Here is a 144,179-nt window from a genome sequence, read left to right as displayed (position 1 = left end):
ACTCTGATGTGGAGCCGATTTGCAAATCACAGCACATTATGTTAGCTGACCAAACAGAGTCTCTTGAGGGCAAGCCCTTTAGAGGAACGACGAAACATTTTCATGTTAGCAGAGTAAAAGGTATATGAAAAAATAACATGGTTTCCTACAAATGAAGCATGAGCACACATTGCTTTGCATCATATAAACACAACCAAGCCTTAAAATTACACTCTAGACCACCCCTTTAAACGCACGAGCTTCCATTTCCGGTTATTCGCATTAGCTTGCATATGAATGTAAGTCTATGGGGAGAAAAGTGCACCCTGCTGAAAAATCCAGCTTAAACCAGCCTAGGCTGGTTGGCTGTTTTTTAGCTGGTTGACCAGCCTGGTTTTAGAGGGGTTTTAGCCATGTCCAGGCTGGTTTTTAGTCATTTCCAGCCTGGTCTTAGCTGGTCAGGCTGGAAAATGACCAGCTAAATCCAGCTAAAACCAGCTTGACCAGCCTGGTTTAAGCTGGACATAACTGGTTTTGGCTGGGCTCCCAGCCTGGCTAGGCTGGTCAAGCTGGTTTTAACTGGTCATTTTCCAGACTGACCAGCTAAGACCAGGCTGGAAATGGCTGGAAACCAGCCTGGAAATGGCCAAAATCCAAAACCAGGCTGGTCAACCAGCTAAAACCAGCCAACCAGCCTAGGCTGGTTTAACCTGTTTTTTTCAGTAGGCCAGTGTTACCGCAGCTTTACTGGTAGAATGTTCAATCAATGAGGATTGGCCACCAGGGTGGTCAAATTTAGCCATGAAACCTTCAACACTAAATATAATGTATTAATAAAAATACCCTAAGTTCATTTATTGTTGGATGAGAGATTTAAATCAAATAAATAAACTGTATTTAGTGCAAGACAATGTAATGTTGAATCAAGTTGGTTTAAAAATGACTTTCCTAGAGTATTGACACTAATAATCAATTTCAATGAATGGGTCAAAGGTCATGCACATATAGCACCTTTTTCCTCAGTCAGCAGAATGATATCAAATTGCAAAGTGTGCTTTTCAGTGACCCCACTGATCTGTCACGCTGAAGTGTAAAAGGAGATATCCAGTTCCTTTCAGACTGGAAGCACACTGAATGGATAAATGATGCGTAAACAAAGGTGTGTTTAGCAGACTCTGAGGGGATCTGGGTTGGGTGTGTTTTTCTTGGCTAACCTTGGCTAGCTGACATCAATACTTTGGTTGCTAGGGTTATTTGGTTTAAGTGTGTGAAGCAGCCAGAACAATGGGCTTCCTGTGGTGCCTGTTAAAATGGTCACTCATCTCATGCCCTCGAGGAAGTGGGAGAGGAAAGGGGATTACAATCGACAGATTTGCATTTCCTGACGGAAGACTTGAGGATGACATCACTTCTGGTGGAGCAGACTGGGTGTGAGGTGCTAGTGTGCCTTAGAGAAATGTAGGGTGTGCATAGAAGGTGTGCTTTCTTTTATAAGAAACTGATGAGAATTTTGTTGAGTTCAAATTTAACCCATTAAAGAATCATATATCAATTAAACTGATTCTCAAAGTCCTGTCAATTATCATCAAGTCTACTACTACATGCTTGCTGTCATTTGATTAATATTTCCTCCTGTTTTTCATTGTTGAAACAGTTTAAAAAGGTAGAGTTGAGCAAATGGAGTCTTGATTCCGCTGCAGCGTAAAGTGAAAAATATACTAAAGTATAATATCTGTGAGATATTTCATTTATCTTACATAATAAATTGTGTCATGTAAATCAATCATGGCTAAAAGGCATTATTAAGAACAACACAAAGCTTTTAAAAAACAGTTAATACAATTTAAATATTAAAATCTAAAATATATGTATTGATTTTTTAATTAATGCTTACCTTTCAATGTTTTCCTGTTCGAAAATATTCAGAGGTAAAACAGCGGCCAAGCTACTGTATTTCAGAGGCCCCTTGGGCATATAGCAGTCATCAGACATCAGTTGTCCTATGTCATTTTACAGGCCAGAACAAGTGTATAAGCATGCTGTTGTGATCACAGATGTATCTGAGAAAGGCTGGCATGCCATACACAATGAGCATGCAGCATGGGTTTTGTGGACTGAACCCCATTTGCCTTGGGATCCCAAATGTCTGTAACTTGTCAGGTCATCTCGCTCTGACTCAATTTCAAGCCCTTGCACTGCTGTGTCCTGTTTGCTGTGTGCATTATGTAGACCACATGCAAAACTTTAGAAGATTCAAGCAGTTTTTTGGCCCGTTTCCACTGAGTGGTACGGTTCGGTACGCTTTTATGGCCGTTTCCACTGTCAAATGGTACATAAAAGCAAACCGTACCGTACCACTTTTTGGGTACCCCTTCGGAAGTGTACCTAGCACAACAAAAGAGTACCAAAAGGCAGAGCAAGAGCTCAGCTGAGCGCTATTGGTTTACAGAGATACGTCACTAGCTTGCAGACAAGTAAGAGAATGAAAACAAAAGAAGCGCCATTTTTAAAAACACAGTCAAGATATTACATCGCAATAATATATACATATAATAACGAGCCATGGTCGACCCGAGCTTAAGCAAATCTTGTCATCATCTTGATATACAGCTACAAAGCTAAGAAGCGTAGAACTATCCTGTGCCCCCGTAGTTGTTTACAAGGTCATCTAAAGTAGGAACAATTTCGCTTTCTCGCTTAAGCTTGCCGCGCATCTATATTTGAATTAACAAACTTTTTGAGCTGATAATAATAACGTGCATGTGATATTTAAAGTGCTTCTGACACCCGATCTTTTCATAAAAAGACAAACGTGAGAGTGAAGCACAAAAAAACACAGGAGAAGCCGAAAAAACAAAGGAGCAAATTATTCTTTCAGCAACCTAAAACATGAACAAACTGCCATGTTTAACTATTATCATCACTTTTGGACTATTATGAACTCAGAATGACGAAATTACTTTCTAACAGAGGTTACATGTGCTGATGAAGGTTAAAGATACAGATAAGAGGTTTGCTCTGACTGTGGGCTATATGTTACGTGTTGTTTTTGAACCCAAATAAGGACTAAATGTATGCTGTGTGTAGTTATTTCTGTAATTGGTAACATATCGGAGACTGTAAGGGTCTGTATGTGTTTATATATGTTGTATTTTTTATTTGTTTTATATAATTCCTAATGTTACAATAGATCTGCAGTTATTATCAAATCATGTTCATAGAAAGGTTAGTAATGAACAAGTATTTATGTGAATAAATCATCTGTTATGTGAGAAGTGCTTCTCATATGATATTTGAACAACCTATACCTGACATTTCCTTGAGCGAGAATGACGTCGAAACTTTCTGTCGTACACCACGCCCTCCAAATACCAGCTAAATCCAGCTAAAAGCAACTTGACCAGCCTGGTTTAAGCTGGACATAGCTGGTCTTGGCTGGGCTCCCAGCCTGGCTTGGCTGGTCAAGCTGGTTTTAGCTGGTCATTTTTCAGCCTGACCAGCTAAGACCAGGCTGGAAATGGCTGGAAACCAGCCTGGAAATGGCCAACACCCCTCTAAAACCAGGCTGGTCGACCAGCTAAAACCAGCCAACCAGCCTAGGCTGGTTTAAGCTGTTTTTTCAGTAGGGATGAGGAAGAGTAAATAATGACCCATTCAAATCTGCTTTAAAAAGCTGCCATCTTTCTGTCATACTCAGAAGGATGTTGTAAACTATAAACACTGAGGTGTGAAAAACTCTTTTGTTTTTAATGCGAGTGTGTTTGACCTTCGGCCTGCCTGCAGTGACAGCTTGCGTGTGATCACCAGTGTGCAATAACACAGATTCCATGCTTTGCCTATGAGGTCAGGACCGTTGTAATAGATCTTAATGCCTCCATTCGAGGCCTGCTGTGTCCCTCTCTCTGATCCTGTCTTCAAAAAAAGGCCAGTCCTCCCTGAGATCTCTATCGCTACAAGCTAAAGCTAACACACCCATCATTAAACGCCCATGACAAACCATGCAGAAATGCTCAAATTCACCTGGAGTTTAATAAATAACCCAAGAGTCCTCATTGTGATGACCTGCTCTGTTTGCGTGTGCTGGCTCTGGGATTATTTACATGCTTCTGCACATCTCGGTGATCACAAATGGGGCAAGTTTTCCCATCGTGTACCATAAAATGAAAAGATTAAAGGATTAGAAGTGTGGGAGAGAGGTTCATAGGTGGGTGACAGCTTTTTAAGGTCTGAGCCCCATAACTTACATGCTGTCACCCACTTCTTTCTTGGCTCTTAGATTTGAACATGGATATTGGGGATGTTCAAGAAGGGCTGCATGTATGACAATGAATGGCTTTTCTGTTGTGCACACCCAACTGTTAGATAAAGTCTATGGATCTTTGATTGGCCACTCCTGTAGATTCATTACGCCTCCCTCTTCAACAGTTTTCCTAAAGGACAGTTTCATTGCTCAGTAACAGGTCAAGAGAGTTAATTGAAGACTCATTTCATTTCAGTAACAGGGTTTTTTCAATAACAGCCTTTGATGTGCCTAATATGTTTTAGGAGGTAATCAGAATGCAGATGAAAATGTTTAGTGCAATGTTTATATAAATGTTGTCACAGGACGTCAACATGATGTCAGATTTACATTTTATCCCAACATTGTGGATTGTTGCATTTTGTTTAGAAATGAAAATCAGGTTGACATCAGAATCCAATGTCACTTGAGTCTTGTAAGAGCCCCTTGTAAGATACCGGTGTTCGTGGCGCCCTTTCGTGGACGAAAGTGAATGGGGGATGGGTTGGGTAGGCTGAGTCTCTATCCCACCCCTAGCAAGAAGCTGCCCTGGGCGATCGCCCACATTGCCCATGCCTAAATCTGCCACTGCATCCACAGAATTTGTAATGTAGTCAAATGTGTAAACATTTAGCTGCGGTTAGCACTACTGTCTATGGATGTCTCGGGAAGAAAAACAGCTGCATGAATGCTAAAGCTTTAAATAAAAGTGAAACCATCAACAAAAGCCTGACCCCTTCTGTGTTCACAATTACAAGAGCAGCCGTTTAGAGGTAATTCATGGTTAATGATGTCAGAATTTACCAGTGTTTTGGAATAGATGTGTGAATGGTCTTTTCTGGAAAAATCCTAGAACGTCCTCGCCTGTGTGAACAGCGCTTTTTTTAATTTAACGGTAAAGTCATTACGGATATTTACCGGTATCACTGTGTGAAAGGAGCTAACGTCTAATGATGTTACAGCTTGGCGTTTTTTGGACGTAACCAATACGACATCTATCAGATGTCAGATTTTGGTTGCCATACCTGACGAATAAATGTCAGTATTTGATGTCAATATGACATTGGTTTAACATGGCTCAACGTTGGATTTTGATCATTTACTAACACAACCTAAAATCAACCAAATATCAATGTCATTATTAAAATAACATTGTCCTTAGATGTTGGCGATGTAGATATAACCTAATTTTAATGTCTTATGTCGTTGTTTGTCTGCTGGGTGTTTGATGTAATAAAAAAAAAAACTTAACAGCTTCCATGAAGTTACTAAGGATTTTTCTCATTAATAACATAGTATACACCAGAAGCATTGTTTTATCATAATAAATGTTATATGTATTTGAAACTATAAAAAAATTAAGAAAAAACAAAACTATGGAAATCAATAGTAACAGGTTTTCAGCTTTCTTTAATGTATCTTCTTTTGTATTTAACAGAAGAAAGAAACTCATAAACCACTTGAGAGTGAGTAAATAGTGATTCAATTGGCACTTTTAAGTAAACAACAGAATACTTTAAAAGGAATGATACCCTTTTGTCAGATGTACTGAGACTAGGGCCAGACAGAATCTGGAGAGATTTGAGAAAATCTGCAGGAATGATTTTGCTGAATGATTTTAAGATTATAGTAACTGAAAACCAAAAACATGAAATAAAAAAAATATATTTTTAAAACTTTTATTTGAGATATACATTGCAAAACCAATTAGAGTTACTCGTTTGAAGAACAAAGCCAGTCTATCATATATTATATCTATTAAAGACAGTATTGCTATAATATAAGAACTCTCTACTGAAAGAAAATACTACTTTACGATCTGTATTGCTCATAAATCACATAAACATTTGTATATTGGTTATTAATATCGCTGATTTTAATATAAAAACTGAATACATATATATTTACACACATTTACTTAAGTAAATAGACTCCTCCATGATTGGGACTTGTGGAGCTGCGCATCAATGGATTTGCTCTTCAGTGTTTGGACTTTCTGCAGTGAAAATTGAACCACACTGAACTGAACTAAACTGAACCTCAACTCTGAAAACTGGACTGACACAGTTTCAATTTACTAGAACTTCTATGTTAAGCTGTTTTGACACAATCTATATTGTAAAAGCCCTTTAGAAATAAAGATGAATAGATTTGAATTGAATTTAAAAATCTGCAGATTCCTGAGACCTTCAGAATGACATCAAACATGAATAGTTTTACTCTCGATCACCTTGATTAAAGCAGATCCTTTTAGATAGGATTTGAGAATGTGAGAATGAGAACAAAAAAGGGAGGATGGGAAAGGAAACCAATGTGGTCAGTCGTCTGATAAGGTATGATGCTCAAAGCAGGGGGGTGAAAGATTTAAGCTTGAGAAAACTATCAGATGTTTGTTCTCCTGGGAACTTAAATGTTAATTTTAGAGAATCAGACATTTCTGTGTCAATTAAACCTTTTTTTTTTAAAACAATCATTTTAAATGTACTTAAAAACGATTAATTTGACAGTATCTCAAAGTGCTCATGCTCATGTATAGCATTCTCATGTGATGAGAATGCTATAAAGTGTACTTTTTAAGTGTTTATTAATTCATTAATATTATATTAATTGCAACTACAGTTAAAAAAAATAACTTTTCGTACTTTAAAACACACTACAACTATAAATTTAATACAATAAAACTATTTTGAGTTAAACAAACTGAGATATTGAAAAGATCTTCATGCATGTAGTTTAGTATCTTGTGCCACATGACCTTGGACAGAAGTTTTGGGAAAGGCAGTGTTTTACAGCCCACCAGTTGTAATGTGGACCACAGACGCCAACATCAGACTGTCTGTAAGCAGGGCTGTCATTATTAGTCTGATGTTACTCTTCCTGCTGCTGCTTTGTTGTCTGTTTTATTAGAATTGCGGAATTGTTGTGACACTCGTTTCATTTTCCCGAATTACACAGTCACACTGATGCTAATAATAGGGTGAATTTTTGTCACAAAGTGTCCTGATTTACCTGAAGTGACCTTACATTCCTTGTGTCTGAGCCAGCCATTTCTCTCAGACTAATTGTCTCTCCTTTTCTTGCTCTGTTTAGACCTATGTCCATTATTGTTTTATTCCCCTGGTTAAGCGTATTTTTTTAAATAGCACCTGTAAAAAACAACCCAGGCTCATTCTGAAAAGGATATACATTTTTTAGAGCGCCAAATCCCAGGAGCTACGTTTAATGAAGTTTTGTTTTCGTGAATCCACCAGAGGCTGATGTGAACTGACTGACTGACCAATTGACTGACCTACCCTCCTCCTTCCCTAAATCCAACTGATAGTGTTTTCAGAAGCACTGATTGACCCGCTTCCCTAAACCCAACCAACAGTTTTAAAAAGCAATCCAGAAAAAAGTCCTCGCCTGATTTTTACCACGTTTTTAGTTTTTACCACATTTTCACCCTTTTATTTACTTCTGTTTTTGTCTTACCTGCTTACTGGAACCATTCTTCGCTGGACTCGAATGCCGTCGTCGTGGTCAACTCCTCTCTGCGTCTCAAGTCCACCAGCGTACATGGCGAGCTGATTGGACAAACTGGTAACAGCGGGAAAGTCGTCCATATGGAGGTAAGCGGTCAGCTGGTAAAAAAAGTAAACTGCTAAGTGGATGTTATTACACTGTAAAAATAGCTGGGTTCCACACAACCGATTTGTGTTGGGACAACATGAAGGAATCAAGTTAACTTATTAATTGTTACAAATTTAAGTAGATTGAACTTAAAACAATTAAGTTGTCCCAAAAAACTTTAAGAATTGTGTTTCAGCTCATTTTAAATAGTTTGAACTGGCAGCAAACATAATTTTTTGAGCATAGATAGGTCTCATGAAAAATGAACCACTCTCACATGCAAAATTTTCTCCTGCACACTTAATTATACGCTTACGTAAACATCTTCACCGTACTCGAACCCTGTCGCTGTGGTCAACTCTTACTTATTTATTATATTTTCACTTCAAGACTAAGTTTGAAGTGAAAATATAAGATTTACGACTGTGAATATGTGAAGTCAACGTACCTACAATTTATTTAAACCATGAAACCATGTGCAGGCCATTGGTGAAAAATGTGGTCCATTGTGTTGATTTAATTAAATAATTGTATTGTTCCTCTCACAGAAGCGCGGCAGTAAACATTAGGATGTGTTTAGGCTGCTGCTATTTGCACATAGAAAAGTAAACCCTTAAGACGGTCATGATTCTGATTTTAATTAATTCAGTTTAAGCAGTCTCTGTTCATCTCGTTCATTCATTTTTCTTTGGCTTAGTCTCTGTTTCAGAGGGCGACACCGCGGATTGATCTATTCCAGCATATGTTCTATGTAGCAGATGCTCTTCCAGCCACAACCCAGTATTGGGAAAAATCTATACATACTCATTCACGCACACACTCTCTATGGAAAATTTAGTTTATTCAATTCCATCTCTGCCGCATGTCTTTGGACTGTGGAGGAAACCAGAGCACCCGGATGAAACCCACGCGAACACTGGGAGAACATGCAAACTCCACACAGAAACACCAACTGGCCCAGCCAGGATTCAAATCAGTTACCTTCTTGCTGTGAGGCAGCAGTGCTAACCACTGAGCCACCGTGCCGCCTGAGAGGTTGGCTGAGGCAGAGTGGGTGGACGCGGAGTGGTGGGGATGTGTAGGTGCCATGCAGAGACAAGTGGCACCTACACATCCCCACCATTCTGCCTGGAAGTTACGCAAAGTGTGTGTTGGAGGGGGTGTTAAACAGTAGATCGGGGGGCATGGAGTTGCTTGTCCCTAGTCTGTACTATATGCACAAGTTTTCAGGCAGCCACTGCGATCGGACATTACCCCAATGTCTGCGATCCAGGGGTGTTATAGACTGTACCAAAAAGCTGAGGGAGGGGGGTGGGGGATAGGATTCCGGGAGTTTTCCGGGAGACAGAACAAAACGGGAGATGGGTCTGAAATACGGGAGTCTCCCGGGAAAAACGTGAGTGTTGGCAGGTATGAGATAGATAGATTTTTTTGCTCTTCCACAACCAGGTTCTTCACAATATTATTATTAATATTATTATCACAGCATGTTTATTGATCCTCTGTACTTCCGTCCGATCACATCATATGTAAATCAGTGGGCGGAGCTACAGAATGAGTTCAACCTACCTATGATGTCATACATGAGTACATTCCAGGATTTGCCATTTTCTCAGCCTACTGTCAACAAAAGCTGTTATTTCAGTAACAGGGAGGTTTACAGCTCTGAAATTTACAGGATATTCTTCTAGCATGATGACCTCTTATATATCAAAAGCTAAAGTAAAAGTTAAACTCACAGTTCATAACCCCTTAAGATCGTTACCTTTCAGAAAACCTGTAGTACTTAACCAATCAGTTGGTGACTTTAAAGTCCACATGAACCAAAAGCTGCGACCATTTTTTTTTTTATATTGTGACGCAGTTCCAAAAGAAATAGAAAATTAAATGAGAAAACAGTTGGGCATGGCTTTATTTTCTACTGCGAACTGATTGGATGTAGTAAAGTAGGCATTTCATTTGGGAAAATTGGGAAATGGGTTTCATGAGAGTTATTACAACCTAACAGACACCTCCTCCTCACCATTTCCTGTTTGTTGTCAAAACTGACAGTTGGAAGGGCATGTTTAAGTATGTTAGCTATGCCCAATAGGGGAGACGGGATGATTGTAACACAATTTTTCTTTAGCACCTAAAACTACCTTTCTTTTAGCTATAAGACTGAAACTTTTAGGCAAAGAACCCACATTTGTCTACTACAAATGTCAACTATTTAAATTTCTTAAACTATATCACAGACTTCGTGAGATGATGACAAATACAAAGTGGTCATTTGTTACAACCTACCCTACTACTGGGGTATGTTGTAACACATACTGGGGTAAGTTTTAGCAGGTAAACAAAATGCACAAAAACTTAAGGGTGCTACAAGTGATATGCCACAACAACAGAATTATTGTAAATAAATAACTGCAACAATACAATATATGTGAATATTGGAAGTGTATGTGCATATTGTGTGTGTTTGTGCATGCACATGTGCGTTTGGGTGTTCATGTCTGTACGTGCATATTCATATGTATGTGTGTGTAAGTGTTTGTATACTTTCAAAAGACGTGTTTCAACCTACCCGACCTCTGTCACCCATTGTTTAGCTTGCTGTATTAGCATGGTGCTGTGTAATTAGCAGGAGGTTGATACAACATACTTTACTCGAGAAACTACAGTTTGACCTGATATAACTCATACAACATCATCTACAACGGCAGAGGTACTAAACAATATTATCTTGCTTTTTTTTTTTAAACTTTCTTACCTCAGAATTCAATTTTCTGTTGTAGCTTCAGGAGGGAGTGCATGACTGACTGAAAAATCTCCATGTGTGATTAAGTTAGCCTGAGGAAACTGAAAATGTTACATGACCCCTATCTTATCCCTGATTCGTGGAATTGGTAGTGTTACAACTCTCCCTGTGTTTCAACTATACCCGGTCTCCCCTACCTCAGACTGACATAATCTGACAATTTAACAGGAAGTGTATTTTCAGATTTCAATTAGATTACCGTAAAAAGATTACAGGGTAATCAGAGGTTATAGATTACAAGTTTTTTTCTTAATAACATGTACAGATGATTTGTTTATCACAAAACTAGTAATGTGAACTAAAAAAAATCATATGGTTAGTTTTGATTTCATTTGTACTTTAAAAAGTGTTTCCCATTTTGAAGACTATATGCATCAGACATTCATCCAATAGTCCAGACTGAGACTGGTGAAACAATAACATTTATTCACCATAAAAATGTCTTTAATTTCAAGGTTCGGTCAAACTGAACAAATTTTATTGGGTATATGACGAAGCATGCTAATAGGACTTTGAATTTGCCAGTAACCTGGCTTAAGTGCGTCCGGTCAACTGTATGCCAATGCAAAAATCAACGCATATAGGGGCAGTTTTCTTTAAAAATCAGCGATCTCCACTGGCTGAGTGATATCTGATATAAAGTGGGTCTCAGATTGTACAAGAAGCACTGCATTAAACTACATTTCCCCCACCATGTCCTTATAATATGAGCATTTATTTTACGCCAGTATTTTCAATGGAGCTTCTGTGCTAGCCTGCCGATTCAGACGGGCGCGTGCAAGTAAACAGCTTGTCTATAAAACTTTGTATCGTTTTACACTTGAGCAACTAAATAAATGCCAAAGTTTATTTAACTGAATGTATTTTAATTACATTACAACATCGATGCTGTAAAAGGAACCGTATGAAATGGAAAAAAATTCACAATTACAGGTCACCCGAAGTTTATCAGTATGGGAAAAACCCTAACTCGGAATATACCCTATTGTGAGTGGAATCAAGTACTGTGCATTTTATTGTGAGGGAAAAATGTCTTGGGCTTTGTAGCCAACTATAGGTCATCCAGGAAATTTTACGAATATCAAGTCCTACAGTATACTGTAGCTGGAGCAGGAGTGGTATGCTATCCTGAACAAACTCACAACTCACACCTGCTGACAACAATATGGAGTTCAGAATGAATTCATCCAATTTATAAATTCCTTTTGGCAGGAAGCAAACTATAGCATGCTGTCACTCTGCCACATAGCGATAAATTGCCGCCCTTGCCACCCGTCCCTTCCACCCCTTCAATGTTTTTCTTCATCTCCTCTATATGTCCCTATTTATGAGCCCTTGTCTTTTCTCGCCCATAGCAGAGTGACCCTCCCCATGTGCTTTTGCAAATGAAATAAGAACTCTAATGTGATTGAGTGAGCCGTGCTCTCTCTCTCTCTCTATCTCTCTCTCTCTCACTCACACACACTATCTCTCTCTCTATTCATGTGCTGGTGGAAGAGGAGGCATCCATAGACTGCCTTGGCTAATTTAATAAAAACTCCATCAGGCTAATGGAGCCATGTGGTCTGAGCACCTTCCCTTCCCCCTCCACTCCGCTTCACCCTACTAGCACTAGTGCATTGTGGGAATTCATTCACATTTATCACCCTTTGCACTATGCTAACTTATCAAACATGCCAGAACAGAGAGAAATTGAGAGAGAGGTAGTTAAGAATGGCAGTGATTCATAAGTACAACATACAACTACCAAACTACTGAACTTTCAATGTATGCTGCCCACTAGTGGTGTAAACCTACACTGGTCTCACGGGTCAGTTGTGATTTGGTTCAATCTGATATCGTGATGCGTCATGATGCAGTACATCCACAATTTTCAGTTTTACTTAAATTATATACAACCAGTCATATGCACTTACCGGCCACTTTATTAGGTACACCTGTCCAACTGCTTGTTAATGCAAATTTCTTATCAGCCAATCACATGGCAGCAACTCAATGCATTTAGTCATGTAGACATGGTTAAGGTGATCTGCTGGTCTGAGTGTTTCAGAAACTGCTGATCTACTGGAATTTTCACGCACAACCATCTCTCGGGTTTACAGTGAATGGTCCAAAAAAAGCGAAAATATCCAGTGAGCGGCACATTGGGTGCAAATGCCTTGTTGATGCCAGAGGTCAGAGGAGAATGGCCAGACTGGTTCCAGTTGATAAAAAGGCAACAGTAACTCAAATAATCACTCGTTACAACCAAGGTATGCAGACGAGCATCTCTGAAAGCACAACATGTCCAATCTTGAGGCGGCTGCAAATTTGTTGCTTGTTTGTAATCATACTTAACTTCCCTGTAAGCTTTTGCTAGATCAGTTCCTAAACCTGGGAGGAAGAGGGACCATGGTCCCAGGATGAGGGGTTAACAGGAAATGCTGCATGATTGTTGTGGTTGTGCTGGAGTGACTTGCAGGGAGGAAACGATCCATTAAGAGCTGTCCACTAGGTCATTAAGGGGCAGGTGCCTTTCACAAGTGGATAAAGAGGTTGTTGTTCTATAGATACCAGAGCATACTGCCATCCTCTGTAATGAGAAGAAAATGGGAATCGAGGTTTCACAGGTGTGTGCCCATAATCAAAGGAGCTGATTCTGAACAACAAGGAACACATCCTTCCATGGTCCCTTTTCACAAGACTGTTATGACACACTTAGCGGTCATAATAATCTTAAATCCTTAAAACACTTTAATATTCAGATTTTTAAAAATCATGTGCACATTTATATGCGTTTATGCATGTATTATATCATGTTTGCTTCAAATTACAAAAATATTACCACTTTCAATGCAGAATCCATGGAACTAGACAGTAAATTTTAATTTCCTTTCTTCTGGCTGCTGTTATCAGTCTCACTAGCCTGATCTCTTGAGAAAATGCAAGTATTTTATGTTCTGTCAGTTTAGTGAATAATAAAAGAGTTCAGTCATCCCTAAACCCAACTGTCATCGAGTGATGAGCAAATCGTACTAAATTGTACAAATTAGATTGTGTGAATTCATACAAATTAGCCACTAAATTCAAAATCAAAATGTGAGCGGCTCCTGACTTGAGAACGCACCCGACATCAGGGTCTTCCAAGAAGGCGAGGGGCCGGCTTTTCCGGGTGAACTTGATGGAACTTCTGTAGAATAGAAGGGTCCAGAACGTCCGCTCAGTTTTCTGCAGGGTATTTTCATTCGGAGGTCACGGGTGGATAACCATACCCATTGTCCTGGTGTGTATACAGGAGTGGGATGGCGATGCCGATCTGCTTGCTCTCTGAATCTTCTTGTGGCTCGTAGTAACTGTGTGTGTGTTGAGTTCCATGCGTTTTCACTGCGTTGTAGCTAGTCATTGACTCAGGGAAGTTCGGTGGGTTCACCTGACTATGGGAACAACGGTTGGAATCCTAGCACACATTGAAAGGGTGTGAGACCAGTAGCTGCCTTGTGCAACGAGTTTTGCGCGTATTCAGCACAGAATAAATATCTGCTCCTATCTGCTTGGTTCTGGTGGCAATATGTGCGTAGAAAGCGAGTTATTTCTTGATTTAATCTTTCAGTCTGACCATTGGATTGTGGGTGGTAGCCAGAAGTTAAACTGATGTTGATATTGAGGCTCTTGAAAAAATAATAACCAGACTCTTTAGGTGAATTGAGGTCCCCTTTCAGATAAGATGTCCTCTGGTCTCCCATAGAAGTTATTCCATAACAGTTTGGCGGTTTCTAGAGCAGTGGGTAATTTGGGAATGGGAATGAGTCAACATGCTTTGGAGAATCTATCGATTATCGTTAGTATGGTAGTGTTACCCTGGGATGTTGGAAGATCTGTTATGAAATCGATAGCGATATGAGACCATGGTCTGTCTAGAGTAGGTAATGGTTGTAGTAATCCGGCAGGTAATTTCCGTGAATGTTTGTGCATGTTACAGGAGCTCCAGTTGTTGATAAATGTTGTTAGGCCACCAATACCTGTTTTGTACTAAGTCCATTGTTCTGCTTATACTGATGGTGGTGGGAACGAAAGTTTTCTCGGCTGGGTAGTTCGGTGGGCGTGGTTGCTGAGTTTGGGTCTGAGCAATTTCAGTTGTGATGTCCCATAGAACTGGTGCTAGAACGAGAGAATTTTCAAAACATGAATTCATCCTTTTGCTCCTCAACGTCCTCTTCAAATAATCGGGATAGTGCATCTGCCTTAGTATTCTTAGAGCCTGGGATATATGTGACGGCGAATTCAAACTGGGTAAAAAATGAAGCCCATCTAGCCTGCCTGGGATTCAGTCTTTTAGCAGAACGTATTTACTCTAAATTCTTGTGGTCAGTGATTAGCATGAATCTGTGTTTAGCTCCCTACAACTACTGTCTCCATTCCTCCATGGCGGCTTTCATGGCAAGAAGTTCTCGGTTGCCCACATCAAAGTTCTGTTCTGCTGCACTGAGTTTATGAGAAAAGAAAGCGCATGGGTGAGATTTGGCAGGGGAACCCTGCATCTGAGAAAATATAGCTCTAGTGCCCGTGTTAGATGTGTCTAACTCTACAGTAAATGGTAAATCAGGATTAGGATGATGAAGGATGGGTGCTGTGGCAAAGCGATATTTGAGTTGGATGAAGGCTCCTTCAGCAGCATCATTCCTTTTTATGAGGGCTTTCCCACCTCTTGTCAGGTTGGTGAGTGGAGAGGCTACCATACTGAAGTTTCGGATGAAGCGTCGGTAAAAGTTAGTGAAGCCCAGAAATCTTTGCAGTTCCTTAATCGTTCTAGGTTTCTACCATTTTAAAACAACTTGTACCTTCTGTTCATCCATTACAACGCCCTTAGTTCCAATTATATACCCCAGGAAAGAGATGGAGGTTTGGTGAAATTCACATTTTTCCAGTTTTGAATACAAATGGTTCTTGATCAATTGTTGGAGTACTGCCCTTACGTGACAGATGTGTTCATCGAAGGAGTTAGAGTAGATCAGAATATCATCAATGTAAATAATGAGCCATCGGTTAAGCAAATCTCTGAAGGTGTCATTGATAAAAGCCTGGAACACAGAAGGACTGTTTGCTAGTCCGAAGGGCAAAACTAGATATTCATAGCGACCATTAATAGTAGAGAAAGCCGTTTTCCATTTGTTCTCCTTGTTTGAGTCTGATAAGATTATATGCAAATCAGAGATCAAGTTTTGTGAACTATTTAGCAGTGCCTAATTGTTCCAGAGCTGCCCGGAACTAGAGGGAATGGGTATCGGTATTTGACTGTTATTTGGTTGAGCCCCCCGGTAGTCAATACAAGGGCGCAATCTGCCATCCTTCTTTCCCACAAAAAAGAAGCCAGCTGATGCAGGTGACGTAGAAGGACGAATGAACCCTTTCTTTAACTCCTCCTTGATATATGAGTCCATGGTTTCAGTTTCTGTTTGGGATAAAGGAAAAATTCTTCCCAGAGGGGGCGCTGTACCAGGTAAAAGTTCAATTGCACAATCATACTCACAATGAGGGGGTAAATCGGTGGCCTTCTGTTTGTTAAATGCTTGGGTTAAATCAATTTAAGCATTTGGAATGCTCCGGTTCGGTTCTTCTTTGATTGAAATTGCATTAATCTGGAGGGGTACAACAACTTGTAAACACTCCTGTTCACATAATTCATTCCAACTTATAATCTCACCACTCCACCATGAAATAACTGGGTTGTGTTTCTTCAGCCAGGGTAAGCCCAAAAATCACAGAGTATCAAGGAGAATTAATGACAAGAAGTTTTATGGATTCACAAAGAAGGGAGCCCGTTCTGACTGATAGTGTCGGTTTTGAGTAGTTGATCTTTCTCTCCCCTAGGGGGCGACCATCTATTGCCATGACTGCAAGAGGAGAATTACAAAAGAGCAAAGGAATGAGATGTTCATCAGCAAAATTTCTGTCCATAAAGTTCCCTGCAGCCCCTGAATCAATCATGGCCATCGTCTTGATCAGAGTATCGTCAAAAGTTAAAGTAATGGGTACTTCAAAGCATTGATTATCAGTGGGTGTGTAAATGGCTGAACTCACCGGAAGGGTTCTAGTTGAGGGTCTCACTGGACATCGGATTTTAACATGTCCCGGTTGACCACAATAAAGACAGAGGTTATGTTGAAATCGACATTCACGTTCTTTAGAGGTAAATTTGCATGGGTTCTTGTGCATTAGTGGGAGGAAAAATTGATCGTTGATTTGTGGTGGGCAGTTAATTTTGCATTGGTCTGCGGGCTCGTATGAGGTTGTCCAGGCGAATAGAGAGTTCAATTAATTGATCCAGAGTTTCCCTTCATCCCGGCATGCCAGTTCCGCCTGTAGATCGGAGTTGAGGCCCTTACGGTAAAAGGTTTTTTAAAGTATCGTCCAAGCAACCAATTTGAGCAGATAGTGTATGGAAATGAAGTGCAAAAACGGAGGCGGTTCGATTCCTTTGTTGTATTGTTAATAATTCTTCAACTGCACTTCGACCTCCTTCCGGGTGTTCAAATACAGTACAGTAAAAAATACAGTGAAAACTTTCAAAGCTTGCAAAAGCGAGAGTGGTGGGATACCAGATGGCGGTGGCCCAACCTAGTGCCTTGTCAGTGAGTAAGGAGCAGACAAATGCAATCTTACTTTTCTTTGTTGAGTAGATGTGGGATTGTTGGGTGACAAAGAGTTGGCATTGTAGTAGAAATCCTTTACATTTTGCTGGATTGCCATTTATTTATCAGGAAATGCCAGGCGTGGGTTATGTAAAGTGACAGGATTCTCACTTGGTAAACCGGCGAAAGGAGAGATTGCAATAGGTGGAGGCGGGATGACATTCAAACTTTGCAGGGCTTTTACCAATTCCTCCGTCAGGTGGGTAAGATGAGCTAGTTGTTGTTGGTGAATGGAGAGGACTTGGGCTTGTGCTGTGAGCTCAGTGGTAAACTGTTGCATGGCTGCAGGATTTGTATTTGTTGAAGTCTTCTGTAATGAGTGTTCTGACAGAGAGGGATCCATATGCAGTAGGTTTATTAAACAACTGATAATCAACAGAGGATAGGCAAGAGGTTTGATACTCAAGTGCATTGAGAGGACAAACAGGTACGAAGGCAGGCAGCAAGTGTTCAGCATCAGTGTCTAGGCAAAAATCAGGGCTGGCAACAGAGATTCAGATCCAAATAGCAGGCAATGGTCAGGGCAGGCGGCGAGACGAGACAAGGTCAAGAAACAGTTCGTGTTGGCAATGAAAGATCAATCAGTATGCAAGGAAACCGCTCAGAGATGTATGAAGGGCAAAACAAGACTTCGCAATGAGAGGTGAGTGAGAGCTGCTTATATGTGTGTGTGTGGATTGTAATCAGGTGCAGAGCAATCAGCACCAGATATGGGGTATTCTGGGTGATGGAGTTCTTAGAAGGCCGGTGTGTGGTCAGTGAGGGGAATAGCTGGGACCGGGTTGGTGTTTTGTTATTACTTTAGACATTATGCTAGAGAATCATTCAAATACTAGCTCTAAAGTGATGTTGGTGAATTAGTAACAGCTTCTGCTGCTCTGACCAGTGGCATAGTCATGGCTATACGCACATATACTCCATATGCCTACTTTTTCCACAAGCTGTTTGGGTATTATGACTTCTGAGGATCAATAATTGTGTATACTCTTGTTATACTCACTTGTTTTGCTGATTAGACTTACCTATTTTACGTGTATTTGGGTCCCCTTTAACTGTAAACTAAATGTTTTTTTTTTACTTGCATCTTAATTTGTTGCAATTATTGCATTTTTGTTTAACTTGCGCCATTAACCCCGCACCTTGACGACCGGCAGCTGTGAGAAAATTTGACATGTCAACTGAATGTCTTGCTGAAACATTCAGGTAAAATTATAAAACAGCATGGGCGTCACTTTAGCCCCCCTATATCTCTATTCAGCCCCATCGCGTCTCACACTCAATATACTACAATTATTTGGTATAAATACAGCACTACAACATACAAAAGAGAGAGATCAACTTGGAATACCACTTACTAGTTTAATAATGATTTGATCAGCTGTAGTTAGAAGTTACGCTGTTTAACCTTCTAAGGGCTTATTATCCCTGTCACTATCTCGTGGATAGAGAACGTCAACCTTTTTTGGTCTACTCAGTATTACAGGCTAATGGCCGCCAACGTGCTGTCTCTCAGAAATGATAAATATTAGAACTATCCTTATAAATAATCTGCATAGTAGCAATCTAAACAACTACATTCTTGACTAAAAAAGCCTCAAAAGTACATTATGTTATTCAACAGCAGCAATATTTGTCAAACTGTAGAGTGTCCTCTGCTTGTTGCTGTGTGTGGGTGGAGTAATACACAAGGGTGAAAGGAGGCAGGTCGAGTGCTGTTACTGGCAGAATATTGCACAGCTATCAGCCTATCAGATTCAAGAACCAGACAGAACTGTTGTATAAATAATTAAATATATGTGTGTGTATATTTGTGTATATATATATATATATATATATATATATATATATATATATATATATATATATATATATATATATATAGGTCGCTGGTTCAAGGCTCGGCTGGGTCAGTTGGCGTTTCTGTGTGGAGTTTGCATGTTCTCCATGTGTTCACGTGAGTTTCCTCCGGGTGCTCCGGTTTGTCCCACAGTCCAAAGACATGTGGTACAGACAGTGGTGGAAAGAGTACTGAAAAAGCATACTTTAGTAAAAGTACCATTACTTGCCCAAAAATGCAGTGCAAGTAAAGTGGATGGATGTTTACAAGAGATGGTTTGCAGCTGGAAGGGCATCCGCTGCGTAAAACATGTGCTGGATAAGTTGGTGGTTCATTCCGCTGTGGCGACCCCAGATTATTAAAGGGACTAAGCCAAAAAGAAAATTAATGAATGAATATTACAAAAGCTTATTTATTATATAAGATTTTTATAATGTTTTCTGCTGCTAAGTTGGACTTCATAAACATTTATTATGTTCTTGCTGAGTGTCGATGTAACGTCATTTCATTCTGCATTACATCTTCTGTGATGTGTTGAATGATACAATAAAAGGAAACCGAAACTACAGTGCAGCAAATTTCCTAAATTTTATAGGTGTACACTTTGTAATGAACTACAGAAAAGAATGTGGAAGTTTTGTAATCTCCCGTTAAGTTAAGCCATTGAATGAGGCTGCTCTACTTTTCCCACATGAACGAAGAGTAAAAGGTTAAGTGTGTCCATAAAGAAGGTCATGACCTAGATTTTATATCATTGCATTGTTTCCCTGAAAACCACTTCTAAGTCAAGGTCTCTTGCACAAAGAACTGTCATAATTTATTTTTACAGGAGCAGCGTACACCCCCACACTAAGGATTACAGGGTTGGTTCACCCAAAATTATACTTTTGTAATTATTTACTCGCCCTCAAGTCAACCCAAGTCTTTGTTGATTTTCAGGATAGGGTTATTAATGTTTGATAAAACTATTTTTAGTAAATGCCAATGCAAAATTTTTAAGTTTCATTACACACTAAAAGCATTTAACCTATTTTTAATGCTTAAAAAGTACATAAAGGCATTGTAAAGGTAATCCATACTGTATGAATAAAGTGAATACGCCAAGCATTCTGGAGTGATATTATATTTTTCCCAATATCGGCACGATTTGTAGGTTGTTAAACGTTAGAGGTTAGGGGATTTGTGAACAATTGGGTATCAGGATTAAACATTCAATTGTTTATTAATGTTTGTGTCATACAGCATGTTTGGCCTTAATTTTGGACCCATTTTTTCAGACTTTTCTTCAGAAAAATTTGCTATAAAAACCTACTCCTTTTCTCAGATTACTTCAAATATGAATACGCAGTATCCTCGACTTCAAAACAACCTAAATGGTTGTTCTCTAATTTTGATTTCAAATGTACATTCCAAAACAAGAGATGTGACATACAATGAAAAAAATACCAATGAATACATATAAAAAGGCAATAATCTGTAGAATCTGTGTAACTTAAAGAGGTTGTCCAATGCTGCTTTTGCATGCAGAGTATTTTACAATGTTTGTAAGATACTTTAATGACAGGAGGCAGAAGTGTTCGGGGACTCTTTACTGAGTCTATGCAGCACAGGACAGAACATACAACTATATCCAGCATCTGCAGTCAACTGACTAAACTTCCCCTTTTCCGAGTGGGTTTCCTTCACAAGCCCCTCCCCATCTTTTCTCTCTTAAAGGAGCTTCACTTATTTCAAATTATATACAGTCAATACACTACACTGTTAAACAATGATATTCATATATTCAAGCATGGTTGTAGCATTTCTTTAGTATTTATTTCCCAAAATCGTCTGGGGTGGTAACCAGTTTCACAATTATTATAATAATTTTTTACAATTCTATTTAAGAGAGCAGAAATTCATCCATGGGTGCTTCTTTCCTTTGGCTTAGTGCCTTATTTATCAGGGGTCGCCACATCGGATGAACCGCCAACTATTGCAAAATGTGCTTTTTACGCAATTTCGTTTATTCATTTCACCCGGAGAAACCCCACACGGACACGGGGAGAACAGGCAAACCCCACATCTTCTTTCCGTAAAGCGGCAGTGCTAACCACTGGGCCACCATTTCTTCGTGGTATAGATTCAACAAGGCACTGGAAATATGGATTTTGGTCCAAATTGACATGATAGCATCACGCAGATTTGTCGGCTGCACATCCATGATGCGAATTTCCTGTTCCACCACATCCCAAAGATGCTCTATCGGATTGAGCTCTGGTGACTGTGGAGGCCATTTAATTACAGTGAACTCATTGTCATGTTCAAGAAACCAGTCTGAGATGATTCGCTCTTTATGACATGGCGCGTTATCCTGCTAGAAGTAGCCATAAGAAGATGGGTACACTGTGGTCATAAAGAGATGGACATGGTCAGCAACAATTCTCAGGTAGGCTGTGGCATTGACACAATGCTCAATTGGTATTAATGGGCCCAGAGTGTGCCCAGAAAATATCTCCCACACCATTACACCACCACCATCCTTAACCGTTGATACAAGGCAGGATGGATCCATGCTTTCATGTTGTTGACGCCAAACTCTGACCCTACCATCCGAATGTTGCAGCAGAAATCAAGATTCATATAACCAGCCAACATTTTTCCAATCTTCTATTGTTTGGTGAGCCTGTGCGAATTGTAACCTCAATTTCCTCCTCTTAGCTGACAGGAGTGGTACCCGGTGTGGTCTTCTGCTGTTGTAGCCCATCTGTCTCAATGTTTGACGTATTTTGCATTCAGAGATGCTCTTCTGCATACCTCGGTTGTAATGAGTGGTTATTTGAGTTACTGTTACCTTTCTATCAGCTGGAAACAGTCTGGTCATTCTAATATAATGGCCGGTGAGTATATATATATAATTACAGTTTTAGATTGCTGTATTTGTTGTTTGTTTCCCTAATCACTTGCATCCACATAATTGTTTAAAATTAATTAAGTTTATTAAGTTGGTCTCTCTGTTATTTGATGACGTTTCATAAATCTATTATTACAAAAGGTCAAGTTGATGGTTAGGTTAACTGGGCATTTCAAATAGGCTCCATAACTTCTCCTCAGGGACAAAGCACAACTGACATGTTCAGTTTCGTTGAAACCACAATCAAAAGGATCTTCCGCTGGAGTGACCAGATCATACTCAGCTGTTGCACACAGCTTGAAACCATTTCTTGTTGGTCCCATGAAATGAAAGCCCCTGTTTAAGATGGTGTGGAAAGAGCTGAGTGAGCGGTACTTTCTAAGGATTATGTGCAGCTGAATGAAGAGAACACAAATCCGCATGGAGACAGTGAATGTCGGGCACACAGAGGTGACAGACAGAAAGCCTCCTCCTGCTGCTGGTTACCAGAGAAACATCCACACCCTGCTGTCCTTTTCCATTTCCATTGCTTCTTTTGTGCCTGAGACTCTTAGGAAGCTCTTTACAGATATGTTTGTTAGGATGTGAGTGACCCTGGTAACAATCTGTTTCAGTTACAGCAGCCAAGATTTGAGGAAACTACTAATCAGTTTGCAAACTATACACTTCTAAATGATTCTTACCGATACATAACTTCTGTTAGACTTAATAAATGATTTTTGCTTGTTTTGCATGTTTAAACAACTTATTTAAAATGAGCCTAAACAACACAATTCTTAATTTTTTTGGGGTCAGCTTAATTGTTTTATGTTCAGTCAAAGACTATAGCATACACAAGACACGTCACTCGTATTGTTTTTAATGAGGAAACGATCAATATGGCCAATGAAGCCTCGTCTACTACTACAGGAGCCAATCATCAGTCAATATGGACTGACATTTCTCCAAGGGAAAAGCTCGGACCAGACGTGTTCTTTTACGAGCTTTCCAAATAAAGCTTGAAATCTCTACTTTTAAATGAGCCAAAGACACTTGAAAATAAAAGTTTTTTGGTTTTGTAATCTGTATGAAAAGAATGTGAGGTACAGTCCGTCCTGTCAAACGCACATCACACAACTACTCAAATGCCCACAAACTTGTAAACAAACACTTTTATTTCTGAGGGAGACTCTCCATTATCAAATTAATCACTCAAACTTATTTGTCTCAGGAGTTTCCCTAAATGAAACAGTGAAGGTAAACATTACCATCAAAATCTTAATAAAGGAATGAACAAATTAAGGGTGTTTATTTGCTGAAATGCGTATAAAAATCTGCTTTATTTGTATTGTGCAATATAATATATTTGTATGGTCTTTGTGCATGTTATATATTGTGAAAAGGGGAAAAACAATAAATCGTTGTATGAATGCTTTAATGTTTAAATAATTTTCCATTAAAAAACGTGTGAAGGTCATGTGACCATCAAGAAGAACGCAGCATCTCCTTTCTCACAGGACTCGTTCTCTGTTCTAGCGGTCTTCTGAGTAACTTGGCCGGTCTCAGTGTTCTTGGATTTGAGAAACAGCCACAGTATAGAACGGTCATAAATGAGGTTGGTGTTGTGATCTTGTTCCTTTCAAGTGCACATTAGCTTGTGCAACATTTAGAATGAAATTAAAGAAACAGTTGTTGTTTAATTTTATTGGTGACTCCAAATATGTAATGTAATCGTAAGGTTGGCAAACAGTTTTGTAGAATTTGATGTTTCCACATTCAGACAGAATGCCCAAGCATACCGCCAAAGAGGTGTTTCAAAGATGGCCGCCAAGTGAAATGACTTGCCTTTATATTACTTTATACCACTAGTGGGCCTCAGCGATCCTGCTGGTGGGCCGCTAGATAGCTTAAAATTAACTCTTAATATTATACTATAATTTTTAAATTTCATTATTAATATGCTATATTAAAATGATTGAAGTAATGCACTTTCTCCTGTTCTCTGATTGATTACTTCAAACTCGGCGCAAAAACAGCCTCATGATCGCGTCTGCAACTAGTACTGTACGCAAGCCTGTTAATTCACAAACTATGCGTTAAGTGAAAGCCTCACTTTGTGTATTTTTGTGTACAATTATAACTAATATAGTTGCATATTTGTCCACATTAATGTCCTATAATAATTGTAATTATATAATTATAATCAATGTGATGTTAGAATTAAATTTAAATAAAATTATATATTTTTTAATAAAATGCTGATAATAGAAAATAATAGAAGGCACAACAAATCTATCATAAATACAAACATTTTAGAGAAAATGTCAGACAAGTGGGCTTTCAAAAAATGATCGGAGAAAGAAGTGGGCGCCGGAGTGAAAAAGGTTGAGAACCCCTGCTTTAAGCCACGTTGGTTCGATCTACCTAAATTTGTAAAATTAGTAAAAACGATTAGGTTAAAATATATATGTGTTGTGAAAACATAAAGGAACTGTGTGGAACCCAACATTTTTACAGGCTATTTTGCAATTTATTTACTTACTCTTACTCCCAGGGCCATTTTTTATTGAAGTTGATATTTAATCGCACCATTTTGGTGTTTCGTAACATCTAGTTTTTATGAGGTGGGTTGTTACCCCAACTCTCAACCTGGAGAACCAGGACATACACACTTACACCAGGACATACAATTCACCTACAGTGCATGTCTTTGGACTGCGGGGGAAACCGGAGCACCCGGAGGAAACACACATGAACATAGGGAGAACATCCAAACTCTACACAGAAATGCCAATTGACCCAGCCAGTGCTCGAACTAGCGACCTTTTTGCTGTGAGGTGCTACCCACTGCGCCACAGTGTCCGCATTTTGCATTTTCCCGTGGTTTTATTAACATACAAAAACAAAACATCGCTGTTTAATATGATAATAGCACTTTTGTTTGATATGTTGATTAAAAACACTTAAAATGAACTATTAGGTAAACTTTAAATTATATTCAGGATAATTTAAACTGAATTTATCATTTAAACTGAACTTAAAATTAGCAGTTTTTAATGCATTTAAACTGTAAATAAATTACAATTCTAGTTTACATATTTCATTTGGCATTTTGAAGCCTTTTTTTAGTTATACAGTTTGTTGTATTCTATAATTGGAGAACGTTTCCCAAATTCCCAAATCTAGGCTAAATATAACTTAAATACACAAACACACATCCCGCCTTCTGTTTATATTTGTTCATAGAGGTAACTACAATAAACACAGCCAGCTAATAATCACATCCAAATAATCGAATAATATCCGCATATAATAATCGAATCAGGATGCATAATCGCATAATAATTGAGATTTGTATTTTAGTTAAAATTATAATCAGTATCATTAGCTAAACTTTGGATTTATTTGGGGTTTTTTTTAGCTTTTCTTGTAGTTTTTAATGCGTTTAAAATAAAATAGAATTATAGTTTACATATTTAACTGGGTGTTTCTGAAATTGTTATTTAATTAAATGTATTAACTGCACATTCTATACATTTTTTAAGTATTAGTAATAGTGTCTATGGATGTTTGGAGAAAAAAAGTTTCCCAAATTACATCTAGGCTATATATAACTAAATCACACATCCACCCTTCTGTTTGTTGTTGCTCATAGAGGTAACTACAGTAAACAGAGTGTGAGATACAGCTGGTACAATAGCAACTGTTGGAGCTTCAACATGGATCACATTTTAAAGCAATAAAAATACTCCACTGGAACCCAAAGAGATGAAGCATAAAGCTTATAACTCCCACACTGACTTCCTCTGGTGTGCAATGACGAGGAAAGGAGAATGAAAAAAGACAGGGAAGGTTATTATAAAATTATCCTGAGGTAAAGACATCACATTAGCACCACACACAATGGATTCCCATGTTTTGTGGGGATTTTTTTAAATGCCACAAAATGTAAATTCTGTCATGATCCCCACTATCACACAATAAGATCTAACTTGTGAAAATGTGACACTAAAGTCACACCAAACATGAGTTTCCATGATATCAATGACACAGTAACTCATGTTCTGAAATAATACATCACAGCAAATGTAAACAATCTGTAGCATTAATTTGACTCATAAATTGCCTTGATATTAAAACCCTCAAAAAAAGTTTTGATATTTCCCAAATGATGTTTAAAGTAGTTGATCTGATTTCGTTTTCAGGTTCTGCACTCATAATTGTTCTGGGTTTGATTCTCGTCGTAAGAGCAGTCGCACTGCAGGAACATATCTGAAATCTTTTAAAGCTGCCGGGATTTTATTGGACGAAAAATTTGATTGCAACAGCTGTTGGTGAAAATGTCAAACTAATGACCAAAAACCACAGATTTGAGCCTAGGATTGACTCTTTGAGGACTCTTTGAGGATCTCAAAAATTTGTCTCAGATAACCAAATCTTGGCTGAAACTGCACAGTGTGACCCTTAAGCTGAAGTAAGATAAATAAACTGAATGCAAATAATAGAAAATCTGAACAGCCAGTGGCATAACAACAGCTCAATGCACAAAGGATCTGAAACATTGACTGGTTGGTAGGTTGATTCATTCATTCATTCACTGGATTCATTTGATTGTTCATGCTTTTTGAGTATTTTAGAATCTTTGGATCTACTGAGATTTTCACCTCTATATGGTTTACAGAAGATGGTTTGGAAAAAAAATTCAAAGAGCAATAATTCTGTGACCAAATATAACCTGTTGATGAATGCACAACATGTCAAACCTTGAATCAGGTGAGCTACAGCAGCAGCAAAAGACCACACCTGTGACACTCCTGTCAAAAGCAAAGTAATGCTACAATTTGCAAGATTGAACCTTAGAAAATTGGAAAAAGGTTTACTTGTCTGAGTGTCAAATTTGTACGGCAACATTTGTATGGCTGGGTCAGGATTTAATATAAGCAACCCATTTTTATCTTGTATCAAAGGTTCAGGCTGTTGGTGGTGTAATAGAGTAGAGCACATTTTTTTGGCACACTTTGAATACCTTATTACCAGTTGAGCCTTGTTTAAATACCATAGTGTACCTGAGTATTGTTGATCTTTACAGTATAACCACAGTGTACGCATCTTGTGATGCTAATACCAGCAGGATCACATAAAGCTCAAATCACCTCAAACTGGATTCTTGAAAATGACAATGAATTCACTAAACTCAAATGTCCTTCACAGCCCCCAGAACTCAATGCAATAGAGCACCTTGGGGAAGTGGAGGGAATTGAAGATTCTCATCATGAATGTGCAAAAAATATGCAGCAACTGTGTGATCATGTCAACATGGACCAACATTTGTGAAATCCATAGAATGTAGAGTTAAGGCCTTTCTCAAGGTAAACCAGGGACTAGTAAATACCAGTGAACCTCATAAAATGATCCACGCCAGAGTAAGGACTAAGACTGCATTATGTAAGATAATACAGATATAGATAAAGCATATTTGAGCAGTTGTTATTACAGATTAAAATGAAGGGCTTAAATTATAATATATATATATATATATATATATATATATATATATATATATATATATATATATATATATATATATATATATATATATAAATAAAATAATTATAGATAAAGGGCTTCATTTTATGAAAACATCTGAATGTATTTTATCTCACCTATTACATGTTTACTTGCCACAACAGGTACAAAAATTGCACATAAAACATGTTCTGAGTCGTAAAAGATTATTAATTCTTTAATTGAAGGCAAAGTTGACAGAAATGAAAATGGCTGAATGGAGCATACGCTAACCTATGTATTATTCAGTCACGAGATGGTGTCTATAAATGTATACATGTCAATTTAGATTGAACATATTCAAAGACGGCCAAGATGATTCAAATTACCCAGATGAGCCTGTGTTATTAGTTTCATCAGTTATTATCTGAAAATAATATACCTTGGAATGTCACGACTGACCAATCAGAATCAAGTATTCCAGACAGCTGTGTAATAAAATATGATAAACACCAATGAACACATCTAGAAATTAATATTGTGAGAACTTGGTGTTTGCTGTCACTTTTACCATTCATAAATCAGACCCACGTCAGTGTTTCACATCACAGGCACATCTGAGAGCACTGAAGCCACATTAATGCTCCCACTTAAAGCAGTACTTAAGTGAAGTCTCAGGGGTCCAGCACAGCACACACTCTTTATAGAGGCCACACCTTTCCTGTGTGTCACTGACACTCTCATGTGGCTCATGCTTTAAATACTTGTTAATCTGTAAATTGCTGTGAAGCTATACACTCCTACATGAACTTTCAATTTTCCTATGAAAAAAGGTCACCCATACTGTATATCCTGCACAGTTCCCTTAAGAATCCTACTATAGTGTGTGAATGAAAAACACGAAAATGTTTAAGCATGTGTGTCGGATCAGCTCAAACCACACTTTAAACCACAAGTAAGGCATAATATGTTACTTTAAAAATTGTTGTATTGTCATCGTCAAGGCTTTTGAAAAATCTCTTTATTTTTTATCGATTGTGATTCAAATATTTTATACTTTAGTAATCAGGTAATTTAGGTTTTGTATTTGATTTTGCGGGAAAAAATTGGCATTGGCGGGTTGACAAAATTTGGCCGGTTTTAAAACGTAACTTTCATAACTTATTCAACAAAACATAACCATGTGCTTCAACTATATTCAGTTAGTAGTGAACAGTGCATAGCGCAAACGGTGTGGGCCCACCTGCAAAATACAGTGAAGGAAAGCTGTATCAAAATCTGACTCCCCAGAAAATCCGACTACGCTTCACATGGACGTGCATCATGCAATGCCTGCAGTTAAACTTACATTGGTTTATTATGACATTTTTATTGATAATAATAAAAAGAAAGCAGCACCTAATTATGTTCAAAATAATTTAAAACACCAAATAGGACTAATTTATACCCCATTTTGAAAGTAAAACATTAGTAGGTAGTGTAATCTACAGGGTGGGCCATTTATATGGATACACCTTAATAAAATGGGAATAGTTGGTGATATTAACATCCTGTTTGTGGCACATTAGTATATGTGAGGGGGCAAACTTTTCAAGATGGGTGGTGACTATGGTGGCCATTTTGAAGTCGGCCATCTTGGATCCAACTTTTGTTTTTTCAGTAAGAAGAGGGTCATTTGACCCATTTATTGGGAATTTCACAAGAAAACGGTTTTAACGTAACTTTATTCTTTCATGAGTTATTTACAAGTTTCTGATCACTTATAAAATGTGTTCAATGTGCTGCCCATCGTGTTGGATTGTCAATGCAACCCTCTTCTCCCACTCATCACACTCTGATAGCAACACCGCAGGAAAAACGTCAGGCTTTCAGAATCCGGAGTTTCAGATTCTGCACATCTTGCGTCTTCACACCATAGACAGTTGCCTTCAGATGCCCCTAAAGGTAAGAGTCTTAGCAGGTCAGATCGGGACACCTTGGGGGCCATTCAACTGGCCCACGATGACCAATCCACTTTTCAGGAAACTGTTCATCTAGGAATGCTCGGACTTGACACCCATAATGTGATGGTGCACCATCTTGCTGGAAAAACTCGAGGGAACGTGCTAGCTTTAGTTCATAAAGAGGGAAACACATCATCATGTAGCAATTTTAAATATCCAGTGGCCTTGAGGTTCCCACTGATGAAGAACGGCCCCACTATCTTTGTTGTCTATGGTGTGAAGATACAAGATGTGAAGCACCTGAAACTACGGATACTGGAAGCCTGTGCTGGCAATTTGCCTGCGTTGTTGTTATCAGTGTGTGAAGAGTGGGAGAAGAGAGTTGCATTGACAATCCAACACAATGGGCAGCACATTAAACACATTTTATAAGTGGTCAGAAACTTGTAAATAACTCATGAAAGAATAAAGTTACGTTAAAACACAATTGTTTTTCTTGTGAAATTCTCAATAAGTTTGATGTGTCAAATGTCCCTCTTCTAACAAAAGTTGGATCCAAGACGGCTGACTTCAAAATGGCCACCATGGTCAACACCCATCTTGAAAAGTTTGCCCCCTCACATATACTAGTGTGCCACAAACAGGACGTTAATATCACTACTCATTCCCATTTTATTAAGGTGTATCCATATAAATGGCCCACCCTGTACACAAAGTGTGTGGGTGAGAGGGGGCAGTGTTTCGATGTGATCCAGTTATGTTGTGGTTCTGTGATTTCTGATGTTGGTTGCTGTATGGTTAAACATTATGACAGTTGAAATAACTAGATTAATTTCAATTTAAATAAATTAAAATTAAGTAATCTAATATTTTGAGAGTTTTTTTAATGCGTTTTGGGCAGCTTTTGGGCTGGAAAAAGTCAGCTTTATCTGGCAACACTGAATTCTTTAGAAGCAGAGATGGGCTGAGGCCAACAAATATGTGAGAAAATGATTAAAATGTTAAAAAACAATGTTCCTTAAAGCAAGATAGGAAGACAATTGGATATTTCACCTTTGACAGTGAATAACATAATTAAAAGATTCAAGGAATCTGGATAAATTTCATTGCGTAAAAAACAAAAGCGCAAGCCTAACTCTGATCCCTCAGGGGGCACTGCATCAACAATCGTCATTCATCTATAAGCATGGGCTCAGAACTACTTTGGCAAACCAAAGTACCAGAATACATAGTTACATCCACAAATGCCAGTGAAAATTGTACTGTGCCAAAAGGAAGCCCTATGTTAACAGTGTCCAGAAGTGCTGTTGACTTCTTTGGGCTCAAAGGCATCTGGAATGGACCATCACACAGTGGGAATGTGCACTGTGGTCAGATGAATCAGTATTTCAGGTATTTTGGGGGGGAAATGGACGACATGTGCTCCAGACCAAAGAAGAAAAGGATCATCCAGAAGTTTTCTTATTTGTTTGCGTTGTGACAATTTACAGTACATTTTCGTAATTTGTTTGCGTTATCAGAATTTGCAACACATATGCTGTCAAGCCGAATGATCAAAATGAAGATCTTTTCTTAATTTGCTGCTGTTTTGGTAATTGCATGTGATTTCTTAAATTGCAGAGCTTTAAACTCTCTCGGCCACCGTATATAGGTGTCAGTAGCTATGTTTCCTTCCATATTTTTATGAGCATTTCGGAATATCGCATAAAAAACCCTGGATGGAAACGGCAAGATGCGCATACATTTTTATATATAAAAAAATTGAGTAGGATCAATTTTCATTCGATAAGAAAAAATGCACATAAACTACAATGAAAAAGCTTCTACCGAAAAAAATTCCAGTATGCACGTTATAAAATGTCAAGTAATTTTGTTATAAGAGATCATGTGATGATAAAAATAGCATTAATAATATATTAAATTATAACAGCTTACATCACACAGTTTTTAATAAATAGTATATGATTACAGGTTTTAAATGTAAGTGCTTATATTTATATTAGCAAGCGTTTGTTATAGTGCAGAGATGGGCGGTCAAATGAGAAGTTCAGGGGGGTGTTTGATTTGATGTACAAGCGTTTGGTTGGAAGCTTGATTCCGCGGCTCTGCCTCTGGCTCCATCAGGTAGTCCCTTCTGCACATGCCCAGGCTCCAATTTCAGCAGTGTGCCCGTCATGAAGCGTTTTGCCTTCAAAATGTTCAATGGGAAACATTTCACAGTTTCATCGTCATTGATCTCACACCTCTGAAATTCACGTGTTCATTGCATTTTGTCTTCTGAGGTGCAAGTAATTTATTATATAAGAAAAAGACTCACGCAGCTTCTTCTACCTAAGCGAATTCTGTTTTTCTTTTTGATATTAGGTGCCTGTTTCTCAACAAGTGACAATTTAGTTCTCTTTGCCTAACTGGATGGGAACGCCGCATTGTTTGCAAATATTTTATGTGATATTCCAGCCTGATCTCACGAGGAAACGTAAGTATATTACGTTTTGTTAGTTTAGTGGCTAATTTGTACGAATTCGTACAAGTTGAGTCGTAGAAAAATGTATGATTTTAAAAAGGAGGCGTGGCACCCAACCCCGCCCCTAAACCCAACCGTCATTGGGTGATGAGCAAATCGTACTAAAATTGTACGAATTAGATTGTACGAATTCATACGAATTAGCCATTAAATCAAAAAGTTACGAATTGCCGTAAGATTGTGTTGGATATCCAGTTTTGCGCATAAATGTAATTTGCATTTTTAGATAGAAGCATACCTAACATGTATGACGTCACTTGTAATTAAGCCCACATTTAATAATTGGCCGTAATTAGACAGAGTTTATTGAATGGTGCTGGCTTGTTCTGGCTTGTGCGCGTCATTCAAAGCTGCAGCTGGCACTTGGCAGCTGTCTTAAAGTCGCCGGCATGCAGAGCATCCAGAATCAGCAGCAGTGTAAAGAGCACAGGCAGTGTCATATCTGACTGATTGCGTATTAGAACAGACTCATTGTTGCCAAACCCCGCCCCCCCATCCACATCCAGCACCAATCCCAGCCTGACTTCTGACTGATTGATGTTCCGATGCGTCACCAGCTGGAGGATGTTATATTTCTGTCTGACACTGAATAAATCTTCAGTACATCCTTTCTCTGGCTGTCCTTCAGAAGACCTTTAAAGACAGAGCCAGTCTGGAACACTTACAAAGCCAAGCTCTGTGTTGTGGATGGGATTTCCCTTTTTCAGATGTAATGAGGGTCTCTTTCAGTATTATGTGGTTTTACTGTAGTTCGACAGCAATACGAAGACTGAATCCAGTATATCACATGCTGTTTACTCAAAAGAGATGAATCCTCTGCACATGATCTGCACAATATTTAGTACACTGTAAGTAATGCTGGGTATTGGGTAAAATATAGACAAACCCAAACATTGGATTCAATTTGGTTCTATTAATGTAATTCATAAAATTAACCCTGTAGTAGAGTTAGCCCCTATTACACCTAGAATTGGGTTGAAATAATCTGGCATTTTTAGAGTGTATGTAAAAAATATCCTTAAATTAGCAGGGTTTTTTCCATATTTAGTGATTGATGTTTTTTAAGCTTTTGAATTGCATTATTGGACCTTAATTTTTACTATAACAGCTACTGATATTATAGAAACACACATGCACACACACGTTTTATCTTAGTGAGGACAGTACAAAGACTTTCATTGTCTTTATAATGGGTCAATGTTACTGTCAGCCCATGCTCACTGGGAAAATGTGCCCAGGGCTACATTTTTATAGAATCAAGAAATATGTACCCTGGACTACGTCTTCTTGCAGTTTTTGTTTGCTTTGTTTGTTTGCCTGCTGCAGGCCACCGTGAACATTTTGACAATTATTGAATGTGTGTTTTGGTTTTGTTTAGTACTTTGTTCAGTGCCAAACATATTAAGTTCATTCATTCATTTTTTTTTCGGCTTAGTCCCTTTATTAATCTGGGGTCGCCACAGTGGAATGAATTGCCAGCTTATCCAGCACATGTTTTTACGCAGCGGATGCCCTTCCAACTGCAGCCCATCACTGGGAAACATCCAAACACACTCATTCAAACACATACACTACGGACAATTTAGCTTACTCAATTCACCTATACCACATGTCCTTGGACTATGGGGGAAACCGGAGCACCAGAGGAACCCCACGCGATCATGGGGAGAACATGCAAACTCCACATAGAAGCCCCAACTGACCCAGCCGAGGCTCAAACCAGTGACTTTCTTGCTGGGAGGTGATCGTGCTACCCACTGCGCCACTGTGATGCCACTGATATTAAATGTGCTTTACAAATAAACTTTACTTACTTGACATTTTCAAAAATGTTACTGGAGCAGGTTTTCTCATACATAAATCCACCAGAAGCCGCAGTGTACAGTTTTGGCCATCTCATCATCCTTCTGGTGCGTGTCTTTGAGCAAAACTGGTTGGATTGTCATCGTGCATAATATCAGCTTGATAATGATTGACTCACACACCCCCTTCCTCAACTTAAGTTAATTGACTAATCCAAATTGGCACCATAGACATGCTCCTAGTAAGTAGGTATCTTTTAAGAGCAATCACTATCTGTTCATTAGCTACTACAGCAGGGGAGTTTTCGAGATCTACCTGAGCTCAAACTCCCCTCTCGCCTTGCAAATGGGAGGGAGCCCCGGGCTCTCTCGCGGGACAGCATGCCAAACAAGCTTTATAATCAATCATCAGCTAAGTGTGAACTCTTGAAAAATAGATGATGGATGAACTTCTTATCATATATTTCATTGTGGCAGCTTTTGCTATCGTCCTGTAGGGTAGTGTAATGTCAAATGTGAATTGCCGCAAACTCCTCCCTTGTGTGTTTAATGGTATTGAATCTTAAAGCTAGTATATTTAAAAGAAAACTTCTACTAGCAGCAATACTGTTTCTTGGCGAATTAGGCGGTGATTTATAAGCACTTTTAATTAGAGAGGACCAGTAATAGGTCCTCACTAGGGGTTCGTTTTGATATTTCAATATATAAGAGGACTGCAGGACTGCATGGTGGCTTAATGGTTAGCATTGTTGCCTCACAGCAAGAAGATCGCTGGTTCGAGTCACAGCTGGGTCAGTTGGCCTTTCTATGAGGAGTTTGCACATTCTTCCCAAGTTCACATGGATTTACTCCAGGTGCTCCAGTTTCCCCCCCACAGTCCAAAGACTTGCGGTATAGGTGAATTGGGTAAGCTAAATTGGTTGTAGTGTATGAGTGTGTGTGAATGAGTGTATGGGTGTTTCCCAGTACTTGGTTGCGGCCGGAAGGGCATCCACTGTGTAAAACATATACTGGAATAGTTGGTGGTTCATTCCGCTGTGGTGACCCCTAATAAATAAAGGACTAAGCTGAAGGAAAATTAATGAAGAGAGTACTGGGCCCCCATAAGTATAGCTAAACCAGTACACACACACACAAACAAACACACACACATTTCAGACTGATAAGAAGTGGGTTAAGTCAACACTGATGGAGAAAGGGAAAGGGAGCCAAAAAAAAAAAAATCCTGTAGGAAGTGTGCATACAAAAATGGCCTCAAATTGGGCACTGAGCTCACAGTTGTGAACCGCTATGGGAACTGAGGAGGAAGCCAGGCCTGTAAAAGCCTTGCTGATGGCGATGATGACAATGGAGAGGAAGGTTTGTGTGAAGGCTGAGTCAGGAGAATAATAACGCTGCGCTGGGAGGAGGCCTGAAGTCTGCCTTCTGCATTTGTAACGGGTCTCTCGCATGTGCGTTTTAAAGGTTTGGCTCAAGTCAAAGAGTGTTGAGCGAGTGGGACTTTACAGCGCACACGTCATTGTTTTAACTGCGTTTTCTCTTATGGTACCCTCTGGCTAATGGGCAGACATGATTAGGTCTGCGATTATTGATGCTGATTGTGCAAATATTTCTGCGGTGCATTTAAGTTTATTTGATTGTTAACTTGGATTCCGTTTGTTTTACTATAGGTGAAACAGAGTGTTTCTTTGTAATAATGTGCACGTTTGTGATTACATGTGCACTTTTTCCCTTTTTTTATATTGTTCTAAGGGACTTTACCTAAGGTTAAGAACATAGATAGATAGATAGATAGATAAATAGATAGATAGATAGATAGATAGATAGATAGATAGATAGATAGATAGATAGATAGATAGATAGATAGATAGATAGATAGATAGATAGATAGATAGATAGATAGATAGATAGATAGATAGATAGATAGATAGATAGATAGATAGATAGATAGATAGATAGATAGATAGATAGCAAGCAAGCAGGCAGGCGAGTTCTCGAGATCTACCTAAGCTCAAACTCCCCATCTCGCCTTGCAAACGGGAGGGAGCCCTGGGCTCGAGGATCTTATGAGCTCTCTCCCGGGACAGCATGCCAAAGAAGCTTTATAATCAATCATCAGCTAAGTGTGAACTCTTGAAAAGGATAGTTCACCCAAAAAGGAACAGTTACTCTATTTACCCTCAAGAGATTTCATAACTTTATATGTTTCATTGTTTTGTTGAAGTTATATATTGAAGAAGGATGAAAACCGGTAATGAGGGTCAAAGGGTAATGGCTAGGCAGATCCACGTGCAGTTAATTTATTTAACTGAAACAAAAACAAAAGCAAGAATCAAACTGATCAAAAACCAAGGACCACAGTCCAAAGACAACCACCAAGGAACATACAGCAACCACATACAAACAATCAATGACTAACAAACATAAGCTGCGTTACAAATGGCACACTATACACAATTATGCAGTTACACACTCAACGGCATAGTAAATGAATGTAGTGTCGACCCAAATGAAACTAATGTTTCTTTACTAAGCGGAAATTCAAACTGTTTCCCTGATGACATTTGACGGTTTACTAAAGAATACCTGCCATGAGTATAACCGCATTCACCACCGGGAGGTGCTATAGTCACTCTTTTTTTTTGCTTTCTCAATCCAAAATAAATAATGTAATCCAACATGTGCACCTGAAAGCTCTTCTTCCGCTACGTGAGCAAAGCTGTGGCTTTTGAGTGTGTGAGGTGTCCAACCTATAGAGTGCTTTTAGTCTATAGGTGCGTCGCAAATCTAAAAGCCTAATAGCCGGCAGCTAGCTCTAGCCGGAAGCTAGCTATCTTCAAATTTCATATGGTTGCCCACTGAAGCTAAGCAGGGCTGTGCCTGGTCAGTACCTGGATGGGAGATCACATGGGAAAGCTAGGTTGCTGCCAGAAGTGGTGTTAGTGAGGCCAGCAGGGGGTGTACAATCTGTGGTCTGTGTGGATCTTAACCATCTTTCAGATGAGACGTTAAACCGAGGTCCCGACTCTCTGTGGTCGTTAAAAATCCCAGGATGTCCTTCAAAAAAGAGTAGGGGTTTAACCCCGGCATTCTGGCCAAATTTACCAATCAGCTGATAGGTTGTGTGCAGTCTGGTGTCGTTATATGGCTGCCGTTGCGTTAAACTAGTGCTGGCTGAGGAGATTCCCCCAATGTTTAAAGAGCTTTGAGTGTCTTGAAAAGCGCTATATAAATGTAAGGAATTATTATTAAAACACAGTTCACAGTTCAAACAAGTTCATGAACATCAGGTGTGAGGTGCAGATGATTATGGGAGGTGTAGTCCAGTTCAGTGGCAGACGTAATATGTGGAGTGCCCTCTAGTGTTTCTGGTGGGTGCTCTTGCTGCAGTGACAGTGACATAGACTGACTTCCATGCTGGGAAAATAAATAAAATGGAAGTCAATGCTTACAGGTTTCCAGCTTTCTTCAAAATGTCTTCTTTAGTGTTAAGAGAAAAAAGAAAGTCAAACAAGTAATGTTAAAACAAGTCAAATGTAAGTATATAATGACAAATTTTCAATTTTGGGTGAACTGTCCCTTTAATGCTTCATTAACATCATCATGAGCTGCTCAGGACCAAAGCCAAAAAGTCTGCTATTCTGGGATGAGAGAGGTGTAAGGACAAGCCCGACTGACCTTTCTGCCCACTTCCTTTGCCAAGCGCTTGGTCTCAGTCTGAGCTACATTTTCACTCGCCAGTCAAGCCGTGTGGACAGCTGACCATTACACCCACACAGCCCGTCCCAACTGTCCAGTTTCATTCCTGTGCAAATACGTCTATCTCCCTCGGGAATCTCTCCACCTGTTCTCGACTGAGAGAGATAGAGCAACAGAGTTGTAGAAAGAGGGATAAAGAGTGTGCCTTACAGAAAAAGACTTCCACACTGACCACACCCTAAACGTGACCGTCTGTTTAATGCAATAACTTATGGTAAGAGTTACACATCTATACCAAGACATTAGAATCAAGTGTGCTTTATGATGGGGTCTCTTGTATAAAGGGTTACAGAGAGGACATCTTTTATAAACATTTGCTGTTGAATGTGTGGTTTACAATAACTTCAATATTAAATAGTGTTTAAAAAATTTTTTATATTATAATATTTTTAATAGTATCTTTCATTTTCATTTAGCAGAACACACGTGCACATACCCACATTCAAGTAATGCTCAAGCTCTGGTCATGTTTTTACATACATTTAATATTAGCCTTTTTCAAATGAGATAATGTTTTACTTGATAATATTGCAGGAATAATGCATGCACACATTTCTTGATCGGGAAACTAGGCCTACCTCTGCCTCATTTTGAGTGAGAAAGTAATTAAATAGGGAGTGTTCGAATTGAGGGGGGATGCGGGGGCATGGCATCCCCCTTATGGAAAAAAAATGACAAAAAGCATCCCATTTGTAAAACCCCCATCCCTCCCTACCATGTTCTTTAGATTAACCACAGTAATGAAAAACTTATCATGCACATTAAATTTTAAAAGTCTCTATTTATGGTAATTTATGGCTTATAAACTACGACGATTGACCAATCAGAGCTCAGTATTGTAATAAGGCACCACGCAGAAAGGCAATATAGTTCATTGCGTCATTTTGCGTGATTTTCAAACTGAGAGCAGTTCAGACGCAACTTTTTGTATTCTTTAATAAGAGAACAGAAGGTATGCAGTTTAATATTATATACAGTAGAAGTCAGAATTATTAGCCCCCCTGAATTACCCCCCCCCCCCTGTTTTTTTTCCCCTCAATTTATGTTTAAGGGAGAGAAGATTTTCTTAACACATTTTTAAACATGATAGTTTTAATAACTTATTTCTAATAACTGATTTATTTGATCTCTTCCATGATGAAAGTAAATAATATTTTACTAGATGTTTTTCAAGACACTTCTATACAGCTTAAAGTGACATTTAAAGGCTTAACTAGGTTAATTAGCTTAACTAGGCAGGTTAGGAAGTTGGCAGTTCATTCTGCTTTGGCGACCCCAGATTAACAAAGGGACTAAGCCGAAAAGAAAATGAATGAATGAATGAATGAGGCAGGTTAGGGTAATTAGGCAAGTTATTGTATAACGATGGGTTGTTCTGTAGACTATCGGAAAAAAAATTTCTTAAAAGGACTAATAATATTGACCTTAAAATGGTTCATAAAAAAAATTAAACTGCTTTTATTCTAGTCGAAATAAAATAAATAAGACTTTCTCCAAAAGAAAAAAATATTATCAGACATACTGTGAAAATTTCCTTGCTCTGTTAAACATCATTTGGGAAATATTTAAAAAAGACTTCAACTGTATATATGCTTTAGGTGGCTTGACGCGAGTGTAACTTAAGTTGTTCTATATTCACTGTAAAATACAGTTAACAGGGCTTGCCAACATTTACTTTAGCGACCCAAGTTTCGCCGTTAATATCTAAGTTACAGCAGTTTCTAGGTTCCCTGTTTCTAAAATGAACCGTTATTATTCCTAAAATCAGAACACAATGATGTGATGCATTTTGAGAATCACTGTTGTCCAGATATTGCTCCGTTTTCTCGAAAACAAACAGCTCAGCCGCTGTACATCTCCATACCTTGTTTTGTTTATGAATGAATCTTGAGCTTAGATATGAGACAATGATTCAGTCATCCATTCAAAAACACATTTGTGAATGAATCATCTATTCGAACAACTCAATTAAATAAATCATTCAGTGACAAAGACGGAGACTTGACTCCACCTACTGGCGGTTTTAGTTTAGAATCTCATGAGATTTTTATTATTATTTCATTGCATTCATGCCACTTCCTATGCCTTGTTAAACAGCCAATTTATAAATAAACAGTACATTTATCTAAATGCTAACTTTGTTTTTTATTTTCTGTGCCATGTTTGTTGTGTCAAAAGGAATTTATTTGGTTTAATCTGATTGTTAAGATATTCTTCCTGATATGATTTCAGTTTTTATAAAAAAGCTCATGTAGATGGGTCACATAAGGTAAACAAAATGTTGTAAATAAAAAGGTACATTTATATTTAGTCAATCAAACAGTTGCTGCCAGTCAAAAGATTTACATTGTCAATTAATTAATTGTGCCTTTTAATTTCATGGTTTTCTTAAAAATGACATGCCAAAGATTGGTAATGGTTGGTGGTTATTTAAAAAAGCATTTTCTTAAATTAAAAACCTACTGTTCTTAGACCGATTTTGTTATCACTGTGTGTGTGTAGCTACAGGACACCACCCAACCCCTGTGTGTGTATGTGTGTGTGTGCACAGCATTTAATATATATTTTATATTCATTAAGGCTACATTTATTTGGCCAAAAAAAAAACAGAAAAAGAAATGACATTTTCACATTTTCAATTGTTATACATGAATTTACATTAAGTTAAAACATTTCTTATTCTAAAACAATATTTTTCATATTTCTGTGATGGAAAAGCAACATTTTAAACTGCCTTTATCTTTATCTTGGTTTTTAGTTTCACATGAAATTTTTATATGTGGATTTGTTGCTCAGGAATTAGCCTGTTTATTACTAGCATCAATGTAATAGCATCAATTTCCATGCTTATTTTATTTATTTATTTATTTGCAGCTTTGTTTTTTCATGTAATAGTACGTTTTAACAATTCTTTTATAAATAGAAATTTAAAAAGTAAATTAAAAATCCTTTTTTTATAATCTTAAAAATGCTGGGTTATTTCAACCCAAATATGGGTTAATTTTTTTAATTGAATTAAAAAGCCAACTTTTACACACAGATTGAGTTTGTCCCTATTTTTTTTTTAATAACCCAGCATTTTTAGAGTATCTCTTTATTATTAAACATGTATTGCATTGACCAATGCACTGCTGACTGAGTAAATACTAGGCTACTGTAAAAAGTAAAAAGCTTGACCTCTACAGTTTTAAAAATTTCTCAAAAGCACTAAATAATACTCAATTGTTAATGCCAGGTCAGTGGTTGACAATGTCATGCTGTAAATAGAGGATATAGACACATAGACATTTGGCTAAAGATCTGTAGAAGGTGTTAAGTACTCTTTTTTATTTTTGTAGTTTTAAATGCTCCCCAAAAGTATTAATTTCTTTAAAAAAATTGTGTAATTAGTTGCATTACAGTAATCCAAATATGTGTGATAATGCAATCTGCATTAAGCTCAACAGGAAATTACAATCCAAATTTTGTTGATAAATATGATGATGTGTTTTACTGCATCGTAATGGTGGCTGACGCTTACACTCACCTGTTCACACAATTTGTTTCCACAGCATGACGGAAACTCGGCCAATAGAGTGACCTGCTGTATCCTAGACAGGAAGATGCAGGCGGCAAAAGGTCTTTATCCAAGGCCTGCTCCACACATTCCAATCCTCAGATACCATATTATCATCTGACATCATCTCTGTTGCTAGTTTACTGACCCACTAACATTCCAGGCTAAATGCCTCCTACATGAAACACTTGACTAGTCACTTGCCATCTAGCAGATGCTTTTCATCCACAATGGCTTTCAATGCTATAATTGTAGGGATAATATGCTTGGAGGGTTAGAGGGACAGTTCACCCAAATCACCCAAAAAAAAAAAAATATTTAAAAACTTTAAATTTTAAACTTTAACTTTAGATATTACTGGAGAAATGTGCAAGAAGCAAATGTATAGGATTTAGCTGAACAGTCACAGGCTCATAAACTCACAGGTCATTTTAGCTACACCTGTTCAACTGTTTGGTAATGCAAGTATCTGTAATAATAATGTAAATAATGTAAAAATTATTGTTTGTTCAGCCACCATCATGGTACAGGCCCTGGATTTATATGCAATTGCCAAATTTGTGGTTTTCTTGTTTATATTTCTTTTTTTACAGTTGAAAGTATAAATTAACGAAGTTACTGATTCACACCTGATAATTTCTTCAACTTCATTTAGAACTTAAAAATAGAAACATCATATATAGATCTTATAAGAGGGTCATGAAACCCTAAAACATATTTTTGGTGGTTTGTAGGGCGACGCAGTGGCGCAGTAGGTAGTACTGTTGCCTCACAGCAAGAAGATCGCTGGTTTGAGCTTCGACTGGGTTAGTCGGCATTTCTGTGTGGAGTTTGCATGTTCTCCCCACGTTCGCGTGGGTTTCCTCTGGGTGCTCCGGTTTCCCCCACAAGTCCAAAGACATGCGGTACAGGTGAATTGGGTAAGCTAAAAAATTGTCAGTAGTGTATGTGTGTGAATGAGTGTGAATGAGTGTGTATGGATGTTTCCCAGTGATGGGTTGCAGCTGGAAGGGCATCCGCTGCTTAAAACATGTGATGGATAAGTTGGTGGTTCATTCTGCTGTGGCGACCCCAGATTAATAAAGGGACTAAGCCGAAAAGAAAATTAATGGTGGTTTGTAGGTTGCTAATGTAACCCCGCCGGTCCTACGCCACCCAACCGGCGACCTTCTGCATGGGAGTCGGGTGCTCTACCAAGGAGGCTAAAGACCATGGCCTCTAGCGTCTGTCGCTAGAGTACCTTTAGAGGTCAGAGGAGTGAGGTTTACCTACACAGCATTCATCAACCATTTTCTTAGAGGATGACAAAACATTGCTGTCACTCTGATGCAATTTTTATTTACGGAGAAAATTACAAAGCACTGCAGTGTTTGGGTGTTCTGTGTTTGTCTGAGGTAATTGGTCTACCGAAATGTGTATATTCTATACAAGCTGAAACTGATCAGTCTGTTCTTGTCACGTGACTCACGGAATTCATTCAACTGTGTGCCTCTGGAATGCGCGAGTGCGTCATGCCACTTGTGCCCACAAGTCGCACACCACCATTGGAAATAGCGAACTTGCACGAACTCTAGAAAAGACACGATATGTGAACGGCCCCTAAAAGGCCGCCGTCATTTGCGATCTCCAGCAGGTGATCTTCTTGAACAGCCATGCTGGATTCACCTGATTTGTTAACAAATGGGTTGCGGATCCATTCCTTGGCAGTTCGCGGGTCCTTCACTGGGCCTTTTCCCCTTAGCAAAGAAACTTCCCAAAGACGTCTGTTTCTTACTCATTTTGCTCCTTGTGGGTTAAATTTGGCCGCTCAACTAACCGAGATGTAAGCAAGAGAATACGGCTTTATTACAAATTAAAAGTTTTTTGTTTTTAAATAAAATCGTTCATACTCAGATAATAAATAAAATGAAAATAATTAATGATTTCTTGTGCGGCCCGGTACCAATTGATCCACAGACCGGTACCGGTCTGCTACCTGGTGGTTGAGGACCACTGATTTAGAGCAAATTCATTCTTCCGCTTTAAAATGAAATTTTGAAGCAACGACTTGGCCATGAGGTAAATGTGCGAATTTCTGCGTGATGGCCACCAATACACAATGACGTCATCAGTTTTTCAGCGTTTCTGCGCATTAATTCGTAAGAAAGAGCTGGTTCGATCCAATCACCGCTCACTGCTATGAATGAGATGTAACTTCATTATTTTGCATGAGAAAGCTGACACTTTCATCTAACCTGTTACAGTGTCATTGTTCAAAAACATGGGTCTCAGTGTATGGAAGGCCATTGAGGACAAAAAAGGCCCTCTGGAATTAACATGTTTACACATTGTTACGCGTTAACATGTAAATCAGTGGTTCCCAACCTTTTAATCATGCTGGAGTGGTCAATGCTTGACAATTTTACTGTGGCCCGGGTGGGAGGTGTGGTTGTTGGTGTACATAGACTGCTAGGAAACCATAAGCCCTTTCTCAGAGGATGACAAGCTGACAAAACATTGCTGCAACTCTGATACAAGTTTTATTTATGGAGAAAATTAAAAAGCTCTGCAGTGTTTGGGTGTTCTGTGTTTGTCTGAGATAATTAGCATAATGCAAATGTGCATATTCCATAAGAAGTATGAAGCTGATCAGTAAGTTCTTGTCCTGTGACTTGCGGTGCTCTCGCGGCATTCCAAAAAAGTGAGATGTTTTCAACTAGGTGCGACTAGTAGGCATGAGTGTGTCTCTCCCAATATGCGCACACAAGTTGCACACCGCAATTGGAATTAACAAACTTGCATGCGGAAAAGATGTGACATTAATGACCGGCATCATTTGCGATCTCATACAGTAGATTTTTTACTTGCACAGACATGGTAAATTCACCAGATTTATTGACAAATGGGTTGTGGATCTGTTCCTTGGCAGTTCTTGGGTCTTTTACTGGGCATTTTTCCCTTTGCAAAGAAAATTTCCAAAGATGGTTGTTTCTTACTCATTTTGCTAGCTTGTGGGTTAAATTTTGATGCTTAAGTGACTGAGATGTAACAGAGAGAATATGGTAATTTTTCAAAATTAAAGATTTTTCAAACTAAAAGATCCTTTAGACCCAGATAATAAATACAACGGAAATAATTAATGATTTCTTGCACAGCCCAGTACCAATTGATCCACGGACTGGTACCGGTTGGCAGCCCGGGGGTTGGGGACCACTGATGTAAATTACACATTAACACACAATCAATCACGTGTTAATGGGCAACTACAGTATGTGGTAACACGTAACAACGTGTAAACGTGTTAATTCCAGGTGTTTTGGCCCCAAATGCTTACCATATCCGTGCACCATTTTTAAGTGTGCTAACTGCTAACTATGGACTGGTGCTAACACAAAAATGTTGTTGTTTTTTTTCGTTTCATTTCCCCACAACACTAGCAGATCACAGGGGGTAAAAGCTATTGGCTTATTGTGGCCTAATTAACATGTGAGGAAAATTAGTTAGCGACAAGATTTTTGATTCTAGGAGTAAAAACAGATTAGCCAGTTCATTTTGAATATTAAATAGAATAAAATATTACATTAATAATTATAAAATATAAAATCACTTTTCAGAAATGAATGATTATAGGTCCAACATAAGACTATCGCTAAATAAATGCAAAATGTAAACATTGCAGCTTACTTTCAATATCGCTAATTTCTCACAATGCTGCTTTTCATTTTTCTGTCTGCATGGTGTGTAATACTGCGCTCGTAAAAATTATTTAAAAAGTATCGTAAAATGTATTTTGTGACACCACAAAATAAATGATATATAGAGCATATTATAAAACTAAAAACTATTTTTGTGCTTATTGCAAGTTGTACCTAATAAAGTGGCCTGTTATTGTATTTCCAATAATTTGGTCTTTGATAAAAAACTATTTGAAGAAAAATTTGTGTGCTCATATTGAAATCTGCATCAAATAATAGCAGATTTTGATATCTATAGCAGTCTGTGAGAAACAATTAATACACACATGGGCTGGCCTGTAGAATCTCATTCTCACGTGTGGTATTGTTTAACGCAGGGTGGAGTCGAAGAGGAGCAGTCTGGTGACCTTTGGGGTCACTGTGTCAGGTTTGTTTAGTCTGCGTTTTTCTGATCATCTCTCCAGAGAGGTTGCACCTGACAAAAAGCACAGAGAGGGAGGACAAAGCATGATAGAAGAGTGGGAGGCTCTAAACGCCACTCGTCAGCCCATGAGTAAGGCATTATCACAAATGAGTACTGCCAAGGTGCAGAGAGAGGGGATTTTTTGGCGTTTGTACTGTATGTGTGTGTTGACAACTCATGGTCACATAAAAGTCAATATACAAAGCCTTCTCTTGCACTGGCCGTATCTGTGTGGGAACATTAGCAGACCGTGTACACGAAACTATTTCTATTGATCACTTCTCTCTGAACTTAAGCCAAACCAGTAACAAGGTTGCATAAACTCCCACACACTGAAAAAACCCAACCTGTATTTCTTTGTTTGGTTGTAATGGATAACCTTTCCGCAATAAACTTGAGGTCAGATTAAAAATAAGGAAATAAAGTCAGGAAAAAAACAACTTTGGCCTATGAACTCCTGTAGTGTTGAAGTCGTTTGCATTCTCAGTCATAGAATTGATGCACTAGACCAGGGGTGTCCAAATTTTTGGGCCGAGGGCCAGATGCAAAAAATAAAACGTTGTCTGGGGCCAAATTTGACATACATCACACAGACACGCATATATGTATATATATATATATATATATATATATATATATATATATATATATATATATATATATATATATATATATATATCCTACAGGAAAAAACAGCTTAAACCAGCCTAGGCTGGTTGGCTGGTTTTAGCTGGTCGACCAGCCTGGTTTTAGAGGGGTTTTGGCCATTTCCAGGCTGGTTTCCAGCCATTTACAGCCTGGTCTTAGCTGGTCAGACTGGAAAATGACCAGCTAAAACCAGCTTGACCAGCCTAGACAAGCTGGGAGCCCAGCCAAAACCAGCTATGTCCAGCTTAGACCAGGCTGGAAATGGCCAAACCCCCTCTAAAACCAGGCTGGTCAACCAGCTAAAACCAGCCAACCAGCTTAGGCTGGTTTTTCAGCAGGGATATATATATATATATATATTCGTCAATGTATCATGTTTGCATATGTATAGAGTGTATCACGTTTGTATATGTATCATGTATTTATATGGATAGAGTGTATCATGTTTGTGTAAGTATAGAGTGTATCATTTGTGCATATGTATAAAATGTATCATGTTTGTATAGTATGTATCATGTGTGCATATGTATAGAGTGTGTCATGTTTGTATATGTATAGAATGTATAATGTGTGCATGTGTATAGAGTGTATCATGTTTGTATATGTATAAAGTGTATCATGTGACCATATGTGTAGAGTGTATCATGTGTGCATATGTATAGAGTTTATCATGTGTGCATATGTATCATGTATTTATATGGATAGAGTGTATCATGTTTGTGTAAGTATAGAGTGTATCATTTGTGCATATGTATAAAATGTATCATGTTTGTATAGTATGTATCATGTGTGCATATGTATAGAGTGTGTCACGTTTGTATATGTATAATGTGTGTGTGTGTGTGTGTATTATGGAATTATTTGAATTCGTCGTCCAACTGTGTTTCTAGAAAGACTTACGTTTTTAAAATCTTGAATCTTCTCTGGGCAAATTACAGTTGCAACACTCATTAGACACTACTATAAATTGCCCTTCAGTGAAGGGTTTCCTGTGCTGTGTGATTAGCTGAGCTAACGTTATCTCATAACTAGCCAGCGTAGAATTTTCTTGAACTTTATTAGCACGAAAAAACTGTTGTTGTTGAGCTGATTGGGCAGCTGCTAATTGTTTTACTTTTTAATCTTGTTCGGCTGAAGAGCTGAAGGTCTGGTGTTTTGTTTCATAATGACTTTTAATATTATATTACTTCATTACTGCAACTGATTCCTGGCAAATTAAACAGACACATTATATTCCGCTGACCTCTGTGAAGAAATATTCTTTACCCCAACGTGACTGAGTGTTTCCTGCACTCACTGCTGATTTTCCTTTTTCTTGGTTGTGCCATGGCTCGCCAAAATGTGATTGTCAATTATGTTTCCTTCAGTTTGTTCTGCTGCCTAATTGAAGGCATGTCATAGCGACACCCGGTGGTTATTTATTGAATTACGTTCATTTTTGTATAGCGGGCCAGACTCTATTAATGTTAATAAAAAGCCTCGCGGGCCGCCACAAAACTGATTGCAGGCCGCAGATGGCCCGCGGGGCGTAGTTTGGACACCCCTGCACTAGAAGTTAATAGTACTTGACCATGCTAAATCCTAAAGGTCCAGTGAAATAAAAATAATGTTTGTTTAGATGTTAGTATCAATATGTTAGTCATTAAGAATATCTATAAGCTTGTGTGGTACAAAATTTGCGTTTAGAAGTTATAAAACTGATATAAACATGTAAAGCTTTATCCAAAAATGAAAATAATCTCAACATTTACTCAACCTTGAAAATATGCTCATTGTACAACTCACCTACAGTTAAACAGTTGAGTTTTACCATTTTTTAACCCATTCAGCCGATCTCTGGGTCTGGCAGGAACACTTTCAGCTTAGCTTGGCACAGATCATGGAATCAGATTAGACCATTAGCACCTTTTTTGATATATTTTCCTATTTAAAGCTGTAGTTTCATTGCGTACTATAATACTTAGTGAATAGTTGCTATATTCTATTGGTCAAGATAGCTAGGAACAGTTAAGAGTATAGTTCCTGGCTATCATGACCTGTAAATAGCCTTTTTTAAGAATGTGTATCATAACTCCACTGTAACAATCAAAACACTATACAAGAAAAGTTGCATAATGTATCTCTATATTTGAAAGCAAGTTCTCGGTACGAAAAATGATCAAGCTCAAGATCATGGAGCACTGATCAAAATCAACCATTTGTTTGCAGACGTTATTAATGTGTACATGTTTTGAGAATGTATAGGAATGAACAGCATGCTAGAACTAAATGCAAGTACAGCTTGTGTTCTTGTTTTAGGCATGCTGCTGTGCTAAATGAAAAAAGTTGACCACGAAGTAGTTGGAGTAACATCATGATGAAATTTTTATTTTTATTTACTTGCTTGCAGAAGTTTTCTGTGTTAATAATGTGTAGTGCTTTTAAAAAAATGTATAGCTATGAAATGCATGCAAAACTAAATGCAAGTACATCTTGTGTTCTTGTTTTCCATGTAGGGTTGGTGTGCAAAAAACTCTGACGCCACCAAGTGGTGGTCTAACGTCATGAGTAAAACCTTTTTTTTAATATGTAGAGAACATTAGTAGTTTAATATTAAGAAAATTTCTAATAAATAAACATTAAATATTTCATGCTTTAATTTTTTCCCCTATATATATATATATATATATATATATATATATATATATATATATATATATATATATATATATATATATATATATATATAGTTGAAGTCAGAATTATTAGCCCCAGGTGAATTTTTTCCCTAATTTCTGTTTAAGGGAGAGAAGATTTTTTTTCAATACATTTCATATAGTTTACATAATAGTTTTAATAACTCATTTCTAATAACTGATTTATTTTATCTTTGCCATGAGGACAGTAAATAATATTTTACTAGATATTTTTCAAAACAATTCTATACAGCTTAAAGTGACATTTAAAGGCTTAACTAGGTTAATTAGGTTAACTAGGCAGGTTAGGGTAATTAGGCAAGTTATTGTACAACGATGGTTTGTTCTGTAGACAATTGGAAAAAAAAGATAGCTTAAAGGGGTTAATAATTTTGACCTTAAAATGGCTTTTGAAAAATTAAAAACTGCATTTATTCTAGCCAAAATTAAACAAATAATAATTTCTTCAGAGGAAAAAAATATTATCAGACATACTGTGAAAATTTCCTTGCTCTGTTAAACATCATATGGGAAATATTTAAAAACAAAAAAAATAAATAAATAAAAGGGGGGCTAATAATTCTGACTTCAACCATATACACACGCACACGCATATATATATATATATATGTGTGTGTGTGTGTGTGTGTGTATATATATATGTAATTTTTTTTTTACCTAATATTGTATTCTAATATAAGTTATTCATCTTTAGATTTAATAATAAAGGTGTTCACTAGGAGGAAGTGGACATTTTATTAATGCAATTTCTTATTTTTTTATGTAATTTATTTTCAATATAGTTGTTTAAATGGAAAAGCGATGCAGTGGCGCAGTAGGTAGTGCTGTCGCCTCACAGCAAGAAGGGCGTTGGTTCGAGCCTCGGCTGGGTCAGTTGGCGTTTCTGTATGGAGTTTGCATGTTCTCCCTGCTTTTGTGTGGGTTTCCTCCGGTCCAAAGACATGCGGTACAGATGAATTGGGTAGGTTAAAACTGTCCGTAGTGAATGAGTGTGTATGGATGTTTTGCAGAGATGGGTTGCAGCTGGAAGGGCATCCGCTGCGTAAAACATGTGCTGGATAAGTTGGCGGTTCATTCCGCTGTGGTGACCCCGGATTAATAAAGGGACTAAGCCAAAAAGGAAATGAATGACTATTTAAATGGAAATAAATTGCGAATTATTTTATTTGGTGAATTAATGATTTATGAAAATCTATACCACATAGAAATTTTACTTGCAGCTTATTGTAGAGAATTCTGCGAGTAAGATTTAAAAATACTAATTTTCACCAAGAGAAAAATCTAAAACAAAGTAGGAAACTTTTATTTCAGTAGTTTGTCATATAATAAAAAAATATGAATAGATATGATAACTGTAGAATGAATATTCAGGACTTCTAGACTTTTGTCTATTTACATCCAGAACAACAATGAGCTCTATTACCTATACATTCAGGTTTCCTGCACATCAAAATAAAATAAAAAAGAAAAAATAGAGTTTATTTAGAGGCAGGAACATTAAGATTTCTTAAGCTTATCACAGTATCTTAGGACATTTTTTGAAATGTCATTCTGTAATGCAGTTCATCCATTCACCTTGATAACCTTGTGCTGATAAACTGATATATAGTAAATGCACATTCACTCACTCAATACCAAGCAAAATAATCTCAGTAAAATCTTACATTCTCAAAATTTCACACTGCCATATAGTGATTAAAGGTGCAACATCTGACCCTGGACATTTCCGTGTGTGTGTGTGTGTGTGTGTTTGATTTTTATTTTACTAAAGATCATCTTCCTTGAAGAAATTGAAAACTTTTTCTTCCATAAATATATCAAAACTTATTTACTTACTGACAAAAACTGGCTCTTATGACTGTTATTAGAGTCCAGGGTCACATATTCAGAAACGCCTTACCATAGTGTTGAAACAAGACTCAAAACACACTTGCAACCAATCAGCAGTAAGAGGCGTGTCTAGAAACTATAGTTGAAATATCAAAATAAGGCCAACAGCGCAGCCAATCATGAGTAACGGGCGTGTCCAGAAACTATAGGTGAAATATCAATAAAAGGCCAAGAGCGCAGCCAATCAGGAGTAAGGGGCGTGTCTAGAAACTATAGGTGAAATATCAATAAAAGGCCAAGAGCGCAGCCAATCAGGGGTAAGGGGCGTGTCTAGAAACTATAGGTGAAATATCAATAAAAGGCCAAGAGCGCAGCCAATCAGGGGTAAGGGGCGTGTCTAGAAACTATAGGTGAAATATCAATACAAGGCCAAGAGCGCAGCCAATCAGGAGTAAGGGGCGTGTCTAGAAACTATAGGTGAAATATCAATAAAAGGCCAAGAGCGCAGCCAATCAGGATTAAGGGGCGTGTCTAGAAACTATAGGTGAAATATCAATAAAAAAGGCCAAGAGCGCAGCCAATAAGGAGCAAGGGGCGTGTCTGGAAACTATATGTGAAATATCAATAAAAGGCCAAGATCGCAGCCAATCAGGAGTAAGGGGCGTGTCTAGAAACTATAGGTGAAATATCAATAAAAGGCCAAGAGCGCAGCCAATCAGGAGTAAGGGGCGTGTCTAGAAACTATAGGTGAAATATCAATAAAAGGCCAAGAGCGCAGCCAATCAGGAGTAAGGGGCGTGTCTAGAAACTATAGGTAAAATATTAATAAAAGGCCAAGGGTGCAGCCAATCAGCTGTAAGGGGCATGTCTAGAAACTATAGTTGAAAACAGGCCAAGGTTTTCTTGAGTTATGGATGTGTTTATTTTGGCATTTTTTTATTCCAATTTTTTGTTTGTTTAAAAAAAGTCATTTTCTGTTGGTGTCCTGTGCAGAAATGCATTCTGGGATTTGGTGGAAATCTAGAAGATGTTAGGCAGTAAGCGGTAGGAAACGGCCGCAGTGTAGCGCTCCCAGTCCTTGCCGTATTTGTTGCTACAGCGGTGCTCGTCCCGAATGCAGCGGTGCACCAGCAGGATGGTCATGTAGACGATGTAGAAATACGGCAGTAGGTGATTGCCTCCACAGGCCAAACAATACGCCAGCGAGCCCATCAAGTCGCCTGTGTAGTTCATGTGACGCGCCACCCCCCAAAACCCAGAGGTCATGAGTTTGCTCTTGTGAATGGCGCCGTCAGCCGATCGGTAGGAGCACTCGATGAAGGTGGGCTTCTTACCCCAGATGCTGCAGTTGCCCTCTGTGCGACGGAAAAGGTCTTTTTGGTGGTTGGTCACACGGAAGATGTAGTAGCCCACCAGACCCAGGATGAGGACGCCTGCTGCATGGGGCGTAGAGAGCTGGATGGGGTTATAGACCAGGTAAAGACCCTAAAAAAAGCAAGAATTTGATTAAAAAAAAACACTTTACATAATTTACATTATGGCTGCACAATATGTCGTTTCAGCATCGATATTGCAATGTGCGCATCCGCAATAATCACATCGCAATCAAGCGGCAACCTCCCACTCTCCCTCGGGAAGCCAATGCGGAAGTAACTAAAACTGCAATTTATCGACTCGCCTTGGGGGGCTGGCTCCAGGAAGTCCAGGTGATTTCTGACTGCAATGGTAAATTGGCCATTTTTACAGCTGATAAATACATGTTTACAGCCTGGTACAAAAGATGGCGTTGGTGCATATAGCTATGATTGACCTTTATGACAACTGTGAGGGGGCGATTTTTTTTATAACTCCACCGTTTCGTTTTTATTAAGTTATCTTATGTCTGCATAATTAAGGGCGTGGCCATTTGAGTGACAGCTAGGTCTCGCTGCTCACTGTCACCACAGCTGATTCCGGCTGATTAGCTGCTAAACTTGGCATATACATCATATTTTTGTTTTGGTTAATGTTTCTTTACACAGTCAGTTGCCTTTTTGGAATTATTTCCTCCAATCATCAGATGATATGGCATGCTTTGTGCACTTTATTGTGCTCACAAACCGTTCAAGTTGCCTCCATTTCCCAGGTGAGTGAAGTTATATACCATCTCTATAAATGTATTTGTTTTATTTAAGATCATTTATATTGTTCTTTAGAGCTGTAATGCCCTCCAGAATCTGAGAGATTGATTAGCTGTAGGCCCTAGAACAGTCATCTGAAATGTTGTCATACAGTGTTATGCTGGAGTTCAGCAATAGTCTTGCATTTACTCACACAGACTATATTTGAAGTGTTTGGAAGTAATTTGAGTTTTCCTGCTGTAGAAAAACGTCATAAGAACAATGTTTAGTGGCTCAATGTGTACAACAGTGTTTTTAAAAGTCTAAACAGTTTATTGATATAGTGTACAACCAAGCACATGTGGTCAGAACACAAACGAGTCGCAGGTAATGAAGTATTAAGCGTTCTCCCAAAGTAAAGTCTGTCTGCCAGGTCCAAGCAAAATGCCAGCAGGTGTCTGCAGCGTCGCTCACTCTCCGCCTCTTTGCCCTTGTTTGGTATCATGCCGTGGGTGCGATGACGCGTGAACAAAATTGCGACTTGGCCACACCTACTTGTAGCCTCTTTTGCAGTGTTCAGAAACCTATGGGTGACGTCACGGATACTACATCCATATATTTTACAGTCTATGATCGCAATATATGCAATGTTGAGTCTGAAGAATGGGGGGCACGGTGGCTCAGTGGTAAGCACTGTTGCCTCACAGCAAGAAGGTCGCTGGTTTGAGTCCCGGCTGGGACAATTGCCATTTCTTTGTGGAGTTTGCATGTTCTCTCCGTGTTCACGGTGGTTTCAAAGTCCAAAGACATGTGCTATAGGTGAATTGATTCATTTTCCTTTAGCTTAGTCCCTTTATTCATCAGGGGTCACCACAGCGGAATGAACCGCCAACTTATCCAGCATATGTTTTACACAGCGGATGCCCTTTTTAGCTGCAAGCCAGTACTGGGAAACACTCTCAAATTTACACTCATGCACTACGGCCAATTTTGTTTACCCAATTCATCTATAGCGCATGTCTTTGGACTGTGGGGGAAACTGGAGCAACCAGAGGAAACCCACACCAACACAGGGAGAACAGGCAAACTCCACACAGAAATGCCAACAGAGGCAACAGAGCTAACCACTGAGCCACCGTGCCACCTAGGCTTGAAATAAAGAATCCGCAATTGTAGATTGAGCATGAAACACAAACCAGGCCCTGCAAAAAACAGCTCACAAACATACCTGAAGTGTGTAGAGGAAAGGCAGCCACACACAGTCTCCCCAGCCCAGATACCAGCCAAAATGATCATGACAGATGTCAATAGTCTTCAGGTACCAGGCTTCATTCCAGAAAAAGTCCACTACATAGACGGCCTTAGAGAAGAGAAGTCAAATTTGTAATATGAGGAAATGAAGAAAGAAGACATATTATGCATTGCTGCAGAAAAAAAAACGTTGCTCGTGACAAATTATATAAATGTAATGCAACACAAATCTTCATTATTTTAACTCTAGAAAAGCTAAAGTTACAGTATTGTGTGACATGTGTGACATGCACATTTTGAAACCCTCTTAATTATCAACATGATCAAAACTTTGCCGAATAACCTGTTGTACACATCTGCTTGAGAAGGCAATCTGGAAAAAGACTAAACTACATTTTATCCCTGCATAATAAATACTACAGAGCTTAATAATCATTTAATTAAACACTTAAATATCATTCAAGTCATAATACAGGGCGATATAGAGGATGGTTCCAAATATTAACATATTTAAAGGCACAGTTCACCCAAACAGAAACTTCTGTCATCATTTACTCACCCTTTACTTATTCCAAACCAGTTTGACTGTCTTTCTATTGTTAAATACAAAATAATATATTTTAAAGAGAACTAAAATCCTGTAACGATTGACTTCCATAGTATATATAGTGTTTTTCTTACCATGGAAGTCAATGACATTCAGCTTTCTTCTAAATATCTTACACCAAGGGTGCCCAAACTAAGTCCTGGAGGACCGGTGTCCTGGAGAGTTTAGCTCCAACCTTAATCAAATACGCCTGAACAAGCTAATCAAGCTCTTCCTTTGTATACTAGAAACATCTTGGCAGGTGTGTTGAAGCAAGTTGGAGCTAAACTCTGTAGGACAGCGACCCTCCAGGACCAAGTTTGGGCACCCCTGTCTTACACAAAATAAAGAAACTTATTAAGGGTTGGAACCAGGGTGAGTAAATTTTCACTTTTGGGTTAACTATCCCTTTAATTTAAGTTCAAATTAAAGAAGTGTATCTCTTTTTTGGCATATAAATATAATATTAGCTATTAGCTAGTTTTACATTGCATCTTATTTCAAACACCTGACGCCAAATACAAAAAAAGTAAAAATATCTGCAAATTTTGGAGATCAAACCAAGCAGCTCAATGACTCACCTGCAAAACGTTGACCAGGATCATGGAGTTTGTCACGTAACCATACAGCTCCTGCTGCTTGGCTGCGTAGGATAAGTTTATGAGGGTCCACGCAACGATACCCGGCCGGCCATTAAAGAAAAGCTTGAAGTCAAACCATTTTCCTATACGAGGATTGAACTCAATTCCCATCATGTAGTTGTAGAAGATGTTGCCTGTGAATTTACTGCATATAAAAAAAAAAAAGAAGAGGACATTTCATTATATTTAAAGGAACACTCTTTAACTAATTTTACTAATCATCTAGAGATAACAGTTGAGTTTTACCATTTTTGAATCCTCCACTTTTAGCTTAGCTTAGCTTAGCATGAATCAGATTAGACCATTAGCGTCTTGCTCAAAAAAATTAAATAACGTTTCTAAGTTTGCACTAAAACCAATGTAATGAAGCTTTTATTTAATGCCATGTCAGCAACCAAGGCTATTTTTATGGCAAGAACATTTCAATTATAAATATAAAATTAAAAATCAACAAACAAATGAATACATAAATTAATTAAGATTTTTAGCGCCAATTCATTCATTTTCTTTTCGGCTTAGTCCCTTTACTAATCTGGGGTCGCCACAGCGGAATGAACCACCAACTTATCCAGCATATGTTTTATGCAGCGGATGCTCTTCCAACTGCAACCGATCACTGGGAAACATATACACACTCATTCACAACGGTCAATTTTAGCATACCCAATTAACCTATACCACATGTCTTTGGAGTGTGGGGGAAACCGGAGCACCCGGAGGAAACCTATGCCAACACGGGGAGAACATGCAAACTCCAGACAGAAATGCCAACTGACCCAGCCGAGGCTCGAACCAGCAACCTTGTTGCTGTGAGGCGAATGTTCTACCCTCTGCGCCACCGCGTCGCCCTTTTTAGCGCTAATACATGATTAAAATTCAAAAACATTTCCCTGGTGTCACTTTGCTAAAAAATGTCCTTAAGAGAGTTTACTTCATAAAAAGTCTTCTGGAATCATTAAAAGCAGGACATTCCAGTATTGTACTAGTATTTGTACTAAGACCAAAGAAAAATGAAGAGTTGCTATTTTGTAGATTAATATGGCTATGAAATATACCCTGATTCTGGGATGATAAACAAACTTTGCTGCCATACCATGGCATCAGCAGGCGCAATTTCTGAATGAGATGCTAATGATCTAATCCGATTTAATGATTTATGCTAAGCTACTGTAAGTTAAAAGTGAACCTGGCAGACACAGAGATCGACTGAATGGATTCAAAAATGCTACAACTCAACTGTTTAACTCCAGGTACCTTGTTAAATGAAGCTATTTCCAAAAATGTCTCTTTATCAAATCGTACACCATATTTTCTGTGTATTTTATAATAGATAACATAATTTAAACAAAAAATATATTTTTTAATAATTTAAATCTTGTTCATAAAATATTTAATATTTTTCCAAATGATTGTTAAACCTAATGTGCTGTGGGGGATGTTTTCATCCACTCTAGGGTGATTTTGAGGCTTAATTTGGCCACAACTTTTTTTGTGTTTCAGCAAATGGAATAATTTTTGGCAACAAAACTTATTTCGACACATATTTTGGGAAAATGGTTTGAAAATCTTCAAAAATACAACAATACTCTCTGGGTAAATTTACTACCCTTTCATCATGTTGGTGGCTGTTTTTGACCCATTGACTTCCTTTATAATCACATTTTATGATTGCAAAGCCATGACACCATATAATCATGCATTCTCAATTTGAACAGAAAACAAGGGTTAAAAAATCATTTATAAAATACAAATTTATAATAAGGTCAAGAAAGCTCTGTGTGGCTTTTGCAGCATCTCTTTAAACTAGTAACTAAATTAAACTATGATATGTGTAGTTAATAAACAATTTTTCTCACCAGTCCTCTGGGTTGGTGGGGAACAGATACGCTTTAATGAAAGCAAATGTGGACACAGCATAGCCGAGGATGTTGGTGCACCATAACAGAGGGATCCAGTTGTCAATGATGATGGTTGGCGAAAACCAGTGGAAGTGCTTAGCATTAAGCACCCATAAAACATGAGTGATGAGCCAGCACTGAAGACCGTTGACCTCATACTTATTAATCAGACCTGAGAAAGAGAAAAACATCCATATTACCTGAATGAAATGTGCTTTTGATATGAACTTTTAACCATACAAACCAATAGTGGATCAACTTTTGACCTCACAACTGGTAAACAAGTGAAAAATTGCTTTGCACTTTGCAAGATTTACCAGTGTCAGACATATAAAAAACAACTTTTTTTGGGCAAAACTATTGAGGTATGAGTGTGTTATGTCATCATCCCTATCCTGTGTGTTGTGTTTTTGAACAGTCTGTTAATATCAGTTAACATAAACAAAGTCATTTGTAAAGAAGACTACAAAAGCATGTATTAATCTAAGGTGATGTTATAATAAATAACTTTTTCTCACTGTAGAATGTTTTCTAATGAGAATTTATTGTAAAGTGTTACCTATTGTATTTTATCATCTTTTTGCAATTCTTTTAATGCTGTTTATGTTTGGAAAATTGACAGAAATTACCATCTGATAAACTTTCCATTTTTAAATCTTATAATATTTTGTATTTGGCCTATTGTTTTGTTAATTTCTGCATTGACACCTCAAAAAAAAAAAAAGACCAACATTGATCGAATTCATTATCTGACTGAAGTTTTGGTTCATCTGTTATTTCTCTCTATAATTTAAGCATATAATGCATTATTCTGGCCAACATTTTTTTAATAGATTGATTAATTCAGTAGATAGATTTTTACAACCATTGTCAACTGAAATGAGGCTATGATTCAGAAAGTCTGATTTATATTTGGTGACAATATCTGTGGGTGTCAAAATTATAGTGTACATTTTCGCTTACACATATACATATACATATACATATATATACATATACATATATATATATATATATATATATATATATATATATATATATATATATATATATATATATATATATATATATATATATTATATATATATATAATTATTATTATTTCTTTTACAAATATAGTTTAATCACAATTGTAATTTTTTAAATTGTCAGTTATATTTAAAAGAAAAGTTATGCTGAATAAAAAGCATATGTATACAATTATGTTTGGCTTTTGACACATTATTTAAAATATGTGGCTAAGAAATAGCTATTAACTTCTTTTTTTTGGTGGGGCCGGTAAAAATCTGAACCACTGGCCCAATTTGGCCAGTAGAAAAAAATCTTTAGCGTTGAACCCTGCATACTTCATCACATTATATCAGACACTATTTGTTATTGTACTCTATAGTATAGTATACTATTCTAAGAAGCAATTTTGAATGCACAATTGTCCCAAGCCGAGCATTGAATTACAGTCAATTACTCTCTCAAATGTAATTTATTTGCATATTAAATGTGTCTTTAAAAATATCTTTTATCTTAAATGTACATTTATTTAAATTTTAAAGGCACAGATAAAACAAAAAATTATGCAGATCAAACTTAAGGCACATGGCCAGACTCCAGTGTTTTAATTGTATGCAAAAATAATTATTTAATTTAAATAGATAATAATTATTTCCTATTTAGTAAAATAAACTATTTTATAAAATGAAATTAATAATTATATCTCCAAACCGTGTCAAGGACATTATAAAAAATTAATTAAAATAAATAAAATTCCAGCATTTTCAAGAATTTCCATTTTCAAGAAGCCTGACTTTCGTTAATAACAATGTTTTTTGTTTACCTGCTGGTGTACGGGCACCATCCTGAACTCCTCCTACGTAGCCTGGAAGGATCTTATGCAGAAAATCTGGAACACACATGTACAGCACCACCTAGAGCCGAAACAATCAAATCACACATTTCAAGCCCATAACCAAGTCCAACTTTTTTTTCATCCATTGTAATTGTGCACACCTGAAATGTGACCCAGATGGCGTAGATTTTGGCAGCAGCCCATGTGAAGGAAGGAGCTCGGTTCCAGATGGTGAACAGGGTGGCGTCACCGTTGTAGAGGTCCAGCAGAGGGTGGCTGATGGAGCACTGGTACTGATCACATGCCATGATGAAGAAAAAGACGATGAAGGGGGCAAAGCACAGCAGCAAGATCACACCCGTCAGAGAGAACCAATCCACCTCCCTACACACATCAACACAATAGAAGTGTTATTCAGTTATTCAGAATATGAAAATATATTTGAGAATGTATGGTTTAATATTGTGATATGACTTTGTAGGATTGCAGATGGTCACTTTGCAATGTCGATGGTGAAGTGATATATTGTGCAGCCCTACTGTGGAGTGCCTTACCATGCTCTTCCCCACTGTGCCGGCTCCTTTGATGGCTCCTTCTCCCCTGCCTGGGCACCATTGGCACTGCCCTTCTGCCGCTTTCTCACCCTGTCAGATGCCATCATGATTGTCTGAAAGGGTGAGGTTTAGAGATTTAGAAAGAGCATAAGCTATATCCTGTCTTTGGCATACAGTTGAAGTCAAAATTATTAGCCCTCCTGCAAATCTTTTTCACATATTTCCCAAATTATGTTTAACAGAGAAAGGAATTTTTCACAGTATTTCCGATAATATTTTTTCTTCTGAAGAAAGTCTTATGGGCTTTATTTTGACTAGGATAAAAGCAGTTTTTAATTTTTTAAAACCATTTTAAGGTCAATATTATTAGCCCTCTTAAGCAATATTTTTTCGATTGTCTACAGAACAAACCATCTTTATACAATGACTTGCCTAATTACCCTAACCTGCCTAGTTAACCTAGTTAAGTTTCTAAGTTTCAGTTTAAGCTAAATACTAGCTTCTAGTAAAATCTTATGCATTAAAATCTTATGTCATCAGGGCAAAGATAAAATAAATCAGTTATTAGAAATCCGTTATTAAAACTATCATGTTTAGAAATGTGTTAAAAAAAATCTTCTTTCATTAAACAGAAATTGGGGCAAAATATAATTATAATTCAGGAGGGCTTCATCTTGTATGTGTATAAGCAGAGAACAAAGTGCACTATAGATAACAGATAACACACATATGATAGTAGCCATGGGGTATATGTGCTAAATATGATAACTAATGACATTTGAATAAGTTGGGAAAGTTCATAGGACAGTTTATGGTTTAGCAAAATGGCTTATTATAGGATAATGTCTTATATAATTTCAGTGTCAGTACGGAACAGGGTTGTTTCCTTTAGTGCGTTGATATATAATGTTATCTCTGAGGCTGATATGAGGTTGTCAGTTGTTTGCTTATATTATGCAAACACTGGATAGTTGTTCTGCATGGCAAACATGTCTTTTATTAAATGCATATTTGATGGCTAATACTTGTACCACACCAAGAGATTTATACACACACGCACACACACACACACACACACACACACACACACACACACACACATAAATAAATAAATGTATATATATATATATATATATATATATATATATATACACATATACATATACATACACACACATATACACATAAATGCATACATACATTATATATATATATATATATATATATATACACATATATATAATAATAATAATAATTATTATATTATATATTATTATTTTATTTACTATTATATTATTATCACTAATATCTTTTTTTATCGAAACAATTAAGGAAATGACACCAAAAAGGTAAAAAACTTTTCAAATATTGTGTTTTTATAATCTTTAAAGGGCTATTAAACACACAATCTTTATTTATTTATTTATTTATTTAAAGAATTTAAATTTAAAAAAATTTACATACCAGGGGGTAAGTATAAATAAAGTATAAATGTACAAAATGTACATTTGTAATAATTAAACAAATAATAGAGTTCACAATTTTTTAAAAGTGCGTAGGGCTTTCTTGTTTAGTCTCTGATACTTATAAAATACACGCATACTTCAGTCACTAATAACTTAAAATTAGATTTCTTATTAGTAAATATACATTTATGAATGTACAATTTAGTTAACAATTAAGTAAATTAATTAAATAAAAACATTTTTCGGGGCAGTACGGTAACGCAGTGGTTAGCACCGTGGCCTCACAGCAAGAAGGTTGCTAGTTCAAGCCCCGGCTGGGCTAGTTGGGGTTTCTGTGTGGAGTTTGCGTGTGCTCCGGTTTCCCCCACAGTCCAAAGACATGTGGTAAAGGTGAATTGAATAAACTAAACTGGCTGTAGTTTATGTGTGTGAATAAGTGTGTATGGATGTTTCCCAGTACTGGGTTGCAGCTGGAATTTATGGACAAGTTGGCAGTTCATTCCACTGTGGTGACCCCTGATGAATAAAGAGACTATGACATAACAATGGAAGAGATTTTGAAGACTGAAAATTGTGTTAAACACCCAATCGTGTGTCGCGTAGAGATAATCTCTGAGGTAAAGTTGGTTTTATATTCACACATTTAAAGACTCTCCTTGATAATATAATCTCACAAAAGTATTACTTGCAAATTCTAAATGGGGAAATCATAATAGCAGCCAATGTCTATCAAAGTACGTCGTTCAGTCAATTACATTGTCTTAATGTTGTTTTGACGTCGTACTTACATGCTTAATCAGACCTAACATTCAAAGAAGCGTAGGTTAACAATATAGGGTGTGTTAAATGAAGGAATGTGCGAATATAAAACCAATTTTACATAAGTGAGATACTTAACGTCAGGAGTACGTGACACTTGTGCGTCTCTGTCAAAATAAAAGGTGCTTTTACAGCTTAATCCAAAAGTGGAAAACGACTCCATTGCAAACACGCTTACCTGTCTAAGACTACAGTCGTATCAGTGTCAGTCTCCAATCTGACAGCTGTTATTACCTCATCTGATATGACAGTTTAGCCTGATGCATATAATAATACGCCTTTAAAACGTGTGTAGGTACAGTATATTATCACACAATAACATATATCATTGCAAACATAAGTGTATAGTTAACTCTGCAGACATCCCACACTCAAAATAATCATTGTTACGTAAATAAAGTTGAGTCTTCTTGACTAAAATGTGAAGACCTGCATAAGTAGACGCGTCAAAGATTTTGAGCTGTGGCTGCAAACTGTAACGTTTGAAATACTAAATTACAATAAACATTGCATTATAATAAGCAGATAATCGTAAATCTGTAATGAACAAAAGATAAATAATTAAATAACATAAAATACTTACTGTTCGGGGTGATGTTGCGCCACTACAGGCTGCCCAGATGTTTCACAGTGATGATGAAACGAGCTAATGGGAGTCTCTGGTCGAAGTTTAACCCCGCCTCTGCATGTGACGCAATTATCTTACATCCAGTCAAAGAGACAGAAAATCCGCACTACTGTCAATGATTGGACAAGCGAGACCTGAAACCATGAGCGCCTGATGAGCTCAGCCCTTCTTCATCAAGGGCGTGCGGTTGCGCCACCTTTACGCAGTTACCATAGATTGGAAATTATTATATACAGTATCTATTACTAGAAATTATGAATAAATGACAAATTAGTAAGAATATATATATATATATATATATATATATATATATATATATATATATATATATATATATATATATATATATATATATATATATATATATATTTTTTTTTTTTTTTACAAATATCTTTATAACAAAATAATATATTTTAATTTAATTTTGTGTAAAATTTAATTACTTTGGAAATTACCATAATAATAATAATAATAATAATAATAATAATAATAATAATAATAATAATAATAATACTCATTCATACATTTAATTGTATATATTTTACGGATTTTCTTTACTATAAATTTCTTATTATAAATTTGGCGACTTAAAAAGCTAGGTTGTTGTAGATTTGTAACTGTGGATTTGAACAGATCAAAATGCAATCAGAAAATATTAGTTATTTCCTGTTTGTTCTAGAAAAATTCTTCTATATTACACTAGCTCGGCATATACCCTATTACTTTAGAAATGATCATCATCTTATTAATGATATATTTATATAATAATAATAATGTATAATTTATTTTATTACGTACATAATAATAATAATTATTCATTCTTTTAATTATATATTTTAAATAAACTTTGTGTGATATTTGTTATTTTCTGATTGTTCTAGGCAAATTGCGTTCTATATTTGCAACATAAATTACTTTAAGCAGCATTTAATGTTCTTGTTATTTTAAAGTCTATGGTTCTTGCCCAATTTTCAGCTTTCCTCCTCAATATCGTTTTGTCTTTTATTTTGAAACGCGTGAGAATTGTACGTACCGGAAGTGGAAAATACAGTAAATAAAAGTTTTGAGTTCTGCTCCATGACTTCTGTCAGGTGCTGTGTCGTTTTGATACATTTTAAATAAATTCTAGCTGTGCAAAATGGGTCGCAAGGTTACATTGGCGACTTGCTCATTGAATCAGTGGGCTCTGGATTTTGACGGCAACTTGGCAAGAATACTTAAGAGTAAGTTCTTATTATTCACCGCAGTAATAGCACTAAAGTTCATACGGTCTTAAAGTGACCTCGTCTCATTTAAATATACTGTACTGTTCTCCAAAACAGGTATTGAGGTTGCCAAACAGAAAGGAGCCAAGTACAGACTGGGGCCAGAGCTAGAAATCTGGTAATGTTTTTACCAACACCCAATGCTGACTTTTAATACATGTGTGAAGCACTTAAGTTCAATTTTATAATAATAATAATAATAATAATAATAATAATAATAACAATAAAACAACATCAGACTTTCTTGATCATAACAATTTAGGCAAAGTTGGTTTTATATTCACTCATTTCTCCTTCAGAAAATTATTCTTTGCAAATTCTAAATAGTGGAATCATATTAGCAGGCAATGACTATAAAAGTACTTCATTGTTCACAGTCAAATAATGTTGTATTGAAGTCATACTTGCATGTGATTTCAGACTGAATATTCAAAGTACCATGGTAAACAATAAAGGGAGCATGTCACAAATTGCAACTGAATGAATGTGTGAATATAAAACCAACTTTACCTCATTATCGTGATGTTCAGTATTTAACTGAAAAATATATTGTAAATAAACATCACTGATTTTCACGTGCAAGTTAAGTATTCATTAATAAAATGTCCATAAAACATATTGGCTGATCTTTTTTTAAATGTATAAAACACTGCACTTTAAAAATGCGCTTTCTTCAAACTACTTATTTAAAATGAGCAGAAACAACCCAATTCTTGAGTTTTTTTGGGGACAACTTAAATGTTTTACGTTCATTCCACTAACATTTGTAAAAGACGGATAAGTTAACTTAATTCCTTCATGTTGTCCTAACACAAATTGATTGTGTAACCCAACATTTTTTGCTATATTTATTATACTGTAAATTATTTGTACCATCACATCATTTTTTTTTATTCTAAATACAGTGTCATAATTAGGGCTGCACGATAGGCCATATGGGTTCAGCTTGTGATTGGTTTATTATATTTTATGCAGATGCGCTCCCCTGCAAAATCATCCTAATCAATGACAGATTCTTTCTAAATGAGCTGTTATATTCATCTGGTGAAACTATACTTGTGTGATAGAATAGTGATATTGAGGTGAATACTCAAAATCACAATATATCTATCACAAAAAATTAAAGTATCTCGATGTCAGTGTTTTATATTGTGCTGCCCTAATCTTGAATTTCTCCTTCTAACAATGATATTATTCTAAATAATAATGAGTTTACGGGCTTGAAGGCAGGACTAGCTCTCATTCATATGAAATCCACCAATAGTAAACTATTAATTCCTACTGGACTTCACTTTGTCTGGTTCAAAAAGCCTTTACTCGAGTAAGCGAAGAAGAGACTATAGTTTCCCTGTTCACTGTTCCCTCTTAACTTATGCATTATATATACTTATATAAATCAAATTTAAAGAGTAAACACATTTTTAGTAATTGCCTCACAGCAAGAATGTCGCTGGTTCGAGCCTCGGCTGGCTCAGTTGGCGTTTCTGTGTGGAGTTTGCATGTTTTCCCCACGTTTGTGTGAGTTTTGTGTGAGTTTGCGGGTGCTCCGGTTTCCCCCACAGTCCAAAGACATGTGCCATAGGTGAATTGAATAAGCTAAATTCTCCGTAGTGTATGTGTGTGAATGAGTGTGTATGGATGTTTCCCAGTGATGGGTTAGAGCTGGAAGTGCATCCACTGCGTAAAACATATGCTGGAATAGTTGGCGGTTTATTCCGCTGTGGCAACCTCTGAAATAGAGACTAAGCCGAAGGAAAATGAATGAATGAATCATAATGACAGTATTCAAATACAAAACTTTAACTGTCAAAAGTTAAACAGCATGGTCGCCGTTGTGTAAATAATTTAATTTAATAATATAAAAATTATATATTTTATGATGATGTAATAAAATGACAATTTTAGAACAAAATAAGATGGCAAGTTGTCAAAACAATACCAATACATTATCAATGATTCAACTTCAAAAGAGTTTTGACATTTTTTTTGTGGTAAAAAATTATTTCCTGATTTTTAATCACAACATTTGTTCTTTTGACCAATTATAATTTTAGAAAATAAGTAAATAATAATCTTAATAATTATTACAATTACAATACTTATTTATTATTATTATTTACTTATTTAAGTAATAATTAAAATAATAATATTCTTTATTATTTATTTATTTATATTTATTAATTTTTATTTATTTATTTTATTTATTTATTTTATTTAAATATATGTATTGTTGTTGTGGTTATTATTATTTATTTATTATTATTATTATTATTATTATTTATTTAAGTTATTATTATTATTATTATTTATTAAGTCAGAATTATTAGCCCCCCTTTAAAATGATGATTATTTTTTAATATATTTTTTTAATGTTTAACAGAGCAAGGACAAATTTATTAGCTCCTTTAAGCTATATATTTTTTCGATAGTCTATAGAACAAACCATCATTATACAATAACTTGCCTAATTACCCTAACCTGCCTAGTTAACCTAATTAACCTAGTTAAGCCTTTAAATGTCACTTTAAGCTGTATAGAAGTGTCTTGAAAAATATCTAGTCAAATATTATTTACTGTCATCACAGCAAAGATAAAATAAATCAGTTATTAGAAATGAGTTATTAAAACTATTATGTTTAGAAATGTGCTGAAAAAAATCTTCTCTCTGTTAAACAGAAATTGGGAAAAAAAATAAAAAGGAGGGCATATTTCAGGTGGTTTAATAATTTTGACTTCAACTATATATATATATATATATATATATATATATATATAATATTATTGTTGTTATTTATTTTATTTATTATTTATTTATTAGGGAAAACAATAATTGGTCAACAAAATTATGTTTTGTATAAATATATAACATAGCTAACTGGCCATCTTCTGTTTTGTTTTCTGTGAATTTTGACAAATGTTTTGTATGTCTCAGTGGCTACGGTTGTGCAGACCACTTCTATGAGTCCGATACTTTACTCCATTGCTTCCAAGTTCTGAAGTCTCTCTTGGAATCTCCATTGACCCAGGACATCATCTGTGATGTGGGCATGTAAGTGTTATTACTCTTAAAAAAATAACAAAAGCTAAATTACATCTTTTTATGATTCATAACACCTTAAAACTTTTGATCTGCTCTTTCCTCAGGCCTGTAATGCACCACAATGTTCGATATAATTGCAGAGTCATTTTCTTGAACAAGTAAGTATTCCACAGTACAGTAGTGCAAAGCATTTGTTTATTATTATAATCTAGTAATACATGTTTACGTCTGTTAATGTGTCTATTTTCATGCCTGACAGAAAGATACTGTTAATTCGTCCTAAAATGCTTTTGGCAAATTATGGCAACAACAGGGAATTCCGATGGTTTTCACCTTGGAGTCGACCTCGGTATGTTCATTCTGTGATTTATTGGTTAAATCAAGGGCTCGTTTAACAGTTAGTAATAAATCTCATTTGAAATGTTACTTTGCAGATATGTCGAGGAGTACTTTTTACCTCGAATGATCCAAGATGTAACAGAACAGGTAACGTTTACTTCTTCATCCATCCAATTAGGAATCAATATATCTTTTCGAAAATTTGATGGACGGTTTTAGAGGAAATTATTAGTCCTTTTGTAAAATTTGAATTTTTATTTTTTTAAATTTTTAGACAATAGTTGTAATATCTCATTTCTAATAGCTGATTTATTTTGTCATTGCCATGATGACAGTATATAATATTGTACTAGTCATATTGCAGGATACTGGTACTCAGATTAAAGTGTAATTTGAAGGCTTAACTAGGTGAGGATTTTTAATGTGTATGTATGTTATATATTGTCTTGTTGGTGTCTATGTACAGCAGAACCTTTTTTTAAAACAAATTTCTTCTACGGGAGACAATAAATTTGACCTTGACCTTGAACTAAGTTAGATTAACTAGAACTAGAACTAATTAGATATTAAATTTCATTGGACAACAGTGTTTTTTTCTTTTTTGTTAGCCAATCAAAAGATAATAATTTCTTATGACTGATAATATTGACCTGAAAAGTCATTTTGTAAAAACTGATTTTATTTCAGTCAAGAAATAAGACTTTCTTTAGAACTGAACGTTTATTTGCTTATTTGAACATTACTTCGAACATATTTGAAAAAGAATAAACAATAATCACAGGAGAGCTAATAATATTGCCTTCCACTGTATGTGTGTGTATGTGTGTGTAATAAAGAATTCTAAATATAATACTAATTATAAATGTAAAGACTCTATACAAAATAAATGTATTGTTTTTATTATTATTACACTCTAATAATGCTGGGTTGTATTATTACAAAGTTGGGTCAAATATGGACAATTAAAACAGTTTATCTAAGTAATTCAATTCAATTATAAAAATGAACCCAATTATTGGGTTTGTCTGTAATTGACCCATTGTTGGATTAATACAACCCAGCATTTTTTAAAATATTTATTTATTAAAAACATGATTACAAATAAAGGTTCCTGTAGGAAGATTTTTTTAGGAATAATTCTGTGAGAAGAACCTTTTGCGTTCTCTAAAGAACCTTTCAGTGAGCAGTCCTGAAAAGAAACTTGCATGCGAGTTGTCGTAACACAACTTGGGATCAAATACGGTCAAAACCAGCACTATGTAAATATGTTTTCAATTACATTTAAATTAAACTTTTTAACCAAATGGTTGGGTTTGTCCTTATTTGACCCCAAATTGGGTTATGATGACCCAGCATTTTAAGAGTGTATTATTATCATTCATTCATTCATTCATTCATTCATTCATTTTCTTTTCGGCTTAGTCCCTTTTTTAATCTGGGGTCGCCACAGCGGAATGAACCGCCAACTTATACAGCATATGTTTTTACGCAGCAGCTGCCCTTCCAGCTGTAACTCATCACTGGGAAACAACCATACACACTCATTCACACGCATACACTGCAAACAATTTAGCCTACGGGGAGAACATGCACACTCCACACAGAAACGCCAACTGACCCAGCCGAGGCTTGAATCAGCGACCTTCTTGATGTGAGGCGAACATGCTACCTACTGGGCCACCATGCAGCCATTATTATTATTATTATTATGCAGTGCAATATATTCTTGTGATGTCAGTTTTATTTTATTTTTCATTATTCATTGCTCTAGTCTTCAATGTCACATGATCCTTCAGAATTCATTATAATTGGTTTTGTGGTTAAAATTGTAAATATTTCTTTCAAATTGTGAAAGTAGTTCACAATATTAATGCAACAGTTCAGAAACAGCTTTCACTTTCTTGAATCCTTATTTGTCATGAGTAAAATTCTTCGCTGTCCTCATTGCAGACCACAGTGCCGTTTGGAGACGGGGTTTTGTCCACCATAGACACCTGCATCGGCAGTGAGATTTGTGCCGAGCTGTGGAACCCCAGGAGGTAATTATCTGTTAATAATGCCCATCTATAGCATTTGATTAGCAGATTATTATTTCTGTTTATTTAAGGATAATCCATTAATTATTTTTAAAGCGTCTGCATAGAATTTTTAAATGTGTTTAAATGCTGATTTGCTACTTAACACATTTTTCTTCTTATTATCAATATTGAGTTTTGTATTGGTATTCTTTCATGATTGGAAGAGTCAAAATAACAGCATATTTCTTCTGAAAAAGAAAGCTATTAACTATAGTAACATTTGTGAAAAAAGAATACTTTTAATTAGCAAGGATGTAGAAATATTGACAATAACGATAAAGTTCAGAAAAAAGCTTTTCTGTTGAACTTTATATTCATGGAAAGTAAAATTGTTTCCATGAACGCAGCTGTTTTTATCACTAAAAGTTCAGCTTTGGATTGTAAAATAAATAGCTTTTTAAAAATATTTTAAAATACAAAAGAGCAATATTACATTTTACAATATTTCAAAGTTGTGGTTTTTACTGCATTTAGATAAAATATTGTAGCCTTGGTAAGGAGACGTATTAAAATAACTTCAAATCCGCATTGGTGCAGTTCAGTAATTGTTTTCAATTGAGTTTCATTTCATTTCAAGTTCATTTCAACTTGGACTTTCTCTTATGTCTTTCTCTAGTCCACATGTTGATATGGGTTTAGATGGTATTGAGATCTTTACCAATTCATCTGCAAGCTACCATGAGCTCCGCAAGGCTGATCACAGGGTGAACTTGGTCAAATCTGCCACCACTAAGGTAAAGCATTTTCTAGATTTTTTGTGTGTGTGTGTGTGTGTGTGTGTGTGTGTGTAAAGGAAGTCTCTTATGTGTACCAAAGCTATCTATCTATCTATCTATCTATCTATCTATCTATCTATCTATCTATCTATCTATCTATCTATCTATCTATCTATCTATCTATCTATCTATCTATCTATCTATCTATCTATCCATCTATCCATCTATCCATCTATCCATCCATCCATCCATCCATCCATCCATCCATCCATCTATCTATGTTTTTGCAAAAACTTATATACTGCTATTCACAACTTTGTGTTGAAATGCGAATAATGAATGAATAACTGAGTAAATTAATTATAATTATGCAACAAGGACAAATCAACTGTACGTTGAATATAAAAATACGTATAATATAATATAGTAATACAAAAAATTTCTATTTAAGGCTAATCTTTAAACTTTTTATTGTTTTAAAGAGTCATTAAAAATATAGTTTTCCAAAAAAACAAATACTAAACTGCAAAAAGTGTTTCAAATTTCAAATGTTTCATTTGGTTTCAAATGGTTTATTTTACTTTCAAGATCTGCTGCTGCTTTCAGTAGTATGGCAATAAATGTGATGTGAAATGGCATTCAAACTCACATTATTAGCATTTGACACTGAATTAAGCATGAGGTGTAACTGAAGTGATCATTGTCAGTTTTCTGTTGTTCAGCTGCAAGAAATAGAAGCTGTTTATAAAATATAAATTCCAGGTGTTGGTTAGGACAAAAACTCCTTTAATATGGCAAATATTCCTTCTATCAAGTGCCGTAGCTTTTATTTAGAACACAATTTAAATTAGCCTTAAATCAGCTTTTAGTCAGGCTCGCTCTATTGGTCCTCCATCTGGCAACCTGCGCTTGCATTTATTTTGATTCAGGAATGCAATACCCAGTTCATATCTGGGTGTCACACAGGGTGTCAAACTTGCATACTGCACCTCTAAGGCAATGGTTTTACCCCCTTTTTTAAATAAAGTCAGCTAATTTCTTTTTTACATTGTAGTAATACAAACAGGTTGTGCATGTGTGTTTTTCTTCCAGAGTGGAGGGATCTACATGTTTGCCAATCAGAAGGGCTGTGATGGAGACCGGTTATACTATGACGGCTGTGCTATGATCGCCATCAATGGAGATATTGTGGCCAGAGGAGCGCAGTTCTCTCTTGAGGATGTAGTATGTGCCAGTTCACATGTTTTAGATTAGATTAGATTCAACTTTATTGTCATTACACATGTACAAGTACAAGGCAACGGCATGCCGTTTAGGAGTGCAATAGCAGCAAGTGCAGGATATAGGTATAAGTGCAATTATAGAAAACTATGGGTAATATTTACAGACAGATGTACTATAAACATAATAAACAAGCTCTATCAACTAGAATCAGAGATTTACAATTAGATTAACATACTATAAAGGTTGCTATTTAAGCATACATTAAGCATACTTACAGTTAACTGTTAAAAAGAAATCCATAAAATGAATGGTAAAATAATGGCAGCTGTGTTTGTCAAATCGTAATATAAAAAATACATATTTTTTCTGTAGCATTTGTACCATTCAAATTAAAGTGATTTATTTATTTATTTTTTTTACTAAACTCACCCCAAAGTGACTTTGATTTTAGTTTGATAAATCCGAAGTGTTTGCTGTGATTTTCAGGAGGTTGTCACAGCAACTCTTGATCTGGAAGATGTGCGCAGTTATCGAGGAGAGAGATGTCATCCTCACATGGTAAGCAGCATTGAAAAACACCAGATTTTAATGTGATTTTTTTAAAAGCCTGTTTAAATATATATTTTTTTTTATTTCACAGGAATATGAACACAAACCTTATCAGAGGATCAAAACGGTCTTTTCTCTGTCTGACTGTGATGATAGATGTTTGCCCACACACCAGCCTTTGGAGTGGATTTTCCACACACCAGAAGAAGAGATCAGGTACTTACTTACGTATAACCTTGCTGTACATTAATTCATTTTATACAGTTGAAGTCAGAATTATTTTATTATTATTTTCAAATATTTCCCAAGAAATTTTTCACAGTATTTCCTAGAATATTTTTTCTTCTGGAGATAGTCTTATTTCTTTTATTTTGGCTAAAATATTTATTTATTTATTTAAAAATATTCATTTTTAAAAACTATTTTAAGGTCAACATTATTTGCCCCTTACACATTTTTTCCAATTGTCTACAGAACAAACCATTATTATAAAGTGAATTGTGTAAAACAATATGTAAAAATATACAGAAGGGCTAATAATTCTGACTTTAACTGTACAGTATATCACTTTGTATACAGAACTGGTGAGTGGTTTACTGTCTGTAAACCCTAGAAATGGTTGTGCGTTAAGATCCCTGTAGATCAGAAGTTCATGAAATATTGAAATAATAACACCAACTCATCTACCACTAATGGCCTAAATGCCATTTTTAAAGTCATCCTGTTTTTTACTTTCTGATGCTTGGTTCAAACTTGTGTTGAGGGTTATGACCATGTCTATTTATATTTATAAATATAAATCGTAAAAGATGTCTGAAATCTCTAAAATGATGGCATCAGTTTTGGTACCATCTTTGCGGAGTAAATGGCATCTGTACAGAACGCATAACACATACGATAACTACAATGACATTTAGCACATTATTTTGCTTAAAATAATAAAAGAGTCATCACAATACCAATAAACAACAAGAAAGAAAAACAAATGACAATATTTTGATTCGAAATTTGAATAAAATGTTAGCACATGTTTATAGCGTAAAACCAATATTGAGGTTTTACTCAAAGCAATGGCTAACAAATCTAGTAAATTTTTAGGTGATCTCTTTTATTTATTTATATAGCGGATTTATTTTTATTTATATAGCGGATATAATATTTTTATTTATTTATGCAGCGGATGCCCTTCCAGCTGCAACCCATTTCTGGGAAACATCCAGACACACTCATTCACACACATACACTACGGACAATTTAGCTTATCACCGAGTAGCAGTGTGATATGGCTGCATGTCAGCACTAGTGGGAGGTGTGCGCTAGCGTCCCACCAGTGCTGATATACAGCCATATCGCACTGCTACGAGTGTGGTATTGCGTTTATACAACAGTTCGACGGCTCAATCGTTTATATAAATAAGAAAATCAAACACGAAGAGTCTAAAAACCCTTTTTTATTAGGAACTACTTTCTTCCGCCATTCATTCACATCAGCAAAACAGCAGAAGCCATTACTAATTCACCAACGTCACTTTAGAGCTAGTGTTTGAATGATTCTCTATAGCATAATGTCTAAAGTGATGACAAAACAGCTGATTTTGCTCACACTTTAAGATTATAAGGGTGAACATGACATGAAATGCCATCCATCTACAGTGATATCTTCTTACAGTGTTACAGTCTCCAGTATTTCTCTGTTGCAATCGGAATATCACAATAATTAACCCCGGTAAAAAAGCTATGCAATCAGACTGCTGTTGTGTTCGCAATAAGGAAAAACACTAAACACGTGCGGACTTTGCTTCTTTCTTTCTGCCAACACAACACACATTCCTGATATGCGAGCAAATCACTATAAATACAGCGCTACAACATAAGAGATCGACTTAAAATATCACGTACCAGCATACCTGCCAACATGTCACTGAAAATCCGGGAGACCAGGGGTGTTCGGGGTGAGGTCTCTGAATAACACTGTTAAGAACCGGGATAGGATGCAGCGGGTTTTGGGCAGCCGCTGCAATCGCGTACTCTACCAAAGTTGGTGACCAGGGGGTGTTTACAGACTGTACCAACAAAAAAAGAGGGTGAGGGGGTGAAATTACGGAAGTTTTCTGGAAGAAATAAAAAACGGGATGGTTGTGGGAGATTGGTCTGAAATACGTCAAACTCCCAGGAAAAACAGGAGTGTTGGCAGGTATGCTTACCAGTTTAATAATGATTTGATCAGCTGTAGTTAGAAATCATGTAGTTATAACCCTCTAAGCGTAAGGGCTTATTATGCAGTTCTGTCGCCATCTTGTGGATAGAAAACGTCAACCGTCTTTTTTCTACTCTATGGCAGGTTTATGGCCAACGACGAGCTCTCTCAGAAATTGTACATATTTTAAAATAGGCAGTATTCTTATAAATAAACTGCATAGTTGCAATCTAAACATACATTCTGTTCACAAACTGTTGAGTGGTTGTGATTGATTGATTGATTGATTGATTTATATATATATATATATATATATATATATATATATATATATATATATATATATATATATATATATATATATATATATATATATAAAATCAATCAATCAATCACAACCAACCAGTCAATTAAACAACCAACCAATAATCCAATCAATCCATCAATCAATCAATCAATCAATCAATCAATCAATCAATCAATCAATCAATCAATCAATCAATCAATCAATCAATCAATCAATCAATCAATCAAGCTAGCAAGCAAGCAATCAATCAATCAATCAATCAATCAATTAATCAATTAATCAATCAATTAATCAATCAATCACAACCAACCAATCAATCAAAATCAATCAATCACAACCAACCAGACAATTAAACAGCCAACCAATCATCTGCTCAATCAATCAATCAATCAATCAATCTCAACCAACCAGTCAATTAAACAACCAACTAATCATCCGCTCAATCAATCAATCAATCAATCAATCAATCAATCAATCAATCAATCAATCAATCACAATCTATCACATTAAACAATCAACTTACCAACCAATCAATACACAAAAGTAGCACTTCACTTTTGTTTGAACTCTTATCTAGCTGTAGCATCAGCCAAATTGTAGTTTGACTGCTCTCTAGTGGAGATGTGCAGCAATTGACCCTTGAACAGAACATCACTCATCCTGCAAACTCAATTAGGACTTAAGAGAGCAGCCAGTTCTCCCAGAAATACTAGCGGTAGCTCAATTTCCTCATAACATGCCAAATTAAAGTAAGGCTATTTTTATGTTGCTTTTAAGGTTTCGGAAAACCTTGTGGTACTACTTTATTCCTGACTGTATCGTCTGTGTTAGGAAATGTAAACACTTTATTGTTGAAATCCATTTTATTGGTGCAACATTTATATAATCAGTTGGTAAATGCTTATTTTTGGTGTTATTTCAGTCTTGGTCCTGCCTGCTGGTTATGGGACTACTTAAGGAGGAGCGGACAGGTGTGTGCTTTATTTTTTTATTATTATTATACTACAGAGCTGTTGAATGCTCGATTCTGATTGGCTGATAATGAACATTCTATGGTGTCTAGTTATTTTTGAGGCAAGATCATGGCTAAAGTAGTGTAGGGCAGGTTTGAACCACACGAGTCACAAAAATCTAATCAAAACAAAAAAAAACCTGACAAATGTTTTCAGATAAATACTCTGAACCTTTAAAAACTGTAGGTGTTGTGACTATAGTACACAGTAAGTCGATTAATTGAATTATGTTCAATTAATCTGTTAAATTATTACAAAGTATTTCACACCCAAGGGATTATTTGTGCTTTATTTTTCTAGGAACTCATCTGCCCTTTAGTTAAATAATTCGTACTTATTTTAAGGAGCATGTACTTTTTTTTTGTATGTAAGTGCCCTTAACTACCATGTACTTACATTTAAATGAGTCATTTGGTGCAATGCAGTAGACAGATGTTTTTACATTGTACTTGTATTTTAAAAAGTATCTGCAAGTAATTACATCTGAAATGACTATCTAACCCCCCCAGTCCTCATCTTTTTGGTACAGTCTATAACACCCCCGGATCGGCGACTATGGTATAGTATCGGATCAAAGCAGCTGCCCGAAACCTGGTGCATAGTACATTTAGCTGTGTTATTCAGACAACTCACCCCCGACACCTAGATATTCCCCACCCCCTCCACCCCGGTCTCCTGGATTTTCAAAGACAAATGTTGGCAGGTATGATTTTGACACCTTAACCCTCCCTTAAACCTAACCAAAACCTGTCCTTAACCTTATGCGTATCCCACCTCAAGAGCATCATACTGTATAAGTACACAATAAGTACATTGTAGTTATATTTGATGTAAGCACATTACAGGAACACAGGAGTTGGGGACAACATGAGTTAAAGGAACACATGGGCTCTTTTTACAAGTCTCCTAGGCGTTAAACAGTTGAGTTTTAGCAATTAAAAAAAAATCCATTCAGCCGATTTCTGGGTCGGGACAAAGTTCCTTTAAAGCAAGTCATTTTGACCTGGCGGCCATCTTTGAAACGCCTCTCTGGCAGTATGCTTGGGTATTCTGTCTGATTGGGGAAACATCAAATTCTCCAAAACTACTTGCCAAGCTTCCATTTCATATTACGAATAACCAGTAAAATTAAACAACAAATGTGTATTTAGTTTCATTTCTAAATAAATAAATTTCGTATCACACAAAATCTGCAGAAACTCACGTCTGGTTCGATCACCTCCCCCGGAGAATTGTCATTCTATATTGATTGCTGATTGCCTTTTGTACTAGAAGGCGGGCTTTATTCACCATATAACGATCGCTGATTGGCTCCTGTACTAGAAGGCAGGGCATCATTTGCCATATTAACAGTTACACTTTTCCCCATTCAAAAGTATATGAGTGACATGTCTTGTGTATTCTATAGTCTTTGGTCTGGACAAAGAGCTTAGAATGACCAAAAAGCGACACTCAGTAGAACGTTCCATTGCAACAGCAATAATTTATTTTGCCGACTTATAGTATGCTGTTGTTCTATTGAAGTTTTCATCCCAAAATGGCCGCTGCACCGTTTAGTGGCTGTTTCTCGAATTGCACTAGAGTGTCACCTCTTGGTGATTCTAAGCTCTTTGGTCTGGAGCATAGATATTTACATTAGATGTCGCCTACCCTGTTGTTGTCTATTGGTCGGAACGCGTCAATAGAGCCACCATTTTAGTACAGGGAAGTGCAACTTTGAAAAGAATGGGGGACCAAGCTGCAGTGGAGGACTATGGCCATCCAGAGTCAGAGGTATACACATATATCTATGATCGGGAGTTTTCCCAGTGGTCATTGTGCATATATATATTTTTAATTACAAAAATGATAATTTTACATTACTTTTCTACATTGATGGATAGCGTCTGCATGGGCAATAGGTTACTGACAAAGAGCATGTGTTTGTGTGTATGGAAATGTATTATCCTCCCTCCCTGTTAGATTTGATTTAATCCATGTCCTGAAACACACCCCCTCTCCTGCTTTCTCTTCTCATACTGACAGAGGGAGCAATTCGTTTGTGAATGAATCTTCAATATGAATGACTCGTTCACTTAGCTGACAAGTTTCTAGCACCGCAGCATCTTGTTGCCATATTTCTTTTGCATTGTTTGCTTATTCTATTCAACAAAACTACGATAAGCCTAGAATTTAGTGCAAGTTGGTGCTATATTGCCTTATGGTGAATGCAGTAAGTGACTATTATCCTCAATAACGTTACTTGTTAAGCACAAAAGTTCGTAACTCAGTTTAACTCTAGTGGAATTGTAAAATGAGCCTTTTCCAAAACTAAAATAAATAAATTGTGGCATGTTCCTTTAAGGCCACTTACTGTAATATAAAGTGGGACTTTTTTGGTGATGAAGAACAGGAGATTTTAGCAAATAACCCTGCATGTTTTGTTGTTTTCAGGCCGGTTTTCTTCTTCCTCTCAGCGGAGGTGTGGACAGTTCATCCAGTGCCTGCATTGTGTACTCCATGTGTGTGCAAATCTGTCAGGCTGTTGAACATGGCAGTGAGTCCAAACGCGCAAAAGCTCTTCAAAACATAATAAGCAGCTGTTTTTTTAGAGGCTTGAGGTTGGTTCCTGTTCTTTTCAGATCGTCAGGTTTTAGAGGATGTTCAGCGGGTGGTCGGAGATTCGTCCTACAGGCCTCAGGACCCGCGAGAGCTGTGTGGACGCCTCTTTACCACATGCTACATGGCTAGTGAAAACTCTTCTGAAGACACCAGAAACAGAGCCAAAGATCTCGCTGCTCAGATCGGCAGGTCAGTGGAAAACATGGCAAACATTTCAGTGGTATATTACAGGTTTATGCTCAACAAAGCTGCTTTAATTGGTAACACTTTGCAATAAGGTTGTATTAGTTAATGCATTTACTAACATGAACATACAATGAACAATACATTTACTACAGTTTGTTCATGTTAGTTAGCGTTAGTTAATGAAAAATACAGTTGTTGATTGTTAGTTCATGCTATCTCATGGTGCATTAACTAATGTTAACAAGTATCAAAATTTGTTGATTATTTTATAAAATCGAGTGTTAAAAATCTGCCCTCTTACATTCAGGACACAACTCAGGTATTAAACACTATTAAAAATTTACAATGTGCTGAAACCTGTATACTGGCAACTATGGATGTTGAATCATTATATACAAATATAGATCATAAAGAAGGTCTAGAAGCATTGTTATATTATCTAGGAAAGAGACCACTGTCAGAAAAACCACCAACTTGCTTTATTGTACAGTTGGCTGAATGGACATTGAAAAACAATGTTTTCTTGTTTCAAGACCAATTTTATAAACAAATTAAGGGAACAGCTATGGGAGCTTGTTTTGCCCCAAATTATGCAAATTTATTTCTGGGATTATGGGAAGAAAGATTTGTATATTCTGATTCAAACCCATATTTGGGTAGTATTGTGTGGTGGGGTAGATATATAGACGATGTTATCTTGATATGGTCTGGATTGGAGGCAGATTTGATGGATTTTCATGCATTTTTAAATACTACTAATGCAAATTTGATATTCACTTTGGATTTTTCACTTACAGAAATACATTTTTTGGACTTAAATATTTTTAAAGATAATACAGGGAAATTACATACCACCATTTTTAGAAAAGAAACAGATAGAAACACCATCCTTAGAGCAGATAGTTTCCATCCTCCATGGCTGATCGAAAATATCCCATTTGGACAATTTCAGAGGTTGAAAAGAATTTGTGATAAAGAAGAAGATTTTGAAATTAAATCACAAGATATGATTCACAGATTCAAACAACGTGGTTATAAAAACAAAGTAATCTATAAATCTTATAATAAAGCTAAAGATAGTAACAGAGATGAACTTTTAATACAAAGACCTAGATTGAATGAGTCAAGAAGTTCTGTTTATTTTGTCACACAATACAGTACAGAGGCAAATAAAATTAAGAAAATTGTAAAAAACAACTGGAATATTCTGATGAGTGATCCCCATCTTAGGGAAGTTTTACCTGTGTCCCCCTTCTATTGTATTTCGAAAAGCTCCTACTATACAAGATAAACTAGTGAGAAGCCATCTCTCCACCAAGAAGACTAATACTTGGTTAAGTCAAACAACAGGAAACTACAGATGTGGTAATTGCAATCATTGTGATAACATACTCAAAGCGAATATATTTAGAGATCCATCATCAGGCCGAGAATTTAAGATTAATTCATTTATTAATTGCAATACTACATTTGTAGTTTATCGACTGGAATGTCCGTGTGGATGTTTTTATATAGGAATGACTAAGAGAAAATTAAAATTGAGATTAGCGGAGCATAAAAATGCGATACGTACCTGTAACCCACAATATCCTATGGCCCTACATTATAAAAATCAAGGTCACGGCAATCCCAGTTCATTAAAAATAGTTGGGATTGAACATATTTATAATTCGACAAGAGGAGGAGACAGGATAAAAAGATTAAAACAGAGAGAGACTTTTTGGATCTATACGTTAAAAGCAACTAGATTCCCAGGTCTAAATGGTGAATTAGACTTTTCTTCATTTTTGTAAAACAGTTTATTTATAGATGATCCACTGATTATCATCATACATTGTAGAATGTGTTTGTATTTTTCCATGTGTACATGTTTTCATACGTATATGTTTGTATATATGTGTATGTGCACATGTAAATGAGTTTGGAAGTGTGTATGTACATGCCATGTTTATGCATTTTTTGTATTTTGTATATCTGTGCATGGTTTAAAGTTGACCTCTATCTATGCTGAATTAATAATGATAGTTGACTATACCGGTTAAATTATTTGAGCATTGTAGAGATGTTTCAATGTGTCACGTGACCTTAGTACTCAAAAGAGACTCTAAACGCACCTGATCACTGTTTACCCTGATGAAGGCAGACCGCTGCCGAAACGCATAGGTTTCTTTTAAGATTGAGCCATGTGAATAAAGGCTTTTTAAATTTTCCACATATTCCGAGTGCCTTGGACCAATTTCTTTTGATGTTAACAAGTATGAATTTGAGGTTAAGAATACATTAGTAAATGTTGAACTATGATTAATAAATGCTGTACAAGTATTGTTCAAACATCGTTCATGTTAGTAAATACACTACTAATGAAATCTTATTGTAAAGTGTGACCCTTTAATTTGATTAGAAACGCTGTGAAAGAAGCCATTACTCCAGTATTCAGTGTCACATGGTCCTTCAAAAATCAATAATATGTATCAGTAAAAAATCTGTAATATGTTAACTTGGTGCTCAGGAACTATTTTTGTGTAATGAACATTAGAATCAGATTTAGTTGCAGTGTGTGTGTGTGTGTGTGCGTGTGTGTGTGTGTGTGTGTGCTTGCAAAACATAAAACACTACCATTTTAAAAAATGGTTAAACAATTTATGAATAAATTAGTGTATTATTTGGATTATTCTTTCATTCATTAATTTTCTTTTCCGCTTAGTCCCTTTATTAATCTGGGGTCGCCACAGCGGAATGAACCGCCAACTTATCCAGCAAATGTTTTACACAGCGGATGCCCTTCCAGCTGCAACCCATCACTAGGAAACTTCCATACACTCATTCACACACATACACTACGGACAATATAGCCTACCCAGTTCACCCATACCACATGTCTTTGGACTTGTGGGGGAAACCGGAGCAATAATTGAATTAATTAACTAATTTATTTATTATTGGAATCAATTAATGTATTATTGGAATTCATTATTTCATCATTTGATTTAATCAGATTATTATTTAAATTTAATTATTATTCAAATTAATTATTTAATTTATTTATTATTTGAATTAATTAATTTTATTATTTGCATTATTTAATTAATGTATATATTATTTAATTAATTCATGTATTCATTATTTTACATTTATTAATTTATTTATTATTTGAATTATTCATTCATTCATTTTCTTTTCGGCTTAGTCCCTTTATTAATCCAGGGTCGCCACAGCGGAATGAACCGCCAACTTATCCAGCACATGTTTTAAGCAGTGGATGCCCTTCTAGCTGCAATCCATCTCTGGGAAACATCCATACAAACTTATATTTAATATATTTAAATTTACAAACTCATATTTAATGTCTAAACCCATTCTTATATTTAAAAAAAAAACTTTAAATCTTATAATTCTACAATACAATCGATTTTGAACTTTTATTAGTAATCCAGTATCTTTCTCTATACAATCTATGAAATACTGGCAAACATATGAATAAATGTGAATAAAAACATTGACGATGTTGCATACTTCTATATTTGGAACAAAGTACTGCCATGCCTCTTTTCAGCATAGTGGATATATTCAGAGCCTTCTGCCATTTCATTGGATGACAAAAGTCCAGCAGGATTTAATTTTGGTGATATGCTCCAGAAGCAAAAAACAAAACAAAACATAACCTGACATGTTATGTTCATTGTAACAGACACCAGGCTTAAAAGGGTTAAAATACTTACAAATTTGATAAATATTGTGTACAATTCATTAGCACAAGAAATAAAGACGTTCAAATAAGACGTTGACTTTCATTTGTTCTCTTCTCAGCAATCACCTGAACATCAATATTGACATGGCAGTAAAAGGCATGCTGGGAATCTTTTCTATGGTCACAGGGAAGTGGCCTCAGTTCTGTGCAAATGGAGGAAGTGCCAGAGAGAACCTGGCACTTCAGAACGTCCAGGTACTGCAGTCATCAGCAACTTATACATATACTGTACACAGTAATATTAAACTTGTAGCATGCTTTCGTGCGCTGAACACATAATTCATATTTTTCTAAATGATTTGCTTGACCATCATGCAAGTCTCAGAAATAACCAAAAGCTTGCCAGTAATTTGGAAAGCAGAGTTAGATTTAGTTATTATTTTACAAAGATGGAATGTTGATTCTTTGTTTTATGTGACTCTTGTAAAATCAGAAAAGCGCGGGCTTCAGAAGTGGTTTTTGTGAAAGTGATACTAATTTGCTGACTTTTTCCATTCTGCTGTTTGCTTGCATTGCAACACAGCCACCGCAGTTTTCACAGAAAGGTCTTGCAGTTTGTCACCTTAAGTGTCAAAACGACCTGCGAATCTACCGAGTTTACACTTTAAAACATAAGTAACAATTTATTACATCTAAGACCTAGTTTTTTCTTTTTAAAGAGAAAAAATATGCAGTATATGCAAATATAGTCATTTCAGTGTCCGAGCAAATTATTAACCGGTGCACGAGTATAAAGTATAACCCTGAGGAGTTCAGTTACACATCGTTTTCAATTGTTTTTTAATAATAATAATAATAAGTATTACAATTGTTCCTTTTTAGTATGTCTTTATTAGATAGTGTTAGTTTATTCATTTTATTTCTTTAAAAGCCCCAGTGATGAAGACTGTGATGTGAAGAAACTCTGCAGGATAAAAAAGTAACAATTAAATAAATTACACCACCATTTTGTTCAATACATTTTTTATTTGTTAGTGTAAAATATTAGGCCCAGCCATAGATTATATATAATCTAATAATCTTGATTAATCTTATGATTTAAAAGTGAAATTAATTAAAGAGCAAATTTAATAATATTTCAATGCACCAACCTTGGCATCTCTAACAGTTTAAATCAGTGTAATTGTAGTTAAATAATATGTTTTTGTTGCTTTGTCAAATTATGAAAAACTTAAAGGGATAAATCATTAATTCAATCATTCATTTATTTACTTTTCGGCTTAGTCCTTTTATTAATCCGGGGTAGCCACAGCAGAATGAACCACCAACTTATCCAGCAAGCGTTTTACGCAGCGGATGCCCTTCCAGCTGCCAACCCAATTCACCTGTACCGCATGTCTTTGGACTGTGGGGGAAACCGGAGCACCAGGAGGGCACCCACGAGACGCAGGGAGAACATGCAAACTCCACACAGAAACGCCAACTGACCCAGCTGAGGCTCGAACCAGCGACCTTCTTGCTGTGAGGTGACAGCACTACCTACTGCGCCACTGTGTCGCCGTTAAAGGGATAATTCACCCCAAAAATTACATTTACTCAACCTTTACATTCCCTCATGTGATTCCATACCTTTATGAGTTGTAAAGGTACGGAATAAAGGTATAAATATTAGAAACCTGTAACAATTGTCTTCCAAATTAGGGGACACAAATACTATGGAACATTTTTCAAAATATATACAATTTGCTGCCCATTAATTTACAAACCACAGGAGAGGGAAAATTCTTCAGCAAGATAACACTCCTTCTCATACTTCAGCCTCCACATCAGAGTTGCTGAAAGCAAAGAAGGTCAAGGTGCTCCAGGATTGGCCAGCCCAGTCACCAGATATAAACAGTATTGAGCATGTTAGGGGTAAGATGAAGGAGGAGGCATTGAAGATGAATCCAAAGAATCTTGATGAACTCATTGAGTCATTGCAGAGATGTATAGATGCAGTCCTCCAAGCTCATGGGAGTCATACACTATATGAATTCTTTTTTCACGACACCATGACTTTATACATGACTTGATATTCTATACTGTACATTATTTCTGTTAAGTAACAAGACTTTTGTCTAAGCAAAGTCAGACCTTACTGTCCTAATTAAATAATTAAAATTCAAGGCATGATCAAATTTTATTTTGGTAAAATAAGCGGAATCTAGAGGCGTTTGCCTTTCATATAAGCCACTTCTGATACCAAATGATCAACTAGAAATCAAGTTTTTTGTTGTTCCTAAAACTTGGATATGCGATAAGACTTTTGTCAGGTAGGATATATATATATATATATATATATATATATATATATATATATATATATATATATATATATATATATATATATATATATATATATATATATATTAGGGATGTGCAGATCTGGGAAATTGGGCCCGATCATGCAGTATCAGACTCAATCGAAATCGGATGTTAGCTCCCGACCAGGACACAAATATATATATATATATATATATATATATATATATATATATATATATATATATATATATATATATATATATATATATATATATTCTCATTATTCATTCATTCATTTTCTTTTCGGCTTAGTCTCTTTATTAATCAGGCATCGCCACAGCGGAATGAACCGCCAACTTATCCAGCATATGTTTTACGCAGCAGATACCCTTACAGCTGCAACCCATCACTAGGAAACATCCATACTCATTCACAAACATACACTATGGACAATTTAGCCAACCCAATTCACCTATACCACATGTCTTTGGACTGTGGGGGAAACCGGAGCACCCGGAGAAAACCCACGCCAATACGGGGAGGACATACAAACTCCACATAGGAATGCCAACTGACCCAGCTGAGGCTCAAACCTGCGGCCTCGTGCCAACGCACGCCTCCCACCAGTGCTGATATACAGCCATATCGCATTGCTACTCGTGTGATATTGCTCATATATATATATATATATATATATATATATATATATATATATATATATATACTAAGTTAGTTACGGTAACTATTGACTTCCATAATATAAATTTTTTTGTGTATGATGCATGTACTGTGTGTTTTAATCAACTCAACTACAGGCTCGTATCAGAATGGTTTTGGCCTACCTTTTTGCACAGCTCTGTCTGTGGGCTCAGGGAAAACCTGGTGGTCTTTTAGTTCTTGGATCAGCCAATGTGGATGAGAGGTTTGTATTTATTGTTGTACAAATGTTTGTCTTACATTTTTCAGTATTTCCCTAAAAATAATAATAATAATAATAATAATAATAATAATAATAATAATAATAATAATAATAATGATAATAATAATAATAAAAGTGAAGGCCCCTTAAAAGACGGTATTTTCTTGTCTTTGCAGTTTGACTGGATACTTCACCAAATACGACTGCTCCAGCGCTGATATCAATCCCATTGGAGGAGTGAGTAAGACAGACCTGAAGGGCTTTCTGGAGTATTGTGTAAAACGCCTTCAGCTCACCTCACTTGTAGGGTGTGTAATCTTTACTTTTACCACAAGTTTGCTGATCAAATCATGGATTTTGGTTCATCTTGATTAATAGTTTGAGCCTGGCAGACGACAAACTGATAAAAGATCACTCAGAATGACAAAGAAAGAGACAAACATACCGTAGATCAATGAATGGGAGAGAGTGCGTTTTAAAATCATTTTTATCAGAACTTTATCAGAAAGAGCTTTATTGCCAGGTATGTTCACACATACGAGGAATTTGTTTTCGTGACAGAGCTTCTACAGTGCAACAGGATAACAGAGACAGGACAAAAAACAGATAATAAATATATTTAAAAAAATAATTGAAGTAAGTAGTGAGTGCAAATACACAGATTGACAAGTGTATGTACCTGTTTATTACTATATACAACGTTATATGTGCAGCTGTTATGTGCAAATTGGCATGTTAGTGTGTGGTTAAATAAGTGTATATGTGTATAAAAGTGTATAGCAAGTAGTGATGTTGGATCCACAATTATTATCATCAAGTGTTCATGAGATGGATTGCCTGAGGGAAGAAACTGTTTCTGTGTCGGGCTGTTCTGGTGCGCAGTGCTCTGTAGCATCGACCAGAAGGTAAAAGTTCAAAGAGGCAGTGTGCTGGGTGTGAGGGGTCCAGAGTGATTTTGGCAGCCCTCCTGCTCGCTCTGGATAAGTACAGTTCTTGGGGAGTAGGAAGGGTTGTACCAGTGATTCGCTCAGCAGTCCGAACTATTCGACGTAGTCTTTGGAGATCGTATTTAGTAGCTGAGTAGTAGCTATTTGCAAAGGCATGAGCATAATTTCTGGAATACAATTAAAAAATAAATAAATTGCAGACTGAAGAATAGGAGTATAATGGTACACAAAATGATGGTTCTGTTTGTACTTTGGATTTTATGTCATAAAGATAGGAGAAATTAACATAAAGTGCTTATTTTTTAAATTAAAATGTGGTTTACTGAATATATTGTGGATTTGCTAAATAAATAAAATACACTAGCCAAAAGTATACTTAAAGTTTCCAATCTTTTTTTAAGTTCTTTGCATATTGTAATATTATGAAAAATGTAACACTATAAAAATAATATTACTTTCCCCGCAATTTCTGTTTAACAGAGAGATTTTTTTCAACACATTTCTAAACATAATAGTTTAAATAACTAATTTCTAATAACTGATTTATTTTATCTTTGCCATGATGACATGATGATATTTTTCAAGACACTTCTATAGAGCTTAAAGTGACATTTAAAGGCTTAACTAGGTTAATTAGGTTAACTAGGCAGGTTAGGGTAATTAGGCAAGTTTTTGTATAACAAAGGTTTGTTCTGTATAAAAAAAATTTGCTTAAAGGGGCTAATATTTTTGACCTGAAAATGAATTTTTTTAAAAAATTAAAAAACTGCTTTTGTTCTAGCCGAAATAAAACAAATAAGACAAAAAAATTCCTTGTTCTGTTTAATATCGTTTGGGAAATATTTAAATAGTTAAAAAATAATAATAGAAGGGGGGCTAATAATTCTGACTTCAACTGTAATATATATATATATATATATATATATATATATATATATATATATATATATATATATATATATATATATATATAACGTACACAAGCTTTTATTTTCATTAATAATCTTTTGACAGTACTAATTAGTACGAAATATATGTACACTAAGAAGCCAAAACTACTAACAACATCAGTGATCATTGTTAATAACTGAGCACCAAACCAGCATATTACAATTACATGATTTCAAAAGTTAGAGTAATAGCTATTGAAACTTAATTTACAAATTTAAATGTATGTAATCTTAAGTTTGGAGTATAATGTATACAGTTTGAAATATATTAAGTTAGCTTACCAGAAAGACCTGGATTGCAAGTAACAGCATCCTCATTTGTGTCCATCTTCTGTGCAGCATTTTAGAAGCTCCACCGACTGCAGAGCTGGAGCCACTGACTGATGGCAAAGTGGTCCAAACTGATGAGGTAAACACATCAAACCTCATTTACTTAAAGTTTTTCAACTTTAAAATAATACCTCTATAATTATAGCAGTTGTACAATGACGTATAAGATGAATTCTGCTGCTGCTGCTGCTACAAAATCAGCCTCCTGTCACCTGAAATCATATCAAGGAAAGTCTGTTCACTCAGCAGCCATATTTGCAACACCACCGGGAGTTCATCCAGGACCAAATTCCTCTCTAAATGAATAGGGAAATCTCGCAAACTGCCTGCTGAACTAGCAATTAAATTACATATTTCAAATCTGCAACACAATCTTAAAGTTGTTGCTTAAGCTCTAAATACATTAAACAGTTACTGCACATGTGCAAAGAGTAGGAACTTTGTTGCTGTTCCAATGGGAACCAGAGGATGCGGCTTCCAAATCAGCCATAATACTTACACTATGTCCTAAAAGTACCTACTTTTTAGTGAAGAAAAAGTACATATTTTTAGGCTTGTAACAGAAGAGTATGCAAGCTTTGGGACACACTACAACATCATTAACAGACCATTATGTTGCTTAGTTACATGCCCTGTCAATCATCTCGACATGTTAATCCGCCATTCAAGGGTCTTTCATGCAGAGAAGTTAATGTTTGAACAGATTTTTATAAAAGTTTACATCGTTGTTGGAGATGAAATATAACATGGAAAATGTTAATCACATTTGTTCTCTTGTGTAATGTGTGTTATTGCTAAGCAACCATCAACTGCACTCTCCGAGAAACCAGCACTGACAAACCCTTACTGTAGCTCTGATACAAGTTTTATTCAGAAAATTAAAAAGCTCCATTGTGCTTGAGTTCTGTGCGTGTGTCTGAGGTAATTACTGAAATGTTTATAATCCATACAATGTTTGAAGCTAATTGGTTGATTCTTGTCACATGAAGAACGGTGCACTTTTGCGGCTTTCTGAAAAGTTGTAATGTTTTCAAATTTGCCTGTAAAAAGCAAGCCCGTAACTCCCTGTTTGTGGGTGGCTGCCATAGGCATGGGCCGATTAGATTAAGATTCTAAAGGTGTGAAAGCCTTGAATAAAAATATCATGGTTTAATGGTATCATGGAATTGTGAGATTACTGCTCTAAAATATGCTCTTTTTAAATGTCTGGGTAAAAAACAACAAAATTTTTCCCCATTGAACACAATCTATTTTATTTAAAAAACATTTAAAATAATCATGTCAGGCTTTATAGTTAAAATAAATCATTGACTTCTGCTTTGTTTGGATAATTCAGATTTGCAGTGTTGGGTAAGTTACTTTAAAAAAGTAATAGATTACAAATTACTGATTACTATTGGAAAATTGTAATCTGATTACATTACTAATTACTTAATAGAAAAAGTCATCAGATTACTTTACTTTTGAAGTTACTTTTAAAACATATAAAGATATACCTATAAAAATACAAAATAAACTGCAGCTCTTTCAGTAATTTAATATTCACTGAAAAACATTACAATGAGTTGATCACAACAGCTTGACATATTCAAAAGAGCTAAAAACTTAAAATTCTCTCATCATTCACTTGTTCCAAATCTGTTTGAAAAACTGGATCCCTGTAACCACTGACATGTGTGTTCTGTGTTTGTCTGTGGTAATTCGTTTACCGAAATGTGTATATTTCAAAGTATGATGATCGGTCAGTTCTTGTCACGTGACTCGCGGTTTTCAACTGTGCGAGCCTGGGAAATGCGAGCATGCAATATGCGCTCCCAATATGCGTGCGCGCACAAAAGACGTGATATGTGAACAGCCCCATAAGCAGCTACGCTTCTCTTCACATTCAGAAGCTTCACTCCCATTCATGCACAAATATTAAATTTAGCCTGTTTAGACTAAGTTGGGCCGCTGTGTTTTCGTTCCTGGCGACAAGTATGCTTTCTGTTCTAGTCCTTGAACAAGTTGCTGGTCGAGTTAAAACCAGTGGAAAGTTCTTTAGACTGCATTTCACAGCAATATTTTAGTTTTTACACTCAATGAAATCAAAGTAATGTCTGTATGTTCACTTGAAGAAGCAACCACTCATGACAGCAGCTATTTCAGCTCGTGTTCTCCAGCAATTTAAAAGCGCATACTTATTAACTGACGTTCGCAGCAGAAAACGTGATTTAAAAGAAGCATTTTTTTCTTCCAAAAACTATATTTGTAACGTAACGCAATTACATTGACTTTAGTAACTGTAATCAAATTACACAAATTCAAAATGTAATTCGTTACATTACTGCGTTCCTCAAAAATGCAATTAGAATACAGCAATTAGAATACACCCAACTCTGCAGATTTCTTTACAACTTAAAAAGGCATCTCTGGATATCTTTCTTTTCCCTGGATATAATGTAACCACTGCATTGTTCAGGTCTATAGCATGCTTGGATGTTGGTTTATAAACGATTTGTTTTTCCAATGTTTCCTGAATTGTAGTATGACCAGGGGATTTTAATGTGGCTGTCCTTTTCTGCTGGAGATATTGTTGCCCTAAAAAAACAAAATAAAATAGTCATAAAAAAAAAACACGTAAAATAAATAAAATTAACATATACTATAGGAACAGTATACATTTTCTAAACTGTGGTAAACCTTGAAACCGGCTATCATCCCATGTCTAGCCTAAGAGGGTTTTGTCGAAGGAAGTGAAGATTGGACAAGAGCCTGAACACAGATTTGTGAATTGAAAAACACAATGCTGTGGCCTTCTCAGCTTCTTCCATTACTCTGTGTGTGCAGACAGATATTTTTACCTCTCGAAGACAAGTGTTTTTGTACTCCTCCCACAGGCTGACATGGGAATGACCTATTCAGAGCTGTCTGTGATCGGCAGACTCAGGAAGATCTCCAAGTGTGGCCCGTATAGCATGTTTTGCAAGCTCATTAGTTCATGGAAAGAGACCTTCTCTCCCTCAGAGGTCAGACATGGTCTAAATTTTACAGTACAACAATAGGATGTCATTTGCTTTTCATTTATAATCATTCATAATTAAACATAATGAGTTAGATATTATATATGTTATAAAATGGATATGATTTAAAGTGATAGTTCACCCAAAAATGACAATTCTTTTACTCTTTCTTTACTCGTCACAAAGAGAGCTTAAAACCTGTAATCATTGACTTCCATAGTATTAGTTTTTTCTACTATGGAAGTCAGTGGTTACAGGTTTTCAACTTTATTCAGAATATCTTCTTTTGTGTTTAACAGAATAAGAAAAAAAAAAGGTTTGTAACCAGTTATGGGTGTACTATCCCTTTAAAATTGCTTGCAAAAGCAGTAAATATTAATATTTATATTGACTAGTATGATTTATTCACGTTGAAGATCATATTTTGGTTTCGCAGGTGGCCGCGAAAGTGAAACATTTCTTTAGGATGTACTCAATAAACAGACATAAGATGACAACGGTAACACCCTCTTATCATGCTGAAAGCTACGGTCCGGATGACAACCGCTTTGACCTCCGTCCTTTCCTTTACAACACGCGGTGGAGCTGGCAATTCCGCTGCATCGACAATGAGGTCAGCACTTCTACTGAACAGTGTGATCTCTATGTGATGTGGACTGTATAATTACAAGCTTTCATATTTCAGCTTTACACTAAGACACATGTATACAGTACCAGGCAGAAGTTGAGTTTTTTTTATACAAATAAATAAATATATATATATATATATATATATATATATATATATATATATATATATATATATATATATATATATATATATATATATATATATATATACAGTGAGGTCAATAAGTATTTGATCACCCTGTGATTTTTCAATATCTTCTACTTGGAAATCATGGAGGGGTCTAGAATTTTCACCAAAGGTGCATTTCCGCTTTCAGAGCCAGAATCTAAAAATAAAAATCCAGAAATCACGTTGTATGATTTTTTAGCAATTTATTTGTAAATTACTGTGTCAAATAAGTATTTGATCACTTGAGTCAAAAATATATTATATATATTATTATTTGTTTTTTTATTAATTAATTAATTAATTTATTTTTTCAAAATAAAAAAATTCCAAAAGTTCAGAATAATTATGAGTGTGTGTGTATACTGGTGGTTTACAAGTCAAATTTGTATATTTCACAAGGTTATGACCTAGTTGTGCTCTATTAAAGTGGTTTACTGGGACATGCCTTATGTCCTCGCAATCCAAAATGTGCAGAGAATTATACTTAATGGGGCCTTATCACATTTCAATTTCAAAAGTGAAAGGTTTTGGGGTAGAGGTGAAGTAGGGCCATGCAATAAGCAGTTTTACTGTACAAAATACATTACACCTGTGCAAGTCCTCGTAAACCACCATTGTGTGTGTGTGTGTGTACTCACTGGTTTTGGTGGTTTACAAAGCAAATTTGTATATATCACAAGGGTATGACCTAGTTGCACTCTATTGAAGTGGTTTACTAGGACATGCCTTATGTCCTCGAAATCCAAAATGTGCAGAGAATTATATTTAATGGGGTCTTATCACATTTCAATTTCAAAAGTGTTGGGTTTAGGGGTAGAGGTGAAGTAGGGCCATGTAATAAGCAGTTTTACCATATAAAATACTTTACACCTGTGGAGACACCTTATAAACCATCAATACCAATGTGTTTGTATGCGTGTATTCTGGTTTTGGTGGTTTACAAGGCTAATTTGTATAATCACAAGGGTATGACCTAGCTGTACTCTATTAAAGTGGTTTACTTGGACATGCCTTATGTCTTCACAATTCAAAATGCACAAAAATTATACTCAACGGGGTCTTTTCACATTTCAATTGAAAAAAGTGTTGGGTTTAGGGGTAGAGGTGGGGTAGGGCCATGTAATAAGTAGTTTTTATTGTATAAAATACTTTACACCTATAGCGTTCTGGTAAAACACCAATACCAATGTGTATGTATCTACTGGTTTTAGTGGTTTACGAGGCAAATATGTATACTTACAACGATATAACCTAGTTATAGTCTATTCAGTTGGTTTACAAGGACATGCCTTATATCTAACTTCAATTTCAAAAGTGTTGAGTTTAGGGGTAGAGGAGGGGTGGGTCAATGTAATAAGCGTTTTTACTGTATAAAATACATTACACCCATATAGAGTCCTCGTAAACCACCAATACCTGTGTTTGTGTTTATGTTTGTACAGTATATGTATTGAAGTTATCAATATTTAAATTTTACACAGAAATACTGTATACACTATCATCTATAAATTTAGAGCAATTGCATTTTCTTTTTAAATAAGTCTCCTATTAGTACCAAGTTTGCAATAATTTAATTAAACGCTTCTATTTTGGGATATTTTAAAGCGTAATAGTATTTATATAATGGAAAAGATTAATTAATGGACACTGTCCCTGCCAAATAAACATATAAAATAAATAAAAAACGTCATAATTATAATTATCATAATTATTCCAAACATTTAATAACAGTGTGAATGCATCTATCTGCATTTCTTCCTGACTTCTGTTTGTATAGTTTTTTTTCCTGTTAGCAATTCACCCATTCTATTTTATACTACACAGGTAGCTAAGATGGAGTGATATGGAGGATCTACACATGTAAAAGCTATCAGAATCCACTTATCCTCGGTCCAATGATTAATCTCAGCCACTGATGTGATTGTGGACACTTGCTTCTCTACATTCTTTCAGTCAGACTGTAAACGCACTGTATCTTGCTCTGAAACATCAATAGATTGTTCTACTTAGGATGTGTAAATCCTAATGTCTTTAGCTACAGTATGTATGTCGAATTACAATGCAATTATTAATATAGTATTTGATAATGATGGTTGTTTAAAAATAAATAGAAGTGAAAATGTTACTGTAACAACATTTTCCTTGTGCAATTTGCCAATAAACAACATCAGATCAGCTGAATCTCTTTTATCAAGATCATGTCAGTGCAGTATCAATGATTACTGGGGCATTCCTGTTGCAGGATCTCTTGAACTTTGTTACTTGTAAAAATGAACATTCTGATTTAAGACATTTTGCTGTAAACGGGATTTACGTACTTGTGTACACATACAAGGATTATGTTTTAGTGTAGCATACCTATTGCAAATATTTTTTGTAAAGTTCAGGCATGTTGTATAAACTGTTAATAGCTTAATTGCGTAGGCGTTACAATTTATGATTAAAGATCAAACATTTCTCTCTCTCTCATAGACGCATGCATATATAATATATACTGTATATTATGCAAACATACATACAGTAGAAGTCAGAATTATTAGCCCCCCTTTGATTTTTTTTTCTTTTTTAAATATTTCCCAATTGATGTTTAACAGAGCAAAGACATTTTCACAGTATGTCTGATAATATTTTTTTCTTCTGGAGAAAGTCTCATTTTTTTTATTTCGGCTGGAATAGAAGCAGTTTTTAATTTTTTTAAATCCATTTTAGGGTCAATTTTTATCTCTTTTAAGCTATTTTAGAACAAACCATCGTTATACAATAACTTGCCTAATTACCCTAACCTGCCTAATTAACCTAGTTAAGCCTTTAAATGTCACTTTAAGCTGTATAGAAGTGTCTTGAAAAATTTCTAGTCAAATATTATTTACTGTCATCATGGTAAAGATAAAATAAATCAGGGATTAGAAATGAGTTATTAAAACTATTATGTTTAGAAATGTGTTGAAAAAATCTTCTCTCCACTAAACAGAAATTGGTGAAAAAAATAAACAGTGGGGCTAATAATTCAGGGGGGCTAATAATTCTGACTTCAACTGTATGTATATTTGTTTGGTAAGTTGCTTTAAAAATAATTCATGTTTTGTACTTACATCAATAAAATTGTATTTAAATTGCTTTTTTAAATTGCTTAATTACTTTTCTCATTACGTTATTTAATTACTTGACTTGATACTACTTAAAAATCTCTATAAATCTTAACACATAGACAGAACTTTTTTATTTTTATTTTATTCAAACATGACCTTTTAGATTTGTAATACTTTAAAAAGTTAAACACATCTACCAAAACACGAAACATTTCAAAGTAATGACACCACATCAGAATCAGAATCAGAAAGAGCTTTATTGCCAGGTATGTTCACACATACGAGGAATTTGTTTTCGTGACAGAGCTTCTACAGTGCAACAGGATTACAGAGACAGGACAAAAAACAGATAATAAATATATTTTTTTAAAAATAGAAGTAAGTAGTGAGTGCAAATATACAGATTGACAAGTGTATGTACATGTTTATTACTATATACAACGTTATATGTGCAGCTGTTATGTGCAAATTGGCATGTAAAGTGTGTTGTTAAATAAGTGTATATGTGTATAAAAGTGTATAGCAAGTAGTGATGTTGGTTCCGCAATTATTATCATCAAGTGTTCATGAGATGGATTGCCTGAGGGAAGAAACTGTTTCTGTGTCGGGCTGTTCTGGTGCGCAGTGCTCTGTAGCGTCGACCAGAAGGTAAAAGTTCAAAGAGGCAGTGTGCTGGGTGTGAGGGGTCCAGAGTGATTTTGGCAGCCCTTCTGCTCGCTCTGGATAAGTACAGTTCTTGGGGAGTAGGAAGGGTTGTACCAGTGATTCGCTCAGCAGTCCGAACTATTCGACGTAGTCTTTGGAGGTCGTATTTAGTAGCTGAGCTAAACCAGACAGTTATTGATGTGCAGATGACTGATTCAATGATGGAGGTGTAGAACTGTTTCAGCAGCTCCTTTGGGAGGTTAAACTTCCTCAGCTGACGAAGAAAGTACATCCTCTGTTGAGCTTTTTTGACAATGGAGTCAATGTGAGTGTCCCACTTCAGGTCCTTAGAGATGGTGGTGCCCAGGAACTTGAATGACTCCACTGCTGCCACAATGCTGTCCATGATGCTCAGTGGGGGGAGGGCAGGGGGGTTTCTCCTGAAGTCCACTATCATCTCCACTGTTTTGAGCGTGTTGAGCTCCAGGTTGTTGTTACTGCACCAGACAGCCAACTCCTCGTGCATACCTCCATGTCGAGGTACATGTGCAATTGTCTTGAAAAATTTACATTTCATTCTTTCATTCATTTTCCTCTGGCTTAGTCCCTTTATTTATCATGGGTCACAACAGCAATGAACCACCAACTTATCCAGCATATATGTTTTGCACAGCGGATGCTCTTCCAGCTGCTACCTATCACTGGGAAACCTCCATAAACATTCATTTACACACATACACTACGGCCAGTTTAGTTTATTCAATTCACTTATAGCGCATGTCTTTGGACTGTGGGGGAAACCGGCGCCAACACAGGGAGAACATTATAACTCCAAACAGAAATGGCAGCTGACCCAGCCGGGACTCGAACCAGCGACCTTCTTGCTGTGAGGCGATAGTGCTAACCACTGAGCCATCGTGTCACCCAAATTTACATTTCTTTAGTTTCATTTTTTCCCCTGCAAAATATGTTTGTATAACAATAACTAACTATATAAAATAAAATTGCTCTGTTTTCTGAATTAATTTATACATATCTTCAATTTATAGTAGGCCTGTTTAAGGCAAGTTTATGATAAGCAACTTTAAATAAATATAACTGTAACCTTCAGTTGAAAAATAGAATTTGTCTGCAAAAAATACTTGTATAACAATAAATCAATACAATTAAATTACGTTTGGTTCTCTAAATTGATTTATACAGACGCTTATTATGAATAAATGTAATTAAACTACAAGAAACGTAATCTGGTGATGCGGTAGTGCAGTGGGTAGAGCTCTTGCCTCACAGCAAGAAGGTCACTGGTTCGAGCCTCGGCTGGGTCAGTTGGCACTTCTTTGTGGAGTTTGCATGTTCTTCCCTCGTTCGCGTGGGTTTACTCTGGGTGCTCCGGTTTCCCCCACAAGTCCAAAGACATGCACTATAGGTGAATTGGGTAAGCTAAATTGTCCATAGTGTATGTGTGTGAATGAGAGTGTATAAGTGTTTTCCAGTGATAGATTGCGGCTGGAAGGGCATGTGTAAAACATATGCTGGATAAATTGGCAGTTCATTCTGCTGTGGCGACCCCGGATTAATAAAGGGACTAAACTGAACAGAAAATGAATAAATGAATGAAAAGTAATCTATCACGTTACTTTTTTCACCGTATAAGGAAATTACTTACAACTTAATTACACCCAACAATGTGAATAATTTTTTGACTATTAATTATTTTTTACTTTGTAATAATAACCAAGGGGTGTGTTTTCTGTTGTCTTGGCGCACGAGGGGGCGGGTGTGGATGAGATGTGGTTTTTGCAGTCGGGTTTGACTTCCTTTTTGTAAGTGTGAAACGGTCTGAACTCCGGACACACGTACAAGCTTGTTTTATGTCGCGTAGCTACAAATGAGAAGAAAATAGTAATCTATCGTTAACTCTTAGAACTCACGTTAAAAAGTGTTCAGGTTTCCGGTAAATTCGTGATTGCTCAATCCTACAGTACTTCAGCTCGTGCTCTGACGCAAGTAAGCCCTGAAGAAAACTTGGAACAGTTTAAACTTAAGCTCATATTTCCACACATGAACACTATTAGCCCAAAATCTAATTAAAAACATTATGATTAGAATATTCTGCGTATTTTGAAAGTCCTTTAGTGACAACTGATCAATGAATTTGCAAATGATTCATTGTAAAGAATCAATCGAATCGACTCACTGAATCAAAATTTACCTTACTGGTCGTGCTGTGACATGAGCGAGCAGAAAGTTTGATGTGAGGGAGGACAGGGGAGGAGTTGAACGTCTCCTAAAAACACCTCGAGCACTGCTGTCTTCCTCGAAATGTTACTGCAGCGAACACCGACCAAAATAACTTCACAGTGGGAATAAGAGCAAGACTTTCTCCGCTATGTTTGTTGTCGAGACTCGAGACTGTCACTTTACTTACAAACATGGGTAGGAGACGACTCGTTTAAGGTCTGTCTTTCAATACCGACAATTTTACGTCCTGTTTGGGATTTACTTTGGAGTTTTTTAGAACACTTGCAGCCGCTTAGATGGAAGAAGAACCGCTGCTTGCTGGCAGTATTAACCGGGGTTCAGGAGATTATGGATCCCACGATGAAATTTGTCAATATTATCCAGATGAACACACGCCGAGATCAAGACGACTGTCCTATTCGGTGACTGACGATTCGTGCAATGTGGAGGAAGGTATGCTTTTACAGTCTGAAGTGTCCTAGGATAGCTTTTTCGTGTTTTGGCGTTCTTTCTGACTCATATTTATATTATTAAAAGTTAAAGTTTGTCTTTTTGAGGCTGGTGTCATGTTCAATCACTTGCTAGGTTTCTGTCTTTACTGTCAGACAAACACACCATTGTCTGTTTTGATTGGTTTAGCTCCTCCACAGGTCATCTGCTTTGACTTTAGATATGTTGTTATTGCTTTCTTGTATTAAATTACAAGTGGAGAATGAGGGCGTATTGTAGTATGAGGGAAAATAGATAGATAAATAAAAGCTACGGTTTTTATTACATTTGTTCCTTAAATTAAACAAAAGGTTACAGGCATGCTTTAATATAAACGACACAAATCTCTGTCGAATTTTATTTAATTTTTTTTAACTCTTTCACTGACTCTAACTTTTTTTTCTTTCTTCCATATGCTAAAAGTCTAAGCTTGTTTATTCATTCATTCATTCATTTTCCTTCAGCTTAGTCCCTAATTTATCACGGGTTACCACAGTGGAATAAACCACCAACTACTCTGGCATATGTTTTACACAGTGGCTGCCCTTCCAGCTGCAACCCAGTACTGGGGAAATAGATTTTTTTATTAACATTATATTATATTACATTCATTAGTTCATTTTCCTTCGGCTCAGTCCCTTTATTCATCAGCGGTTGCCACAGCAGAATGAACCGCCAACTTATCCAGCATATGTTTTACACAGCGGATGCCCTTCCAGCCGCAACCCAGTACTGGGAAACATCCATACACACACATTCACACACATACACTATGGCCATTTTAGTTTATTAAATTCACCTACATGTATAGTGCATGTGTTTGGACTGTGGGGGAAACCAGATCACCTGGAGGAAACTCACACGAACACGGGGAGAACATGCAAACTCGCACAGAAATGCTAACTGACCCAGCCGGGACTCAAACCAGCGACCTTCTTGCTGTGAGCCACTGAGCCACAGTTTTGTATATTATATTATATTATATTATATTATATTATATTATATTATATTATATTATATTATATTATATTAATTTTTTTTTATTTATATTGTTACATACTTGGATAAGTCCATTATTTTATAAGTTAATTATTTGTTTGTATCACACCTAAAGAAATATTGCTCACACATATACAATTTTACAGATTATACTTACCTAGCAAACTTTGATTTCCACAATAATACAAATATATAATTACATAAAATAAATTAATTTGGCTTACAGTGCTCATAAGCAAATAAATGGGGGAAAAAAATTTGTTTATATTAAATCAAGAATAATTGTGCCAAAATATTAATGAAATAATTTGAACTATATAAAAAAATAGCTACAATTCTGAGGTTGTATATATATATGTATATATATATATTCACGCTGATGTAAATGTTGAACAAGCTAGTTATGTGCTTTTTATATGCGTCTAGTATAAAGTGAAATTAGACTTTCAGCTGTTCTTTTGCTGTACTGAGCGTTATCTCTCAAGGATAGTCAGGGTTTGCTGGCTCATTTCCTGCTGTGAAAGCTCAGGTTTGGTGAAGATTATCCTGAATTTCCTGTGACACTTAAAACTTTGGTGCCTCCGGGCAAAATCTGCCTACAGGCATCATTTTCTTACATTCAGAATATTTATTCAGCTTATACTATCGGTATGGGTCATAGAATGACACAGTAAATGGGTTTAATAAAGGAAAGATGCTTGCAGACCAAATTAGATTAAGATTACAAGCATATCTTTACTTCAGAATTAATGGGATTTAGAACAAACATATTTTATGCACCATTCAGCTAAATAAAAGTATTTTTTTAAGATTCATTCATTTTCCTTCGACTTAGTCTCTATTTCAGAGACTACATTTGCAACTATTTTAGCAAATGTTTCACGTAGCGGATGCCCTTCCAGCCACAACCCAGTACTGGGAAACATCCATACACACTCCTACACAACGGTCAATTTAGTTTATTCAATTCACCTATAGCGCATGTCTGTGGACTGTGGGGGAAACCGAGCACCCGGAGGAAACCCACACCATCACAGGGAGAACATGCAAACTCCACACAGAAATGCCAACTCACCCAGCTGAGGCTCGAAAGAGCAACCTTCTTGCTGCGAGGCGACAGTGCTAACCACTGAGCCACCGTGCTGCCTTTTTAATTTTTTTAACATTTTTATTTTGCTTTATTTTACTTTAGATTACATTTTACTTAAGAATTAAAAGATTTAGAAGCATTCAGCTAAATATTAATTATTATTTTTTTGATTCAATCACACATTTTTTTATTTCGCTAACGTGTTTCTCCCATGACAGATGCTGATGCAGACCTTTATGTCCAGCAGGCAGTGGTATTCATCGAAGATGCGATTAAGGTAAAAACAAAATCAGAACAAAGACAGTTGTATACAAAATGAGTAAATTTACTGTATGTGTTGGTTTTTAAATGTTTAATTGCTCTTTGTTTGCTCTTTTCTACAGTATCGATCCATTAACCACAGGGTGGATTCTGGGTCCTTACGATTGTATAGATGGTACTACTCCAACTTATGTCAGTGGTAAGCAAACAGAAACTGATGGTTTGTTTTTTTTACACTCAAAAATGCCGTTTGTTTTTAGTTCAAGCTACTTATTTAATGGATTAATCAAATATGACTAAATATTATGACTTAATTAGCCGAAACAACACAATTATAATTTTTTTTGGGGGGGGAGACATTGTAATTGTTTTATCTTCAATCCACATAAATTTGACAAAATTAATGAGTTAACTTAATTTCTTTGTGTTGTTCCTACAAAGATCGATTGTGTGCAACCCAGCATTTTTTTTATAGTTATTTAGGGACATTGTTTTGCTAGACAAGCCAAAAAAGAGAAAAAAGAAAGAGAAATGGAAATCAAAACACAGTAACTTCAAGTCCCTTTTCGCATTCAATTATTTCACATCTGTTTTCATACTTAAAAAACAAAACAAAACACTGTACAGTATACATCTGACCCCAGATCGAACCATTTAATTGAAAAACAAAACCAAACAAACAAGACTAGTGTAGAGACCACCAGGACTATCACTTGGCCCATTTTACCTGAGTTTAGAAGTAGTGAACGATTGTTTTTTAGTTACAGCACATGTGTTTTCGGTATAAAAATGTTTATTATTATTATTGTAGTAAATTATCTAGCTCATCCCCTGGATTGTGGTTTAAACAGAACAACTGCTTTAGTAATTATATGGCAGCCGTGTAGTGTCTGTGGGTGGAATGTAAACAGTACTTACCGTATCCAAGATTCCTACCCAAGGCTCTTGACATGAGGTCTTATAAAGTAAGACAATGGGTCTGTGAAAGAACTTGAACATTATTTACAACAGTGGTCCTTCACCACCGGGCCGCAAACCAGTTACCAGTCGGTAAATCAATTGGTACCAGACCGCACAAGAAACGAAATTAGGAGACAGCAAATGGCGTTCGCATATCACTTCTTTTCTACAGTTTGCGCAAGTTTGTTATTTTCAATGGAGGTGCACCGCATGACGCGTGCAAGCGGCGGGATGCACTCGTGCCTTACAGACGCACCATACTTCATACTTTGTATGAATCAGCTTCATACTTTGTATGGATTAAATGCATTTCAGTAGACTAATCATCTCAGACAAACACAAAACACCCAAAAACTGCACTGCTTTGTAATTTTCTCCATGATTAAAACTTGTATCAGAGCGACAGCAATGTTTTGTCAGCTAGTCATCCTCTGAGAAGCTCCCCAACCCCCGGTCCACGATAAAATTGTTAAGCGTTGACCGGTCCGTGATGATAAAAAGGTTGGGGACCACTGATTACAAGATTATTCATTTTCTCTTCGGCTTAGTCCCCCTATTAATCTGGGGTCGCCACAGCAGAATAAACTGATTATTATAAATATAAATATTTGTTAGGTGGCACTGTGGCTCAGTGGTTAGCACTGTGGCCTCACAGCAAGAAGGTTGCTGGCTTGAGTCCCGGCTGGGTCAGTTGGCATTTCTGGGTTTGCATGTTCTCCCTGTGTGGGCGTGGGTTTCCTCTGAGTGCTCCGGTTTCCCCCACAACTAAATTGGCCATAGTGTATGAGTGTGTGTTTGTGTGTATGGGTGTTTCCCAGTACTATGTTGTGACTAGTACTATGAAGGGCATCTGCTGCGTGAAACAGATGCAACCCAAGTTGTTGTCGTTGTGTATTTGTCAGTAATATTTACACAAATTTATTGTTGATCTGGTTTCTGGTTTTCTTTGCAGGGGTCTGGGTTTAACTATTGCTGTTGTACTGGCTTTGGCCTTTATTGAGAGACCCTCCTCTCTAACCTACACCTCAGATATTCGTTTCAAACCCAAGCCCTGGGAGCCACCTTGTGGAATGACAGAGGGGATCGAGATCGTCTGCCTTTGTGTCTTCATCCTAGATGTCACTGCGAAGGTATGAATAATAATTTGTGTATTTTTAGTGCTGGGCAAAGATTAATCGCAGGTAATGACATCCAAAATAAACGTTTGTTTTGACATGATATATGTGTGTGTGCTGTGTATATTTGTTATGTACTGCATATAGAAATACACACATGCATGCATGTATTTGAGAGAATTTTTATTTATATTTAAATTAGTTCTGTCAAACAATTAATCACGATTAATTGCATCCAAGATAACAGTCAATATTTACAAAATACATTTGTGCACACTGTGTGTATTTTTTTGTGCATTTAAAATATATGCATGACTATATAGACCAATTACCATGTTTGTAAACATTCAGGATGCGCGCGCAGGGAGATGGCAGAAAAAAACAGGAGCGCTAGCATTTACAGCGAGGGAATGACATCCGATGCGGTTCAGAGTTTGTTGTTGTCTTAGAAATAAGATATATTGATTACACATTATATTGTATATATTATTTACATAATGCTTTCAGCACATTATAACAGCTCGTCACCCAGTGATAAGCACAGTGATAAGGCAAAATTAACGTTAAAGTGAGCGGCGTTCATCTGACAGGTCCATTTGCGATAGCACCCTCCCAATGAATATTGGATATGATGAAATGACCAAGCATCCAGCCCAAAATATACAATCTCATTGAAGCTCCAAGTGATTTTACAAGAAAGAAGTTAAAGGCCTACAAGTCTTTGGATGTTAACAATGTTGTTCTGTGTGGTCATGTGCAAGAAATAATGTTCCATGATCACCAGATTCAACACTTTGTAGTGCTAAAAACCAAGATTCTGTCTAGCCAAAGACAAGGAAAGAAGATGTAATTGTACAAGGCCCGGGTAATTAATCATCAACATGCAAAACGACTGCATTCTGACAGTGAACTACACCTGTACGGCAGGGTATGCGAACTTGCACATAAAGGTAAAGTTTAAAGGTATTTAATAAAAGTATTATTTTCAAACTCTAAATAGCGAAATCATATTAGCAGCCAATGACTATCAAAGTACAACAGTGTTCACAGTCAAATAAAAAGTGTTAATGTTGTTTTCAAGTCACACTTGCAGGTTATTTCAGAACAAATATTCATAGTGCCATGGTAAACAATATAGGTAGTGTCACAAGTGAATGAATGTGTGAATATAAAACCAAGTTTACCTTAATATCTTACACTTTCACGTTTCATTCTTAGCATTCAGTGTCCGCAGTTTAATTCACCATTTGTAACTATTTTTGCTGAAATAATTTCTGCAATCAAAAACGAGTAATGTGTATGATTGCATAGCGTGAACTTACCTGAGTCAAGCATTTCTAATTAGGCCATCGCTTCTCTCAGCTCCCTTTTAGCCAAAGACGTCTGCAGTTGGCATTAAAGCAGTGTGGGGTATGGTAAAAGTCGAATTTGGCATCCTACCGCACAACATGACATGTTTACTATTGCAGCCTGTCGTTTTTTGCAACCGGGGACCCGTGTGACATCATGTGTGACGTAGGTTGGTAATTGGTCTATTGTATAGTACGCTTGTTTATATTTATACAGTATATAAAACAAATTTACAAATTACAAATATATTTCTTTTGTATATTGTGTGTATTTATGAATATATACATACATATACACAGTACTTGAGTGTATATTATGTATATGTAAATACAAACTTTTATCTTAGATGCGAATAATCGTTTGACAGCACTAAAATATTAAATATACACTCTCTGGCCACTTTATTAGGTACACCTTACTAGTACTGGGTTGGACCCCCTTTTGCCTTCAGAACTGCCCTAAACCTTCTTGGCATAGATTCAACAAGGTACTGGAAAATTTCTCTGAGATTTTGGGCCATGTTGACATGATACCGTCACGCAGTTGCTGCAGATTTGTCGGCTGCACATCCATGATGCGAATCTCGTTCTCGTTCCACCACATCCCAAAGGTACTCTATTGGATTGACATATGGTGACTGTAGAGGCCAGTTGAATACAGTGAACTCTTTGTCATGTTCAAGAAACCAGTCTGAGATGATTTGCGCTTTATAACATGGGGCGTTATCCTGCTGGAAGTAGTCATCAGAAGATGAGTACACTTTGGTCCTAAAGGGATGGGCATGGTCAGCAACAATAATCAGGTTCGCTGTGGTGTTGACACGATGCTCAATTGGTAGTAATGGTAGTAAAGTGTGTCAAGAAAATATCCCCCACACCATAACACCCTCACCACCAGCATGAACCATTGATACAAGGCAGGATGGATCCATGCTTTCATGTTGTTGATGCCAAATTCTGACCCTACTATCTGAATGCCTCAACAGAAATCGAGACTCATCAGGCAACATTTTTCCAATCTTCTGTTGTCCATTTTTGGTGAGCCTGTGCGAATTGTAGCCTCAGTTTCCTGTTCTTAGCTGACAGGAGTGGCATCCGGTGTGGTCTTCTGCTGTAGCCCATCCACCACAAGGTTGGACGTGTTGTGCATTTAGAGATGCTCTTGTGCATACCTCGGTTATAACAAGTGGTTATTTGAGTTACTGTTGCCTTTCTATCAGAACCAGTCTGGCCATTCTCCTCTGACCTCTGGCATGAACAAGGCATTTGCAGCCACAGAACTGCTGCTCACTGGATATTTCCTCTCTTTTAGACAATTCTCTGTAAACTTGAGAGATGGTTGTGCGTGGAAATCCCAGTAGATCAGCAATTTCTGAAATACTCAGACCAGCCCATCTGGCACCAATAACCATGCCAACTGTAGAATTAAATGCATAGTTCAATCACCCATTAATTACCATGCAAATCTTTATGACTTTCTTTTGTTGTTTGGAATATAGTGTTCAAGTTGGGCTTATCGATTTTAAGGGATTACTCTTTTAATAGATGTTATACTGAACTTTTAAAGAGTGCCTCTATTATACTTTTTCAGATATTACATTTTATGTAACGTGTAATGTAGCTGTTTTTGACTATTAAAGAGCAGCCAAATTTCAAAGATATATTTTTCGTGATACTGAATTCTAGAATGAACCACTGTGAGGAAAAAAGAGGTAATGCTCCAGTGAGAAAATGTGTCTTTTTGGACTTTGGGTGAATTTAAACCCTTTGGAGATAAATATGTAACCTTTAATATTGCATAATAGTGACACTATGTATGAACTATTATCTTTTATTGTGTAATGTGGCATATGTTACTTAGTGTTGCATTAAATAACATATTGGACTTATTGTTTGTTTTTCAGGGTTATCTGATAGGATGGGAGGAGTTTCGCATGAACAAATGGCTGTTGGCTTATTTAATAGTGATCACAGCTTCGGTTATTGATTGGATGTTAAGTATTAGCATGTTGTGCGATGAGGTGAGTTCATAAGAACTGGTTTGCTTTATCCTTCATCTGTTTACACTACAACTACCGTTCAAATTTGTCATTTTTAAATCATATTTGGCAGTAAAGTTACTTTTATATCTGAAAATTAATTAAAAGACAAATCACTTCACTCTGACAAATGAACAGACTTGTTATAGATTGTTAAATTGTTAAAATTATTGATTGTCTGTTAATATATTGTGCAATTTCTAATCATTAAATTTAATTATATATATATATATATATATATATATATATATATATATATATATATATATATATATATTAGTATATATTTAAGTATTTTACATTTTTAAACATCAATTATACAATCTCTTAAAAGTTTATTTATCAGTTTGGACTGAATTATGAAATTTTGTTCTTAAAATCAATGTTAAAAATGTATAAATTTATTACAAGTCTCCATACATTTAAAATGAGAAGTAAACTATATATGAATTGTTCTTATTAATAATTAATATTTAAATTATAATTTATTAACAGGCCAGATTTTTTTATAAAATAAACTCATGCACTTTAAAAATGACATAAAAGAAGCTAACTTAAAAAAATGCAATAAAAAATATATTATATTTACTAAAAATATTCTATCAGTAAATACTGAGCATGTGTTGAGAGGCAGGATTGACTCAACAGAGGTCAGCCTCAGATAGACAGACTGTAATGTTGCTCTGTAATTCTGTCCTGCAGAATTTAAGAGTCAGGAGACTGATTCGCCCATTTTTCCTCTTACAAAACTCTTCCCTCATGAAGAAAACTCTAAAATGTATCAAAAGGACCCTTCCAGAGATAGCCAGGTAATGACGGTTCTTTTATGGGACTTTCCAACAGCCTTCATATCATACTGTATTTTCACTCCACAATTTAGATGCTGTCTCAGTCTGATGTTGTACAATTGTGTTAATAAACACTAAACAAAAGCATTCTTACTCTTTCTCTTTCAGTGTGATTCTTCTCCTGGCATTGCACATCTGCTTATTCACCATGATTGGAATGCTGATCTTTGCCAAATCAGATGTAATAAGTTATTACACGCACATCATTTGATTTCATTTTTTTTTTATTAGCACTTATATACATCTAAGTATTAATATAAATAACCACTAATGCCTGTGTAGTGTGTAGCATGTGTAGTGTACAGTACAAGCCTTGCTTATTGTCCGGCACAGCCTTTGCGTGGTCGCATAGCCCTTAATGTGGCCGTTGCTGATGCGCACCTCTCAAAAAATGTAACTACACATCGCAGAAGTATAAACCAGGCTTAATAAACCCTGTCCAATACCTGCGATTTTTCTCTTAGAAAAGTTTCTCTCTGAAGCAGTTGTCATCGAACCATTTAAAATAGGGTTGCGAGTAACTTTTAATTAGGGATGCAATAAATATTTGGCCTCCATTTTCAGTTTTTGGCCAAAAATATGAGATGAAAAAACGCTATGTGGTTACTGTATTTAATGCATTTACTAACATGAACAAACAATGAACAATACATTTATAGTGGTATTTATTCATGTTTGTTTACATTAGTTAATGAAAATAAAATTGTTCGTTATTAGTGTATGTAATCTCATGGTGCATTAACTAACGTTAACGAACTTAAATTTGGATTTTAATGATAGTAAATGTTGAATTATGATTAATAAATACTGTAGATCTATTGCTCATTATTAGTTAATATTAGTAAATACGTAAACTAGCATTAATTGATGAAACCTTATTGTAAAATGTGACCAAATATAATAAATAATACTTTAAGTATTTTTCGATTTGGCATACACAGAATTTCCAGTCGGTTTTCGCTCAGAATTTTCATTTCGTTGCATCTTCACTTTTAACGTCCTTAGCTCTCATGCTTCTAAAACCGCAAGATGCAACGGTTCGGAACAGCCTAAAAAGAACCACAGCATAACAGAGCGCCTGTAAACAGAAATTACTAATGGTTTTCCCACCTCCAAGCTGTTCTTATTGGTTCATCACTGTGGAACGGACAGTAATGAGCAGAAAAAGTTGAAGACCTTTTAACTTGACTTGCCATCTAAACAATGTGGCGCTCGCATGCGTGGCACTTCAAAAGATGCGAGACACAGTCGTTCCAGTCACACACATCCATCAAACTTATGTTTAAATTGAAAAACCATGGAAAAGTAGCACGTTGAAATGTAAAAACGCATTCTGTGTGAACCGTCGCTTACACATGCACTTGTCACTGTAGGCTTCTGTTTTATTATTATTATTATTATTAATACTTTTTTGTCCATCTTCAATCATTTGATGTTATTACGAACCTTGTGTTTCTTTTATGTCAGTTAAGTAACGCCTCAGTTTAAGGCTGCTTTACACCTTGTGGACAAACTATGTAGTTAAATAGTAATACTCGGTTAAGTAACGCATCAGTTCAGTGGTGACACCTTGTGGACAAACTAAGTAGTGCATAAACAATTTAATGCACAAATGTGATCAGAATTTTAAGGAAAAACCCGACAGACCCTAAGCAGAAAATACCTAAAAAAAATAAATAAATTACATCCAAATCCTACTCTTGACGCCCTTTAATTTAGACTAGACTTGAACTACGTTGACGTGCACACAGCCATGAAGTCTGGCTAGTAATGTTGGAAATATTATATTAAATGTATTCCCATATGGGAAAAGCAATTTTAATTTAAATTACCTGAGGCAACTAATGCTAAGTTTTTGACCAGAAGCCTTCAAGTCAGATAACTGTTTTTTAGGTCCATGTGACATCATGAAGAACTCTACTCTAGTGTATGTGCTAACAAATCTAAATTTGGATGTAAAACCAAATATAAGCTTGGCAACGTAACTTGATTGTATGATTTGGAGATCAATCATTTCTTAGTGTAGCTTGTGGAAGAAATATGTGCAGTTCATTTTACTGGGCGGACAATAAAACAAGAAAACAAAACACTCACAAAGGCAATGCTAACGGAAATGGAAACTTTGTCATATTTATAAAGCGAAAGGTTAGGTGTGGGGTCTTTTGACATGTGCTTGGAAGCAGCCACATTGTAACCATAAAGTTCACCGTGGTAGAAAACCACACGACTAGATGCAGAAAACCTCAAGATCCTGAGAGCAATTTTATGCACTGGCAAGCACAACTGACTTTTTAAAAATAAATATTTGTAAGCATAAAAGGACGGATTTTGTAATGGCTTTTATGTCTTATGGCATTATTGGCTTCAATGCTTTTGTTGTGAAAATACATATAATACATATATATATATATATATATATATATATATATATATATATATATATATATATATATATATATATATATATATATATATATATATATATATATATATATATTTATTTATTTATTTATTTATTTATTTATTTATTTATTTTTTACATATACATATATATATATATATATATATATATATATATATATATATATATATATATATATATATTTATTTATTTATTTATTTATTTATTTTTTACATATACATATATATATATATATATATATATATATATATATATATATATATATATATATATATATATATATATATATATATATTTATTTTTATTTATTTTTTTTTTTATTTTTTTTTTATTTATTTATTTATTTTTTTTTAGGCATAGCAAGTCATTGAACAGTAGTTGTTTGTTCTGTAACCAATGGGGAAAAAAATACTAAGTGGGCTAATAATATTGACCTTTTACATAAAAAAAGTTAAAAAAATATTTTCATTTTATTCTTTATTTTTCTATACAGTGCTCAGCATAAATGTGTACACCTCTCACAGATCTCTCTTTTAAATTCATATTTTCTATAGGAAGCTTTACAAAAATATATTTGTGCATATACATTAGATTAGTCGGTACCAAAGCCAAAACTGGAACTAATCTAACAAAGATCACAGTCCTAAAACTAGCACACACAAATGAATATGTCGGTTAAAATATTAAATACAACTTTAATAAGCATAAAAAAATCAAGAGAAACCTAAAAAATATTTAAAATTACTTGAATATAGTCATAGTTTCTCATTTTTCTTTGCAATAACTTGGATTTAAACGTATTCTCTTTTTATTATTAAAGATGTTAGATGACCAACAGGGTTTTAAAAAATCTAATATGTCTTACATTTCAAAAACTAAGTTTAGGCCTTAAAAGGTTTTAAATTCTCTGAAATATGGTGTTGTATGTCTTATTAAACTGGTTTTAAATTTCTTTTATCCAAATACAGTAAAACTACCTAATCAGTACTATCAATAATCCATCTGAAAAAAACTTTTAACAAAAGTAAAATTGATTAATTCCATAGACCCTTTTCACATTGCAGGGTTTCTCAGTAGCGGAAGTTGTCATAGTTGGGAAAACTTAGAGCGCACTGAATCAGGGAGTACAGCAATTTTTTCTTAGAATCTTATTTGCTCAATTAATAAAAGAAAAACTCCATGATTGAGTTATCAAGACTTTCGGTAAAAAGATGTGCGAGACTGATGAAACGGCAAACAGAAGAGAGAAAAATGTCCAATTTACTGTCCTGTGCCTTAGACACTGCATTAGAATCGCCTCGTACAAGTGGTAATTTGTTTTTTGTAATTTGAAGCAAGGATGATATAATACTGTACATACATAAATACATATAAATATTCATAAGTAAAAAAAAAAAAAAAAAAAAAAAAATATATATATATATATATATATATATATATATATATATATATATATATATATATATATATATATATATATATATATATATATTAAGGAGTTAAGACACTGATGACCGTTTAACGCATCATAATAGGCTTGTGAAAAAGGTACATTTTCCAATATGGATTAATTATCTTCCTTACATCCTTACAGTAACCTGTAAGGATTTTATTGTTTGTTTTATTGTTTAAAAGTTCTTCATGCATTTATGCATAAATATATGTTGTGAATAAATTTTGGTTATCATGTTTTTTTTAACATTTCAGAAAAAGTTATGGTGATAAAAAATGTATAACAATGTTTTGACATATTATTTTAAATATGTGGTTAAGAAATAACTGAATTTTAATGGGACAAGTAAAATATATTCCACTTGCCATTACAAACAATTCCTTACCATTTTGTCTTGTAAAAGTAAAAAATGTAATTCATAACGGACTAAAAATGTCTTAAAGCATCTTACATTTGACCAAACTCTTATTTTAATAACTAACTGTTTTGTTATGGCTGTACTCATTTATGCTGAGCACTGTATATTTTTATTTCTCAGAAAATGTACTAAATATGCAATCTTTACTTGTAATTTGATCGTTAAAGGAGGGCAAATAACATGCAGTGATCTTTATATTTTTATATTTACATGAATCTTTTAGTATAGTCAACTATTCAAGTTTGCTTACAATTACAGTGGGGGATAATAAGTTGTCAACACATCACCATTTTTTCAGAAAACATATTTTTAAATGTGCTGTTGACTTGAAATATTCACCAGATGTTGATAACAACCAAAGAAATACATAAATGAAAAGAATAAAAATCGAATTAGTTTACAAATTAAGTTATGCGTAATAAAATGAAATGACACAGGTAGAAAGTATTGAACGCGTGAAGAAAGGGAGAAGGGCAGCAAATCTCTCAGTAGTTCTTCAGCAACCCTCTGCCCTTCGTCATTGTAAATAAGCTGCTTCAGTCCAACATCTACATTAGCAGGAAACTCAAAAGCTCCTTTAGAAAAATTATTCCCAGGAAAAAACATGACATGATAAAGACTTTTTCCCTCACTGTATATTGCTGCAGTTGACTAATTAGATGTGTTTCTGTAGGACCCGAAGCAGAACGGAGAATGGCAGACATACTTCAGAAACCTTCCCAAAGCCCTTTCTTCTCTGCTAGTGCTGCTCACCACAGCTAATAACCCTGACGGTAAGCTTTCAGTTTCACAGGAGGTGTAAATCTTTGAATGACTCAGTAAAGCTTTAGGTGGTCAGTGACACAAGCTGACATTTTGCCAGCGCTGTGTTAAATTCTCCGTTACTTCTGGCTCATTGCTGTAGAAGCTATGAGTCATTGGTTTTAACCACATGACTTAAGGTCTTGTGACTTGTCACAATTTATTGTTAAACTTTTACAGGTACCTGTATGTTTTAAATGTGAAACTACACCATTGCTACAACTTCGTTTTGATCATTTTGTTTTCTCTCAACAGTTATGATTCCAGCGTACTCTCTGAACCGAGGCTATTCTTTATTTTTCATACTCTTTAGTGTGTTTGGTAAGTTGCATGGTGTTCAGGTCATTGTCGCTGTATACACGTCAAAAGATTAATAATAATAAATGCTTTGCATTTATTTGATTGGCAATTATTGAAAATAGTTTTTGATCCACTTCAGATGTTGACTATTTTTATTTTTATTTAATTTGTAATTATTATTATAATTTTTTTATTTAATTAAATTAAATTTATTCTTTTTTTTTTTTTTTTGGCTTAGTCCCTTTATTTAATCTGGGGTCGCCACAGTGAAACGAACCACCAGCTTATTTACCATATGTTTTATGCAGCGGATGCCCTTCCAGCTGCAACCCATCACTGGGAAACACCCATACACTTTCATTCACACACATACAGTACAGACAATTTAGCTTACCCAATTCACATATAGTCCATGTCTTTGGATTTGTGGAGGAAACCGGAGCACCCAGAGGAAACCCATGCGGACATGGGAAGAACATGTAAACGCCACACAGAAATGCCAACTGACACAGCTGGGGCTCAAACCAGCGACCTTCTTGCTGTGAGGCGCTACCCACTGTGCCACCGTGCCGCCCCTAATTTAATTTATTTTATTTTAATATTTTATTATTTGATTTAATTTAACTTAATTTTTATTTAATTAATTTTTTTTTTTTATTAGTTGGCGGTTCACTCTGCTTTGGCGACCCCTGATAAATCAGGGACTAAGACGGAGGAAAATACATTTTATTATGGTACAATATTATTGTGAAATATTTGTACAATTAAATAGCACCATTTAAAAGATCTATCTTTTTTTCTGTATCATTATTACAGCCTTGATTACTGTCACATGATTCTTCAGAAATCATTATAATGAGCTGATTTTGGTGCTCTTTTATTAATTATTGTTATTGATAAATGATTAATTATAGTACATACTGCTTGCTGCTTAATATTTTTGTGTAAAATATGATAAGTTTTTCAGGACTGTTTGATGAATGATGAAGAAAAAAAACAACAACAACAACAAAAACAGCTATTTTTATTTTATATGTTATATTGAAGTTGTATTATACACAGAGAAATCAATTGTTAAATAAATACCCGTGCTATCACTTTTATTTAATCCTTTTTTGCTAAATAAAATCCTTTTTTCTTTTTACAACTTTTTAAATGTAGAATGCAGTAATATTATTTGTGTTCATAACTCTGCATTAAAACTGAAATTGTTTATCTTTTCCTGTCAGGAACATATTTACTGATGAATCTAATGACAGCTATTATTTATAACCAGTTCAGGGGATATTTACTGGTGAGTGATGCACTTTTACATCAACATTTTTTCCCCGGAAAAAATCAGCTTGCTTTTACAGTAGTTTTTTCTTTCATGGACCACAGAATATATTTTAAGCATACTTTTCGGGTCTTCCCTTTTCCATACAATAGAAATGACAACACTAAATAAATATAAAAAATGCATAAAAACCTATTAAAATAAAAAAAAGTTTACAAACATTTACAAAATGTAATTGTAGACTTTGTAGTCTTTTCATTTAAAAATGTCTCTTTTTATTTGAAGCCATGCTTTTAAATTCATATTTTTTTGTGTTTATTTTGAGAGACACAAAGATTTTATTGAAAATGCAGAGATATGAATAAAATATTTAAATGCAATAAATGTATGCACTAAACTTATGTTAAAAACATTTAATAAGAACACAAACAAATAAACTATAGTCAAGAAAAACATTTATAGAATAAATTTCTTGATGGACTTGATATGGACTGGATAGCTGGACTATCAATCTTAATGCATAAAATCTAATCTCAGATGCTGCTACTTCAGATGTTCTTAAATGCCTGAATCAATGTCTGTCATGAAAATGTGGGGAAAAAGGGAAGGAATGTTCCCCTTATTCCCAGGAAGTGATGGTTTGGTTCTTTTGAACTCATGGCATGGAAACGGTGCTTCATTTGTCAAACATTTGTCATATTATATTAAGTACACAACTTTAATTGTAATCATGGTTAACTTGGTATTACATGAAATTTTAACATAATTATGTGTGTAAGCCATTACTGAGTGCATTACTTTAATAGTATAGTGGCTGTCAAGCTCCAGAAAGACCAAAAAGAACCGTAAAAGTATGAATTATATTTTAAAGGGGACCTACTATGCCCTTTTTTACAAGATGTAAAATAAGTCTCTGATGTCCCTAGAGTGTGTATGTGAAGTTTCAGCTCAAAATACCTAACAAATGTTTGTTTTTAATTCTTTGAAGCTGCCCCTTTTAAGCTTTGATCCAAATCATGCTATTCTGGTGACTGTCGCTTTAAATTTAAATGAGATTGTCCTATTTTCAAAAGAGGGTGGTGCTACACATGCCTATGTGTTAGCATAGCAGTAGATTCAAAACAGGGCTATTATCTTTGTGAGAAACTGAAAATGTCTAAAGAAGTGTCTCGGAAGAAGGTGGTCTATGGAGACTACAGTGTTCTTTTTGTGCAACCTAAAACTCAACATTTACAATACCACTTAGTCACTGACAATCTTTGGAAGGTATGAGTGTGAAATCTCAAAGTGGCGGATGGCTACTTCTCACTCAGGCCTATTTATGCTAATTAGGGAGACTGTCACTAATGGGCTCGAATTTCAATTAAAGTGTTTCTGTGGACTGTTTTTATGATGTGTGATTATAAAAAAATTGAATTAATTGATATTTAACATTAGACTGTTGCCACACAACTGTGTTTAAACCACTTATAAAAGTGATTTTTGCATAATAGGTCCCCTTTAAGTCATCTGAAGAAGTCAATCAGGCAATGATGACAGAACTATAATTTTGTGTAAACCTGCTTTAATATTGGGTGAATCCTGTCTGTGTTCAGATGTCAGTTCAGACGTCTATAATCAGGAGGCGTCTGGGTATCAGGGCTGCGTTTGAGGTGCTCTGCTGTCCAGGCCGAGGTCACACCAGCACTCAGGCAGAAGGCCACGTGTAAGTAACTCCTCTCCTGCATATTTGACTTCTTCACTGGCAAACTATTGGATCAAAAGTCTAACCAAATCAATTTATTACAGTTTAATTTTTTTGTATGTGTTTTCCCTATATGTTTCTTTTTTTACATTTACATTTATTAGTTAAAATACATTTTATCTAAAGCATCTTAAAAAAAGGGAAGTCTCAGTCGGGTTAGCATTGTATATACAGTACTGTGCAAACGTTTTAGTCCAACATTAAATCTGTTGTGTTACTGATGGTGTAATGGATATGTGTGACCCTTTACCACAAAACCAGTCATAAAAATATTTATTTATTTTTTTTTAAACTGAGATTTATACAGGTTGAATAAATAATCTTTCAGTTGATGTATGGTTTGTTAGGATAGGAGTTAGGTTAGATCAGAGTTTAAATTTTTTTGGTTTACTTTTTTAAGACATGTGAAAGACAATGTTGGAGAGAGGCTGTTTGTCCTGGTTTGAGCTGCATTTCTGCCAGTGTTGTTGGCAATATTGTCTGAATTGATGGAATTGTGAATGTTGAAAAGTACAGATAGGTTTAATCTATTATGCCATTCCTTCTGGAAGGGACTTCAGTGGTAATAGTTTTCATTTTCAGCATGATAATGATGCGCTTATTGAAGTGAACTTTTATTTGGAGAAAGAAAACAGCTGATAAAACACAGACAGTCATGAAATGGCCTCCACAGGGTCCAGTTTCCAGACCTGAATATTATAGAGGCTGTATGAGATCACCTGGAAAAAAAAAAAGATATGACACGAAATCTAATTGAGACCTCTGGAAAGTGCAAAATGAAGCCTGATATTACACAGCACATTATTTCAGAAAATGTCAGTACAATTAGAACAAAACAGTTCAAGCTGTGCTTGGTGCCAAGGGAAGCCACATTAAACATAGACTTTTGCCTGAAGAGGAAATGTGCTCTTGTTGTTTTTTTGTAAATATTTCAGAGACTGATTGATTATATATTGAGCAAAAGTCTTAGGCTAACAAAGTTGGTATAGTGCTTAGGAGTTTTGCACAGTACTGTACACTACCTGACAAAAGCCTTGTTGTCGATCCCAGTTGTAAGAGCAACAAATAATAACTTTACTTCTGGTTGATCATTTGGAAAAGTGGCAGAAGGAAGATTTTTCTGATAAATTATCTGATGAACTGCATCGCAATCATCACAAATACTGCAAAATACCTATTGGAACCCATAGACCTAAGATTCTCATAGAACCCAGTCAAGTTTGGTGAAGGAAAAATCATGGTTTGGGGTTACATTCAGTATGGGGGCGTGCGAGAGATCTGCAGGATGGCCTCAACAGCCTGAGATATCAAGACATTTGTGCTGCCCATTACATTACAAACCACAGCAGAGGGCAAATTCTTCAGCAGGATAGCGCTCCTTCTCATACTTCAGCCTCCACATCAAAGTTCATAAAAGCAAAGAGGGTCAAGGTGCTCCAGGATTGGCCAGCCCAGTCACCAGAAATGAACATTATTGAGCATGTCTGGGGTAAGATGAAGCAGGATGCATTGACGATGAATCCAAAGAATCTGGATGAACTCTGGGAGTCCTGCAAGAATGCTTTCTTTGCCATTCCTGATGACTTTATTAATACGGTATATTGAGCAAGGACATTTTCAACAGTATTTCGAAACACTGTTATCCAACAGCATGTACCTAATTAACGTAATAACCTTGTTATAAGTAGAAAAAACATTATGCACTGTCACAATGACAAAGAAAAAGAAATGAGTTATTAAAATAAATATTATTTAATTAAAAGTGTGTTGAATTGTTTCTGCTCAGGGAGCGAGTGGCGGTGAGCATGTTTCTGAAGGTCATGGAGAGAGTTCACATGAAGTCCTACTGCAGACAAGCTATCATTAAGGTAAACACAGATCCTGGAATTGTTTGTTTAAGTGTGTAGCTTAGATGTTTGTTTGATTGTCATTTGTTTCTCTAAGGCCGCTCGGCGGTTTCCAGATGGCTTCATCAACGGCGAGGACTTCCAGAGGCTCTTTAATGAGCTGGACAAGGATTTTGTGAAAGAGGTTTTTATATTTATTTATTTCAAGTGACCATCAGAATTAAGACTTACAGAAACCAATGCTTATTTGGTAAAAGTCAGTGAAGTAGTAGAGTGTGTTGAGCAAGAACTGGTTCCCATTTTAAGGTTTGGAATTTAAATCACAGGATGAGGAATTAGCTGAATTGAAACTCCCAAAAACTGTACATAGCCAGACAATAAGCAACTTCTGTAATTCATCTACAAAATACAAGAATAGATGACTGTTTATAGGTTTTGTCCTATTAGCATGCTTCATTTTGGCTTAAGACTTTGGATGATTATGAGATAATTCTGTAAAAGAAAGCGCCATGTTTATTAGAATGAGTTAAATGCATGTACTGTATATATATATATATATATATATATATATATATATATATATATATATATATATATATATATATATATATATATATATATATATATATATACAGTATATACATGTCTTTGGACTTGTGGGGGAAACCAGAGCACCTGGAGGAAACCCACGTGACCACAGGGAGAACATGCCAACTGACCCATGCGAGGCTCGAACCAGCAACCTTCTTGCTGTGAGGCGATCGTGCTACCCACTGTGCCACCGTGTTGCTCATATATATAAATTAAAAAAGGGACTAAGCCAAAAAGAAAATGAATGAATGGATATATATATATATATATATATATATATATATATATATATATATATATATATATATATATATATATATATATATATATATATATATATATTTATATTATTATTTTTATTTATTTATTAGTTAAGTTAAATGCAATTAAAGCTTGTTTTTCAAATAAAATTTAATTTGTAAAATTAACTTTCAAATAACTTTTATGAAAATAAACAAAACTGTTTACCATATTTATCAATATATAAAAGAAAAAAAGTATTGCTGACAAATGGGTAGAACCTAATGATTTAAAGTACAGTAACAAGTATAAAAAGTATATTATATATATATATATATATATATATATATATATATATATATATATATATATATATATATATATATATATTTAAATGCAATTAAAGTTTCTGATTTCTGATTATATTTTATTTACATACTTGTTTGTTTGTTGGTGCCAGTAATCATAAGCTGTGTTATTTTTGTCTTTTCCCTGCAGCATCCACCAAAGCCTGAGTACAGTTCTTCTGGCCTGCAGCATATCCAGTATGTCTACAGTCACTATTATATTTCTGTGCTTGGAAACGTTGTCGCTCTGGCCAATGTCATCTGCATCTGTGTAAGAACCTCATTTCATTATATTTTCCACATTTATCATACAAATCATCCTTTTTTTCTTTTGTCTTTTTTTACTTACAGTACATCTCGAGAATTCAACACTGCAAAAATGCTTTTCTTACTTTGAGTTTTTGTCTTGTTTCTAGTCCAGATATCTCAAAATTTAAGATATCTAGATGAGCAAAAAATATTTTCTTCTTTTAGAAATTATATGTCAAAATGAAGTAAGCTTTTCCTTTAAATAAGCAAAATAATCTGCCAATAGGCTAAGTAAAATAATCTTGTTTTTGCTTTGACATAAGATTATTTTTCTTACCCCTTTGGTGGTTTATTTAGCTTGTTTTAAGGAAAAACTCATTTTAGCATATTATTTCTGAAAACAAGACAATTTTTGCTTTTTCAGGAAACGCTTTTTGATTTAAGAATTTTTAGATATTTGGATTAAAAACAAGATAAAACATCTAAATAGAAAATGCATGTTTTTGCACACTGTAATAGATTAAAGGAACATTTCACCCAAAAACGAAATCCTTGTCATCATTTATTCCCTTAGTAGGAAAACAAATACTACAATAGGCAATAATTACTGATTATCAACATTTTTAAAATAACTTCTGTTGTATTCAACGCAACAAAAATACTCAGTGGTTAGCACTGTCGCCTTACAGCAAGAAGGTCACTGGTTCGAGTCCCGGCTGTGCCAGTTGGCGTTTCTGTGTGAAGTTTGCATGTTGCCCTCATTTTCACATAGGTTTACTCCGGGTGCTCAGGTTTCCCACACAGTCCAAAGACATGCGATACAGGTGAATTAAATAAGCTAAAATGGCCGTAGTGTATGTGTGTGAATGCAAGAGTGTATGGATGTTTCCTAGTGTTGGGTTGCGGCTGGAAGGGCATCTGCTATGTAAAACATTTGCTGGGTAAGTTGGTTCATTCCGTTGTGGCAACCCCTGATTAATAAAGGGACTAAGCTGAAAAGAAAAAGGAATGAATCAATGAATGCAATTGGCCATAGTGTATGTGGGTGAATGAGTGTTTATGGATGTTTCCCATTGCTGGGTTGCAGTGGGAAGGGCATTCCGCTTTGGCAACCCCTGATGAATAAAGAGACTAAGCTGAAGGAAAATGAATGAATGAATGTCTCTTTAACAAAGGTTGTTCGCCACCTAGTGGTGCAAGATGCAGCTGCGAGGTATAAATATGTATCATTAAGTTACATTAAATGAATAGAATTTTTTAACAAATCGAAACGCTTTAACATTAAAAACAATACTTAAAAAAAACTCTTTAGAACATACAATTGGGTTAATGTTTTGGGGTCAAAGAAGTATCCCATTTAAAATTTAAAATATGGTAAAGTCTAGTGGTTTAAGGTATTGTAGCAAGATATACAGATTTAAAATGACAATTAATTAGTATTTTGGGTTTGCGCTGTGATTGGTCTTAAAAAATGTTATGTAATAAATCTTGCAGTGAATATCCCTGATAGGATTTTTGGGTATATAAATTGCACCAAAATCAGTGCTTTGAAAATCGTTTTTTGGACTTGACCGATATATTTTTTGTATCATTGTGTTAGTTTTATTAAATATAAACATGGAAAATGTTGACCACAGTTACTTTATATAAAACAGCAAAATTTACAAGTACTCACATACACTTAACAAATTAGTGAACGAATTCTCTTATTTAAGTTTAAATGGTGAAATTGTGCCATCTTGTGGATGGTGTATGCAAATCAAAACTAAAATTGCCTTTAATCTACAGTATATTAGAAATAAACAATGTTATGACTTATTGTTTTGACTCTTTAAGCCATGAATATCATCTTTAATATCTGTTATTTTACTTTTTTTTTTTTTTACAGACTGTTTTGGTTCTGAATGCAGAGAAAACTGCCTCAGAGAAAAATTATTTCTATATGGAGGTGAGCGTCTCATGCATTTATCAAAAATCCATGCTGCTGTAATAATGCAGTTTCATATAAAAAGATATTTAGTTGTTTTATTTGTAAAATTAAATCCCAGACTTAGCACAGACACAGCAATAGTTGGTTTGTTTAGTGATTTTGTGATTATTAATACAAACTTTGCTTGTCTTTCAGATCATAAACTGTATTTTCATCCTGTACTATTTAATAGAGATGCTTCTGAAAATAGTGGCGTTTGGATGGAAAGGTTACCTGTCATACAGGAATAACATTTTCGATGGATTTCTCACTGTTCTTTTGCTGGTAAGGTTGTTTTATGTGTGTGTTTTAATTATACTGTTTTTAAAAAATTATTAGAAATTATATAGTTTACACAGTGTACATACAGTTGAAGTCAGTTTAACAGAGCATGGACATTTTCACAGTATTTCCTATAATATATTTGTTCGTCTGGATAAAGTCTTATTTCTTTTAGTTTGGCTGGAATCAAAACAGTTTTTTAAAAATAATTTTAAAGGTCATTATTAAAAAAAAAAAATCCTCTTTTTTTTATTTGTCATACAATGATTTTCCTAGGTTAACCTAATTAACCCATATAAGCCTTAAAATGCACTTAAAGCCGAACACTTGTATCTTGAAAAATAACTAGTAAAATATTATGTAGTGTCATCATGTCAAAGACAAAAGAAATGATAAGTTATGAAATTAATAAGAAAGTTATGGTTAAAAAATGAGCAATTCCAGCGTTATGGATGTGACGTTTGCAGTGAAAACGTCAAATATAAATTCACGAAGAAAGTACATGTTAACTTTATATTGAAGCTTTTGTTTATGCTTTCCTAAACAAGTAACCACAGAGACATGGGGCCAGAAAAATATCAATCTGTTTATGGATGTGATTCCATAAGTCTGCGAGTTTACAGTATACAACATACTTTGTAGAAATTCTGTGAATGAAACTGCACAACCCAAAAGAAATAATGCTAATCAAAAGCATACTAGTTGGCTCTCCATAGAGCAACAATAATTTTATTTTAGTTAGCATTTTTATATTTATGAGGAAAAAGCTTCGTTATGGATGTGACATGTGGAATTGCCACTTGTGTGACTTTGGTAAAATATAAATAACAAATATAGTGTTATATATTGTTTGAATATTTTCAAACAAATATAATTGTTTGAAAACATTGAACAACATTTTTTTTTATTTTAAGGGTTTAAATTTTCAGTTTAGCAAAAAAATACAAGAATAATAATATATAAACTCAAAATAACTTAATATACTTTGAAAGAACGTAAAAAAAACAAACAAACAAACGCACACAAAAAATAAATTATAATATTGAATGATACAGCAATGACATATTTGTATAATCTATAGACTTTCAATGTCCATCAATTCAACTAGAGTGACCATCTAGACCCTCTAAAAAGTCATAGAATACTTTCCAATTAGACCAAAATATGTGGATTGTTTTTCAAAAAATAGGTAATCTTTTCCTGGGCAAGGCAAGATTTGATTTATAATATTCAGTATTCATTCATTTTCCTTCAGCTTAGTCTCTGATTTATCAGAGGTCGCCACAGCAGAATGAACCACCAACTACTCCAGCATAAATTTTACGCAGTGGATGCCCTTCCAGCCACAACCCAGTACTGGGAAACACCCATGCACTCTCACAATCACACACACACTCATACACTACGACCAATTTAATTCATCCAATTCACTTGTACTGCATGTTTTTGGACTGTAGGGGAAACCGAAACACCCGGAGGAAACCCACACAAACTCGGGGAGAACATGCAAACTCCACACAGAAATGCCAACTGGCCCATTCCGGGAGTCAAACCAGCGACCATCTTGCTACGAGCTAACAGTGCTAACAACTGAGCCACGGTGCTGCCTCAATATTCAGTATTTTAAAGGGCACCTAGGTTACCCCTTTTTCCAGATTTAAGATAAATCTTTTGTCTCCAGAATGTGTCTGTAAAGTTTCAGCTCAAATCACCCATCAGATTTTTTTATTATACCTTTTATAAGTTTCTATTTTATCGCTCTGAGCAGCAGGTAGCTGTTTTTGTGTTCTGCGCCTTTAAGGCTAGTCCTTCACACCCACCGTTTCCTCGTACCTGTCAGCGTGCCTTAATCTCCTCCCTCGGCTGCATCAGACACAGACAGACATGAAGGAAGCAGATCTCAAGTAATATTTATGAGAAATACTACAGTAAGAACTTTACCAATGAGTATTTCATGCATTTGTTGTGGAGTTGCAACGACGAGTCAAACACAATGTTGTTACAAAGTTTACGCACACACTCACACAGCGCGGACACGCACACACACATACAGCGTGTGCTTTTAGCTTTGCACTCTTTTTGCACACAAATGTGACAGAATACAGGTTATTATCCACTGCTGTATGGATATTTGTTATTTTAATGCACAAAATAATCCTGATTTAACGTGCACAATCCGGGATTGAAGCGTCTTTTTTTGTAATTGTTCTGACACGCGGCTGTGCTGATGAAGTAAATCTGAAGTAAATCGCAGTAATTCAATACAAACATTCATTTATTCATTTTCTTGTCGGCTTAGTCCCTTTATTAATCTGGGGTCACCACAGCGGAATGAACCCCAGCGGAATGAACCCCAGCATTTTTTTTATGCAGCGGATGCCCTTCCAGCTGCAACCAATCTCTGGCAAACACATACACACTTATTCGCACACACATACACTACGGACAATTTAGCCTACCCAATTCACCTGTACCACATGTCTTTGGACTGTAGGGGAAACCGGAGCACCCAGAGGAAACCCACACGAGCGCAGGGAGAACATGCTAACTGACCCAGCCGAGGCTCGAACCAGCGACCTTCTTGCTGTGAGGCAACAGCACTACCTACTGCGCCACTGCGTCACCCCAGTACAAACATGCTCTGTTTGTAAAACTCACTCTTGATCATATTTGATGAGGATTGATGATCCTAGCGAACTGAACAGACCTTTTATTCCCGATTGCTTTGCGCACGTCCTGTGTTGTTGTTATGATTATACGCGTTACTACGGAGACATGTTTATACGCAGCTGTCGATCAGTACAGTGGGTGGGGGCACCACACTCCTACGTCAAGTTGCAGTCGGTCTGAAAACCGCTGCAATTGGTCCACCGTTTTTATATTGTTAAATTAAAAAAAAAAAAAAGGACTCTGTGTTTTTATATCACCCCAATATGACGGTATATACACTATACCTACACATATGTTTGTCCAAACAGCTTGAAAAGTCACCATAGGTGCCCTTTATCCCCCTAAAAAAACAACTGACTTTAGTACACTCCCACATACAATGAAAGACAGAGACATTTTTGAACATTTTTACAGTGCTGTAAAATACAAGCCTGCACAAAATAAAAAAACGTAGAAACGGTTTCACTATTTTGGTGAAAACATTTTTTTATTCATGGCAAGGTTGATATTTGCATGGAAATGCTCTGTTGGAAAAATCATCTCTCTGTTAAACAGCACTTAGGAAATATTTGAAAAAGACAGGAGAGCTAATAATTTTCCCTTCAACTGTAGATCATAAGTGGGTTGAAGATACTAAACTAAGACATGATGTGTTGTTTCTTTATTCTCAACAGGCAATTCAGATCGTCATATTCATCACATTTAAGATTCCCCATGTGGACGTGTGAGTGTGTGGAATTCACAATCATAAACTCAATCAGAAAAATAAATCTCTCTTTGATTTGGATGTTTTGCCCTCATCTCGCCAGGGATCCAGTTCCGCGGCATGTGATGGCTTTGTGGGAGATGATACGACTTGTCAACATGTTGATCGTTTTCCGCTTCCTCAGGATTATTCCAGAAATCAAGGTTGGTGACGGATTGCTTACACTAATACTCATCAACAGGTTTGACGCCTCTGCTTTAATTCATTCGTTCATTCATTTTCTTTTCGGCTTAGTCCGTTTATTAATCTGGGTCGGCACAGCGGAATGAACCGCCAACTTATCCAGCATATGTTTTATGCAGTGGATGCCCTTCCAGCTGCAACCCATCAGTGGGAAACACCCATATACACTCATTCACTCTCATACACTACGGACAATTTAGCTTACTCAATTCACTTGCACCACATGTCTTTGGACTATAGGGAAGCACCCAGAGGAAACACGGGGAGAACATGCAAACTCCACACACAAATGCCAACTGACCCAGCCGAGGCTTGAACCAGCAACCTTCTGCACTTCCTACTGCGCCACCGCGTTGCCTATGCTTTAATTAATTAATTATTTTTTTACTCTTCAGTTGATGGCAGTGGTGGCCAGCACTATCGTTGACCTGGTGAAAAACCTACGGGCATTTGCTGGCATTCTTCTGGTGAGTGAGTCGCTTCTATAGCAGTGTCATTATAGAGGTTTTATCGCTGATATTGAGTTTATCTTCATTTTTAGGTGGTGTACTATATGTTTGCAGTTCTTGGAATCTGGCTTTTCCAAGGAGCTATAAGTCCTCCATCAAACATGAGGTATGGTTTACCAACTGTGCATTCAATAGGATGTTTAAAAGTTTGGAAGTTCCTAGAGCTTACCAAGGCTGTGTTTATTTTAAAACTATAATAGTTTTAAATGGCAAAGCTGGATTTTCAGCATCATTACTCCAGTCTTTAGTGTCACACAGTTCTCCAGAAATCATTCTAATATGCTGATTTTCTGCTCTATCATTGAAACTTATCATTAGTGCTCAATTAACAATGGATCGCCATGTTAGAATGATTTCCGAAAGATGGTTTGGCCATAGCTGTGTTTCCATCTTAAGCTGTGAATTTAACTTGTACAATAAATAGAATAATACACTTCCATTTTATGTGTTCACGAGTATCCTCACTTGCTGAGAAACTGGTGCAAATGATCAATAATAAAATAAAATATGTATTTTTTGGCAGGGGCGACTTCTATTCTACATTTTTATGCAGTATTGAAAAATGTACATAGAAACGTGAATGAAAACAGAATTAATAAAGACATATTAATTTCAGTTTTGCCACTACAAGATTTAATTGCATTTTAAAATACATTAAAAATGAAAATTCTAATAATCCATCACAATATTACAGGTTTTTTATTAATTTCTTACAAAATAAATGTGGGACTTCTTACAAAAATATTTGAAAGGCTTATATTAGACCTTCAACTAGTAATATAGTTATTATTTATGCAAATTAAGTAAGACTTAAAACAAAAAAGTTGTTTTTAAACAAAAAAAGTACTTATTTATAAAATGAAAGAGTCAAGACTATATGTACCCTATAGTAAACTCACACAACACAGACCCTTTGAAAATAAAAATCGAACTTTGTTCATGCTGTTGAATTCACGTTCATTAATAGGTCTAAATAAATGCATCTATTACTGAAATATTCGGATTTCTACCTTCCAATCCGTCACAGCATGAATCCACGTTTCATTTTTTCTCATCATCCTGTTTCTCATTATTTTTATTAAATATAATTGTTATTGATTTGTGATTGTAAGCAGAGCGGCCTAGGAACTCATTGCGAGTGTTGAAGCTGGCTTCTGCTGGTGAAACTGCAAACTATCTTCAGTAAACTATATGTATTTATTTGAATCTCTGACTCCGGCTCTTCTTCATCTGACAGACTGGTCATTCTTTGGGTTAAAACTGTATACAATCCCTACATTACTAAGCCCATATAATCAACAAGAAAATAAATGAATGAATGAAATGACACATACTGTACATCTCTCTGAATTTAGGCTAAAACACTGCTTTATTTATTTATTTATACTTGTACTTTCATTTTAGTTGTCTTTTATTTATTTTGTTTTGATTTCCAAACATGAATCCTCATTATACTTAAGAAGTTTGCAATGATAATAAAGCTTTTTATCAAGTTTTAAATGATTTATGCAAAGTTGAACTACTGATTAATTCTGAATCCTGTACATGTGAATATTTTTTCGATCTGCTTTCATTTCAGTCTGGTCTCCAACTCCAGCTTGGAGAACATCACAGGGCCCTTCAGCATGGAATGTGGCACTTTTGAACAGCTAGAATACTGGCCAAACAACTTTGATGACTTTGCTGTAAGTTGCAAAAATGTTTTAAGCCTCCCATGACATCCTGATAAAAAAATCATCATTTATCTGATCTGAACAGGCTTTTTTAAAGATAGTTTCCCAGAATGCTATAAATAACCACTTATAAGAAGAACTAGTAAGTGCTTTGACTAAATGTGCTACATACATCCAGGGAAATAAGTATTGAACGCGTCATCATTTTTCTCAGAAAACATATTTCTAAAGGTGCTTCTGTACTTCAAAATTTTCCCTGGATGTTGGTCACAACCAAAGAAATCCATGTATGCAAAGAAAACAAATCTAATTAATTTACTCATTAAGTTATGTGTAATAAACTGAAATGACACAAGGAAAAAGTATTAAACACATGAAGAAAGGGAGCTGTAGAAAGGCAGTGAAAGCCCAGACTGCAGCTGAAATCTCTCTTATGTAACCCTCTGGCCTTCGTCATTATAAATTTATAATAGCTGCTTCAGTCCAACATCTACAGGATGATGATGATAAAGATGAAACCAGGGTGGACGTTTTAGCAAGACAATGATCCAAAACACAGCCAAGGAGAATCTCTAATGCTTTCAGAAAAATTGCATGACTTTCCAAGACTTTCAAGTAAATTTTCATGACCTAATGTTTTATGTAATATCTATGAATACGTGGTAAATAATAAGAAAAACAATGCACGTTTAGATTTATTACAGCATTATAATAAAACACGCAACAATCTATTTAGTTTACATTTATTTTTTATATCTATGTAAAATTGATTTAAATAATACTTACATGGCACTAAAATAGAAAAAAAAAGATATGGAAAAGAAGTAAAGACAACTAAACCTATGTTCAAGCATACAGATATTTGTTAAACTAATTTCCATGACTTTTCCAAAGCTTTTCCAGGGCTGGAAAAAGGCATGTCAAAATTCCATGACTTTGAAGGATTTTCCATGATCGTATGAACTAGGGTTGTGCCGATAGACTATAGTTTCGTGTATCGACGATAGGGAAAGATAATGCAGAGAACTGAGGCCTATGATGATTTTAAAGATGTTATTTAGCTCGCTTCACATTAATGTTGCTATTACATGTTTTAATTACATTATTGAATAAAATGAATAGAATTATTATTTTTAATCATCATTATTAATAATAAATGAACTACAAATAATTTGACAGCTTCAGCTGTTCACATCAACATCAATTGACCAACACTTTCGGACTGCAGCACCACGCATCTTTAGCATGAATTGAAAATTAGACTAGCCTACTTAAAAAAAAAAATACAGTAATTTTTAAAATTACATGGCGATTATAGACATGTATTCGCAATTTCACATAAATGAGCATGCGAAAAATGTATTATTTTTATTGCTCTCTTGCAGTTGATGCGTGCGGTGCACATGAGGGCACTACAATGCACAGCAACATCTCAGCAAATTAATTTGCAACTTTGCTGCATTAAATGAATAGGCTAAATAACAAAACGGATTTAATTAAAAAAACAAGTTAAATAAAATGATTTGTAAAAATGAAACAACCCAAAATGAAATGAAAGACCTAAGAACTGAAACCAGCTCAAATGATGGAACAAAAAGTGTTGCGGTAATACACAATCGTTGATCATTTGAGACTCCTCTATAACAGCACTCCCGCAAGATTCTCTCTTGCTTTCACAAAAAAAGTTATTTATCTTTCATTTACATCCTTTAATAATAGCCTATTTAAGTTTTAAGGTGGCCTGTAGCCTATTTATTTCAGTGCATGCATTGACTGGTTCTTCAAATAGAATATACATACGTGTCTTATTTGTGTTTAATTTGATGGAATGATAAACACAGACATGCACATTTTTCAGAAAATAGCCAATTTATTTAAATAGTTTCAGTTTCAGCGCCTATCTAGCTATAAGAACGTGGGGATTTGCATTGGTTTAAATTATTTTCCAAGATAAAACATAATGCAAATTGAGTAGATTATTAAATAAGTATTAAAAAATCAACCGAAAGGTTATTAAATATGTATAGAAATGTTTAAATAAATAAGCAAATAAGTAAACATAACAGTGCAGCGCCTCGATGCAATAGTATCATGTATTGGTGATCTCACAAGGGGACAATATAGCGATCTGAAAATTCCGTATATCGCCCAACACTAGTATTAACCCTGTATTTTTTTTTTCATTTATGTTTTTCTTTTGTTTTAATCTATGTAACTTTTACAATGTAAATGATTGAATTGTTACAATTCTTTCCTCCTTGTCATCGTTCCAGTCGTCTCTGATTCTGCTGTATAACATCATGGTGGTGAATAACTGGCATGTGTTCACAGACGCATATGCCAGATACACTACAGAGTAAGTCAGAAGTCGCACACACAGATGACACTCTGTCTTTCTTTAACACGTTTGATTGCTTTGGCTGGCATGGGTTTTTGTCAATTTGTACCTATCATTTTTTTTTTCCATGTCAGCTGGTCTCTGGTGTACTTTGTGGTCTGGTGGTTGACATCTTCAGTCATGTGGGTCAACCTGTTTGTGGCACTCATTTTAGAGGTATGTAGATTTGTTTACCAAATTCTCTTAAAAAAAAAAATAAAAATAAAAAAAAAAATAAAAAAAAAAAAATATATATATATATATATATATATATATATATATATATATATATATATATATATATATATATATATATATATTTTTTTTTTTTTTTTTTTTTTTAAGTTTTTGATATATAGAATATTTAGTTTGAATGAAACACTGAATATAGAAACAGTCAGAACTAGTAAGAGCTTTGACTAAATGTGCTAATAAGTATTGAACACGTCACTATTTTTCTCAGAAAACATATTTCTATAAGTGCCGTTGACTTGAAAATTTCCCTGGATGTTGGTAACAAACAAAGAAATCCATATATGCCAAGAAAACAAATTTAATTAATTTACTTAATAAATTATGTGTAATAAAATGACGCAGGGAAAAAGTATTAAACACATTAAGTGTTTAGAACTACACAGGAGGTGTAGAAAGGCCCAGACAGCAGCTGAAATCTCTTATTCAGCAACCCTCTGCCCTTCGTCAGTGTAAATTAATATCAGCTGCCTCAGTCCAACATTCACCATGTAAATAAGTAAATAAATAAATAACTGAAAATCTAAAAACGAAGCTACAGAAATCTTTTTTTTTTTTTGTTAATGAAATACAGTTAAAGTCAGAATTATTAGCCCCCCTTTGAATTTTTTTAATATTTCCCAATTTATGTTTAACAGAGCAATTCAATTTTCACAGTATTTTCTATAATATTTTTTATTCTAGAGCAGGGATGTCAAACTCAATTCCTGGAGGGCCGCAGCCCTTAGTTCCAACCCTAATTAAACACAGCTGATCAAACTAATTAAGTCTTTGAGTCTTGTTTGAAACCGTAGGTAAGTGTATTGAAGCAGGGCTGGAACTAAACTGTGCAGGGCTGCGGCCCTCCAGGAATCGAGTTTGACATCCCTGTTCTAGAGAAAGTCTTATTTGTTTTATTTCGGCTAGAATAAAAGCAGTTTTAAAATTATTAAAAGCCATTTTAAGGGTCAATATTATAAGCCCTTTTAAACGATTTTTTTTTCGATTAGTCTACAGAACAAACCATCGTTATAGAATAATTGCCCTATCCTGCCTAGTTAACCTAGTTAAGCCTTTAAATGTCACTTTAAGCTGTATAAAGTGTCTTGAAAAATATCTAGTCAAATATTATTTACTGTCATCATGGCAAAGATAAAATAAATCAGTTATTAGAAATGAGTTATTAAAACTATTATGTTTAGAAATGTGTTGAAAAGCTTCTCTCTGTTAAACAGAAATTGAGGAAAAAAAATTCCCGTATTTAAATTTGGTTTCACTTAAAATTTTTAATTTAATAAATAATCAGTAGCTTCATATCATAAATAATATGTATTTAATCTGTCATCTTAGCATAAAACCATAACTTTAAACTTAATGAAGCATTGATGAAAAGTCTTAAATACAGTTATATATCGTAACATTACTGTTTGCCATGAACAGACTCCATTAAAGTGCCCCTATTATGGATTTTTGAAAATTACTTTTTAAGCAGTGTGTAACACAGCTCTAAGAGAATGAAAACGTCCTGCAGAATTTTAAATATGAGACACAGTGTATGAAATTATAGGGCTCTATTTTAATGATCTAAGCACAAAGTCTAAAGCGCATGGCAAAAGCATTAAGGGTGTGACCGAATCTTTTGCTATTTTAAGGATAGAAAAATATGGTCAGCGGCCTGGTGCATGGTCTAACAGGGTTGTGCTGGGTATCCCAAATCTTAGGGGTACATTTTGAAGCCCTTCACATTCTGTTTCAAGGGCCAAGGGGAAGGGGTTGGGGTACAAAAACAGAATTGAAATTGGGCCTTAATAAAGTGTAAACGTTCGTAAAAGTTACATCCCACTGTTGACGAGTATGTAAAAGTGTTTTTAACCTTGTTGTTGGAGACTCAAACAAACACATAAACAAACACTTGTCCGATCAATAATATAGGCCCTGTAAGTCTAGCCTTTTCTTTTACAAATCAATAAGCCGTTTTTTATGCATCGTAGTTAATCGTTTTGTATGCGCTTGTTTTCAGAACTTCACCTATAAGTGGGACCGCAGTAACGGTTTGTCTGTTGAGGATGTGGAGAAGATTGCCTATCAAAGCACTGTGCAGCTTATGTTCAAGTAAGACTGAATAAAGCCATTGATAAGTTCCCTATTAAAAGGACATTTGACTCAGAAATGAACATTTGCTGTTAATTTACTCACATTCAGGACATTCAAGACGTAGATGACTTTTTCTTTTAGCAGAACATTAGTAGAACATTAAAGAAGCTTTTTAGCTAAAACCGTGGACCTTGGAGAATCATAAAATGGAAGTCAAATGTTGTTTAAAATGATTCATATATATATTTTAATGGCTCCTTTCCACTGACTGGTACGGTATGGCTCACCTTTATCAGGCTTGCGTTTCCACTGCCAAAAGGGTACTAATGGCGACAGAAAGTTTCAGTCGACGTCATTTTTGCTCGAGGAAATCCCGCTCAAATTAAAGCTGTACGGGTTGTTCACATATCATATGAGAAGCACTTCTCACAAAACAGATGCTTTATGTACATAAATACTTGTGTATGAATGTTCATTACTAACCTTTCTATAAACATGATTTGATTAGAACTCTAGATCAATGATAGTGCAAAATAGCCAACGTTAACGTCTGCAATTATATAAAATAAATAAATAAATGCAATATATATATAAACACATATAGACCCTTACAGTTTCTCTGATATGTTACCAATTACAGAAAAACTACAAACAGCATACATTTAGTCCTTATTTGGGTTCAAAAACAACACGAAATATAGCCCACAGTCAGAGCAAACCTCTCATCTATATCTTTAATCTTCACGTAACCTCTTGTTAGAAAGTAACTCCGTCATTCCAAACTCATAATAGCCCAAAAGGTGATGATAATAGTTAAACATGGCAGTTTGTTCATGTTTTAGGTTGCTAAAAGAATCATTTGCTCAGTTTTTTTCCAGCTTCTCCCTTGTTTTTTGTGCATCACTTCCCGCATTTGTCTGTTTCTGAAAGGATCGAATGTCAGAAGCACTTCAATAATCATGCGCACGTTATTATCATCAACTCAAGAAGTTCGTTATTTCAAATATAGACGCGCGTAAGTGCACAAGCTCTCTGGAGAAAGCGGAAACCGCTCGCACTTTTAGATGGCCTCCTAAAAAAACAAAAACAGGACACGGCAGATTTTGTTCTTCTTGGCCTTGTGGCTGTTCAAGACGACGACAAGGTTTGTTTGAGCTGGGATTGAACATGGCTTGTTTTTATATGTATATATTATTACAATGTAATGTCTCAGCTGTGTATTTAAAAATGGCAGTTTCTTTGTTTTCATTCTCCTGCTTGTGTATGCGCTGGTGACGTATCTCTGTAAACCAATAGTGTTCAGCTGCGTGTCTTGCTCTGCCTTTTGGTACCATTTGCAAAGGGTACCCAGAAAGTGGTGCGTTACGGTTCGCTTTATGGTACCTTTTGACAGTGGAAACGGCCATAAAAGCGTACCATACTGTACCACTCAGTGGAAACGGGCCATGAAAGAAGATTTTAAACTTCTTGCTTGGCCTCAGTCATAGTTACTTAACACTTAGTGAGCTACCTATTTTTATTGAAACAAAGTATTTTGATTTGTGTCATGTATACAAACATTCATTCATTTTCCTTCAGGTTAGTTCCTTATTTATCAGGGGTCACCACAGCGGAATGAACCGGCAACCATTCCAGCCGCAACTCAGTATTGGGAAACACTAATACACTCATTCACACACACACACACATACACACGCACACACACACACACACACACACACACACACACACACACACACACACACACACACACACACACACACACACATACTACATGTACACTACAGCCAATTTAGTTAATCCAATTCACCTATACTGCATGTCTTTGGACTTGTGGGGGAAACCGGAGCACCCGGAGGAAACCCAGGCGAACATGGAAAGAACATGCAAACTCCACACAGAAACGCCAACTGGACCAGGAAGAACTCAAAGCAGACTTCAATTTTAGTAATGAAATGAATGCGTTTATCAAACTATTACATAAACGCTTGTGACTTAAACATGGATTTTTGCAGCATAGCTTGTCAGTGATTTATTACTTTCATTTTGACGTGCAGTGTTTTTCTTGTATGTGAGTTTTGTGGGCATAGATGATGCTTCTTTTCAGAAATTTGCCTGCGGCTTTTCTCTTCGGTATTTCAAACGTTCTGCTTCTTTCCTCACAGCGTTCCCTCACATTCCTCGTTAAGGAAGGGTAATGAATTAATTTAGTGGAATGTGGTGTGGTTTACCCAGCTATTTAGTATCTCGACATTGATTTCTCATGATCAATCACAAATCTAAATTTTTAGCATATATACAATTGAAGTTTGAATTATTAGCCCTCCTGAATTGTTAGCTCCATGTATTTTTTTTCCCCAAATTTCTGTTTAACACATTTCTAAACATAAGCTTTATTAAGTCATTTCTAATAACGAATTTCTTTTGTCTTTGCCATGATAGTACATAATATTTTACCAGATATTTTTCAAGATACTAGTATTCAGCGTAAAGTGCCATTTAAAGGCTTAACTAGGTTAATTAGGCAAGTTAGGATAATAAGACCGCAATATAGAACGCAAAATTACCCATTATGCTTTGCGTGTATGTGTAAGCAGGATGCTTTAAACTTCCGGTCGGCAGCTTGATGCATATAAAGAGTCATATTTGGACAGCGTTGAAACAATAGGTTTAATCTGAACTAATCTTGGAACTAATACTGCTGTCGATAAGAACCACGTCCTGGACTGATTATTTAAAAAATGTGATCTAATGGTAATGAAAACAACTGCGGTGAGGCATTTACTCTTACAGTCAGGTGGCATTGTCTGCCATTTAAATAGAGCATCGTCATCACTAAAGTGAACATTTCCTTTTTTTTTTCTTTTTTTTCAAATATTTAACCATCCCAAATAAATGTAATTCAATAAAATGTTTGACATTTAAAATGCTTTTTTAAAAAATAAAAACTGCTTTTATTCTAGCCACAATAAAACAAATAAGACTTTCTCTAGAAGAAAAAAATATCGGAAAATACTGTGAAAATTTCTTTGCTCCATTAAATATCACTTGATAAATATTTGACAAAGAATAAACATTTCACAGGAGAGCTATTAATTTTGAATTTAACTATTTATTTTTTCAAATTGCTCTTTTTTCAAAAATTATTCAGACACATTTCTTATATTGACACAGTTTATTTGCTAGAAAGTGATAATAAAAGAACTGTCAAGAACTTATTGTCAACTAAAAATAATTACTCAGGCCACTGTTAATATGACAGTAATCGCATACTTCCATACTATATACTGTAGTACGCTAAAAACAGTTTGTGAGCCGTGTAGAATTCGAATAGAATTCGAAAAACAGTATGCAAGAAGTACCCGGATGACATACTGCCACTGACTTACTGATGACTTGCTGACTTACTGATGACTACTGCGGGGTACTATGCCACAGCCATATCACCCAGCAGTCCAAGACTGGTTACTCACTGAAGCTAAGCAGGGCTGAGCCTGGTCAGTACCTGGATGGGAGACCATATGGGAAAACTAGGTTGCTGCCGGAAGGGGTTGTTAGTGAGGCCAGCAGGGGGCGTTCAACTTGCGGTCTGTGTGAGTCCTAATGCCCTAGTATAGTATAGTGAAGGGGACACCATACTGCCAGTGAGCATCGTCTTTCAGATGGGATGGTAAACCGAGGTCCTGATGCTCTGTGGTCATTAAAAATCCCATGGCAATTCTCGTAAAGAGTAGGGAGACAAAGGAGACATCCAAAACATGCAGTTCTCATGGGAGTATACAAGAAGGACGTGTATCTGAAACGTTCAACAACAACAACTACCATAAGTAACATATTTCAGAATTTTCTGTATTTTCCAAAAAATGCTAAGACATCGCCCACTGGTGGATTTGACATCTGAAACGTGCAACTAAACGTAACCGGAGCTACATATTTTACACTGCGCAAAAATCAGAGCTAAAGCACATATTTCCCAGACTTGTTTTTTAGTCCACTTTATTATAAAAAAGGGGGTATAATGTCATTTTGCTCTCCTCACTAAGCAACTACAAGTCAAGTCAAGTCATGATTGGGAAAGTATGGGGTGGTGACCCATACTCAGAATTTGTGCTCTGCACTAACCCATCCAAGTGCACACACACATACACACACACACCTGGAGAAGTATAGTGTCCTGCACTCACTTGTAAAACAATTTATATATGGTGTCTGAATATTTTCTTGCGTTCATTGTATTTGACACATACTCTTACCGGCCACTTTATTAGGTACACCTTATTAGTACAAGGTTAGGACCCCCTTTTGTCTTGAGAACTGCGTTAATCCTTTGTGGCACAGATTCAACAAGGTACTGGAAATATTCCTCTGAGATTTTGCACCATATTGACAAGATGGCATCACGCAGTTGCTGCAGATTTGTCGGCTGCACATCCATGATGTGAATCTCCCATTCCACCACATCCCAAAAGTGCTGTGTTGGATTTAGATCTGGTGACTGTGGAGGCCATTTGAGTACAGCGAACTCACTGTCATGTTCAAGAAACCAGTCTGAGATGATTCGCGTTTTATGACATGGTGCGTTATCCTGGAAGTAGCCATCAGAAGATGGGTACACTGTGGTCATAAAGGGAAGGACATGGTCAGCAACAATACTCAGGTAGGCTGTGGTGTTGACACGATGCTCAGTTGTTACTAATGGGCCCAAGTCTGCCAAGAAAATATCCCCCCCACCATTACACCACCACCACCAACCTGAACTGTTGATACAAGGCAGGGTGGATTTATGCTTTCATGTTGTTGATGCCAAATCCTGACCTTACTATCCGAATGTCGCAGCAGAAATCGAGACCCAGACCAGGCATTGTTTTTCCAATGTTCTATTGTCTAATTTTGGTGAGCCTGTACAAATTGTAGCTTCAGTTTCCTGTTCTTAGTTGACAGGAGTGGTACCCGGTGTGGTCTTCTGCTGCTGTAGCCCATCCGCCTCAAGGTTGGACGTGTTGTGCGTTCAGAGATGCTCTTCTGCATACCGCTGTTGTAACAAGTGGTTATTTGAGTTACTGTTGCCTTTCTATCAGCTTGAACCAGCTTAGCCATTCTCCTCTGGCATCAACAAGGCATTTGCGCCCACAGAACTGCCGCTCACTGGATATGTTTTTTTTGGACCATTCTCTGTAAACCTTAGAGATAGTTGTGCGTAAAAATTCCAGTAGATCAGCAGTTCTGAAATACATTTTCAGCCCGTCTGGCACCTTTACCATTCTACGTTCAAAGTCACTTAAATTACCATTCTTTACCAGTCTGATGCTTGGTTTGAACTGCAGCAGATTGTTTTGAACTTATCTACATGCCTAAATGCAGTTGCTGCCATGTGATTGGCTGTTGATTAAAAATTTGCGTTGAGCAGTTGGACAGGTGTACCTAATAAAGTGGCCAGTGAGTGTATGTAGAGTAGACATTAGTGCATTTAATAGATTAAATTTTAAAACTTCTTGCATTACACCAGGGTTTCATAAATGTACAAAATGTCTTCATGGAAGGTGATATTTATTAAATATTCTAATGCTTTGTGGCATAAAAGAAAAATCAATCAGTTTAACTCTGTATTTTTGTTTTTTTGTTAAAGTTAAAGAAAATTTCAAATTTAAGATTAATCTATTGTTGTTTTTGTCTTTCAGAGAGCACGTCAAAGAGCCGACAGAAGAGGAGTTACTAGCTCAACTACATCAACATCCTCATCTCCACCTCTCCTGGTGACCCTCTCACCTCACCCTTTAATACATAATTACACATACCCACAATCCTCCAGGACTCCATCACGTCTGTGTAGGCCTCATGTTTACACATCCATCCATTTTGGAGAGCCTGTTTCCCATTACGGGATCTGTGTTGCTTCAGGTCAGCCTGGGAAAGGATGTGTGTATGTGTTTTCTAGCACAATTAATGTTCTGAGAAACTTCAGTTTATAATGTATAGTCTCTAGTTCTTGTTTTATCCTCAAGACAACCTGTAAATGATGGTAGCATAAGTGGTTTTGATTTAACCTTAAAAATTAAAATTAATTTGAGTTTGAGAAACCAAACAACTTTTTTTTTTTTTTTGTCGTTTAATGATAACAATGGATTTATTTATTTTTGTAAGCCTGTTACAGTCTATAGATCTGTTGATTGTTTGAGAAATCATGGGAAAAAGGGACAATTAACATGTACTTTTTTTTTTAAAGCTGTGTTTTTAATGATTTGTAGATTCAATATTTTTGACGTCCATTTTGTTTGTTCAGGGCCTTTATTTATGCTAGGTTTTACTGTATGTTGTACAGAAATCTTAATCAGTTAATCTCTCAAGGAAAAACTTTCAAGTCCAGATCATATTTCATCTAGCAAACAACCAAACAGAAAAATCTGAATTTGCTAATAATTGCATTTAATTTCTGCAATAATATGTAATATTTGCTCATTGCATGCTGATAGTAGGACTGAGAACTGTGACGTTTCTTATCATGCGAATGCTATGATGTTAAAGTCTATACAAACTGGGCTTTGTTTAACCTCCGTGAAGTTGGCACCCCATAAAAACAAATAATCCCCAAAACTTTGCTATTCGTTTGTGCTGATTTGTGCCGCAAGAACGGACGTTTGTGGCGGTTTGGGGTCTGAGATATTAAGCACTATTTTTTTGACCGTGTGACGTCACTTTCCACCCCATGTTGCTCAAATGACTTCAAATCAGCACAGGTCATTTGTGCTCGATTTGTGCTGTTAAAACAAACACGGTATCTGTTTTCCTCATTTAGATGTAAGCAAAATATTTCGGGAGGCGTGACGTCACTCTCCACCCCATTTCCTCTAAATCGGGCCAAACTGGTGTCATTCGTTTGTCTTTCAAATCAAAACGGTCAAAATAACATCCTACATCATATGCTAAAAACGCAGTGTTTAACAATTAAGGGAATGCAAATATTTTATATGATTATTATTATTAATAATTGTAATCAATTAATCAATTATTTTTGTTTTGTTGCCATTTGGACCTTGTTCTTTTACGGTATGACAAACAACACAAACCAGCACAAATCGAGCACAAACGACCTGTGCTGATTTGAAGTCATTTGAGCAACATGGTGTGAAAAGTGACGTCACACGGTCAAAAAATAATGCCTAATATCTCAGACCCCAAACTGGCACAAACGAATAGCATAGTTTTGGGGATTATTTGTTTTTATGGGATGCCAACTTCATGGAGGTCTTTGTTTACTGTATGTGCATTTTTTGTGAATTATGACCTGGACTGTTTGACAATGACTTGTTTATTACTGGAAGCATTCGGCTTTTCAGCCATATCAACAAATGATTTTGCTTTAATCAATACATTTGCCTGAATATTGCTATAAATACACTGAATCCTGGTTGAATTACAGCACTTTATTGTGTTTATTCTGTTCATTCGTATAAATGTCTCTGTTATACTGGTAAATCAGGGTATTTTTATGATTGTTAGTTTTCTGTTGCATACTTTAGATCAGGGGTTCCCAAACTTTTCAGCCTGTGACCTCCAAAATAACAATGCCAGTGACTCGCAACCCCCAATATTTTCTGAGGTGGTTCTAAATATAATAGCCTTGCACACAACAGCACACACATACCAATAGACCCAAGTCTATTCATCATTTAATTTTGGAGAATGCCACTCGGAGATCATCCTCCGTGTTCAGTTGTGGCCTGTAGACATGGGCTGAAATAAGATTTTGACGGTATAACCTTGGATAAAAATATCATGATTTCACGGTATTGTGATTACTGCTCTAAAATAAGTTCTTTTTAAATGTCTGGGTGAAAAACAACAAAAAAATTCCCCTTTGAACAGAATATATTTTATTTGAGAAACATTTAAAATATTTTGGAGCAGTAAACATGTCAGACTAAATGATTCGAATGAATCATTGACTTTTGCTGTCTTAATAAGTTTCAAAAACACTGCAGAAAAAAACATTTCTTTACAATTTAAAATGGCATCTTTGGATATCTTTTCTGCTGGAGATACTGATGTCCTAAAGAACAAACAAACCAAAAAAAATGTAAATAAAATATCGTACACACATACCTTAGGATCAGTATAGCCAACATAATCTCATGGCAATTCGTAACTTTTTGATTTAGTGGCTAATTCGTATGAATTCATACGATCTAATTTGTACGATTTAGTACGATTTGCTCATCCCCCAATGACGGTTGAGTTTAGGGGTGGGGTTAGGTGCCACGCCTCCTTTTTGAAATCGTACAATTTCGTACGAATGAACTCGTATGAATTCGTACGAATTAGCCACTAAACTGACAAAACGTAAAATACTTACGTTTTCTCGTGAGATCAGGCTGGTATAGCAGGATATTTTGGCGGTATTAAAACCTTGAATATTCCAAACCGCGATATACCTTGAAGACGGTTTTCATCCCTCGCCTAGTGGCCTGTATTTATTTTTAATGAACGTGAGTGCCATAAAGGTGTCAGAAAGTTTAACCTGATTTCATAAAATCAATGTGCTGCATCTGATGCTATTACTGTGTACTTAATATAACGTAATCACCCCAGGGGTCTCAAAAAAAAAAAAAAAAATGTCTGTTGGCTTTTTATTTGCATGTTGTTGTTGTTTTTTTTTAATGTTTATTATTACAATGTTGCCAAGAAACAGAACTGTGCGCACATCTAGAATTCTCAAGACAGGTGCTCGATTAAAAACAAACACAGTGCAAAAAGGTCAAAAGAAAATCAGCAAACTGCCACTTTAGCTCTTAAAGAAAATTATAGTATAACAACGTTTTAATACAACGTATACATTTTTTTTTTGAGAGCTAAAGTGGCAGTGTGCCGATTTTCTTTCAACCTTTGGCCACTATTATTACCATGTTAACAGTGCTACTATTTACTACTATTTTGTTCTTCAGTAGGTTAAGGGTAAAATATGCAAATTCTAATAGTTTAATAAATGAATTAGATTTTTGGAAATCGCCATGCAAGCAACCCCTACTTTGGGAACCACTGCTTTAGATAGTAAACTTTCAATGCTATTTTAGCACTGAGATACTATTGTAGTTTTTATTTTTGTATTCTGTTTTCATCTTAAAGGTTTGTGTTATTATACACTATTTTAATACTACCACTACTACTAATAATATTAATAATAATTTATATACACTTATCCTTTAATTTTAGTAAATGTTCTGCAATTTTTATGTTTAAAATGTTTATGCTATTAAATTATATGACCATGATCTCTTTTAAAAGTATAGTTACTTCAGTTGACTTGTTTTTATATTAATTTTTTTAATATTTAGGAAAAATATGTATGAGATATTAAGTTATGTCATGTCATGTGATTTTAATTATTAAATAATAATTTATTAAATAATGTAATAATATGTTCAAGGGATAAAATTTGTCAATGCCAGAGGACTTTGAGTAGCATAACCAAATTTTTATTTATTTATTTTTTTCTCAGTTATTTATAATAGACTTGATAAAAGGACCACACAGGCCAATACAGTGCTTAAATTTGTAATTAAATGTCTAATTTAGTCAAGACCATTTTGTGGGCTACTTGGAAATCCCCAGGTGATTACGAACTTCCTCAGCCTCCAGGATAGTAGATAAACACACACACACATAATTTGTTTTTCAGTGGTTTAGGGGAATGAACATACAAACTAACACACACTCTTACACGGGGCATGTTTTCTCAACACAGACGTCGTGGTCAGCCTGACCTTGTGCAGAACACACATCAGAGTGACCATGTGCACACACAAACATCCCTGTCATCTATAAACAAATACACACAGTCCCCCTCCACAGTTTGTTTTTTACCTTTCCCTCTAGATGTGTTGCAGGCTCACTGAGGATCTAGTGAGAAAACCATTGATGTACAGTGGCAAACAAAACCACTTGCAAAATATGTGAAAGTGTGAATAATTTAACAAAGTATGAGCAATACTAAATACCAATGTTATTTTGAAGGGCTATATTTTATGGTATTAATATTTACCTGGATGATCAATGAGCAGCCTATGCTTTGTGATCGCTAATAAGTCGGCCCACATTAAATCTGCACGTGCAGAATTCCGCAGATTGACACAGATATGTTTATTTACATGTGTAAATGTGTGTAAATTTATATTTATTCAGCTTTTCAATTATTTCAGTATAATTACTGACATATCAACATGTTCATTTAATTTATTTACAATACAGTTTATAAAGTAATATTTTCTGTCTTTAGTAGATATGAGAGACTTTCTTTGTTTACTAAATAAATTTGATCTAATTGGATCTGCATTGTAAACATTAAATAAAAGTTAAAAAGCTATTATTTTTTACGTAATATATTAAGATTTTAGTTATGATACTCCCAAAATCATTCCGCATAAATTTAACAAAATTCTCAGCAGAAATAGCAAAAAAAAAGTCTGCAGATTCTGTCTGGCCTTACTTTTAAATCCTTGATGGTTCTGAACAGATAAACCCGGCTTCTCTTCAGAATAATCCTGCAGATTCTCCAGCATCTTTTGCATATTTTACCCCTTTTCCAGCATCTTTTGTATATTTGACCGCTTTCAAGCTGTGAATACTAGTGTGAGATTAATTTTTTCCCCTGATGCTCAGGAGGGAAACTGAATAGCGTGCACATCGCGTCTTTTTCGTGAATTACTTTTGAGTATTTTCTGACTCCATAATGGCGACACTACGCATGTTTCTCTTATGGCTCCACCTTGTGATTGACAAGCTCAATTGCATGTTAACAGTGTCATAAAACTGTCGATAAAAGCTATCTTTTCCATGTTAAAACGAGTTTTTGTACTTCTTGTCTGCCACCGCGATGCGCGAAATTTCTGTTTTACAAACGGTTTCTATTTCTGCAATGTTACCACAGAACAACAGCATAAACCACAACGACCACCTCAGGTACAGATCATGTGCTTTATTCAGTGTTAAATGCTACTAATGTGAGTTTCAATGCCATTTTACGTGACATTTATTTACAGTGTTTCATACTAAGCTACAGAAAGCTGCAGTAGATAGCAGTTAAGTTCAGATCTTGAAAACAAAATAACTAGCAAACAGTTTGAAAATGAAAGAATTGTGGCTAGGTGCAAAACAACACCGGTCACTCAGTCTTTGTACTTAATTACTAGTCTTAAAGAGGTTTATTATGTTGAAATTAAATGATAAATCTTACCATTTCGTTGGGAATGCAGTGTTAAAACGGTATTTAAATGTTGTTGTGTAGCATTAAGGTGAAAAAAAAAAACGCGATAACCTCCAAAACGTTTAAAATTTTTCTGGATTTTTTATTTTATTTATTTTTGTATATTCTTATGCAGGTTATATTATTTATTGGATTATTTCTTATACAGTGTTGTTTCGAATGACTACAACTGATAATAAATCAAATTTTATTAAAGAGAAAATTTATTAAACTAAAAAGCTGTTGAAACAGACATCCATAATACACAAATGTAGAAAGAAAACACAAACATCCTAAGGGTATTAATATACTGAAACATACTGGTTTTTAGGATAAAACTAAGTTTTTTAGTCTTCTCAACTTACACTTATTCATTCATTTTCTTTTCGGCTTAGTCCCTTTATTAATCCGGGGTCGCCACAGCGGAATGAACCACCAACTTATCTAGCACATGTTTTACGCAGCAGATGCCCTTCCAGCTGCAACCCATCTTTGGGAAACATCCATACACACTCATTCACACATACACTACGGCAAATTTAGCCTCCCCAATTTACCTATACCGCATGTCTTTGGACTGTGGGGGAAACCAGAGCACCTGTAGGAAACCCACGCAAATGCAGAGAGATTATGCAAACTCCACACAGAAACGCCAACTGACCCAGCCGAGGCTTGAACCAGCGACCTTCTTACTGTGAGGCGACAGCATTATGGATTTATGGATTCAATTTCAGACTCCCAACATTGTTATGTATATATTTGTATACACTACCTGACGAAAGTCTTGTCCTTGATCTCTCATCTGCAGAGTGAATGGCAACATCAACAGCCTGAGGTATCAAGACATTTGTGCTGCCTATTACATTACAAACCACAGGAGTGGGCACATTCTTCAGCAGGATAGCGCTCCTTCTCATACTTCAGCCTCTATATCAAAGTTCCTGAAAACGAAGAAGGTCAAGGTACTCCAGTATTGGCCAGCCCAGTCACCAGATATGAACATTATTGAGCATGTCTGGGGTAAGATGAAGGAAGAGGCATTGAAGATGAATCCAAAGAATCTTGATGAACTCTGGGAGTCCTGCAAGAACGCTTTCTTTGCCATTCCAGAAGACTTTATTAATAAGTTATTGGAGTCATTGCAGAGCTGTATGGATGCAGTCCTCCAAGCTCATGGGAGTTATGACACAATATTAATTCTTTTGCAAGTGCACCATGACTTAATATTCCATACTGTACATTATTTCTGTTAAGTCACAAGACTTTTGTCTAAGCAAAGTCAGACCTTACTGATTAAATAAAAAAAAAATCAAGGCATGATAATATTTTATTTCGGTGAAATAAGTGTATTCTAGAGCCCTTTGCCTTTCATATAAGCCACTTCTGATTCCAAATGATCAACTAGAAGTCAAGTTGTTATTGGTTGTTCCTAAAACTTGGATAGGCGACAAGAATTTGTCAGGTAGTGTATATTTCAGACACTTTTATTTTTAATTAGCATGCATGAATGGAGCTATTATTAGAACTTTCGTAATTCATGTTGAAAAACCAGCAAGGTATTGTTAAGTTTAATAAGTTTGCAAACAATCTATCTTTACCTTTGAAATTAAAAATTGTAAAAACCAACTACAAGACACTTGAGTGAATTGGTTGCAAGTTATTTTCTTGATTTGTCGTCATTCTAATTCGTTCTTTCTGATTTCTCATCGCCTACAGGACAGCTTAAGAAGTGCCACGGCTTACCTGACTAACTACGGTATGTGAATGCTTTAACATGTTTACATCATGCTAATAATCCACCTTGGGTTTCAGTCAGAATTGGTCAGAATCTCTGAGATAGCAGCACTTTCCTAAATGGCTTTAAACATTCTGAGTTATTGATCTTCTGAAAGTGTAGTTTACACAGCCTGATTGTCAAAGCTTTCGATAATAAACAAGCCGTTCTTCAGAGGAATGTCTTTGTCAGCAGTGAGGAGATCCATATTGCTCTGGAATGTGTGGAGCTGCCAAAGAGATTTTTAACTCAGACGTCAAATAACAGTGCTCGTTCACAACTTCTTGCATATTAATTATTTAAGTTAATTTGAATAGAAATAAAGGTACTCCTGTTCAATATGCTTATTAGTGTTATAGAAAAAGCTTATCCCCAATTTTTTTATTGCAAATATGCTATTAATACATGCTAAATAAAAACTAACTCTCAATTGTTGAAAAAGGTGAGGAATTAACACCCAAATTAAGCATTCAGTGGGACTTCTGTGTTAAATTTAGCATTAAAATATTAACTGAAACTTCTTTGAATTAACAAAAAAATAGGGGCTATGACAATGACGAATGTAATATAATCAGACTGACAGAAAATGAAAAGTTACTATTTTCTAGGTCGACATGGCTAGAAATAATCTCGTAATAATCAAGGAATTTTGCTGCTGTGTAACAGATGCTAATGGTCTAATCTGATTCAATGATTTATGCTAAGCTAAGCTATACATACTCCTGCCAAACCCTATTTCCAAAAAAACTGGAGTGTTCCTTTAAAGCTGTTGACCTTACTCACAGCCTCAGAAATGATCTCTTAAAACATCTAATGACAATACAGGAAACAACACTCGCTGTGTGCTCTAGCAAAGATAGTGCCTTTAGATAACCGTACCAGCAGCAGCACCTGGCAGTGAGAACTAGCGGGATATAAA

General features: G+C 35.7%; 3 protein-coding genes across 4 annotated transcripts; 2 read left to right on the top strand and 1 right to left on the bottom strand.

The window, feature by feature from the left end:
• Positions 1-49,899: 49,899 nt before the first annotated feature.
• Positions 49,900-62,273, bottom strand: dhcr7 (7-dehydrocholesterol reductase). Its single transcript, XM_056462320.1, has 8 exons — positions 62,188-62,273; positions 59,320-59,432; positions 58,927-59,149; positions 58,754-58,844; positions 56,881-57,094; positions 54,965-55,169; positions 53,775-53,906; positions 49,900-51,932 (listed from the first exon to the last, which is right to left on the bottom strand). The coding sequence occupies exons 2-8, from the start codon at positions 59,424-59,426 to the stop codon at positions 51,468-51,470; spliced, it is 1,437 nt and encodes a 478-aa protein (XP_056318295.1). The 5' UTR covers positions 59,427-59,432; positions 62,188-62,273; the 3' UTR covers positions 49,900-51,467.
• A 998-nt stretch (positions 62,274-63,271) lies between these two features.
• On the top strand, positions 63,272-92,877 carry nadsyn1 (NAD synthetase 1). 2 transcript variants are annotated; one of them, XM_056462318.1, is made up of 21 exons: positions 63,272-63,455; positions 63,555-63,615; positions 66,430-66,546; positions 66,642-66,695; positions 66,797-66,886; positions 66,972-67,023; positions 68,827-68,915; positions 69,571-69,688; positions 70,763-70,894; positions 71,381-71,452; positions 71,535-71,659; positions 74,870-74,918; positions 77,394-77,496; positions 77,582-77,750; positions 81,555-81,690; positions 84,555-84,661; positions 84,835-84,966; positions 86,895-86,964; positions 89,762-89,890; positions 90,321-90,497; positions 92,508-92,877. In XM_056462318.1, the coding sequence occupies exons 1-21, from the start codon at positions 63,371-63,373 to the stop codon at positions 92,523-92,525; spliced, it is 2,085 nt and encodes a 694-aa protein (XP_056318293.1). In that variant the 5' UTR covers positions 63,272-63,370; the 3' UTR covers positions 92,526-92,877. The 2 variants fall into 2 exon arrangements, with proteins under 2 accessions (XP_056318293.1, XP_056318294.1); XM_056462319.1 differs by lacking the exon at positions 90,321-90,497.
• A 3,693-nt stretch (positions 92,878-96,570) lies between these two features.
• On the top strand, positions 96,571-137,669 carry tpcn2 (two pore segment channel 2). Its single transcript, XM_056462316.1, has 25 exons — positions 96,571-97,111; positions 99,455-99,513; positions 99,620-99,696; positions 101,410-101,587; positions 104,826-104,942; positions 105,663-105,769; positions 105,917-105,989; positions 110,775-110,874; positions 111,158-111,223; positions 112,432-112,496; positions 114,074-114,183; positions 116,009-116,090; positions 116,167-116,253; positions 117,399-117,518; positions 119,385-119,444; positions 119,622-119,750; positions 123,092-123,141; positions 123,227-123,326; positions 123,762-123,833; positions 123,908-123,981; positions 125,455-125,560; positions 127,822-127,904; positions 128,021-128,102; positions 130,177-130,268; positions 135,929-137,669. Exons 1-25 carry the CDS (start codon positions 96,955-96,957, stop codon positions 136,005-136,007), a joined length of 2,325 nt encoding a protein of 774 aa, XP_056318291.1. The 5' UTR covers positions 96,571-96,954; the 3' UTR covers positions 136,008-137,669.
• Positions 137,670-144,179: the final 6,510 nt, after the last annotated feature.

This window comes from Danio aesculapii, chromosome 7 (assembly GCF_903798145.1).
Source record: "Danio aesculapii chromosome 7, fDanAes4.1, whole genome shotgun sequence".
Taxonomy (NCBI): Eukaryota; Metazoa; Chordata; class Actinopteri; order Cypriniformes; family Danionidae; genus Danio; species Danio aesculapii.
The sequence above is the reverse complement of the archived record's forward strand: the minus strand, read 5'-3'. Positions and strand labels throughout refer to the sequence as shown.

Bases quoted from the DNA above. Each gene is read 5' to 3' on its own strand.
- dhcr7 (XM_056462320.1), bottom strand. From the start codon at position 59,426: ATGATGGCATCTGACAGGGTGAGAAAGCGGCAGAAGGGCAGTGCCAAT. The intron at 59,150-59,319 runs GTAAGGCACTCC...TGATGTGTGTAG, and splicing joins GCACAGTGGGGAAGAGCATG to GGAGGTGGATTGGTTCTCTC. The intron at 55,170-56,880 runs GTGAGAAAAATT...TTTTATATGCAG, and splicing joins CCCACCAACCCAGAGGACTG to TAAATTCACAGGCAACATCT.
- nadsyn1 (XM_056462318.1), top strand. From the start codon at position 63,371: ATGGGTCGCAAGGTTACATTGGCGACTTGCTCATTGAATCAGTGGGCT. The intron at 70,895-71,380 runs GTATGTGCCAGT...TGTGATTTTCAG, and splicing joins AGTTCTCTCTTGAGGATGTA to GAGGTTGTCACAGCAACTCT. The intron at 71,453-71,534 runs GTAAGCAGCATT...TTTATTTCACAG, and splicing joins AGAGATGTCATCCTCACATG to GAATATGAACACAAACCTTA.
- tpcn2 (XM_056462316.1), top strand. From the start codon at position 96,955: ATGGAAGAAGAACCGCTGCTTGCTGGCAGTATTAACCGGGGTTCAGGA. The intron at 104,943-105,662 runs GTGAGTTCATAA...TCTGTCCTGCAG, and splicing joins TTAGCATGTTGTGCGATGAG to AATTTAAGAGTCAGGAGACT. The intron at 123,982-125,454 runs GTATGGTTTACC...CTTTCATTTCAG, and splicing joins AGTCCTCCATCAAACATGAG to TCTGGTCTCCAACTCCAGCT.